At 45.1% G+C, this 144,179-nt stretch overlaps 1 protein-coding gene across 1 annotated transcript; it reads left to right on the top strand.

Annotated features, from left to right (window-relative positions):
• Positions 1 to 51,871: 51,871 nt before the first annotated feature.
• Positions 51,872 to 143,851, top strand: LOC144768712 (serine protease 33-like). Its single transcript, XM_078652583.1, has 4 exons — positions 51,872 to 52,234; positions 103,966 to 104,237; positions 132,981 to 133,150; positions 142,756 to 143,851. The coding sequence occupies exons 1-4, from the start codon at positions 52,038 to 52,040 to the stop codon at positions 142,996 to 142,998; spliced, it is 882 nt and encodes a 293-aa protein (XP_078508709.1). The 5' UTR covers positions 51,872 to 52,037; the 3' UTR covers positions 142,999 to 143,851.
• Positions 143,852 to 144,179: the final 328 nt, after the last annotated feature.

The following is a 144,179-nucleotide window of genomic DNA, read 5'->3' as shown; positions in this document are numbered from 1 at the left end:
TTTCATTTTTAGTACCCACAGAAAAAGATTTACAAAACTTGGCACTACAAATGTTGTAACATAAACAAATGTCTTCCACACAATGTAGCTGATTGATCTGTCACTCTTTCACTGGCGTCATTGTCATTAAATCTAAGGGATAACACTTAGATTACATCACCTACATTTTGATCCAGAAGACATGCTCATGAACAATGATTACTAACCAACACACCTTATTCTTCTAATACTAGAAGAAGCTTGAGTAATTTGGGGCCATACATTATCAAATCAAATATGATACACAATTCAGTCAACTTTAATCTGGGTTACTCTGATGTTGTTCTGTGCTATAAATAGTGAAATGAGTAAGTCCAGAAATGAGTACAACAAAGGCTGCTGTTTTTAAATGTGTTGGCATAGCCAATAGGTCTCGTCTTTGGGACCATGTAAGTGTTTAACCATGCAACAGTTCATGTTGTTGCACCAAGGATATTGTGCTGCATAACTCAATACTTAAAAGATCCCGAGTGCGAGACCTATTGGCTATGCCAATGCTTGTTTAATTATCCTGAAATGTGTTTTTTTTCTTGCGATGTAAAGACGTGGGTGCCAACAGTTTTTCCAATCTAAAAAATGTGTGGAAAATGAACTACGAAGTAAAAACATCAGAGTAAAGGATGTTTCCCTCTCCCTCATTTCAGTATCTGTATCTATCCCCTCAAGAGCCAAGAATGCAGTCAATACACTTCCACTGTCTGGGAAAACTCTAGCCACACTCTCTGTCTTGTGCCAGACTAAAGCAGGAACTAGCCAAAATGGTTCCCACTGGTCACAGTTCTCAAATTCTAAACATGCATTCTGCTATCCTAAACACACACATACTTGCACTCGACACACATGCACATGGAATGTATGCACAAAGTTTGCGTATGCATGAAAGTGGAGCTTTACGGAAGACGTCTCAGTAGCCCTCTGACTATTATGATGGCACAATTTATGCACCCTTCCTGGCTGCAGAAATGTCTCTAGACCTCGCATCACGAGGGACAGACTTAGGCTTCTGCACACATGCTGGATTAGCATGCAGATGGGGCCAAACTTAGTCAGGATACCAATTTCATATGCAGACTGGCACTCATGGAAAGGTGAACACAGGCCCATTCACCATTCAGGCGGCATACCTGTCCAAACACTGCCTCTTTCATATTTTCTGTGCTGAGTTTTTAGAGGAGTATTTGAGCTTTCCGATCTTTTGGTGTTGTCTTGCCTTCTCATCTCTTGCTGTCCATTGTTTGTTTTTTGATAGTCTCATGGTTCCACTCTTTTCATTTCTGTTTTGTCCTTGACCCTCCATGGACATGGTCTTCCTTGATATTCCTTTACCTTTTTGGAGAGGGTGCTTACTTTCTCTGAGTGCTTGCTTGGCTTCCCTTGTGTGCCACTATTTGCATCTTGTGGTTAGTGTTGCTGTGTAATGGGCCTCTTCTAAAGTTTGCTGGCTTGTAGATTCATCCCACATGTCGCAGGTGTCCTTTTAGCTGGGATTCTACTTTCAAAGGAATTAGGGGTTGTATATTGATGGTCTAAACTTTGGAGTTAGAGTCTTTGTTCTATTCAACCTTGCTTCTGTACTTCACATTGTAATCATTTTGCTAACAGCACTAGTGACTTGATGTGTTTTCTTTGTGGTAGTCTCTAATGTCTGAGCTGTTGCTTCGGTATCCCTCGTAAACAATGACAAGTGAATTAGACTCCACAATTCCTATAGTGTAACCTTCCTTGCTCTATTACTGCTAATTTGGTAGCCAGTCATTGCTACCCATCCATTCTCTCTTTTGATTGGTTCAGCTTTTGGAGATTTGTTATGGCCATACTGGTAACATCAGCACGATTTATGATAGCCAGTAAGGTCTACAGGCCTTATATTTCCACAACTTAAAAGCTTGTAGGAACCCCAGTAATAGTGGCATGGAGGGGGATTTACCCTCACTTGAATTGTTCATATGTTGTACATGTCATGAAGAAGGTCGTACAGATCTACTAAAAAACTCACTAAAATGTGTGCAGACATGCTTTAACAAGATATATTGCTTGAGGACAGCAGTATATTTGAATATTGAAACTATGGACCATCAACTGAGGAGGATCCCTTCCAAACATTACAGAAATCAGATTATAGAGTGTGTATGAGTGTTTATGAATTAGTAATGTAGGGTAAGAAGGTGACCTCTTCTTGATAAATGCTATTGATTCAGTACCTATTTTTTCAAATATGCCTACTTTTTTTAAGTTTGAAAAGATTTATTAACCTTTAATAGCATATAAACATATCAGCAATGTATTAATGTAAATACAAATGCATAAACATAACAAAGTATATAGCTGATATTGTAAGAAAAGAGTAAAAGCTATTTTTAGGGTTTTCAAACAAGGGGAAAATTGGGAGAAGAAGGGAGGAAGAGGGGAACGGAAGGAAATGTCAATAAGCTGAAAGAAGAGAAACAAAGATAATAAGCTAAAACAGAGAAAGGCATTCTGGGTTACATATCATAAATAAATAAGTATAAATTATTGGATAGACAAATACAATTAATACAAAAGCAATAAAGATACAATAAACAGAGATAATATCATTCAAGGTGGTTTAAATTTATCAGAGGTAGTGTATGAGATATCTTGTAAAACAATACGGTCTAAGTAGGAGGTAAGAGGTAGCCAGAATAAATCTCTATTGTGAAGGGTTTTGCATGAGGAGGCGAAAGCAACATCAAGTCTATGAAAATGACAAAGGGTATTTCACAAATGTTGTATGAAAAGTTTTGTGAGAGTCTTCCAGTTGAAAGAAATGTGTTGAAAAGCTAGAGCAAGCATAAGACCATAAAGACCATGACTATGTGAGGGACGATCTAAGGAGTCAGAAAGGCTACCAACAAAGAGAAGGGATATAGAATAGGGAATCGAAATAGAAAACAGAGGAGAAATGTATGACCAAACCTTTTCCCAAAAGTTGGAGACAGTAGGACAGAGAAAGAGAAGATGAATAAGATCAGCATTAGAAGAGCCACATGTCCAACAAGAAGAGTCAGCAGTGGAGGAATAACATTTTGACAAAGAGACAGGGAAAAGATAAAGCCTGTGATAAAGGAAGAACAGAGATTGGGTAAGAGAGGCAGAGAGAGACATTTTTAAGGATCTGGACCAGATTTTATCCCAAAAAGTGATAGACCATTCGCATCCCAGATCCAATTCCCAAGAAAGTTCTATTTTAGATTTAGTACGATCTGGATTGGGAGATAAAAATAATTTGTATATAGGAGAAGCCTTGGGAAGAGTAAGAAGTAATTGGAGAAGAGGATTTGGGGCGACGGACGAAAGCAAAGGAGGGAGAGAGAAGTAGACATCAAGAATAATCGCCATAAGAGAAGTAAACTTCTGTAAGAAGGAGCGAGGGCAATGGAATACAGATTGAAAGTAGGGAAAGGTACAGGGAGAAGTCCAGTTGAAAAGATGTTTAATCCATATAATACCCTTCAATCTCCACTTCTTCCAAAAAATAGGTCTGTTATTGAGAAGAATAAACAAGTTATGCCAAATGGGGGAGTCTAAAAAAGATTCACAGGAAATAGGATTAGGATAAATAAAAGACTTGAGGAGAGTACATGTGCGTTTAAATAAGGGACAAGCAGTGTGAGAAGTTTTGGCAGAAAAACCAATAACTTCCTTAAGAGAAAAAGGAAGTAATAAGATTTGCTCTATGGAGAGCCAAAGGGGAGTAAAGGCGGAGGGATCCAACGAGAGCCATTTTGAAGGTTGGCAGAGGGAGAGGGACTTGTGGTGTAGACGGAAGTCCGGGAAGTTCACTCCACCATTAGAATTTGGTTTTCGAAGAGAAGCTAAAGCGATTCTATACTTTTTACCCTTCCAGAGAAAACTAGAAAGACAAGAATCAATGCGTTTAAAATAGATAGCTAGAATATGGATGGGGAGCATTGAGAGTACATAAATTAAAATTGGGGTGATCATAATTTTAATCAAATCTAACCGACTCCACCATTAGAGAAAAAAAGGGTTCCAAGAGGAGAATAATTTGTCAATCCGGGATAAAACCGCGGACATATTCAATTTAATTGAAGAGGCAATGGAATTGGAAAACAATGTGCCTATGTATTTGATCTTTGAACTATTCCAAGTAAAACCGGTAGTAGAGAAGGAATGGGGAAGAAAACATTTTGTGAGAGGGAGAATTTCCGTCTTGTCAGAATTAATCTTGTACCCAGAGACCTTCAAAAAGGATTTGAATTCAAGTAACAAGGGAGGAATAGATGTTTCAGGATCAGAAACTAATAAAAGAATATTGTCTGCATATGCAGAGAGTTTCAATGGATGCTCACTGTAAGGAAAACCAGAAATTACAGTTTTGTTACGAATGGAAATCAAAAAGGGTTCAAGGGCAAGAACGAAAAGAAGAGGGGATAGGGGACAGCCTTGACGTACACCACGATGAAGAGAAAAAGAAGAGGAGATCCGGCCATTGACTAAAACCAAATACTTAAGAGCGGAATATAATAGCGAAACAAGCGATATGAAATTAGGACCAAAACCATGCCAACGTAGCGATGCAAACAAGAAAGACCAATCTACTCTATCAAAAGCGTTCTCTGCATCGACAGATATAGCAGACAGAGAAATAGAAAGGGAGAGAACTTTATTTAAGACATTGAGAAAAAGACGAGAATTATCGGAGGTAAGCCTACCCTTGACAAAACCACACTGCTCTTTTCCGATAAGATGGGGCATAAGAGGATCTAAACGTAAAGCAAGCAACTTAGCAAAAAACTTGTAGTCAACATTGACTAAAGAGATCGGCCTATAGTTTTTACAAAATTGAGTATCACGACCTTCTTTAGGAATAAGGCAGATAGTGGCATCCTGGAAGGTGCCCTCAGTCTTGCCAGTTGGGTAACATGATTGAAAGAGCTTTAAAAGTTTAGGGAGCAACAAATCAGAGAAATGTAAATAAAATTCCACAGAAAACCCATCTGGACCATGTGTTTTTCCTTCAGTAAGGGTGCGCAATGCTTTGGAAAGTTCGTTGAGAGAAACATCATTTTCAAGATCGTGGAAGTTGAGATGGGAAGAAGAAGGGGAAGGAATATTATCAAAATAAGCTTTAATGAGAGCGGAGGAGGGAAGAGATTCTGGTGTGAAGAGATTTTGATAAAAAGTTTGAATTCATTGAGAATATCCTGATCTTTATGTAGAAGGGAATTATTGGAAAAATAAACGGAATCTATGAGAGTGCGTTCTCTGTGAGTTTTTAGATAGTTTGCTAAGAGTTTCCCTGTTCTATTATGGCCACCATACAAACAAGCACTACTACGAAGAAGCACGGACGACACATTATCCGTAGTAGCCCTGTTAAACTCTAGCTTAGCACGTATCAAATCTGGGGAAATAGAATAGAAATAGAGGATCATTAAGGAGGGAATTATTAAAACACCATTGAGAAGGTTTTGGATGTGGAGGGAGTAAATCAAGATCTGTAACCATTGGGGCATGGTCAGAAATAACTATGGTCTCAATACAAGAGGACAAAAGATTTTGAGACAAAGATTGAGTGAGAAAGATATAGTCTAAATGGGAGAAGGAAGCATGAGGAGGTGAGAAGAAAGAGTAGTCTAGAGTGTCAGGATGAGATAGCCTCCAAGAGTCAACTAGATGCATTTGAGAAATAGTGTTAAGGAAATGTTTGTGAGGCTTGTGTGGAATAAAGCGATCAAGAAATGGGTCAATATTTTGGTTGCAATCGCCGCCTAAAACGAAGAAATCATCTTTAAATTGCATACATTTTTGTGTGATCAAAGACCAAAAAGAACAATCAGGCTGAGTAGGACCGTAAACATTAAAAACAGTTAAAGGAATAGAGTTAATTAACAATTTGGCAAGTATCCAGCTACCTTCCAAATCATGTTCCTGCAGTAAAACATTGCATTTCAGTTTCTTATGACATAGAATGACAACACCATATATTTTATTAGAAGAAGGTGAGAACAAGACTGTACCCACCCAGCCTCTTTTTAACTTAAGAGATTCACTTTCCGTAAGATGGGTCTCCTGTAGAAGAACTATGTCAGGGTTATATGAGGCTAACTGGGAAAGGACTCTCTGTCTTTTAATGGGATTAATAAAACCTTTTACATTCCACAAGATAACTGAATTTGAAAACATAAAAAATGAAAAAGGAATGGTGTCTGAGAAAATCAAATCAAGATGATAAGTAATAGGGAAATAAAAAATACCCTGTCTATTAAAAGAACAAACAAAGCTTTTCATATTCCAAAAAGTAACTCCGAATGCCAAAAATATTAAGAACCATAAAGAACGAAACATAGTGTAACAGGATGATAAAATATATAACTAGAGGAGAAAGGAGGTATGAAAAGGAGAGGAGGAAAGAAGGGAGTCAGAGGAAGAGATGAAAGGTAAAAAGAGACAGTACATATCCAATGAGGACGACTGAAAAAGTATACCTGAGAGGGACAATGACGTGAATACACTGGGGGGGATGACGACGATCGAAAAGACAGAACGATTGAACCCGGGAGACTCACGACACACCAGGAGAATAGGAACAAGGAGACGGACTGCACGCATTTAGAGCAAAGCACGAAACCTGTGAAAGATAAAGAGAATGTATTAAACGAACATTGCAAGAGAAGAATAGAAAAACGGACACAAAATTAACTAATAACTGACAGGTCCAAAAAGGAAAGAGTTGGAAAAGAGAAATATTTGAAAAGGATAATTAGAGAAGAAAAACTATTAGATTAGGAGCAATGTAATAAGTGGAAGAACAGAGAAGGCAAAAAATTAATAGCGTTAAACACATGAAAATGTGCAATAATAATAAGAAAAAAGCAGTTCAAAGGTATCATAATAAATGCTTCAAGAATGTTAGAGCAATATCAACCAATGGAGGGACCGGCCGTGTCCATACTACTTGAGGTGTGTGAGTGGATGAATTTCTTGAGCTCTTCAGGATCTTCAAAGGACAAGGTATGATTCTGGTAGGTCACCTTAAAGATACATGGATGAAAGAGGCCATAGCGGGCGCCAAGAGAGCGAAGTGAAGGACGAAAGTTGAGAAATTCTTTCCGCCTGGCAGCTGTGGCGTTGGAAACATCCTGAGATAAGAAGACTTTTTGACCAAACCATAAAACCTGGCGTTTAGCTCCTGCTTCAGACGCTTGGAGGTCATGGTAGGTGGAGAGGATTTATGAGATGTAGATTGCAAAGAGGGAGCGCAAGTTGAAGATGTTCCAGCCATGTCTTTAATGGAGGGTGAAGTTGTTTCAGGCAAAGTCGAAGAAGGCGTAGATGCAGCATTATGCCCTTTTGGAACAAATATAAATTGAGGTTTCCATATTCTACCCATATAATGGGTTGAACAAATGCAAGGAAAAGGCATTTGAAATAATGATGTATTGGCCAACCTTCAGTGTTGAATTAATGGAGCGGAGGATAACATAGAAGGAAGTACTGTAATAACTGAAGAGTGATGTCTCTCCTACCAGCCACACAGAAAGTTCTCTACTTAAATGGCAGACAGTATTTCTACAACTAGTTCATATGCAAGAATAAACTGTTACACTTTGTAGAACAAATCGTCAATTCCAGAACCACTCTTCCCGTCACAAAGAAAAACATTCCATATAATCCAAAAGAATCCAGGGGAGTTCCGTGAAATGCGTCATGGACGAAGCACAACCTGCTAGGCAACGCAGTAAACGTAGGTGAACCAAGATGGTGAATAATCTGTGGTAGTCTGTGGAGAACGTGTTCGCGCACTTATGTTTGGCTTTTAATGCCTTCCCAATGCAGTTTATTTAAAACAGTATCCTGGTGTTGTAGACATGTGCTCTGGTGCCTTTACATAACGTGTATTACCCCAAACTCTTTTTGGAAAAAGTCAGTCAACCGCTTGTAAACCTTAGTCTATAATAATGAATTACTAGCCTTTAGGACGCTGCAGGACTTGGTAACAACCTTATGTCAGCATTGAACTGCTATAGGATCTTCATTTCATGGTCTAATAAATTTGCCAAGTACAGTTTTCTCTCTATTGCGGTCCGACATCTTATGAAGAAGAGAGGCACTTGAAAAATATTATACTTGTGAGGTGCCAGCGATATTCCCTTGCTTAAAATAGACCTGTCATGAATTTGAATTCCTTTATAAACACTGCCAGGCAAATGAGGAATCAGCAGAATTCGGAGCCATTAGCACAAATCAAAGGGGTCCGCAGCCCTGGAGCACGAAGGTTCTGTGCACCTAACAAAATGGCGGGTCCTCTGTGGAGAATGCGTTTGCGCTCGTAGTGAAGAAAGCACAACGCGTTACCTCAAGGAAAATGGTTCATCCTGCTCCAGTGACGCTCCGTCTGCAGGGAAAGCAGTTTCCGTGACTCTTGCGATGCGGGGAACGCATCGACGACGAAAAAGTACTCCCGGTGTTACGGAGCTCCCCGGTCAAGCGGCCATCTTGGTGGGCGCCGAGACCACGCCCAAATATGCCTACTTTTTAATAATAATGAAAAGGAGTTATATATTATACATTTTTTGTTATTGAGGGAGAAGTAAATTATGTGTTGATTTACTGTGGAATATAGGTGGGTAAGGTTTTTTTTGTATTGTTAACCTTACATTTTAAACATGCTTCTGAATTGTTTTCTGTGTAGAAGTTGAATTCACTCCACAAGAAATGCTAGTGCAAGAACGAAAAGAACATTCGGAATGTCCGATTACTTACCAATAATCCTAATTTCTTTAAGGTCTTCAGGGTAGAAGCTCTTTTAAAAGAGGAGCAGCCGTGGCTGGTGAAGTTTGAAACAAGTGAGGCATACAGCTCCACGTTTCTACGGTAAACATAGTTTATAATGTCGTTTACACATAGCATGCCATTACAACGCGGTCATTACTATTACTATGTTCTTACATCGCATGGCATTACAACGACTTGCTGTAGGGGGCAGAAGGCATTGGATTTTAAATCCAATACCTTCGCTACTGTTACACAGACTGGAGTTGGAATAGTAAACTATACTATTCCAACATCCAGCGCCCCCCTGCAGCAAGTGGTTGTAATGACTTGCATTGTAATGGTATGCGATGTATCAACTTGGTCGTTGTTATGGCGGCGCGTTGTAATGGCATGCGTTATAAACACATGCGTTGTAACGTGACGTCTACATCTTGCAATACTTCATGATTTGGCAAGCAATCCCAACTCTCACTCCAGGCATGGTAGAGTTTGGAAAGCTTTGTAAAACACTAGATCAAACATTGTGTGTTATTAAACTTTTCCAGGAGAAACTGTGAAAAAGCCACTACATTTGGTTAAGTTGTGTAATTGGGGGCTTCCTTTCAATTCCAATGGATATAAGTTACCATCCACTTCCTTTCATTTTCCAATTCTACTCTTTCTCTGTAAAGTGGCGATCAAATAATATTACAGATAATCTACATGGAAAGGGCACCAAAGGGAATGGGAAAACCAATCACTAGAGTTTGGACCGCTGATCTACCATCCTGTTTATTGAGATTTAGATAGCAGACTTCAATTGTGTACATTCAAGATTCCTCTAGCAGCAAAAAATAGAACAACATCATAAAACGCTCAAGTTAGCAGAAAATGGTACCACGTCTGCCGAAATCATCAGTGTTAGATTGTTTAGTAACGTTTTCATTTTGTTTTAAAATATAAATTTATTATTTTCACAGAATAAAATGACACCACATATCTCCATGCTGTTGTCTGAAAATACATTCATTGTTCCTAAGTCAAAGCTTTTATTTTCATTATTAACTTCTCATCCAAACTGAATTTTTTTGTTTCCATTTCTTGAAAAAGTGTCCCCAAAATGCTTGAAAACTACCTGAAATAAGCTAGTTTTGTACTTGAATATTGGATTTTAGTTTGTAGTAAACAAACTAATGTTGTCGTCACATTGCATGCCATTCTCATCATGTAGTCATTTACTACTTATTCCCATGGACAGCGGGTGCCCTGTACTTTTTTGCATAGCTCAAAACACCCTTTTAACGTTATTTGTGGAATATAGTACGCTGTGCCTTGCTTTATAAGGATATTGCTATCCCTGAAGAATATAGATGAACAAGGCCGCAAGCAGAATTCCTTGATAAGGTTGTGAAACTCCAACAAGACTTGTAATGGCCTTATCATATATGGCAGGGGGTATTTGATACCTTTAACATACATTGCCACACAATCGCCTTTTCCACAAACCACTAACATTCTAGGTACATAGCGCTTTCTTATTAAAGGCAGAGTATGTTTGCAAACATGAAGAATCGAAATAGAATCCTTAGTGTTAAATTAAACCCATCAAAACGAGTTTAGATGTTTGCAGAAATAAGGTATTCAAATCCGATTAATAGAAGTTCGTTTTTGAAAAGGAAAAAAAAGGTGCAACCTCCCGGAACGTGTAGAAACATGCAGAAAATGCATAACTTCTCTAAAATTACCTAAGGAGTGCAAAACATAAACTTGTCCCCATAAATATCTCTTTTCTGCTTGTCACTTTACAGCTACAGAAACGAGCAGAAATTTAAAAAGCCAAGTATTTCTTCATGACCTGTCCTTACCCTTCTGTTATTGGCTCTGTCAGCAGTCATTGTCACTCAGAGCTCAACTGTAATAAGTTAATGCAGTTGAGTTTTGACATTTCTTTATTTTAGGGGGCTGCATGTATCATAAGTAGCTGATTGTAAAACTAAAACAAAAAATGTAGACTGTTTTTAATTTTCGCCTTTATAGTGCATCTACTGTCTCTACAAGACTTATTTACCTATTGTGGGCTTACAGTCTGCCTATATCTTACATTTTGTTAGTTTCAGTGTCGGTCTTATTTCCTTTGTCCCTGCTTTGTTCTGGAGTGCGGGCGTCACGTCTTCTTCTTGTGTTTTGCCCTCCCCTGGAGCATAGGCCAAGTACTTGTGTCCATTCACTGCTCCTGTTTATGGAGGTGCATTTTTCTTTGTATTTAAGCACTCCAAATAAGTGTTTGTGTTTTCCGTCTGTCTCCCATATCCCTGCCTATGTAGCATCTATTCCCTTCCACCTGTCCCCCTACCATCTGTCCTGCACTCCACGCCACTGTACTCTACTACACTGCACTCTACTCTGCATCATTGTACTCTACACCATTCTTCTCTGTACTGTTGCACTCTACACCACTACACTATACTCTACACCACTCTATTCCACTCCACTCTATATCATTCAATTCTATGCTGATGCACTCTATGCCAACACCACTCTACTCTGCGTGACTCTATGCCACTGCACTTTACACCTCTGCACTCTACTCTGTGCCACTGCACTTTGTACCACTGCAGTCTGACACTGTAGCCTGTACCACTCTACACCACAGCAGTTAACTCTAGGCCACAGCACTCTTCACCACTCTACTCTGTGCCTCTCTCCTGTACACCATTATACTCTGCACCACCAGCAGCGTTCCGTGCAGGTAAGCACGGTGGCAGTGGGGAGGCGCAACGGTATTTCGACAGATGATGGAATAGGATTTATTTATTTATTGTTTCCCTATTCCATTGTCTGTCGACTCCCCTGCCCACTGTGCTTACCTGCACGGACTGCCACTGAGCACCAATGCACTCTACGCCAGTCCATTCTGTTCTTTTGCTACTGCATTCTACTCTGTATCACTCTATGGCACTGCACCTCTCTACACCACTACACTCTATTGCGCTGCATTATACTCTGCTCTATGGCACTGCACCACTCTACTCTATGCTGCTCTACTCCATCTGGTGTCTCTCGACTCTGCACCACTCTATGCCACTGCACTGTGCACCACTCTATACCATTGTGTTTCACCCTATTGCACTCCTCTCTATGCCACTCTTCTCTGCACTACACTGCCACTTCACTCTGTCACTTGACTCTATGCCACAGCACACTACACCACTCTAGACCACTGTACTCTATGCAACTCTACACCACTGAACTCTATACCACTGCACTCTAAGTCTAATCTATCCCACGCCATTCTATCCCACGCCATTCTACTCGACATCATGACATTCCACGCAGCCACTCTAATCTGTCCTACTCTGCTGTAATCCATGCCAATCCACTTTATGCCACTGCACTCTACCCCACCTCAGTCTTCTCTATGGCACTTTACTCTATTCCAGTTCTCGCCACTCTATGCCACTCCACTGTACTTTGCCATTACAGTCTACTCCCCTCCACTTTACATTGCTCCAAGCCACTCTACACTACTCTGCTGCTGTAGAACATAGCTAAAAGACATTGGCAAAGCCAACAGCTCTCACACGGGTGAAACCAATTGGCTTTACCAATGCCTGGTCAATGCAGAGATTGAAGAATCCCGTGTATTACATTATGTTGTTATTTGTTTCTTAAGTACCACCATTTGTGCAAGAGGTGCTCTAGTATGTCTTTAACTAGAGTATAGACGCAGTCGTTTTGAGTAAAGAAAAACGTTTTAGAGATTTTCACTGACTGCAGACACTCCTGCCCGGTCACTGGCAGAAAAGGTAGCTCCTCCTTAACGTGAGTAAGGGCCAGAGCAGGAAAACGAGAGTGAAGTGATCTCATTGAACATAGTGGACTACTTTTTCTAGCATGGAAGAAGGTCCATGTTGATGATAAAAAGGTAAATAATAGACATTTAAACATAATTTCCCTCACTGGAAGCCAGTGTAGGCCTGCCAAAATTTGAGACACTTGGGTACTTTTGTTTAAACCGAGAAAAGAACGGGCTGCCACAATTTGCAATAACTGGCATGTTTGAAAGTCATTCTGAGGAAGGCGTTGATATAAAGCTTGGGAATAGTCATTGGGTTCAGCCGCGCATGTCCTGGGCCGGCCTCACTTACCAGGGCCAGCCTCACTATCCAGGGCCAGCCTCAATGTCCAGGGCCAGCCTCAATGTCCAGGGACAGCCTCACTCACCAGGGCCAGCCTCACTGTCCAGTGCCAGCCTCACTGTCCAGCCTCACTTTCCATGTGCCAGCCTCACTGTCCAGTGCCAGCCTCACTTACCAGGGCCAGCCTCACTTTCCTTGTGCCAAGGGAAATATTCTATGGCAGGAATTACCATCCTATGACCAATCACTCTTCACTTGGCCTAACATATACTCAAACCCATTGGACACACACACCGTGCCACACCGCACCTCACCCCCCAAGAAGGCATGCATCAATACATATATAGCTGGCAAGTGCACATGTGCTTGTGTGTATCAAGAGGTTCCTAGTTTCTCCTCGATGGTTTCATCCATCCATAGATAATAGATTGAGTATTGTTTAGTAGCCCTTATATCTGTTATGACCACTGCTCTTAAGCATCAAGTGCCATGTTTTAAACCGATTCTGCTGTCATTAATGTAAAGTAATAATTATTGTCAATTTTCGTTCTTTTTCAGGACTCTTTGGGATAGCCTCTGCGCAAGGTAAGATGTTTCACAAAATATCTCTTTTCTAAGCCCGCTTTGCTCATCATGGCTTCCCTCACAACCAGGCCTTCAATTCACATGTGGTGTATCATAGGTTCCGCCCAGCAAAGACTGAACAAATGTTGGCCACTGAGTTGTGTAATGTTCTATGGGCTAGCTCCTACATTCCACCCGCCCCTCCCCCAAGGGGCACAATAACCAGGGTGTCATGTGACCAAGTATAGGGAAGAGGCAGGGCTGGCTTTTCCACTGGTAGCACCCTGTGCAACAATGTTTGTTGGCGCCCCCCAAAGGCCATCCTTGCCACGGATTCCCTCACTACCGTCCTTTCACAGTGGCTCTCAAGTTTCCATAGCCCATCTCTCGCTCATATGCATTTAAATAGATTTATAGTGCCACTCATACTAGTGTAGGGTGTCAGGGCACTTTACTTCACACACACATTACACAGAGACAATCAATCTTATGTGTGTGAAAATCCATGTATCGGAGTATTACATATGGCAGAGGACTACAAGGTGTAGGGGGCACATTTCATCCATACTGATTGACAGTATAGTTTGAGTGGTTTGTTCTGGAGAAACCACGGTTGGGGGTTAGATCTAATAAAAATTACTGACCGATATTAGCTCACTGTTCTATATTAGGATTTTAACCCCTGCACTGTGCCCAACCCCAGAGCATATACACATATGTATCCAACCTATGTTGGTCAGAATGAACAAGCCAACAGCCGTTTGGTTTCTTAGTGGTCAGTGTTGGCCGCAGTTTTTATTGATAATACATGCATATACTGTCTGTCATACGTCATATGCGATTGCCATACAGTACTAATTGTGAACTGTCATGCATGGGTCATAAATCATCAGCCTGTGTTTGCTGATCACTTCCATTGTCCATTCGCATTTGGACTGGCAGTTCGTTCGTTAGTTCTTTCTGTAGGCTTCTCTCGTTTTTGCCCCGTCTGGGCCATTTCCTTGTTCGGTTGTCTTTGCTCATACTTTGCGTGGGGGTAGCTTCCTTCCCAGAGTTAGGACCATACTCGCTACCTTGTTAGGCTCTGTTGTGCCCTGCCATCCGGTGGGGGCTGGACAGCGAGTGCCGTCTCCGTTTGCTACCCCCTTTTCTTTGTTTGGACACTCACCCTGCCGTCCGGCATCCCAGTGTGATGGGGCCAATTCTTACACACCGCCCGTCGGTGTGTCTCCGTAGCAACCATTGTATCCTTAGTTTCTGCCCATTCCCTGCCCGCTTTCCAGCACTGCGACGTTGCTGCTCCTTTGGTGTGGGTGGGTGGGACAAGATTCTCCTAAAGTGCTGCTGCAGCCCCCTGGTCCACGATGCCAACTGGACCCGGGAGCAGAGCTTATATGCCCCCCTTTTTGCATCACCGGCTAGCTGGCCTCCCTCCCCATTGGGGGGTTCGTACTCCGCACTGGCCCCCATTGGACGGTGGGGCAGGCGCCCACTCGGCGCCGCCAGCAGGATGGGGGGGGGGGCATGGCATTTTCCCGCTTCTGGGTGAGCCCTGAACCGGTTCTCTTCTGGGGCTTGGCGCGGGTTAAGGTGCCGGCCCTTTAAGCCCCCTGCGAGGGCGGCCTCTGCAATAACTTATACACTGCAAATAACAAAAGGATCTCTCTGACAAATGCACTGACCTATTTATGTTAACCCTCCCTACTTTGAGTCAAAACTTCCACTAGACAAAACTACGATCTCAATCCAGAAAGAACATTAATCACCTGAGTTGTATTTACACTTTTATTGTTGTATGAAAATTGCTAGTGGCAAAGCACGCAGAAGCAGGTGCTTTTCAAACTATAGTACACTTGCAAACACAGTCCCCCCGAAGTCGGCACTTGTGCGGTGGCACCAGTCGGGCTGCACTAGAGCTGTCCCTGGCAAGAGGCTTGAGACTGCCGTCACCGAAGGAAGAATATCTCAAAACCAAAATTACTTACTATCTCGTTTGAATCAATGGTCATGGTATTTTTTCCCCAATGCATGCTTGTGCCAACACCCCTTTTAACTCCTGTGTGTCCTTCTGATAAGACAGGCTCTCTAGCTGCAGAGTGTAGAATAAATACAGTGCTTAATTTGAACTTGCAGTTGAAGGTGGTGGCCACCGGAACCCTTCTTTTGAGCCCAAAACATATTTATATTCATCAGACTTTGTCCCAGAAAACGAGCGAGAAAAGCAACGAAGGTGGAAATATAGAGAGAGTGAAAAACAGTGACAAAGAGAAAACACAGGGTTGATAAATAACTTGGAAGTCTGAGATAAAGGGGCAGGGAGAGTTTGTCATTGGAAGAAAAATTGAGGTGAAATCGAGAAGATACAGCCTTTGTATTCTTAAATTACAACATTCAGCATTAGCACTATGGGGCTTCTGAGAAAATGTGAGCCAGCACTTATTTATGTAGTTATTTATTTACAAATTAACAGTGCCTGTGTAGAATTGTACTTCATTAGATGTCAACAATGGACTTATTTTCCACCAAGGTGTTCAAAGGGACGTTTTAGACCAGAGCTTGAGTTCTCAGTGCTGTTACTTGGAACCACAAGGCGGAACGTCTCCTTTATCGATGCATCACCTATGGAAAATCATGTTTTCTTTAGAATGCCTGAGGGGTGTGGGCCTAGAAACTTTGAGAGACCTAGGCAAAAACTCTGGATTTTTGTTACCCTATCCAAGACTTGTTTAAATAATGGTTTGCATTTGTGTCTTGTGGACATACATTTCCAATTGCAAGTCTAAAATATGAAACCACTGGCCTCCATCCCAGCCACAGTGGCGGGCCTCTTCCAGCGTAGGCCTATGTGATGTGGGAATGACTTTCCCCTTGATTTGTCTGCCACCCAGAAGCATTATGTGGCCTGGTGGGCATTGTGCCAGAGCTCAGTAGGCCAATGGACTGGCCCCCGCATAATGTGCCACATACTTTACTTTCAGAGGATGGGCGGATGGCCACACAGATGACACTGCCATCCAATAGGGCCTGCAGCAGCGATCTGTGGGCCACAGCACATTTGACCCCCCCAGAGGTAGCAACTGATTATGGCCCTGCTGTTGGGTGTAGCAGCCTTGGCCTCTGTGAGTGGCTAGCCCACAACAGGTGAAAACTAAATCAAATCAAATGGCACTTGTAAAGCACACAGCTACTCTATAGAGTGTCCTGGCACTGCAGGTTTAATGAGTACTGATCTCACAAGAGCTGAGCAAATGTTTTAAAGGTGCAGTGATATAGACAAGTTTTCAAGCCACGTTTAAAGGAACCAACATCCTTAGTAGAACAAAGGTGCAAGGGAAAAGCATTCCAGCCTGCGGCAGCCAACCAAGAGAAAGAGGTGCCTCTCCATCTCTACCTCTTAAGCCCCACTACCAGCAATGCATCAGCAGAACGTAAAGTTCTAGATGGGTGATAGTGAGAAAGTCTCTTTGTTAGATGGTTTGGGCCTAGGCCAAAGAAAGCTTTATGGGCTAACACTAGTCCGTTGAACTTTACTCTTTCCTAAATAGGTGCAACTCCTTGAGATGGGCCTGAACAGAGGTGTTCTTCTGGATGCTAAGCAGTAGCTGGGCTGCTTCGTTCTGCATCAGCTGGAGTCTCTCGAGTTGGTACAGAGGGAGACCCCAGTACAGTGCATTGGCATAATCTAGCAGGGATGTTATGAGGGCATGGACTTCCATCTTCTGAGGAGGAGCGAGGAGCAGGAACAAAAACGTCCACAGAAACTGAAGACAGCCAAAACCAGTCCCAACTATACTCTCCACCTATGGCGTGAAGAACAAGTTGTCATCAAACTTCACTGAACTTGCTTGTTGGTTACACCTCCAGTAAGTGGTTGTCATGTGCGGGAGCGGCTCATCCTGAAAACTCCTAGGGGAGTCTCGAGAAGGAAACTGTGGATACTCAGAAACTGCCTTATATGCAGCACTCTTGTGCACCTGGTAGTGGGTGCCCCTTCTCTGCACCTCCTGGTCTGGACAACACAACAACTGACTGCTCTGATGAGCACAGTCCCACTGCAGTCAAAAGTTTGAGGTAGCGTCTCTGGCTCTACTCATGTGTCCATTATTTCTCCCCCCACTCATGACCTACCATCCCTCACTAGAGAGACCACTGGCTGGTATGGAGCTTGCCAAGTGGAGGGCTTCTGGACCTACTTCGGCTGGTGTTGAACCATGCTGGGGAGGCTGAGCTTGACTAAATGTCCCTTAACCTTTAGGAATCTCACTGGACTTGACACAGCAGGAACCTTGATGCTCGAGCTGCAGATGTGGCTAGGCATGGTGTTGTGTCTGCAGGCAAGTCTGAGCACATCAGTCTTGCCCTGTCTTTGTGCCGAGGCCTCACAGGCAGATCACCTTGTCACAATAGGAAATTCCTGGTCTGTGACCCAGATACCCGGAACCTCGGTACGAACTGCTGCCCCTCCATCTGCGATACAAAAGGGGATGATGGACGGAGCGCTTGAGCAGATCAAACACTCACCCCCAGTCAACTGATCTGGGTTTCATTCATCGCCATTCTGTAGCTCACTCTGCCACCCCAGTTTAGAAATGGCCATATGCAAATCAGTCGGACCCTATGCCTCCACGGGGTCCGGTAGCAGGAGACGCTAGGTGCAAAACGGGTGGCAGGCGTTGCGGGCGTAAGATCTCCAGACCACCCTTACTTCCAATCAGATAAGTAATCTGTGCACACTCTTTCCTTTGTTTTAACTCCGTTTTTCGCCTTTCTTGTTATCCCTCCACAGGGTGTGCCATTGTCGCTTCCCCCCTCCCGAGACCCATGGGGTGTGGATCTTGTGCATTACAAGTGAGAAGCCTGTCCAGTATTTGTCAATTATTTCTTTTTTGACGTCATACTTTACATCACCTTTTGCCCCATTTTCGGGGTAGTTTGATCGCCTAACCACGAGTATTGTGTTACCGGCCGATCTGTCTAACGGCCTTTTCTACGTGACATAGTGCATGTTTCTATGCTGTTCCCACCTATAGGACGGCGTTTTCTTGCACTAAAATAGCGTTTATGGCACCATGATCACCTTCTCAGTAGTCTCAAGCACGTCCACACAGAGTTTTTACGCTGCAAAAAACCCTTGAGATGGATCGCACTAACTGTGTGTTGTTTGTCTTTTGTGTATGTATGTCCTTTTCTTTCAGACAGTACAGGGACCTCAAATTGAAGGTTTCCCAGCACTTTTGTTTGGTTTTTGCACTTTATTTTACACACTTGTTTTTAACTTTCACGTCCTCTGGTAAGGGTGGGCCTTAGCACGCCCATACCACCGAGGTACACCACCTGACGGTCCTGATGAAAGCCCAGTAAATGACACATAGACGGGCAGAAACATGTTGACCCCACTTTAAGTGGAAACAACCGAGTCATTAACTGGTAAGTTTCCCACACATATTTTACTTATGTCAAACTGACCATTGAATAAAAAAAATTCCGTATGGTACAGTTTCTTACATTTTTAATTCACATTTCTTTTTGACACTTTTGCCACAAAGAACCTGCTCCGCAGTAATCTGGCGTTGTAGCACACCAGTGAGGCATTTGGCTTCTCCTGGTGGGCCCGATGATGAAGCATGTCACCACCCAGGGTGGTGAGTGAGGGCTTCCTAAAAAAAAACCGCTGATTTCCACTGTGACTTCTTCAGGGCGATTTCTTCTCTGTGTCTAGTGCTTACACACTTCTCTCACAACACTCTTTTGTTGTTTTACAAGATTTAACAGGGGGACCAAGAGTGTCCTTTTCCCTCTCTCTCAATTTGTTATTACAGAATGGATTTGTGCCAGGCAGAAATACATCCTTAAATATTCACAGGCTTTTCAGGAATATGGAGGCAGGCCCAGGACCATGGCCCTGATCAGCCAGCCTTGTTCTGGACTTAGAATAGGCCTTTGTTTCTCTGAACCGAGTCTCTATTTTCCACTTATTTGCATGCTGCGACCTGGGAGATCTGAGAGTTAATATTATTCGGCTCCTGTCTAATACACTGGCAGTGCGAGTTAGGACAGGGAAACATACCTTGGCTGCACTACTGGTGGGGCAGGGCACAAAGCAGGGTTGTCTGCTAGCCCCCGCTTTATTTATGTTAGTGGTAGAGCCGGTTAACAATTTGTTTGTGCAGGGGATGGGCAGAATGGGGATACTACTTGGGGACAGGATTCATGTTGTTACTTTTTTCTCAGATGACATACTGCTTTATATCAGAGATGCAAAGTGGGCCATTCTGATATACCACTACCCTCACAGATTTTGCAGAGATCTCTCGACTATGAATCAGTTGGTAACAGTCCTTTCTCTTCCCTCCCCCCACACACACCTTAATACAGAGAACCCCGGTGTGGATGTGGGCGGTGGGTCACTGCCAGGGCAGCTGCGGATGTTCTGATACTTTGGGATGTGTCCACCATGTAGGATGACCTTCATCAAACCCTACAATAATGTAGGGTTTTCCTTGAAACCCCAAGTCGGGGGTTGGCATGCCCCATGGGAAGGGGGGAACTGGAGGGACACCTGTAGTCACACTTGCCTCAAGGTGCGTCCATCGTAGTTCTCCTCGAAACCGTTCTCGCCTCTTTTCCACTGGTCAGAGACTGACGAAGATCATCCTACATGTTGGACTCCTCTTAGTCCCCAGAGACTAGATAGGAGCAATTCTATCTCATCCTGATGAATTCCATGGACCATCTGAGCCGACACGGCTGAAACATGTTGGAATGTTTCGGTTCCATAAGCAAGCGTAAATGTGAATTGAGCAATGTCGAGGTACTTGAGAAGGCCTGCAGGAAAGGGACCGAGAATCAGAGACCAATAGCTGACCCTAAAAGGCTACGTGTTTCTGTTAACTTGGAATGGCTGGACACTAGACCCAATGAATGTTGAAAATGAACATACATGGGCCAAAATTCTTTGTTACTTGAGATTCTTGATTTGTGATGCAGGTTTTTTTTGACAATTACGGACTTCTAAGGTTCCCATTTCTGTCAAAAATATATATTTTTTTATGAAATGTTCTATGGGCCCCGATTTTTCTGCTTTTCCTCCCAAGTCACGGTAAATAAATCTGTCACATGGGTTTTAGAAATGCTTCAGTTTTATTTCTCCGAGTCTCAGGAGAATATTTGTAATCCTTGTGTCAGGAGTTCTACTCTTAGACCTGATCGAGTTGATGAATTCTTTCAGTCTCTCAAACTCGCATCTGGGCTCTTGTGCGACCCCCCAAGATATCAAGACTTTCTTGTCCACCACTTTCCCCAATATAGCACTTCTTTGTGAGAGAGAGAGAGAGAGAGTAAGAATCCATCACCACATCATTCTGCGCTCCTCTGCTTTCCAACTACGTAAACCTTACCTCTGGCTTACATAGCTGTCTTGTGGAGGTGTCTCCCATGAAGGCTCTTTCCCTTTGCCCTTTTAACGTCCCGTTTCAGTCAGGGTTGGTCCCTGGTGAGTTTTTGGGCGTGGAAACCTGGGCTCACTGTGATTTTCTAACTGAATGTGAACAGTACTTTGTGAACACAAATCTGTAAGTGTCCCCTTCTTCTGCACATTGGTCTGCTGTAGGTTCACGAAACCTACTTGAGTCTGCCTCTCCCCAGCCTGTGGGATCTGACATTGCTTGCCATGATTCCAAGGGTCTCAAGACATTTGCCTGTCCCACTGACACCTCGGCACCATATCCCTTCCACTACAACACCAGCCACGTGGCCTGCTGTCCCCTTGGCAGGAGAGAGGATGGCTGTAGTCCCTGGCATGGGAACAAGGAAGTGGGAAGAGGCTATGGAGGCTTATTGCTGCCGGTACCGCTACTTTTATTTATGAACTAGAAGGATTTCCTGTCACGTAGTCCGTGTGCTGATTTGAGGCTGTCTCCTCTTACATTTTTTCTAGGAGGCGACTGCTGGAATAGTTTTTCTTCCCTGTTTGTGATGCACCTGGGCAGAGTGCTAATGTTTGCAGTGTTATTGATGTAGTTAGAACAATCCTGTAGTGTGTTAAGAACAATTGATTCTGGATTACCAATACCGCCCGAGGCCTTCAGCATCAGCAGAGTTTGGTTGCATTTTGCTTTCCAAGAAAACGTGACCGCAGATGTCAAGCGTGAGGCTTTCGAAATCGCATTCATCTGCATTCAGTGCGCCCAAAGGTGTGCCAATGACTGACGTCCTTGAATCAATGCCAGCGGCCAGTGTCCCATGCTTTACATTCCAAACACGCGTGACTCAACCCTTAAAGCAGTGGTTCCCAAACTTTTTTGCCCCGTGGCTCCCTTGACCTAATTGGCAGTTGGCCGTGGCTCCCCACCAATTTTTTACCGGTGGGCGGTAGGGGGGGGAGGCGCGGGGGGTTTAAGCACGACTTCGGGAGTACCTACTGTCGGCTTCCTAAAGTAATTGGGATGCAATGAAGGTATTATAATCATATTTGTAACAAAATAAAAAGATAACACTTGTTTAATAAGAACTCGTTAAGTGAGAAACGATACTACAAGATTAATGGCCATATGTTTCCATGCACCTTTTTTTAACCACGCAACAATTGTTAAATTAACTTTTTTTACTGTAAAAGGGAGAACACTAAACTCACAACAGGAAAACCGGTTATAAAAAGTGAATAAATAGGATTTTAAAGATCCATAGTAAATGTTGGATATAACAAATTATACATTCTAGAACATATGCAAGCTCTGTGATACCATGTCAAGTAAAAACTGCCCAACTCCCCAATTCTCACAGACTATCCTCACCCTTCATGTCTAACCTCATGATTGAGGAGGAGGAGATGTGTCCTAATAGCTAAAGATGCCAACTCTCAACACCCTGTGATTCTGAGCTGGGCAAATCATTTAACCCCCCATGACTAAAAAAAAAAAAGCAGCCTGTAGTCTGGTACTCTTTATAAAATGTCTGGTTCTCATGTGAAGCATGAGTAAAAAGGCGGGCTCCATGGAGCTCATTGCATCGTTGGACTGTATTTTATAAATGTTGGCAACAGCATGCCATGCCACATATATAGTATTTTAATTTTCCAGCTTGTGTGCACGAGTTTCCCCAGTCCAAAAACGCAGGAAAATTAAAATACAATATATGTGGCATGGCATGCTGTTGCCAACATTCATAAAATGCAGTCCAACGATTCAATGAGCTCCATGGAGCCCGCCTTTTTACAGTAAAATTATTATTCAAATACCATGCTGATCTTCGCTCCAACCTCCGTTTTACAGCTGTACCACCAGCATTATTTTTGGCTTCAGTCCCCCCCCACCACTCCCCCCCGTCGTGTGTCTCAGCCCGGGCTGACACGTCTTCCTGGGCTGGCGAGCATCTAAATTGCAGCCACACCCGAGTACTTAACAGGTCTTTAAAAGACCTGGGGCCTCATTTATGAGGCCGTGCGTGCCTTTTACGCTGCCGGTGCGTCACTTTTTGTGACGCACCAGCAGCGTAAAAAATGTGCCTTGTTGCACCATGTCTACAAAGTGACGCATCTAGGTAGATGCGTCACTTTGTAAACCCTTGCGCTACATTATACCTACGCCAGGTATAATGTATGCAAGGGGGGTGTATTGACGCAAGGAAGGGTCGTAGAAGTGATGCAGTGAAATCTATGAGATTTCACTGCGTCACTTTTAGGACGCCGTTGCGTCAAAATCTTGTGCCTGCCTCACAGCAGGCGTAAGACTGACGCAGGCCCTTTCACATGGGGCTTGCCCCATGTGAAAGGACGCATTGCTGGAGTTGCGTCACTTTTGTGACACACTCCAGCAATGCGTCACTTTTGCGCTTACAGATACGTCAGAAATACTGACGTATCTGTAACTCCTTGCGACATGATGCGTCATACATTAAATATGACGCATCAGGATTGTCGCAAGGAGTGCGCAGTGAAAAGTGACGCATCGCTGTTTTCACGCAGCGATGCGTCACTTTTCATAAATGAGGCCCCATGAATTGTAAATGAGGCTTTTGTTGCCATTACCGTGTCCTTTTGCTCGTTTTTTCAAACATGCATGTTACTATGAAAAGGCTGGCTCCACGGACCGACTTAAAGTTAAAGTCAAGCAGTCAAAGTTAAACACAAAATATGCAGGGGACACGTGATTTACAGCTGACACACAAAACTTCACTTTCCCACAACGTGCACGCGGCGCCCCTGGCACCTCATGGCGGTGCACCGGGGTTCCCGCGGCGCACAGTTTGGGAACCACGGCCTTAAAGGGAAGCAGTTTCACAGCATTCTATTCCATTGTTCTAATTCCTTTATTCGAATAGTTCAACGCTGAGGAAATAATAAAACCCTACATTTAGCCTCGTATAGTGAACTAACTCCACTCTGTGAATTAATTATGTTGATGATAAATGTGAATCATGTCTGAGATATCTCTCTCTCGCCCTCTCAATAGCCGCCCCTTGAAGTATTGACTTTGTTCCAGGAACCAGTGTGTCCCGTTCAAATCTAGTGATAGAGGATGGTGGCGGCTTTCTTTGTCGGCTTTTTCTCAAGTTCAAGACGCCAACGATGTTGTAGGTCATGTCTCAGTCCATTGTAAATTTTGTTCTCAGCGTTCCTGCTACTCACTCCACCGCTGCGGTCTTTTTGATGTCTCTGTTGATTGTAAGTTTGTGTCCATACTCGTGTCCAGGGCATCCTTGCTCATCTCATAGGCGTCCTATTGCATACTCTGTTGCAGTCTGTGCACTCTGACTTACCAACATTGGATTTTTCCTTTGACCTCCCTTTTATGGAAGTGGCAGTAGTGGTTATTGTCCCACTCACCAGACCTCGTCCTATGCTCACTCCAGGAAGTCTGACCTTCGTTTATACTTTTGCAAAGTGATTTTTTTTCCAATGCAAAGCGCAGCATGTTTTGTTCATAGTCAGGCAAGAACCACTGTACAGAAATGATAGCATGTGTATCATTATTTTTAGGTCAAGCCTGTATGCACATGTGCTAGCAGCACATGTGCTCCCTTGCGAGACTTTTGTGTGCAAATAATGGGCATGGAACCAGCCTATTGCTTACTATTCATTGTCAACACTCATCTTTGATGCCTTCTTACTGGCAGCGCTTGCCATGACTCATTTCCTTTTAATTTCTGTGGCTCATAGATCAAGTACAGTGGCGGCTGGCATGTACCGAGGGTGGTAAGGTGGGGGGATAACAATAACAACAAAAATAACCTTTCCTTCCTTTCTTGCAGGGCAACGTTGTCCTCCCTCAGGTGTCTTCTGGAAGCTCTGGACCAGGAAACGGCACTACCCAACCCTGGTGCTGCTCTCACATGCTTGAGAGCAGTGTCAGGTTTGGAGGGAGTAGCCTCACTCAGCGTTCTCAAGTGCACTGGAGGTCTGTGCTTTCTCTAACTTAGTAGCTGGCTAAGAGATTTAAAATGCACATGCCTGGCTAGTAGTCCCAAGATGGCGCACCAAAGAGACATGCTCATTTTAAAGCGCACATCTGCTTGCTGCTGCATGCCCCATCATGACACTTTGTTCAGGACAGGGTGCTAAAAAAGAAAATGGTAACAAATAAACTTTATTATCATATTATTTTTTCAGTTCTGGGGCTTGTGGGGCGACGCATCTCCTCTCAAAGGGAGGAGCCGCACCTAAATAAGAACATATTCATTTAGCTTGATTAGTGTCCCTCCACCTGTGCTGTGAATCAGTTGCCGGTTCTGCTTGCAATCTCCCACCCCCAATTCCCCCACCCCTGTCTAGTGCTCCACAGCTTCAAAGAATTAAGAAGCGCTAGGAGGACGCTGTCAACGCTGGCTGCATCATAGCGATTTTTTTTCTTTCTCTTGGAATAGCGGAGTTTTACTGAACGTGGCCATATGTTGACATGTGCTGTGTGATTGAGAAGATGCATCCATCAGTTTTTAGGTCTCACTTAGCAGCTTGCAAGCGCTGCAAAGGAGGTGACCTCTTGCAATTGATCAGCACTTTCACCAAAAGCGAGGACGTTTTGCATTGCTTTCTATTGCAACACGTGCATGTTTGGTGTTTCCTTTGCGGGAGTGAGCATCGGCACCATCTGTTAGTAATTATCTTGAAAACATATGGTGATCGTGCTCGCTCCTGTAAGGTAAACGCTGTGTGTGTCTGGTCTCCATGCATGTCCCCTCCACCCCACCTCCTCACTTCAGCCCCCCGCCTGCCCATTTTTCTCAACCCAGTGGGTACAGGTAACACCACCCCTGCTCCAGCTAACAAAGTGTATTGTTGACAACGCCAATGTAACACTAGCCTCCTATCTGCCCTTGTGGCTGCAGGAGAGCTGTTGGTCACGGCACGCTGGGTTTCCACGAGGAGTTCCTCTACCCTGTTGTTCTAGTGCTGCTCGCACCCATGGCTGGTTTCATGTTGTACACAGAGTAGCACTTTGATCAGCTCCTTATAGTAGCTTTCCTGTTTTATGACTATTATTTTAAGCCTTTATTCAGCTACAAGGCTCGAATTCGCATTTGCATCTTTGCCCTTTCATGGCATCTAGGATGCTAGTGCAGGCACCACTTGGCAGCGAGAGGCCCTGGGAGGCCATGGGAGTAACCCTGGGCGTAGTTTGCGTAGTAGCACTACGCGAAGTGCACTTCGCACTATGCACGCTACCCGTAGCTACGCAAACTGCGCAGTGCGGTAGGGAAATTCTGTTCGCACTGATAGCACAGTGCCGGATGCTTGTCCGCACTGTGCAATCATTGCAAACGGCATCTTGCACAGTGCAAGCAGTCGTTTTCTGGCGCTCAAGTAGATTTGTACTCGAGCAGCGTCTTTCTCAACGCAGACTGGTAGTTTGTCATCACGAGAGGTCGCGAACATATGCGACCACTTGCAATGAGAAACCTGACCTCCCCGCATTGAGAATCTCACCAGGAGGTTTATTTTCCACGCTCGGGATCGGCAACTTGATGTTGCTGATCGCGAATGAGGAAGAAGTGTTACCGGGATGTTTATTTTGCCCGCTCACGATCGCCAACTTGACGCTGAGGACCGCGAGCAAGCAAAAAATACCTGCTAAGCTACGCTATGCATTTTTGCAATGTGCTACGTGCAATTCGTGTAGTACTTAGTAGCGCAAACTATGCACACTCTGTGAGCGTAGCGTTGTACTATGCCCAGGGAGACAAAAGGGGGTGGTGATGGACAGAGCATCTGCCCACTCTGCCACCCCAGTTCAGACATGGCTATATGCAAATCAGTCTGACCCTGTGCCTCATGGGAACAGTCCAGCCCGAACTGCCAAGCCATGCCTCCCCTAGACCGGAAACAAGCTTCCGAGGACCGGTTTCTGGCATTACAGCCGTCTTCAGCCCGGCTTGCTTGAATCCAGTGGCAAAGTGAGCAAGAAACCGGTCCTCGGAAGCTTGTCTGATTTGCATATAGCCATGTCTGAACTGGGGTGCCAGAGTGGGCTAAAGAACGGTGATGGATTAAACCCAGATCTTTTGACTGGGTGTGAGTGTTTGATTGGTTCAGATGCTCCGTCGATTACCACCCCCTTTTGTACTGCTTTTGGCCTCCATAAGTGTGGCAGGGTATGCTCAGACGTGTGTCCCTTGCTCACTTTGCCACTGGATTCAAGCAAGCCGGGCTGACGACGGCTGTAATGCCAGAACCCGGTCCTCTGAAGCTTGTTTCCGGTCTAGGGGAGGCATGGCTTGGCAGTTCCGACTGGACTGTTTCCATAAGGCACAGGGTCAGACTGATTTGCATATAGCCATGTCTGAACTGGGGTGGCAGAGTGGGCTAAAGATCGGTGATGGATTAAACCCAGATCTTTTGACTGGGTGTGAGTGTTTGATTGGTTCGGATGCTCTGTCCATCACCACCCCCTTTTGTACGGCTTTTGGCCACCATAAGTGTGGCAGGGTATGCTCAGACGTGAGCCCCTTGCTCACTTTGCCACTGGATTCAAGCAAGCCGGGCTGAAGACGGCTGTAATGCCAGAAACCGGTCCTCGGAAGCTTGTTTCCGGTCCAGGGAATGCATGGCTTGGCAGTTCGGGCTGGACTGTTCCCATGAGGCACAGGGTCAGACTGATTTGCATATAGCCATGTCTGAACTGGGGTGGCAGAGTGGGCTAAAGAACAGTGATGGATTAAACCCAGATCTTTTGACTGGGTGTGAGTGTTTGATTGGTTCAGATGCTCCGTCGATTACCACCCACTTTTGTACTGCAGGGAGACATGGGAGCAGAGAGGCCATTATTCCTAAACAGGAAGTGTCTCTGTGTGCTGGGCCTTGCTTTGTGTCTGCCCAGGGGAAGACAATAGGCCGCTTATTCTGTGCTGATAAAAGTCGCACATGTTCGGTTTCTGTCTCCTGGGAGGGAGGGATAGGACCACTGGATGTAAGGCCTGCTGGTTGCTGCTGTCCACAAACACACAGACATTGTCTTGTGTTGTTGTAGGGGTTTGTTTCATGGCGACTGATGCCCTGGCCGCAGGACTGATAGTTTATTGTGTACATCAACAAAGCACGTGTCTGTCAGTCATGACGTGTAACCTCCAACCAGACGCAGGACTTCCAACCACATTGTTTCAATTCCCTGACAGCCTCCTCAATGTCTCCTTGGCTCCACAAGGCGCTATATAACAATCTAGTATTTTTAAGGCGATTAGAAGTCAGCTGGGGGTTTTATGCATCAGTGGCTTAGCAATTGTGGCATGGGCCCCATTGAGAGCATGGAAAATTGGCCCATATTTTACCTGTTTTCTGTAGAAAGAAAATAACTATATTTGGGGTGCAGAGGGCTCCTTAACCGCATGCTTGCGGTGCAGATTACCGCGGTGCGCTGAGTTTTAAAAAAAACGCGGTTCATGACGAGCTCAGCTCGTCATGAGTGTACGAGAGACGTAACTCATGACGAGCTGAGCTCGTCATGAGCGTCGAAGGGGTTAATCTTCCAGGCTCCTTTGCCACTGGATCTGCTGCTCTGCCTGTCTGTCTGCCTGTGTGTCATAATTCATGCAGCACTGAACTCCTCTGGGATTTCTTACATCTTCTTTTTAAAAGACATTATTAGACACATAAAACCATATTTAATAAGTCACTAATCAGATTATGAATCAATACCTTCACCATAGTGGATTAGCTTTATGCTCCCATTATTATTATCTTCTACGAAATAAATGTCTACGAATTGAAATGCAATACATATATTTACCACAAGATGGACATGTCCACCACTGTCAAGTCCTGATTCCTAACTTTACTGAAATCCAGCTATCAAACCTGTTCAGAAGCAAGGTGGGTAAATACAATGTTAGATGAAACCAGCCAGGGTAGCGTGCAGTGAAAAACAGACTATGATTAATCACAGAGCCAACATTCTGTCACTGATGCTGTAAATAAATAATTAAAGGACCTTTTTGAAATACCGAGTAACTACAACATCCCATACTGTACCCAACCAACATTCCATTAAACCTTTTTTTTTTTACATTAATTTGCTAGTTTTTCGTCTATTTTTAAGTATGCTGCCCATTATAAGGAACAACACAGCGAGAATCGAAAAAATTAGGAGGTAAAGAAAGGGTCAACCGAAAAAAGCCAGAATGTTCCATGTACTTTACCACAGGGAAATTAACAACCTGACTGTGGAGTCTCCCTATGGTCAAGTACAGAGAAAAGTACAAAAAAACTTTATTTAACTAAAAAAATAAAAAAGTGCAAATATTTTTATTTTAATTATGAATGTACATTGTTTATGTATTAATTTTAAATGTATGACAAAAATAAAACTGACAAAACTGTGAACCTAATTTTGAATAACATCGTTAATAATAAAAAAAATGTTTCTTCAACTTACAAGTTACAAATTCAAACAAGTATTGGCATAGCCAATAGGTCTCGCCTTTGGGACCTTATAAGTGTTTAGTTATCCAACACAATATCTTAGGTGCAACAACATCAAGTGTTGCATGGCTGAACACATATAAGGTCCCAAAGGAGAGACCTATTGGCTATGCCAATGCTTGTTGTGTCTTGTCAGGGAATGCACTAGTGAAAGGGAGGATAGCACAGTCATTCATTTCATTTTTTAATGCAATTTTTATAGTGATTGTAATTACAGCACATCAGTCTTTCCTTCTCCCTCTCTTCTCCTCCTCAACACATCAGAGCAGTTTGTCACAGCCTTCTGGTGTCCTGCAGTGGTCAAAAGACCTCATGCAAAAAGCAGCCTCCTGCTCCCCGCCATATGATTTTCTTTCTGTTTTAATTCCATAGCTTTGTAAAATAGCTTGGTGACCTCAGTGCCTGCACTACACAGTTGTCCTTGCAGATCGCACTAAGGGGCTCGTTATGATGGCGGGAGGATCGCCACCGCTGGGCCATCGGTGGTGATCCTCCTGCCATCATGATGTGATTAACCCACCTCCGCATTAGGATGGCAGTGGGAAGGTCCGTCCGCTATGGTTCCCCAAGGTGGTTCTTTTCTGTCAGCTTGCAGAACCCGGAACCAGGGCATCATTGTAGCAGTGCTGTGCAGGGACCGCCATAGTGATTAAGATGAGCCTTTCCACCTGTCTTTTTGCGGCAGATATCCCGCTGCAAAAAGACAGATGAGACTGGCTTTGGGGGCCCGCTGCGGGACCCCTCTGTGGGGTGGGGTGCTGCACTGGGGGGTACCCATGGTACCCCCCTACATTTCCATGCACAAGGTGGCAGGCACCACGTGGTAACTTCCACAATGTGCATGGAAATGCACATCTTGCATTTTTAACATTGTGAACAGTGCTGCAGCCAGCAGCACCCTCCGCAATGTTCATTGGCTGGGATGAGGTCGTCAGTGTGGCGGGCGCATCCTAATTGGGCTGGTGGGACCGCCGCATGCCGGGCGGGTGAGCCCCTAAATCCGTATGTTTCTGACTCCACCCTTTATCTATCAGAGCTTGATGGAAGAAGCAGCAATTGTTTGTTTATTTTTGGGTATTTATAAAATGCTTCTGGAAGAGGGGTATGTTTCACTACTCTGTAAAATTCAATCAACCCTCATTGTGTGTCAATATGCGCTTAGCTGTCCGTATTTAATTTAAAAAACATGTATTTATAAATGCACAACAATGCCAGGGAAAGCCTAGCTTCAAGATTTAGGGCCCCATTAGGATGTCGGGCGGATCGCCACCGCCATGCGGGCGGTGGCGAACTGCGCGACATCCTTCCCCACCCGCCACCCATTTCCCCCTGCCATATTACTATGGCGGGGGGACCGCGGTGGACGGAAAGACCGTCCGCCGCTTTTCCGCCCGGTCAACGAGTTGACCGGGTGGAAAAGGGTTTCATATGGTGCGGTGTCTGTTAGACACCACCAGCCATATTAAGATGTGGGCGGGAACATGCTTTTCTGTGGCATTGCCGCCTCGGAAAGGCGTGCAGGAATGTCTTGTGGGGGCCGTTGTGGGCCCCCAGGGACTCCAGGGGTGGGGGGTGCACATGGGGGGTACCTATCGTACCCCCTACACTTCACTGTACAACATGGCGGGCACCGCACGGTGCCTGTCACGTTGTGCATTGAAGTGCGCAATGTGCATTTTTAGCATTGTGGTGGGCGGTGCCGCAATGTTAAAAATGCGGGATGCCCCCGCCAGTGTGGCGGGCGCATCCTAATGGCCCCCATGGGACTGCTGCCCTTATGGCGGTAGGTTCCGTTTTACGTTGGGATGGCGGGCGGACAAAGTCCGCCCGCCATCCTAATGGGGCCCTTAGTGTCAAAACTAAAAATACTACAAGTATACAAAATACCATAAATATACATGGTTTCAATAAGAGATTAAAAAAAAAGTTGTGCATATTACAGCGGTGTGGGTTTCACCATATGTTACTTATAAGGTAGAAATCTGATCTAAATAGGAACCCTCGTGCACAGCTCTGTGTCGCTTTATAGCGTCATCCTTTGCGTACAAATTTGATCCAATTCTTTTCACTTTACTCAATCAGCTAAATTCAACGTATCATATTTATTCTAGAGGTCCGGATGGGCACAGTTTAAATACATGAAACTTTGAAAATAAGCGATTAATTCCGCAAGTGGATGTCAATTACAAGAAAATAACCAAAGACTAATACGTTGAATTTAGCTGATTGAGTAAAGTGAAAAGAATTGGATCAAATTTGTACGCAAAGGATGACGCTATAAAGCGACACAGAGCTGTGCACGAGGGAGGTACATAAACATGTCCCCCTCTTGAATCATGTCAAATTCCGGTGGCAACAGGGCAAGCCATCTCCTCGTTGCACGCATACATCAACAAAAAATGGTGAAACGTCAAGTTTATAAATGATTTGTCAAAAAATGGTGTGCATTCCATCTCTTCTGATGATATATTTTCGAATTGCCCTACCTTGGGATTGCACCCGCTTGGATGAACATGGAAGAAAGTGAATTGAAATATTTTGATAAATCCACACTGCAGGCGAAACATCGGGCTCACCACAGACATTTGAATTTTAGTACCAAACGAAAGAAGAGCTTTTAGCACGGAGGCAACATTTTCACTGTCATCGTTATAAGGAAATAACTTTCACACGGACATTTAACACTTGTAAAAGACTGATTACTGCATTGTGGGAGACCGAGTTTATCCACCAGATATGTAGCGAGAAAAGTGGGAGAGTCAAATTTAACATCGAGCCAATAGATAGTCAGAAGGAGGGCTCTCGCGATAGTTAAATGGGAATTCAAAAGGGGTGCCTAGCACTATGGGAGTAAAGGAAACGATGGGAGTTTGTTAAGATACACGGCAGGTACGTTAAGCAATTCGAACCTTGAATGCAATAACTGTGGTTGTTTGAGTAGTGATCACTGAGTCTAACACGGGTATATTTAAGCTTTTTAAGCATGTTAGACAGACAAGACGCGCAAGAAACACACGATGTCATCAACGAAGGTACACCTAAGGGGTTTAACTAGCGAGGGTACAGAGCTGGTAATCTTGTGGTTAAACATAATTAAAACAGAGGGCTAGTGCGTTATGGAAAATGAATCCGTATCAGACGTGTAGTTAAGAAATAGTGTGAGTCACCAAGGGGAAAGATGGACTAACCGGTCAATAGAGCGCAATGTAAAAGTTGTTTATTTAATTATGTGATTTATTTAACCATGTGTCATATCGCATACTATGAATGTAGTAAATATGCATGATGTCTGTTGCCGTTTTCATGAAATGTTTTTCTATGAAACATTTTCATAATAACGTTTGCTAGCTGAAACCATATAAGTAATTGGTAAATGTTTTATTATTCCTAGTGACCCCCGAAGAAGGGCTCTGAGTAGCCCGAAATGCATTGGGTTTTTAAATGAATAAACGCTGCCTGTGACGAGCCTCGCATCTATCATATTTATTCTAGAGGTCCGGATGGGCACAGTTTAAATACATGAAACTTTGAAAATAAGCGATTAATTCCGCAAGTGGATGTCAATTACAAGAAAATAACCAAAGACTAATACGTTGAATTTAGCTGATTGAGTAAAGTGAAAAGAATTGGATCAAATTTGTACGCAAAGGATGACGCTATAAAGCGACACAGAGCTGTGCACGAGGGAGGTACATAAACATGTCCCCCTCTTGAATCATGTCAAATTCCGGTGGCAACAGGGCAAGCCATCTCCTCGTTGCACGCATACATCAACAAAAAATGGTCAAACGTCAAGTTTATAAATGATTTGTCAAAAAATGGTGTGCATTCCATCTCTTCTGAGGCTAAATAGGAACCCAGCATTCTATGCATACTTATAATCCGTGATGTTTTTGCAAACCACACAACATGCTGCTAGGGATTTCACCACAAAAATGACCAAGTGCCAAAAGTTTAGTGCGCAACATTTTATTGTGGAACATCCATTTTTAGCTTAAATGACTCGAGTGAAGAGTCAGATTAATGGCAGAATTCAGAGTCCCTTTAAAAGCAAGACTTTGTGAGTGAAAAAGCCAACATTCCTGTAAGGTGTTCGACAATCGCAGGCAGTGCTGCAGACTTTCAGTAAAAACTGTTACTGCCCCAGGTAAGATATCTATTTTGCTAATCGTATGAAATATTTTGTATAGCGCAACATTGAGAGCTGAACTGCTTCTAGGTGCTTGTGTTGTGGTAAATAAATAATTTATTACCGGATCTATTTTTCAGAATAATCAATAAACAGGTAGCTCAATAAATAAGAGTCAAGATTCGAGGTAGCTGGAGTTTACAGGCTTTAATCAGGCATAAAGGACAGGAACAGGACAGCCTGTACGGGAATAGGATGGCAGCTGCCAGGGGCAGGATCTGGGAATTGGCTAGCTTTTAATAACAGTGCACAATATATATAGTTAAACAAAATACATTACATTCAATACAGTAGGCGTAGCAGTAGGCGTGGTTCGTAACAGTCACGAAAGATAAGGGCAAAATGATGTAACAAGAAGGCGTGTACAGGGCGTATACATAGACATGTGATGCAAACGTAACAGAATATGTCATAAACGGGGCGGAAACATGGAGGGGGCTACCTGAGCAGCTGGGACCTCTAACCTAGTGGTGCGCGCAAACTGGCAATGACGTGTTACCAGGGAGAACTGGAGCTATGACTTCTGCGCTAGAAGAGGAGACTAAAGTCTGGAGTGTCAGAGCGACATGTACCCAGGCATATCTAGTATCTGGTGTTTAGAGTACATGTTGATAGAATCCAAAAGTTATCAGGGTAAAGGCGAACAGACACTAAGACTGGTGCATGCATTATTCTACATGTGGTGCGTGTGCGAGGAATATTCTATGAATATTAATACAGTATTTCTCTTACATGGAGACATAAAGGCTAGACCATGACGGAAACTATTGATGCGATTCAGTAGCTTAGGAATGCAGAGAAGGAGGCTGGACTGATAACTAGAAACATAACATACTCTTGGCAGACTGGGAGGCAGAGCTAGGCCGGGCCGGGCACTGCGTGGCAAGAAAGTAAGCGAAGGGTCAGGGATGCAGGTGGGGGCTGTATCGCTCCTCGGAGAGGGTTCAGAAGACAGGAGCTGAATCTGAGTCCGGGCCCTTTTGAGGCCTAGAAACGGGGACAATTTAATGAATTAACGTGCACACTATAAAACGTGGCAACGTAGGTTTACATAGGTCTGATATTCGTTGCTTTCACGAAGACTGGAAACTGGCATACTAGAGATGGACACAACTGTAATTGCATCTTTAATCGATCAGAGGGGAATACATATGCATATTAATCATGCACATATAACATAGGATGGGGAACACGTAGGCACATATAACATGGCAAAATTTACTTTTCCACAGTGTGACTAGTGATGGGTAGTTGTATTCACTTGCAAAAATCGTCTCTGACTGCTCTTGGGCCTGCTGTACTGTACTGCAGAAGCCTGCAGTGAGGTATCCGAGCTTGTAAGGGAAGACACAGCACCATCAGGGGTATGATGCTGTGCATGTCAGACGGGGCTAATTCTAGGGCGGTGCGACCGCACTGGGCGCTGACTTCGGGTGGGGGTGTCATGTTTGCATTAATATTACGGTTTTAAAAGCATCTGCTGCTGTGTTCTATTTTCTGGCAACAAAAAAATGGCAAGATAACTCAGGTAATGAATGTTCTTTCTAGAGAGAGATCAGAGGTTTGTCTAGTTAAAGTTTTTACTCAAGGTAAAGTATCGCAGAAGGTTAATATGCCTGCTGCAAAGAACGTGTACCTTGCAGATCACAAAGTGCATATGAAGTAAATAGGTCAGTGGGCTACTGCTTTTGTCAGAGAGATACTTTTGCTACTCACAGTTAATAAGTTAAAACCTTAACATAATCCAGTAAGCTATTAACTATCATCAAAGAGCTGCAGGCAAACTGCAAGGTATAGATTAGAGCATTATGATTTTCTTTTGCGAGGGAGGGGTTATGGAGACTTGAGGGACACTGTTAAATGGTGGTAGTGAGAGAATCTGTGGCTGAGGTGGTCATTGGGGGTGACCAACATTGTCGCACAGAGCACCACCAGCGCTAAAGCCGGCCTGATATCAGATATCTAAAGTGAGGTAGAACTGGCTCTGAGGGCACATATTGACCCACCCCCTATTTTATATAGTTTCTAAATTTTCCTGCTGTTGCTACTTTTTTTGTGGCAGAGTTTACCTTAATGCAGCCATAAGTTCCAAATCGCTGTACAAGTGAGACTGCATCGCTCCCAGCCATCACACTGAAACTTCTGACTGCCTTGGAGCACTTCTAAGGTTGCAGCTCTGAGTACAATAGGATTAGTTTGCAATTGACCGACTCAATTTCCCTTCTTTCATAATCTTTTCCCACTCTTTGATTGAAAGACATTTTTTCAAAAAATAAGATTTCTGCTCCAGAACTAAAAACTTAATTCGAGTGATAGAAATGGGTTTTAGTGACACCAGCAACACAAAAGAAAAATCTTGTGATTTCAATGTTAATACATGAGTCATTGAAGGTGAAAAAAAAATATTTTTTTATGCCTTATAGATTACTGAAAGGTCTTTAATGGGGTAGACCAGTGCTATGATCCACAATGGATAATTCTAAATTCATTGCTCAGAATCGCTCTGTTAGAACGCATGGTGTTAGAACTGGGATTTCAGGTTGGCTAAGGCTTACGCCAAAGCCAGGCACAAACCACCATTCTAGTCAGGACAAGGGAGTCACACGCCAAGATAACCCCTGCTCACCCCCTTGGTAGCTTGGCACGAGCAGACAGGCTTATCCTGGAGGCGATGTGTAAAGCATTTGCGCACGCACACAGCAACAACATCCTAGGCACACCAAAAAAGAAACTCCACACAAGGTTATATAAAAATAACTTTTGTATTGTCAAAACACATCAGAGAGTAATCACACAATATACATTGTGCCAACTGGCACGGGCAATATTCAAAAGGGATTATTTACATGGGACAGGGCCACATGGACCACTGTCAAGGAATAAGCACTTGGTAGAACTAGCACTTAGGACATAGAACAATTGTAGCACCAAATAACAATTGTAGAACACAACCACTAACCACTGGTAAAAGTAGGTACACACTACGCAATACTAATAACCATAGGCATAGAACACGCATGGACACATAACCTCTCTAGTATAAACTATACTAGGCAAAACAACCTCCTAAGCATGAAAGCACATCTAGAGGTATCACAGGCATAATGGCATTGCACATTACGCATAAATCACATTAGGCCTAACCAGTATAAATACAGTAGGCAATCTCCTCACTAGTCTAAACACATTAGACCCTACCCCCTAAGAATAATTCACATTTAGGGGCGTAACTCACAGAGTGAGAACATCTCAATAGCATAAACCTACATAGGTAAAATAACCTCATAATCATAAACCAAAGTTTTAGAGGTATCAGATACAGGATGCGCCAAACATACTGTAAACAATACATTTCCTAGCACCACATCACTCTAGCCCATAAATCCCCTTAGGCAATTATCATCACAAACATAGTGGGAAATCACATTGCGCAAAAATCACTTTAGGGCCTTGCGCCCTATCCCCATACCAGCCCCCCCTGGCCAACTGGCCATCTCAAGAAGGGGCTCAAATGCCCTGTTTCCAAAATGTCAGGGCGCGCTGCCAACGCAGCACCAGTAAGGGGTGCACCACCGGCGCAAGCCTAAACGTTGCAGCTGCCCACTACTTGCTGGGCAGCTGAGAACAAGAACAGGGCCTAAACGTTGCAGCTGGCACTAAGTGCTGCACAGCTGTAGAAGGCCTGGCACCTCTGTGCCACTTCTGTCCCTCTCAGGGACTTTCACTCCAAGTTGCGCCTAAACGGTGCAGCTGCCCACTACTTGCTGGGCAGCTGGGATAAAACTGCTCTCCCTGGCCCTTAGGCGCAAAAACTGCGCAAAACTGAGCCATCTGGCCCTGAAATCCACTGTGCACCTTGGAGCCCTCTAGGCTCAAGTCATAATGAGGCAAAACATGGGGACAAGAACCTGGGCCCTTCAAAGAAATATAGCCCACGTTGGAGCCCTCTGGGCTCTGAAACAACTGTGCCCCAGGAGCACACTGGCTCCCTAAATAACCAAATACGGCCCCCAACGTTGGAGCCACGGGGCTCAGAACCAATAAACATGCCCCCATTGCGTGTGGAGCGCACCGGTGCTTCTAAAGTATCAAGAGCCAGTGTTGGAGCCCTTCAGACTCTGGAAATAACCATGTCCCTGGAGCGCTCAGGCTCTTATATCAACTATGGCCCTGGAGCCCACTGGCTCCTTAAATAATTTAAGGATGCCCCCAAATGTTGGGAACAACACAGGCCCTACACTTGGGCAACCACGGGCCCCTCTGACCCAGGAACAACCATACTCCTCGTTGGAGCAGCCCACTGACACACGGGGCCGCTCTGATGCAGTGCCTCGCACCGACACCACAAAAATCCACCTGCTCCCTCGTGGAGCAGAAACAGAACTGCCCCCGCGTCACCCGGCCCAGCCCTGACTCACCGGGGCAACATGCGGGACTCCGGCTTCATTACCGGAGTCCCGCGGGGAACCCTGCATCAGACAAATCCTTCACCCGGGCGCCTTGGTCGTGTAGCGGGCGGGGCTCTTACTCACGCTGGGGAGCCTCGCTTGTTGCTGCTGCACGTCTCCCGGGCATCGCGCAGGCTCTCTCCTGTGGCCAGTACCGCGGGGCTCCCCCTTTCTCATGGGAGCCTCGCGTCTTCAGCGGCGGCAACCTCCTCACTCTCCCGGGGCTTCTCTGTCGGCAGTGGCGTGCGCGGGACTTCCTTCTCCAAACCGGAAGTCCCGCCCGCCGCCAGGCACCTCGCCGCCTGACTTCCGCTTTCGCCGCGACTGCGGCGGCAATTTCTTCGCGGGGGCAGCACCGAGGGGTGGGCAACCTCGGTGCGAAAAACAAACACAGAAGTGGGGTGGGCACCCGCTAAGGGCGCCATACACGGGGTAGCACCCGTAATATAAATAAATAATTTGATGACGCAGGGTGGGCTCCTGCGAGGCACCAGCTGCAGGGGGGAGATACCCCCAAAGAGAAATGGCAGCCTGGCGCTGCGAATGTAAGGCAGGAGCACTTCCCCCTGGGATAACCACAGCGCTCTGCCAGAAGTAAAAATAAAGCGCCCCAGTGCGCAGAGAGAGACCTAGGGGCATTTCAAGCCAATGCCAGCACTCACAAGGTGCTGGGGCAGCCCCCAAGTCCCTAGGGCTACAAGGGCTACAAGAAGCCTAGCAACACGGTTCCAGCAATCCTGAATGGATTAAGGTGGAGCAAAAGTAGCTCATAGCAAGGAAAAAGTCCTCCAGCATCCAGGGTATGCAGGGGCTGGGCAGGGCCCAGGGAGGCAAGCCTTCCCCTGGGCCCCAGCAGCAGCATGCCCCTGGTTGTTTCAAGTTAGGAAAAACCAGAACATTTTCATGGGGTCACAGCCCCCTTTTTATACAGCAAAATCCTTTGTCTAGCAGGGTGCAGGCAATGGAAGAACCAGCTACAACTGGTTATGGGAAACTCCTGATCACTTTGTTTTGCTCTGCCCCTCTCTCCCTTTCACTGGCCAGGCTAGGGACATCAGACGCACCACAGGGGGTGGAGCCAGCATTGTGGAGGGAAGGCCCAGCCCTATTCAGGTCCCAGGTGCAACTCCTCCCTGCCATCAGCATGCATATTTCTCCATTCACCACTGGGGCATACCCATCCTGACTCCTGGAGCCAGGCACACCAGCTAGCTCCAGCCAATCACAAGCCAGCACATTCACCGCACAGACACACCTACTTCTAGAAGTGGCACTTCCACACTAGACACATTAAAGCCGCACATATCATCGTGCAGCATTCAATCCCACGAGTTCGCACATACTAAACTCGACCCTGCACTCCCCCACACATCAGGAACTACCATGGTCACACATATTCCCCATGCATTCCTATGGGAGGGCAGGTCACTCTCACCACACACACAGAGCACACGCACTTTACACTAGACCACAGTGAAAAAGTGCACAGAGACCCAAAATCACCAACACCAGGTTACAGAAACAGGCTAGGAAAAAGCAAAACGTTTCGGGGTGAACCTGCCAAAAAGGGCCAGGTCCTACACAACCCCCTTCCAGCCAAAACGCAGGGTAGACCAATCACTCCCTTGATGGGCTTCCCTGCTTTGGGCGACAAAACACGGACGCGGGCCCGCTCGGCAGGGACACCCTCCGGTTCTACACCACTCTGAACCCACATGGTTTCCTCTCAACAAGAGCTCTCTGGCCCAACTAGGATACCCCACTGGCACTCTCTAGTCGTCCACGGCCAGGACCAGGCCCTAGGCCATCCAGATGTCACAGGTCCTGACCAATCCACAGAGTGGAGGGCAGTAACCCCTGACACAATAGCCAGTCTCCACTCTCCCTCTCAGTGTAGCTACAGCTACCACTGATCCTTCAACCTAGGGACCGTACCCTCAGGCTGACCAGAGGTCACGGGCAAGAACGCCCCACCCTACCTCTACTTCTGGGGTTCCACACCCTCCCAGGGAAGCACCCACCAGAACACATCTCTCCTACCAGATCAGGGCCTCTCCCCATCACTGGTCTACTAATCTACTACGGAGGTACAAAGCACACAGCACAGTCCCTCTTCAAGCCGGTGGGGGGACACAGCACACAGCAAAGTCCCCTTTCCTCTACCTTAGTGGAAACAACAAACTGCAGGTGAGCCCCAGAACACACAGCAAGGGCAGCCCCCTCAGTCTCTTCGGCTGATCTACTTTGGCAGACATCCCTTCTTGACCTGGAAGTTTCCTAATCTCCCAACCTAGGGTCTAAACCATCAGGTTGCACCGGGGTCAGAGGCAAGGACGCCCTTCCAGAGTTCTGCACCCTCCCAGTTTGGAGCGGTACCCCTGGAAGCCAAACCGGTCAGGAAACTGATTACAGATGCCCTTCCCTCCAGGTCAGGCTAAACCTGAACCTGGCCTCCCCCCTCCTCAGGGAACGACCTCCAGAGGCCCCACAAATGGTCAAACACTCTAGACGGTCAAATGCCCAGCGAACCAGGACTTCACGGGGAGCACGCATGCCCCCCCCTGAGGGTGACACATAACTACTGTGTCGTGTGACAGTCTGCCTGGCTCTAACCTCGCGACCTCCTGTCCACCTGACAGGGCGCAGAGATCCCCAGGACAGAAGTGGCATCACGATGGTCACTCACTGGTGGCCCAGCCCTCCTGGCTGGCCCCTGACCCACCGGTTCTTCCACTGGGGACTCTTTCCCCCGTCTCACTCCTCAACCAGGACTTCTGCACCCTCCATTTAGGAGCGGTACTGCCCAACACCACGACCGCCGGAGTTCTGGTTACAGACACTCCCCGTCCTCTAGACACAGGAAGATCCTTCTCAAATGACCTGTAAGTACAGTCTGGGCCCCCGACCTGGCGCTCCCTTAGGGAACCCTCCAAGCTCTGAGACAGGGTTTCGGGCCACCGTGGGACTTACCGTCCCACACTTACTCCACCTCCACTGAGACAGGACGTGAGCCCCTATACCCCTCCCATTCTACTGGGACCCAGCTGGGCTACACATGAACCTCTTCCCCTACACAGGATCATCAGATACACAAGTCCCTCCTTTTGGAATCACTCCCCAATGCCTCTGCAAGAAATCTAGCACACCGCCAGATGTCCACCTTCTCGTCCAGTGCCCCTGCAGGACCTCCTGCACACTACAAGAGGTACACCTCCCGTGCAAGCTCCTTTTATCACAAAAAAAACTCATACCAACTCCTCCAGTTCAGCACACCACTCATCTATACACTCCCCCTCGAGACTGGTGAGACAGTTCCTCACTGCCCCTGACTCTCAACCTGTACCCCTCTTACTGAGCACCAGGCACCATACTCTGGGAACTGGGAATGGGACTTCACGCACTGGACACATTTTAGCTTCCACCACTGGATCCTGCCATACTGGGGAATCCAGACACACACACACTACACTCAGGGGATAACCACCCTACTGAGCTAGCCATTTCTCCTCCACCCCACTCTTTCCTCTCTACCACACCTTTGGGGACAGGAACAGGGATTGGGCACTGGACCCAGCAAGGGATTCCTTAACTATGGGAACCTCCCCCTCTACTGGCGTCCCGCCCTGTCATTTTCTCTCTTCTGCCACTAAACATAAAAGTGCAGGAACACCATTTGAAAATGACACTCTTGAGGAAAAACAAAATCATAAACAATAATCCCCAACATGTGACTATCTAAAATGCAGAGCTGTGTAATGTAGCCAGTTGTCGCTATGGTACTGCGCAAACACAAGTCCTAATCCTCACCGCTGATCACCAATGTTAGAATTGGGATTTCTGGTTGGCTAAGGCTTACGCCAAAGCCAGGCAGAAACCACCATTCTAGTCAGGGCAAGGGAGTCACACACCAAGATAACCCCTGCTCACCCCCTTGGTAGCTTGGCACGAGCAGAGAGGCTTATCCCGGAGGAGATGTGTAAAGCATTTGCACACACACACAGCAACAACATCCCAGGGACACCACAAAAGGAACTCCACACAAGGTTATATAAAAATAACTTTTGTATTGTCAAAACACATCAGATAGTAATCACACAATATACATTGTGCCAACTGGCACGGGCAATATTCACAAGGGATTATTTACATGGGACAGGGCCACATGGACCACTGTCAAGGAATAAGTACTTGGTAGAACTAGCACTTAGGACATAGAACAATTGTAGCACCAAATAACAATTGTAGAACACAACCAGTAACCACTGGTAAAGGTAGGTACACACTACGCAATACTAATAAGCATAGGCATAGATCAAGCATGGACACATAACCTCTCTAGTATAAACTATACTAGGCAAAACAACCTCCTAAGCATGAAAGCACATCTAGAGGTATCACAGGCATAATGGCATTGCACATTACGCATAAATCACATTAGGCCTAACCAGTATAAATACAGTAGGCAATCTCCTCACTAGTCTAAACACATTAGACCCTACCCCCTAAGAATAACTCACATTTAGGGGTGTAACTCACAGAGTGAGAACATCTCAATAGCATAAACCTACATTGGTAAAACAACCTCATAATCATAAACCAAAGTTTTAGAGGTATCAGATACAGGGTGCGCCAAACATACCATACACAATACATTTCCTAGCACCACATCACACTAGCCCATGAATCCCATGAGGCACTTATCATCACAAACATAGTGGAAAATCAGATTGCGCAAAAATCACTTTAGGGCCTTGCGCCCTATCCCCACACCAGCCCCCCTGACCAACTGGCCATCTCAAGAAGGGGTTCAAATGCCCTGTGTCCAGAATGTCAGGGCGCGCTGCCAACGCAGCGCCAGTCAGGGGTGCGCCACCGGCGCAAGCCTAAACGTTGCAGCTGCCCGCTACTTGCTGGGCAGTTGAGAACAAAAACAGGGCCAAACATTGCAGCTGGCACTAAGTGCTGCACAGCTGTAGAAGGCCTGGCACCTCTGTGCCACTTCTGTCCCTCTCAGGGACTTTCACACCAAGTTGCGTCTAAACGGTGCAGCTGCCCACTACTTGCTGGGCAGCTGGGATAAAACTGCGCCATGGGCTCTCCCTGGCCCTTAGGAGCAAAAACAGCGCAAAACTGAGCCATCTGGCCCTGAAATCGACTGTGCACCTAGGAGCCCTCTAAGCTCTAGTCATAATGAGGCAAAACATGGGGACAAGAACCTGGGCCCTTCAAAGAAATATAGCCCACGTTGGAGCCCTCTGGGCTCTGAAACAACTGTGCCCCAGGAGCACACTGGTTCCTTAAATAACCAAAAACGGCCCCCAACGTTGGAGCCACGGGGCTCAGAACCAATAAACATCCCCCCATAGCATGTGGAGCGCCCCAGCTCTTCTAAAGTATCTAGGGCCAGTGTTGGAGCCCTTCAGACTCTGGAAATAACTATGTCCCTGGAGCCCTCAGGCTCTTACATCCACTATGGCCCTGGAGCCCACTGGCTCCTTAAATGATTTAAGGATGCCCCCAAACATCGGGAACAATACAGGCCCTACACTGGGGCAACCACGGGCCCCTTTGACCCAGGAACAACCATACTCCTCGTGGAGCGGCCGACTGACACACGGGGCCGCTCTGATGCAGTGCCTCCCACCGACACCACAAAAATCCACCTGCTCCCTCGTGGAGCAGAAACAGAACCGCCCCCACGTCACTAGGCCCAGCCCTGACTCACCGGGGCAACATGCGGGACTCCATCTTCATTACCGGAGTCCCGCGGGGAATCCTGCATCAGACTGATCCTTCACCCGGGCGCCTTTGTCTTGTAGTGGGCAGGGCTCTCCCTCACGCTGGGGAGCCTCGCTGGTTGCTGCTGCACGTCTCCCGGGCATCGCGCAGGCTCTCTCCTGTGGCCGGTACCGTGGGGCTCCCCCTTTCTCATGGGAGCCTCGTGTCTTCACCGGCGCCGACCTCCTCACTCTCCTGGGGTTTCTCTGGCGGCAGCGGCATGCGCAGGACTTCCTTCTCCAAACCGGAAGTCTGCCCGCCGCCAGGCACCTCGCCGCCTGACTTACGCTTTCGCCGCGACTGCAGTGGCAATTTCTTCGCGGGGGCAGCACCAAGGGGTGGGCACCCTCGGTGCAAAAAACAAACACAGAAGCGGGGTGGGCACCCGCTAAGGGCGCCATACACGGGGTAGCACCCATAATATAAATAAATAGTTCGACGACGCAGGGTGGGCTCCTGCGAGGCAACAGCTGCAGGGGGGAGATCCCCCAAAGAGAAATGGCAGCCTGGCACTGCGAATGTAAAGCAGGAGCGCTTCCCCCTGGGATAACCACAGCGGTCTACCAGAAGTAAAAATTAAGCGCTCCAGTGCGCAGAGAGAGACCCAGGGGCATTTCAAGCCAACACCAGCACTCACAAGGTGCTGGGGCAGCCCCCAAGTCCCTAGGGCTACAAGCAGCCCAGCAAAACGGTTCCAGCAGTCCTGAATGGATTAAGGTGGAGCAAAAGTAGCTCATAGCAAGGAAAAAGTCCTCCAGCAGCCAGGGTATCCAGGAGCTGGGCAGGGCCCAGGGAGGTCAAGCCTTCCCCTGGGCCCCAGCAGCAGCACGCCCCTGGTTGTTTCAAGTTAGGAAAAACCAGAACATTTTCATGGGGTCACAGCCCCCTTTTTATACAGCAAAATCCTTTGTCTAGCAGGGTGCAGGCAATGGGAGAACCAGCTACAACTGGGTATGGGAAACTCCTGATCACTTTGTTTTGCTCTGCCCGTCTCTCCCTTTCACTGGCCAGGCTAGGGACATCAGACACACCACAGAGGGTGGAGCCAGCATTGTAGAGGGAAGGCTCAGACCTATTCGGGTCCCAGGTGCAACTCCTCCCTGCCATCAACTTGCCTAACTCTCCATTCACCACTGGGGCAGATCCATCCTGACTCCTGGAGCCAGGCACACCAGCCAGCTCCAGCCAATCACAAGCCAGCACATTCACTGCACAGACACACCAACTTCTAGAAGTGGCACTTCCACACTAGACACATTAAAGCCGCACACATCATCGCGCAGCATTCAATCTCACGAGTTCGCACATGCCAAACTCGACCCTGCACTCCCCACACATCAGGAACTACCATGGTCACACATATTCCCCATGCATTCCAATGGGAGGGCAGGTCACTCTCACCACACACACAGAGCACACGCACTTTACACTGGACCACAGTGAAAAAGTGCGCGGAGACCCAAAATCACCAACACCAGGTTACAGACACAGGCTAGGAAAAAGCAAAAAATTTCGGGGTGAACCTGCCAAAAAGGGCTAGGTCCAACACATGGGCACAGGTCAAACTAGCTCAAAATGGCTACAATTCAAGATAGATCAAGACCAACAGAGAACTAAAAGAGGGTTATGTCTTGGCCCCTTTGCTTTTTACCCTATATAAGGCAGATTTGTCCAGAGCCATCAAGACCAAAGGAACCCACCCTCTAAAACTAGGCTCCTACATTCTTCAGTCTACGTAATATGCAGACAACACAGTTATTTCAGATCTTATAGTCACCAGCCTGCAGACTTATGAGCCCCCTGATTAGGTCCGAAGCGTTTAACAACTTAATAATAAACACAAATACATCCACATTGTTAGTCTTTAGCAACAACTTTTCCGAGCTGATCAGATGGTACATGGAAGAAACTTGGGTAGAGAGGCAAAAGTAATATGGTTACCTTGGAGGGCGCTTCAATGACCAAGGCTCTCCAAAAGAACACTCGGTGTAACTAAAGCAGGGGTATCCAACTGTTCGATTGTGAGGCACCGGTAGCTTCCATGAGTATCTTGCGCTGGTAGCATCTCCATTTAGTAGCCCTTTACTGTTGTTTAGGCTTTCTTAGGTGATGTTGTCTGCCCTCAGAGAACCAGCCTCTCAGACTGACTTAACTGAGCTTAACTGGGGCGGGCTGAAGAGGATGATGTTGTTGTTCCTCCCTTCACATCTGTCTCTGCGCTACCAGCCTTTCACACCCTGATACCATGCTTTTCATTGTGCTTGACGGGTGCCGTTTTAGAGCAGCACGTGTGCTAGAGCCAGAGTGGAGCCGCCAGTGCAGGAAAGCAGGCAGATGGTGCAAGCAGTATTGAACTGCTACTGGGACACCCGTCATCTGCCTTTTTCAGCCTGTCACCATTGAATATGAGGAAGCAGCCCTGGCCTGATCAGCTCCATACACCTCAATAGGTCACCCAAGCTTGTCCCAAGGGTCTTGAGCCCCCTGAATATTTCCTTACGAATGCCATGTATGGTTTTTAAGCAGTGACCACTTAAGTTCTTTCGAAGCCTCCGATTTAGTTGCAAGGAGCGCCGGACAAAAAAACACATATTGTGTAATATACACTCTCATGGTTTCAAGCCAAGCACAGGGGAGGGGTAGGAGAGGGGAGTTGGTCACTTTAATTTGCGTAAAGTGTTAAATTAAAATGTAGGATACGTTTTGCATACTAGTGTACTCTTCTTAGAACTGCGGAAAATAAATTCCTTTAAAAACATAATGCTGACTTTGGGAATTCTTTCTGGGAAATCTCTGAAGGACATGTAAATGTCTAGTTGTTGTGCTGTCTTTTATGATTTCAATGAAATGAAGTCCCCTTAATCAAGGATTGTTAAGTCTTAAATTAGGTTCTGGATGCCAATATTATTAAGTTCTAGTGGCCTTTGGTGCATTCTGGCATGTCTCGGCTGACGTGGGAAGGCATTATAAAAGTGGTGGCCTCGTATACATCACATATCATGCAGACAGCCTCATTGTTGTCCTCTTCACAGCGTACGTCAGGCTACTCGGGTAACACTGAGGTGTGGATTAGGTGGCACCAGTGAGGAAGCTGGTACAGTGAGAGTGAGGTCATTTATAGGACCGGACTCAAGAGGCCAGTTGAAGGTGACTGGCCTACAGGTGAACCAGGCCGTGCCTGAAGGGCTGGCCTGACAGATCAGTGAATTGGTTGTTTTTTGGGCTATTTGTTGGCCAATTGTATTGGCTGATTGGCTGTCTTTTATTGTTGATTTCTTGGATATTACCACAAACATTTCCTGCAGCAAGCACACATAGATACCCTATACCTTTCAAAAACACACATGCAACATGTCTTTACAAGTTTAAACCTTTATGAATTTGCAAATGTGACCCACATCTTTCAGCTATTATATTTGCTAATGGAGGTTGCTTTTACTTTGGGGCCTGTTGGACTTGGCCCTTTTTGGCTAACGTTCCCTAAATATTTTGCCTTCAACCTAGACCTTTTTTCTGACATGGTGTTGCCAACTTAGGTGCTTTGGGCACTTTGCCACTGCTGATCAGTGTCAAAGTGCAAGTGCTCCCTGTGTAAAGTGTAATGGTAATTAGTTGTCCATAAATGGCATGTTTGTCTTACTAGTAAAGTCCCTAGTAAAGTGCACTATGTGTGCAAGGGCAGGTAATACAAAGGCTACTAGTGGGCCTGCAGCACTAATTGTGCCACCCACACAAGTAGCCCTAAAGAGAGAACTCCGGTCTGCCACTGCAGTGCCTGCACATAGTTTGCTAACTGCCATGTTGTCCTGACAAGGACACCCACTTGCCAGGCCTTACCCTTCCCTTTTTATGCACATCAGACACCCCTAGGGTAGGCCAAAGGTACCCCCCTGGGCAGGGTTCAGTGTATGTGAAAGGTAGGACATGTAGTAAGGTGTGTACCATGTTCTGACAGTGAAATACTCTACATTTCATTTTTCACTGTTGCAATGCCATCTTGCCCATAGGACAGAATGGGGGAGGCTGTGTAATGTTTCCAGCCTATCTTTCCATAGGTTTAACATGGAGAGGTGAAGTTTAGTGTTCCTGAACTCACAATTTAATAACACATCTTTTTGGGAAGGGGGTTTTTGAATTGTGTGTTTAGAAACCATGCTTTTTTTGGAATTTTTTTGTTCTAACAATTCTGTGTGTCTCTGCCTGGTTGTGGATTTGAATGTGATAGGATCTGGGGAATATCTTGACCCAGGGGAGGAGTAGGTGAGACAGCCATGGCTGACCTGCGCCTGGAGTGTAAGGGGGAGGAGTAGCCCCTGGAAGTGAAGAGGCTTGCTGCCACCATAAAACAATGGCTCCATCTCCTGCTGAGTGATTGAGGATCCAGACCCCCACTATCAAAGGATTAAGGTGTCACTGGCAGGGAGACACCCAGAACTGGTTTGGACAGGGGTCGGTGTCCCCTGAACACAAAGACTTCAAAGACATTTAGCCGTATAGCTCTGAGAGATGAAACCCCTGGACTTTAGACTGATCAAGACTGAAAAAGATTGAAATCACTTTGCGATTAAGAGGAACCTCTGCCAAGGAAGAACCGCTGAAGAGACTGAAGAGAAGGACCATTGCTGTCTGTTCTGGGGCTGGCCTGCAGTTTGCTGATTTACTTAAGGAGAGGCTAAGAGACTTTGCTGTGTGCTGTGTGGTGTATCCCCCTGCTTGAAATGACTTTGCTGTGTGCTGTGTCTCGAAGTAACGTGTCTCCACGCTGTGTGCGTGTTTTTCGTGCATCCTGAGTCCTTCGTGAGGATTGTCCTGTGATCGTGTACACCCAGAGTCCAAGTGAGTCTCAGCGACCCTGTGTGCATGTGCCCTGTTGCAGCTTGCGACCTTCGTTAGAAATTGCCCCGTTACTGTGTGTCCCAGAGCAGTCTTATTCTCTGCTTTGATCGACAGCCTGACCAGAAGTGCTGCAATCGTCATTGCCATTGGCCCGGACCGGCATCCCTAGAGGAGCTGTGGGAATTCACCGCTGCCGGCCTGAACCTGCCTTTGCCAAGGAGAGACCTCGAACCATAACCGGTCGGGGTCCGAGTTCCATTGCCCAAGATCAACGAAGTCGCACCGGAGGCCCAAGCTGGGAGGAGAGGATAGTGAGATCGCACCCCCAGGTAATGTTCAGGGAGCGTGCGTGTGTCACCGCCTGGGGTAGGATGCGGGCTACGTTAGTAACTCGTCCGTATTGCGCCCCGTACTTGCCGAGGAGTGGCAGTACCCAGGCAGGAGTGTGGAGCTGCCCTTTGTTTTCCATCATAACATTGTTGGGGGCATAATTCTGGCAGTAGCTGACCGTGAGTCAGTAAGAGTGGAATAGAGACTATCCAGAGCACCGTGATCGGTGCCGAAGTTCATTATTTTTGCATTACTAACTGCCTGATTGTTGCATTACAAAGTGCATTATTTTTGCATTACAAACTGCCTGATTGTTGCACAACGAAGTGCATTATTTTTGCATTATGAACTGCCTGATTGTTGCATTAAACAGTGCATTATTTTTACATTACGAACTGCCTGATTGTTGCATTACGAACTGCCTGATTGTTGCATTACGAAGTGCATTATTTTTGCATTACGAACTGCATGATTACTGCATTACGAATTGCCTGATTCTTGCATTACGAACTGCATAGCATTGCATTAGGGCTGCATTAGATCATCGTGAATTGCTCATTCATTCTGCAAGAACCTGCCAGTGCTTGCTGGCCTAATAACCGTCAAGATGAAATATTACAAATACACATATGTCAGATTTTTATCATGTGGTCGCATTGTATATCTTTTTTATATAAACATATCATCGTTTTTATAAAATTCGTTTGGAGTCCATTTGTGGTATTATCACTGGGTTACTGAGAGCGTGGTTGCAAAGACTTTACACATTTGCATGGGAGATAAGCCTGGCTGCTCATGCCAAGCAACTGAGGGTGTGAGCAGGGGCTATCTGAGAAGGTGTCCTTCCTTTCCCTGACTTAGAAGCAAGGGTCCCTATTTGGACTAGTGTACCTAACTTAGCCAACTAGAGACCCCAGTTCTAACAGTGCCTGTGCCTCTTTTCTGTCCCAGTCTGACTCTAGAGGCCAGCAGCGTCTTCTGCTTTCCTGGCTTGTGCCTTCAGGTTGTTGTCTCACTGTATGGTCCCACATGCCAGTAATGTGGGATGTCATGGCCATTCATTTCCACCTATTGGCTAGTAACCAAGGCACGCACATTCAATCCAGTACCCATCATCTTACACTATGCAATAGTCTTCCCCATGCCAATTAGTATATTTTGATTTCTCATATCTGGACTCCTGTAAGTCTACTTTTAGCGCATGTGTCTGCATGGCAGCCTGCCTATTGACCAGCAGAGTCATGTTCTTTGGGCTAGGGGGAATATACTTTTCAGCGGAATAGTCTGACTTCTTTAAAATGGCTGCACTTGACATCTTGCATTGTCTGGTGATTTAGTGGTGTGTGCAAAATTCACATAATTTCCTTTCAAACAATTAAGTAAAAATTCTGGAAAATTAGGTCAAACCACAAAAAAAGTATATATCTAAGTATTTAGTACAAACCACTGTATGGGATCTTAATAAATTAAGCTTAAAGTTAATGAAGCTGGGCGGGGAGGGGGTCTCTCGGAAAAATGTGTGAGTTGCTTGGCCTTTAGTAGCTCACGACGATTTGCACTGATCAGAAGTAGCTCTCACCACAGAAAAAGTTGGAGACCCCTGATCTAAAGACCAAGTCTACAGCAGTAGCATACGCCATTCCTCGACTCTACAATACATTTCTTCGGCAACCTGCTACTATCGGTCATTCAGGCAATATGTCTGGCATGGCATTCCCAGGGAAACTGGCCTCTGTGCTAGACAGCCATTTTTTACTTACCTATTTCTACTAGGCATTCACACATCAAACTAGAATTTAATCAGCAGTATCCTACATTAAAGCCTATTCTTAATTATTTAGTTAGTTGCTATGGAATTCTGTATTTTAGGGATAATGTTTTTTATCTCTTCTCTCTCCTGCCTTCTCACCGAGACCCTACCGGTGTGCGCCCTTTCTGACTCCTTTTGACCAATTCTTTGAGCACGCCACAATTTCAGTCCCTGTGGAAATCAAAAACTCTGGCGAATTTGTGATCTGTAGCCAAAAAGCAAGCGAAAGTTTTTTTTGTACCTTTTTTAAGGAGACTCTGAAGACCACAGAACCCAAACACAGCCGGAATATATGCCAGAGAGTTTCCTTGAAAACTCTCCTCCAAGCTATCTTTTCTCGTGTAAGTCAAAAGCTATTGGACATTGTTTTATTCACATGCCCTTTTCATGCATCCTGTTTATGCAGTTCGAACACGCCTGGCTAGCTTATAAATACCGCTGCATTTTCTTGATGCTCATGCGATTCCAAAAAGTAACACGAAAATGGTTCAGGTCTCTCAATTTAAAAAGGATGCTACCAAGTGAAAGAGGCTTTGCAGTTTGCAAGGAGTTATGACCATTTTCAAATGCCATTTAATTTTCATGAATGCTGGGTGCACTTTTTGGAAACTAATATTGAGGGGTCTGTTTAGTAAGCTATTTTAATAGGATTGCATCCTTGCAGCTGATTGCTTCTTCTAAAAAAATGAAATATTGGCTCCTTAGATTTAAATCCACTAAATGGTTTTATTGTTTAAAAAAGTATTGTTTGATTTTAATTGACAATACATTGATTGCTTGCTCTTTCCATCACTGTATGTTGCACCTGTTTGGCTTCCGTGCTCCTTTATGACTGCTTCATGGACCAGTCGGTGTTGCATCTGTTAGTGAATGTTGCATCCAATGTTGACTTTTGCACCCCATACTTGCTGTTAAAACTGTAATTGCTTGTTTTACTTATTAAAAATTATTTTGAGTGATTTTTCAGCCACAGGCCTGTTGCTGATTCGTACACCTACTGACATCAATTGCTGTTGTGCCTGTTTGCTGCACTGCGGCATCCACGATTGACTGTTGCAGACATTCATGATTACTGCAGCCAATAAAAAAGTTTACTTTTATCCAATGACTTGTCAATTCCTGCCTTCCAACCGGCACAAGAGCCTTAAGATTAGGGAGCATAGCAAGTTAAGTTGTGTTCAAAGCGCATTTGCGTTCACACAAATGAAGACTGATCTCCCAAGTCTCCCTTATTAATCTTGATCTGATCCCTGCCATGTTACCATTCTTTGTTTTATTTTTTGTAGTTTGCGGCACACCAGTCGTTTCCAGCCGGATTGTGGGTGGACAGGATGCAGTGAACGGGGAGTGGCCATGGCAGGCCAGTGTGCAGGTGGAAGGACAGCACATTTGTGGAGGAACTTTAATCACAAACAATTGGGTGGTGTCGGCGGCGCACTGCTACTACGGGCTGTAAGTACAGTGGGTGTAACACAAAACTCAGACATTTTCAGAATTGTCTACAAAAGAGACCTGAAAGCAAGTGTATGGGAAGGAAATGTAAATGATCTGACCAGCCTTGGTTGTTTTTTTCGTAAAGGCATTGCATGGTCTCAAAGGCATGATAAAGGTTACATCATTTCATTATATCTGAACAAATAATCCTTCCGCCAGTTGACTCTAATGGTGCCTTCCCTTTCCACAGCTTTGAACATGTTCTCATGTTCTTTATTTATTTATTTTTATCTGGGTCTACAAGTCATTTGATGGACCTGACCACTCCATTTCTTCTTTTTGACCTACTGGTCCACCCTCACTTTGCGATTTCTGGTCCACCAGTGAGCTTGTCAATACTTGGACAAAAGCTGCTCAAAAATTTCCTGTAGTTCCTGAATCACCTTAATCGATTTAGAGCTTATTTTCTTCTCATGGCAAGTCTCCAGTCAGAATAAATAACCTTCCTCAAATGTGTTACTTTTTTTTTGTTCAATGTTTTTCTCCTTGTCACATTTATCCACCAATGCCTTGACCTTAGGTGGGAATGAGATGTATTCCATGTTGCCAAATATTGATGGGCACATCTGTTGTGTTATGTTTAATTTAATTTGCAAAAAATTGCAGTTCCTTTTTAAAATCGTCATGTGCTATAGTTTAACCTGCACTAATTCTCAAATCTAAAAAATCTCTGCGGCTTCGTGATTGCGTCCACAACCAGTGGATTTGTACTCCCCATTTCAAGCAACTTTCTGTCCTCATGGTCACGGTTTCGTCTATTGGTGGTTATTTTGGCTCTTTGCAATCTATCTTTTTGCCTCCCAAATTGTCCTGTTTCCTTATCTAATCTCTTTATCAGTCACCATCTTTGTTTCCAGTTTTCCTTGTTATATGATAGATAAAGTGTGTGCAGGAGTTATTTCAGCGAAGCTCACCTATTTGGGGAAAAATAGTTGGAACGGGTTCCGGCTTGTGTACATGATGGCAGTCTGTGGCCTTAGATTTTTGAATGGCCTTAAAAAATCAGATGCTCTGGCAAGGAATGTGTTTAAAACGGGGAAAATATCAAGCCCAACACATCACATTCTTCTTGATCTAGCAGTCTAGCCCTTAGATTGTGGCTATCACGATAGTGCCCAGGACTGAAAGAGACCACAAGCCCTCAGTAACCTGTCTGAATCTATAGCTGTCTCCTTGTAATCCGCATCAACAATAAAGACATCCGACTTAAACCTAGCCAAGAAGCAAAGAGCAATTAAATAGAATCAAGAAAAATACATTCAGCTTGAGATAAATCAAAAGTTTAAATGGTCTTTAAGACAGTCTGCTACTCACGGAGGAAGAATGCTGACGGCATGCGAGAAGGCGGAAGAAAAAGAAGCCCAATATTTCTTCATTGACCAGCATCTACACCTCAAAACCAAAAGACAAGTGTATGAATGATACAATCAACAGTGCTTGGAGAAGAAAGCAGAACTGAATAGAGGACAAAACACCTGAGACCTACTGGAAATCTGGAGTTGCGTTCTTTCAGAAATGACTATAAATTGTTGACAGTAAACAAAAATAACAGCTAGTACAGACATTATGTGGGTTTTGACAGCAGCAGCAAAAGAAAAACAGTAAAACGTTTTGGGAAATTGTGACTGTAGGATATCTAGGGAGACCAAACTTCCTGGAATGGGCACTGGAGCCATCAGGCAGGAAGACCACTTCTCCAAACTAACTATAAACAATGAGGGTAAGGAAAGATAAAGAAGGTAAGCTCTCTCAAGCCATACTGTTCATGCCAGCCAAAGATCAAATAAAACCACATTATGATGCACTCTCATCCATCCACTTATCGATCAATATTTTGATGGGCGGGAAAAATCAGTAAGAGATACCTCATATACTGTATCCAAGAATGGGTACCTAATAACATTCTCAGGTACCTCCAAGCTAACCTCATGAAAGGCCAAGGTACGACGGAACAAGCATTGACACTATCTATAATTGGCTTTATGCTAGATAGTCAAAAAAATAGCCAGGTCTATAAAAGTTTTTTCAAAGCTGTTGAAATCTGAGCAGGAGCAAATATAGAGAGGAAGCTTTTTCCAGTGTCAGAGCTAAATAGGAGAATGACCTTCTGCTATATCTCGCAATACAGATTCAGCGGGGCATAACACCAGTTGATCCTTTGATCTAAGATTTCAAATCAGATAGTAACAGGAAAGTTCATCTCACAGGTAAACTGAATTATTTTTGTACAAGGGAAAGAGGCTTGAAAAAATACCGTTTTCTCACTGGAAGACAACAAAGAACTTTGAGTGTGGGAGCCAATGGGGAACCAGAAGGAAGCTTACAGACTAGGCACACAACAATATTTTAAATAACTTGCAATTTAGAGAGCAGCAACTCATTGGGAGCTACTAGCAAGGCATTCCTGCAGTCAAAGTGGCTCACTATAAGAGCCTGAGTGAGTCTCATTGATCTTGGCAGGAGCCACTGAAAAACCTTTTTGCGCAAGAGCATGATACCGAAGCATGGCCCACATGCTGACATAATCTGTTCTTTTTTTTGTTGCAGAGTTTTATATATCGCGTACTAGACCCGAACTGAATCAGGTATCAGAGCGCTTTACATAGCACCAGTTACGTTACATGAGGACACGCATTCATTTTAGGCACGGGGAGATTAAGTGATTTGCCCAGAATCACAGGAGTTTTTTGGCGTCGTTACCGAGACTCGAACCCAGATCCCCAGGTCCGAGGTCGAGCGCCGTGGCCGTTAGGCCAACTCTTAGGAAAAGGTTCTCATCAGCTAGAATGCTACGTTTTTTAACTGCCCGGGGCAGAGCCTCACTCAGGAGGCCACCAGTCATCCAACTTTTAGGCCTGAGCCCAGCAAAACAGCAGAATCTCATCCTTAAGCTGTAAACAGTTTGAAGTTATGTGGGTGGCAGCTTACCTCATGCAGTCAGTAAACTTACTTTTGGCCTTTTCTTGATTGCACCAAACAAAATGACTTATTGAGTGTCATCTGCATAGGAAATCATTTAAAATCTTCAAGATTTAACTATCTGAGTAAGCAATGCCACATAGATATTAAAAAAGTAGAGCTCTAAGAAGTGCACTGAGGGACCCTCTTGCCCAGGATCATGATCAAAGATTTGAATGAGTCCAGTGAAACCGTTTGGGTCCTACTATCCAAGAAATCTTTGCCAGTTCAGGGCTTTCCCACGCATGACTATCTCACTGAGTCTTTGAACCAAGATGGAATGAGAGACCGTACCTAATGCAGATGATAATTTGAGTAAAACTAGCATCGCTGGTAGGCCGGAATCTAGAAATAGTTCGATGGAGTCAAGAACAGCCACCATTGCAGCTTCTTTATGGTCAAAGACCCTGAAATCTGATTGCGGGGAATCCAGTAGGAGATGATCATCCAGGTAAGAGGAGAGTTGTTAATTCACAAGAGCCTCCAAAATCTTACCTAGTAAAGGAAGGAGTGAAATAGACCGATAATTGGCGAGCTCATTAGAGTCCGCATTAGGCTTTTTTAAAATAGAAGAAACGTGCGCTGCTTTCCATTCCAAAGGCATTGTTGTTGAATTGAAAGAAAGATTAAACAAGGATGTAATGGAAGGCAAAAGTAAGTTTTGCTTCAATCAGTATTTCCAACACTTGCCTCTGAGTGTTCAGCTCAAACTCCCCTAGTAAAGACGGTGGGTTTGTAAAAGGATGTTTATGTGTGGGTGAAGCAACTGGCAGTGAGGTTAAATTGGGAAAATTCTGATACGTTTTCTTAATTTTCTCCTCAAAGTGACCTGCAAGTAAGTCACACAGCAATTGTGAAGCAGGAATAAAGGATGTGCAAATGGGATTTTTTTAAATTCATTTTAGTACTTTAAACAATTCTTTAACACAGTTACCAGCTTTGTCAATTCTATTAATTGCGTGTAGTCTCTAGGCTTCTCTAAACTTTCTATGATGATTCCCTACTGCACTCTTGTAGGCTTTTTATATCAGTAGTATTTGCTGAGCACCATCTTTTCTCCAGACACCTGCAGACCGTTTTCAGTTTTTAATTCCTGTGAATACCAAGGTATGTGGTATGTGACAGAGTAAGGGGAACACTGTTTAAGAGGGGCAACTTTGTCTAAAGTCTGAGAAAAGAGTTCTGATAGTCAGCAAAGGCAATATTAATATCTTGAGTGTTCTCTATATTTGGGGCAAGGAAGACTGATGTAAAGGAAATTAGAGTAACCAGGGCCTTGCCATTCTTTCACCATCCCTTTTGCGATTAAAGTGGTCACCCATACTTGGGAACTGAAAGCTAATAAAGTAGAGATACGTCCTTATTAAGGGCTTGGGAGGATCAAATGAAAGATACTGAAAGTTGGTAAACACAAGGTTTAAAGTGTGGCCAGCTATATGTGTAGGGACAACAGCTTTCTGATATAACCATAGCACCTCAAGATCAGTAAGCAGAAGTGATCCCTACATGTCAGAGACCAGTTTAACCGTCCAATTGAAGGCCTGTTGGAAAGTGGATTATTGGTAGGGGCAAAATGTAGGTCTGCCACTGGCAATAACTCTACTAACACAGTATAGGGCTCAGAATAGGTCTTAGAAAATTATTCCTTGCTAACGTGGCCGCGAGCAGGCAGGCTTAACTTCAAAGACAGGCATGTGAAGAATTTAAAAACAACAATTCAGTAAATTAATTAAGACACAATACAAAATAAAACTTCAACACCAATTTATAAAAATAGGAAATATTTTTATCTTTTCAAAGGCACCAAAACGAAAATAAAATCCACTCTATGGAACCAGATGTATGATTTTTTTAAATTTGTCACTTTCTAGTACTTAGAAACCAGCAGCGTCCCTTTTAGTCATTTCGTTGCCTCTGACAGTGATATAGCAATTGTTCTGGAGCATCTCTCACCAGTCTTTTGCAGCCCCCTCCAGAAGGCTGAGTCCTGTTAGAACTCTTTGCTGAAGTTCTTCGTGCGGGTCCCAAAATATCCAACATACAATCCAAAGCTCTGGAATCTCCAAGAGGGTCCTTGAAAGTGTGAGACTTCAATTCCCACAATCCACTAGGACAAAACGCTTACAAATCCACTGGTCGTACTCCAGGCTGGGGATTCTTTGTGGTGATGGTCCAGGTGAGCTCTGTTAACCTGTAGTTTGCAGGGAGTCCACTGTGTTGCCCTTTTAAAGAATCTTTGATCCACAGGGCTGTATTTTCAAATGGTGCAAAAAGGTTAAATCTTCAGAGTGCAGGTATTAGGAAATGCACATCAAACTTCCAGCATGGCCCGTCTTGCTTTCTTAAGTTTCAAGCAGCAGATCTGAGAGGCACCACCCCTCTCAGATACTTATTCAGTGTTCTCTGGAGTCCAGTAGGAACCCCACCCCAGGAGCACCTAGGGTAAACTTTAGGAGGGTTCTGAATATCTAAAAAATATTGCAGATCCTCCCCCCGCAGTACTCCTACCACCAAAGTCGATTTTGGGCAGCACTTTATCACAATGTGGGGAGTGTAATGTGCAATTTCAATTTACCCAGGGCATAGAAAACACATTGTATAAGGATCCACCTCATAGATACCTGACCCCCACCCCTGGGACACCTAGGTGAGATCCTGGGGGTCCTAATATGCCCAAACATTGTAGGTTAACAATTTTTAAGTGCCCCAAACACAAAAGTCGAGTTTGGGGACAATTTACTTTTTAAAAGCAGTCCTATAGCATAGAGACACTTTTAAACTGATCTCAGACTTCAGCAGTGCACACATGTAAGTGCAGAAAGGTCTGCTGGACCTCTAAATTGACATTACCTATTATATACTAGGGACTGATAGGTAGTTTTAATCACCCTGCCCTATTATGTACTAGGGCCCTATGGGGTAGGTCATACCCCAACCCTTAGTGTACCCTAGTGTATGTAGGGGTTTTCACTGTATTCTAAGTGTTTTCAGCATGGCACTTGCCCTGGGGCTGTTTAGGCAGACCCCAGGGTCAGTCGGAGTCACTTACCACCGGTACCAGTCAGCAAAAAGTTGGGGGTGCCCAGGGCACAGGATGACTTTTATACAAGGCTCTATTAAACTAGCCGAATTGTATAATTTGGAGTCTACCCAGGAGCAAAAGAGGACCAACCCACTAAAGGCACTGTTAAACCACCAAGGGAACTTTGTTTAGTCTGCCTATGTGTGACAAAAGACCACGCCATTGAAGTCACTGTTAGAAAACCACTACTAGGAACCAGTGGCAACCGTAAAAACTACACGGTTTGAAGAATGGCAAAAAGCCCATCAACGGAAACACTCTTAAGCAACTAAAGAGCATTGTTAGGTGAGCAGTGGGTCACCCAAGTGCAAAGAAGACCAATGTCATGACGCATTGTAAATCCCCCAATGAACATTAGCCGGAGTAACCATCCGCGACAGAGAGCCAGCCATAAACAGGCACATAGGGTTGAAGAGCACAAAACCTGAAAGTCTGACATTCAAAATGTTAAGATACAAATTAAGATATGACCTTTTTGAATTGCAAAGCAGGTGGTTGTCTAATACAAGGAAAATAAATACTATGTGAGCAATACTGTGGTATATATACATCTGAAAATATTTCCTACCTGCACTCTTTTTGGGATTGTCTTCTGCAACAGGGAGTGCAAACAACATACACAATCCATGCATGACTTTCCAATTTTTGAACTGTTCATAGGCTAATTGTATCCTAAATAAAATGAGAAAGTTGGGGGACCCCAAGAAGATTCTAAGTGCAAGATTTCAGTTTGCCATCTTACATCTACAATTAGAGTTTCTAATTGTGAGTTACAGATTGTGGGTCAACTTTGAGGCAGGACTGTCAACAACTGGTCAATTTCGCAGGTGTTAGGCATTAATTGAATGATTTAACATTCCCATTAGAAATGCCTTTGGACCGCTCCAAGATCTGAATGAAATTTATTGACTTCACACCCCTACAATAGGAAGTCTGGACAACTTGTGAAGGCGTGTTGAGAGTGTTCAGTTAATTATTGACAATTGTCATACAGAGTGCAGACTGTCCGACAAGCAAAGTTGCAAAGAAGGGGTTTATATGATTGCCATCATGGAATGTAGTTGGAGTGCGTGCAAAGTTGAGAAACCAAGACCGGCTCATTTTCATATATGATTTAGATTTTATTTGCTGCCAAGAGCGGATTTCCATACTAATGGTTTTCATTCTTTTTGTGCTCATTCAGTACAATCCAATACAGGTAAACATGGGGGAGATTGATAGTTTTCTTGTCGATAAATTGCACTAACCTTAGTTTGAGTTTGTTGTCCACTTCACCGTATTATCAAACTTTGATGCTGGAAACTTGGGTGCGGTAAACAAATTATGTTAGTAAATTTTTAACCGTAACATAATACACAGATGGTGGGGTGACAATATCATTTGGAGATCTACCTAAAAGAACATTATAAAGACCTCTTTAAAAGTAATATTTCTTTGTAGGCTCTGTTGTTGATGAATGTGATCCGGGCTGGAGTGCTCCAAGCCACCTGGTCAGAAGCAACCATGGTTTCCATTTAAACAAAGTAAATGGGTATCTCCTTCCCTGCTATTGCCCATTTTAGATTTAGCTGCCTGACTGAACGGTCAACGTTTTAGGGAGAGTTTAACTCACAAGGCTAAAGAGTTGGGCAGAGGTAAGTGGGGTTCTATCTGAGTCCAATTTGGATCTTGCCTAGGTTTTGCATGGTGGAGCAATGCCTGAACCTCCCCTTGATAACTGGGTAATACTCCAAGACTAAGATGGAATTGATTTACTTTTTCTTTTTTACTTTAACATGTATTTTGACTTGTGAATGGTGATCAGGAAACGCATGCAAGTGTATGTTATAGTACAAATTGCACTTGCACAGGGAAGAGAGGGTTTGCATAATGGGTAAGACAGTAATACATTGTTTTGTCATTTTCCTTCTTTAATGGTTTAGGGAAATCCCTGTCCAGTTGACAGAAAGGTTGCCCACAGATAGGGAGACCATATTACTTTACATGGATGATGCCATGTTATCAGGGAAGGCAAAAGGACTTCAATCTTTCATTCTTCTACTAGGTTTATTAAGAATGTGGATTTGAAAATCAATCACTCTAAATGTAATGTTATTACCTATGGGCCTAAGAGAACCAAGGTCAGAACTCACTCTATTGATAGCATAAAGCTCTAGAGAGTAACCCATTTGATCTATTTGGGTCTACCATTTGCTTAATCCTCAGACTGAGAACACCTTCTCATCATCTAAATTAAACCACTGCTGAGATCAACTGCGGCAGTAAATGGATTTGCTGCCAAGCTAGGACAAAACCAATTAAGCCCATATTCCACATGTACTAGTTAAAATGAACTTCTGTGGGGACTTACAGTGCTGGGACATGGGGTTATACTATTCCCGGCCTCTTTCAAAAAGTGGAAAACACGTTTTACTGCGGCAGCGTGCTCTCGCAAAATCTAGCCCACATTTCATTCATCATATGGAGACTGGTACTCCTTATATCAGTGAATTTACAATATATAAATATAAATGCACAGTTCAGATTTTCGTACCCACTTAGGGCAATCATGTTCTTTTCTCTTATTGCATTTATAAAAAGTTATCCAATTGTGTATGGGTCTCAATTTGGGCTAAAGAGGAAATAGACTTGTCAAAAGCAGTTAATAGGGATTGCTTAGCATTGGACAATGTTAGCCATATCTTGGATCATGTATATAAAACAAACGTTTGTTGACTAGGAATCATTTACCGATCTAGGCGGCTCAGCACTGTTGTCAGCGCTGCGTGGCTAGCGCGTTGCATTTTTAAACCTCCTGTTTTGTATTTGTGTTTTTTTTTGTTTCATTTCCCCTGCTTTTACTTGGGACCTCTCCCCTTACCTCCACAATAATTGTCTCTCACCGCTGTTGTAGCGGGTCCGGTTCTGGGGCTGGTGGGGCTCGGCATCGCGTCGACTTTCGGCGCCATTTTGGGTTGGGCATTGACGCTTGAGCAGCGCCATATTGAGCGTCCTGGTGGGGCGGGGCGCACCTCACCTGGAGGCCCTATTTAAGGCGGTCCTTTGGCGCTTTTCGCCTTGCTAGGAATCATTTACCGAGCTAGGCGGCTCAGCACTGTTGTCAGCGATGCGTGGCTAGCGCGTTGCATTTTTAAACCTCCTGTTTTGTATTTGTGTTTTTTTTTGTTTCATTTCCCCTGCTTTTACTTGGGACCTCTCCCCTTACCTCCACAATAATTGTCTCTCACCGCTGTTGTAGCGGGTCCGGTTCTGGGGCTGGTGGGGCTCGGCATCGCGTCGACTTTCGGCGCCATTTTGGGTTGGGCATTGACGCTTGAGCAGTGCCATATTGAGCGTCCTGGTGGGGCGGGGCGCACCTCACCTGGAGGCCCTATTTCAACCAGTCCTTCGAGCGCAGCGGGATCGCGCAGCGGGACAGCCTTCGCTTTGCCTGAGTCTTGCCAGAGTCCTGCCCGTCTGCACCCGTCAGCGTCCCGGAGGCGGCGGAGTGGCGGGTGGGCCTGGCTTTATAGGGCTCTCTGTTGCGGGGAAGATGGTCTGCTATTCATCGCGGGAACTTCGCTCTTTGCAAAAAGCATCCTGCGCCTGTCGTATTGTTTTCCCTGGTCGCTACAGGGGGAAAAGGCAATGTCCTGGATGTGGTTGGTCGCCAGGTTATGCCCCCGCCGCCTCACTGCAGAGGGGAGAGGATTGTGTGAAACATCTTTGCTTATTGCTCAACACGAGATCAGTATGCAGACATGCCCTGGAGGTCTTTGACCTCCTTGTCAGGGAAAAACCATTATGTCTGATGCTGACTGAAACTTGGCTGGGGGAGCTGTCCAATCCTGACATCATGGCGGCTATTCCACCGGACTATAACATCTTTCGGCAAGATAGAGCGAAGGGAAGGGGAGGAGGGGTGGCTTTGGTGGTGAACAAGCTTGCTGCGTGTTCTATTCTCCCCCTGGAAACGATTGCAGGTTCTGAATCCCTCGCCTTCTCTATTACTCTGGCCCCTCATCAAGCTTTGAAAGGGTTGCTGGTATATAGATCCCCTGGACCGGTGGGATCCTTTTTTGATGATCTTCAGGCAGCCATTTCTGGATTAGCTCTGAGAGCTCAGCACTGTGTGCTGGCGGGAGATTTTAACTTCCACATGGATGTGGGGGAGGATCCGGATGCGAACAAATTATTCGATATTACAGCTCCCCTTAGTCTTGTCCCTTTTCTTTTTGGCCCCACACACGACAAGGGACATACCTTGGATCAGGTCTTTTCCACGGTCCCTCTAGCTGATATAGAGCTTCTCCCGGTGCTCTTGTCCGACCACAGGTTGGCCAGGTTCTTTGTATTGGGCAGGGAGAAACTGTCCAGTAATGCCCCTAGACAGCATGGATCTGCCTCGAGGGCATTTCACCGGGTGACTCCTGAGATGCTAGCTCAGGCTTCTATTGACCATCCGTGTCCCCTTTCAGGCGACCTAGAGCAGGACGTAGAGTCTCTGCAGGTGTGGCTGACGGATAGGCTGAATGACTTAGCCCCTGCGATGGCCCCCCGGGCCACGGCAAATCGGGTCTCGGCTCCGTGGTTTACTGAGGCACTGTCTGCCTCTCGTCGCCAGTGTAAGGTGGCTGAGAGGGCTTGGCGCTTCCAGTATGACCTGGAGGCCAGACTTGCATATAGGACGGCGGTCAAAGCCTATCATCGTGACATCCTCCATGAGAAAAAGGACTACCTAGCTAGGAGGATAGAGGCAGCTTCCAATTCATGTAAGGAGATTTTTACCGTGGTGAGGGAGTTGACGGCCCCTAGATCCAATCTGCCTTAAATCGCTCCCTCTGAGTCGTGGGTCTGTGATCTGGCTAAGTTTTTTACGGACAAGATCAAATTGATCCAGGACTCCTTCCCAGAGAGGATGGTTGTAGCGCATTCCAGCACGGTGGTTGGGTTAGTTCCTTCGCCTACTCTGGACTCCGTTTTTGCGGAGTTTCCACCCATCTCTAGCGCTACGTCTCTGGCACTTTTGGCCAATCTCAAATCGGGGTCGCCGTTAGACCCCTGTCCGGCCAAATTTCTGGCCAAGATGGCGGCTGTGGTCAACCCATTGGTTAACCCACTTCTGAACCTCTCTTTGAGGGAGGGGATTGTCCCGCAGTCTTGGAAACGGGCAATGGTGATCCCTCTCCTTAAAAAGCCTGGCCTAGATCCTGAGGTGTTGGCCAATTATAGGCCCATCTCTCTCCTTCCGGCGCTGGCTAAAATCATGGAGAAGCACGTGCATAGCGCGCTCTCTGGCTTCTTAGAATCCAATGACCTGCTGCACCCCACGCAATCTGGTTTCCGCCCTAATTTAAGTACGGAGACGGCACTCTTGGAGGTGTCAGAGGCCATTAAGGAGACTCTGGATTCAGGAGGCAAGGCCATGCTTGTCATGCTTGATCTGTCGGCGGCCTTCGACACCTTCCCCCATGAGGGTCTCCTCGCCAGACTTCATAACATCGGTCTGAGGGGGACGGTGCTCAGCTGGTTTACATCTTTTCTTGAGGGTCGTCGACAAACGGTCTGGGCCTCCCCGAGCTCCGCTGAGATGCCGCCATTGGGAGTCGGAGTTCCGCAGGGTTCTGTGTTGAGCCCGACTCTTTTTAACATCTTTATGACCCCTTTGGCGGCACTGGTGGAGTCCTTTGGGGCCCAGATCGTTTCCTACGCTGATGATACCCAGCTTCTTTTCACGTGTAGGAAAGATCAGGATTTTGACGGAGAGAGCATTCAGGGCTGTCTCGGGATGGTTTTTAATTGGTTTCAGCAGAACAGCCTCAAATGTAATTCTAATAAATCGGAGGTGCTGTTCTTTGGCTGCTCCTTAGATCCTGACTGGCAGGCATGTTGGCCGGTGGATATGTTCCCTCCTGCACAGGCATCCCAGGTGGCAAAAAATCTGGGAGTCAAGATTGACAATGGTCTGACGCTGAGATCCCAGATCCTTGGTCTGACGGGCACATGCTTTGGCATTCTCAAGATGCTCCGGAAGTTCTTGCCTCTGCTCACAGAAGAGCACAGGAAGATCACCGTGCAAGCCTTAATTGGCTCCAGATTGGACTATGCCAACGTCCTTTATCTGGGTCTTCCGGACTATCTTGTACAGCGGCTGCAGGTTGTGCAGAACTCTGCGGCACGCGCTATCTTTGGCCTTCACAGGCGAGCCAGAGTGTCCGGCCTTGTGCAGTCGCTTCATTGGCTGCCCATCGGGAAGCGGATAACTTTCAAAGCGTTGACCCTGGCTCATAAAGCGCTTTTTGGCTCTGGAGCAAAATACCTGCAGCGCAGGCTTGTCTTCTACCGCCCGGCCCGATCTTTGCGATCTGAATCTCTGTTTTTGGCGGCAGTTCCCCGAGTAAAGAAGGCCCGTATCGGGGCTCCTTCAGACTGAGGGCACCACAGCTCTGGAATACTCTGCCTTTGGCCTTGCGCGGTACATCCAATCTTCTATCTTTTAGGAAGGGTCTTAAAACCTGGCTTTTTACCCTTTAGTGTGTTTTCTGTTTACTGTTCATGAAAGTTTTATATGGTGTTATGTTTCTTCTCTGAGCTGCCAAAAATAAAGCGCCGGGACACTCCACTCGAGTAGCCGTGCGCTATAGAAATTAAATTTAACATAACATAACATAACTTGGAGGGGAGGAGGGGTGCGCACGCTTTTCCAGAATACAATATTCATTGATGAGTCAGTCAAGGTAAGAGTAAAGAACATGTTTTATGAGTATTAGGCAAGATGAGTGGAGGTGTTGACTAGCCCAGTTGTAGGCTTACTCTGCCCTTTGTTTTATCAAGAGGAACTGAATCCTATTTATTGTGTGTTCGAAATGCACAATTCAGATTTTTTTTTAACCCACCTAAGGCTGAAGATACTGAACTTTCTGTTTGCACTACCTGTCTCATTTACCTGATTTTCATGTTTGCCCCTCCCCCGTGCCAGTGACAATCTAATGGCACAAAGCACTTTACACAAATTGTTGTTTTGCATACTATGCAGTACTCCCCAGAAACACTTTCTTCTCCCTGGATTGAACATTCTAAATACTAGGAATTGTATAGAGCCATTGATTTTAATACAGCAGCACTCCTCAGAAAGCATATCCATGGTTGTAATCAATTTTATACATGCAGTTACGAAAATAATCTTTGAGTATGTGTTCAATAAGGAAAGTACATTTTATTGTGTTTTGTATATTTTTTTAACCCTTGTTTATAATATATTTATTCTGTTACACTTTTATGGCTCACTCGTAGCCGAATAAAGAACTGATTGGTTGATTAACTTGGACCTGCTTTACACCCAAAATGCAAGTAAAAACGTAATCCTTTAATAAAATTGAGGACACAGTAACAGATATCAGGAGAATCCAGAGAAAGAAGAAACCCCAAACCCACAATATAAGAGACAGGGTGATGAGCCCTCAATAGAGGTAACAGAAATCTCCTTCTCTCTGTTTTATACAGTGCACAAAACAAGGTAAAGTACAGAATGCTTTGTTTTGTCATGTTATTACATGGACACAATGTAAGAGTATTTGCCCATCCACATTGCTGCGGGAAGGCGACCAGGAAATGAATAAAGGACAAGCGGAACCTAGTCAGATAAAATCTATGTTGGGGGTTTGTGAATAAAATAAGATAAGGTTGTGGTTCTGTAACTGACTCACCCACAGTCAGGTGACTTAAAGAACACTGCTGATTCAGCAACTGTAAATGATTTGCACTCACTCTATATCTATAAGCTGTATTAATAGCCGATTTTGCTTGCTGGGGCTAGTTAGAAGGATTAAGATTAAAATCAGCTAGGCCCAATTCCTGAAAAGTATGTTTAAGAAAACTGCACCTGGAAATAAAATCAATATTGGATGAAAGAAGACTATCTAGAATAATGGACCATGTGAATTTTAAATCTGGGGTAAGCCAGATCTTTGCCCATAGCAGTAAGTGAGCCAAACAAAGCCTGTCTTCAATGTGTCATAAGCCCAATTCGTGGTGGCAGAATGACATAGATGAACCTTTGGGGACCGATGAAAGCCTTCATATAAAAGTGTTCTCTATCACCTGGAGCTTGGACCAATTACTATAGCCCCAAACCCCTGCCCCGTAAGAGGCAATCGTAAGGCATTATGCTTTATATCAGGTAATCATCTCTTTAACAGGGTTATGACCCAGATGGGCAGCAAAACGGAAAAGAGCCTCCGTAGCCTCCATAGCTCTAGTGGTCTGTAAGGCTCTTAGTGCCACTAGGGGATCCCAAGAGAGCCGGGAATTAAAAATGATTCCCAAGTAGGAGAAGCTTGGAACTTTCTCAACCACCGTGCCCTGTACCTCAACTATTTTGGGCTCCGTTCTCTTGGGACCGCACATTAAAATATGTTTTTTCATGATTCACATTCAGGTCCAGAGATTCCGTAAACACTACAAAGGCATCAAGGGATTTTTTGTAAACTGTTTGCTGTCCTAACCATTTGGACAGCATCATCCGCATATAATAGTGTAGGGATAAAGTCACTCCCACCTTTGGGATAGTCAAATTTTTTCTTCAACAAGTGGGGCACTAAAACATTAGTATAGATAAGAAATTAAAAAAATGACCAAATTACAGCCTTGCTGAACTCCTTTTATTTATGGTATGGAGTTTGTTTTCTAACCATTTGGGCCGTACCTAATCCTCACTGTTGTCTCAGAGTGTAATCTACATAATAAGGTGATAAATGGTTCCTCCACTCCCATCTTGCCCATCATGAGTAACAACTTGTCCCGATTTGACAGTGTTGAAAGCACTTGATAGGTCCACAAAGGCAAGATGTAAAGAGTTCTTCATGGACCTTATGCACTTACTAACAATCAGGAAAAAATATAGGCATTGCTATGTGGGGCCAATCCTTGCCGAAAGCCGTACTGGACCCTTGACAACAGGATTGATTCGCATGGGGACCTGTTGCTCCCACCAGGCCCTATGCAGCAAGATGTGTTTGAGGATGAGATTGGGGACTTCACTCTCATTTCATGAAGTGATAGTAGAACACATTCACCAAGAACTGCTGAGACCAAAAACTAGGGTGACAAGCTCAAAAGACTCTTCCATAAATAGAATCTTTGGGCTGCGTGAAAGAGTGAAAGAAAATACTGCTGATTTTAACAGTCAGTGAACTGTTGAGTACAATCTGTGTAGGCTTGTAATGAATCACCTGAAGAAAGGATGAGGATGCTTGATGTTGCCTCTGGCTGTTGGAAAATCACTGCAAATTGAATATTCACTGACAAAGGCATACATCAACCATAGATGACTTAGCCAAACCTCACCCTCTCATATACTGTTCTATCCCTCCATAAAAGCACTCAGTTACAACTGACAGCGCACAGTGCTCCACAAAGGTATGATGTCAGTCAGTCAAATTCACTTTATTCGGTTAAATAAAACCATAAAAGCATACTACAAAATACATTATAAAATAATTTACAAAAATATTAAATAATCATAATCATCACAACCTATCAGACATAATTAATTCATCAAAATACACATTAAAAAGGAGAACATTTCATGGGATTTCTTTCAAGTAATGCACATTATTAGTAAATCTTCCTTTCCTCTTTATCCTGACAGCTGCCATTAAAAAGCTAGCTATATTAGAATTTTCCCAAATATTATTTAACATTTGCAGATAAATAGAAGCCGGTCTTGCCTAAGTAAAACCTTTGCCTTTTAAAATCGGTATTATAAACCGCTTACTGATGAGCAAAAAATATTCACAAAATTAAAAAAAATGCATGAAGTCCTGAGTTGAGAAATTGTCGCAGGTGCATACATTAAGGTTCTCCAGCTTTTTCCATCCCTTCGGTTTGGCAAAAAGCAAGTATAATTGATTTAATTTAAAACGAACAAATAGAAAACGATGATGCTGGTTAGACACTAAGGTTAGGTATGGCTCAATCATTAATGAGGTACATATCAACTGATGAGCCGGAATAAGCGGTTATCTTAACTCCATCCGCTCTCTGTCACTTTGGGATATCTGAACATTTATCAGCTTTTAGCAGTTTCTGCAGGGAGCTGAAGAGCTCAGGTCCCCCTCAATAAACTGCAGTCCTGTTGTCATGATTTAACCATGGGATACTACTGGCCAAGTCAAGAGTTAAACAATCACGAATAATAACGTGGTTCATCTCCAACTCCGGATTTGTCCAGATACTTATCCATTTGAGCAGAGGGGCCATTCCTATAGTATCTAGTATGAAACCTATACCCATTTCTTGATGTATAATATAAGTGGATGTCGTTGATGGTACGGATAGCAAATATCTTAAAAATTTGTTTTCCACTATTTGGACAATCCCGGCATTCCTGTAGCCCCAAAGTTCAGAACCATAGCTCGCAATAGCAGGACATCTAGCCCTGTAGATATTTAACATAGCTTGTATGGGTTTAGAACCCAATCTACGGGCAAAATCTAAAACAGCAAGAGTTGATCTTGCCATTATATTTCTTTTGGCCTGCATTTGTAGGAGTCAGGAACCCCTTTCATCAAATAACACTCCCAAACATGAGAATGATGTTACCCGTGTAAGATGGTTCCCCTCACAATATTGGCTCTTACATTTCTTTGGCTTGGCCCCCATGATCATAAAATGGGACATCCAAATCCAAGGACTTCATAAATGAGGCAAAAGTTGTTAAAATATGCTGTAGGCCATTCTCTGTTCTAGCTAATAGAGCAGCGTCATCCGCATATAGGAGGGGCGGAATTAATCTCTCTCCTATGAGGGGAATATCCATACTAGCAACCGATAAAACAGTTTCAAGGTTGTTAATATATAGAGTGAATAAGAGTAGGGCTAAAATACAGCCCTGTCTCACTCCTTTAGTTATACGGATGCTACGTGATAAGTTGCCTTTTTGAACGAATCGTACTGTGGCACCCAGATCTTGATGCAAATCAGCCAAAAAATGTACAATATTTTCATTTAGTCCTAATTTCAATAGTAGATGCCATAACTTGGACCTGTTCACTTGGTCGAAAGCCGAAGAAAGGTCCATAAATTCTAGATGAAGTGTGTCCTTCGCGATCGTATATTTTCTGGTCAACCGGAGCAAGTTCAGGCACTGGTCTGTGGTACCTCTCCCCTTCCTAAATCCATACTAAAGATTAGAGAGGATGTTAGCATCATTCAGCCAGTCTGTAAGCTTGGCCACAACCACTCTACCTAAAATCTTCACAGCTGAATCGATCAAAGAAATTGGCCTATAGCAGCATGGGTCACTTCTTGAACCCTTTTTAAAAACTGGTACTATTACTGATAGCGACCAGGATTGTGATAAACCCACTTTACAGGCTTTATTAAAAACATTAGCTAGCAATTTATACCAGAGGGGTATGTTCATTATGAAAAGGTTGGCAGGAACCCCATCCGGGCAGGGGGCTTTATTTTTGGACATTAGGGGTATAGCCTTTGCTAATTCACGATCTGTAAAAGTTAGGTAATATTTCTTACCCACGTAAATAGAGTACCTAGGTTCACTATCTCCCTGGTCCCCATACATAGCTTTAAAATACTTATACCAATCCTCTTCAGAAATATTACACTCCAATAAACTGCCTTCACTGTCAGAGAAGAAAGGTCTATTCACTACACTCCAGAATTTGGCACTGTTTTTTACAACATCACTTGACGTTAATTCCATAAAAGCATCATTTTTAATCCCTGTTTTACGAATATTAATTGCTAATTTATAATCTTTCCTACATTCAGCAATAAAGGTCTTATCTTGTGATCTATTTTTAGCGCACCCATTAATTTTTGGTGTGCAACTGAACAACTAGGATCAACCAGCTTTCTCCTTTGTTGACGTATTCTTTGAGGAGTTATTCTTTAAGGAGGTACGAAAGATCTTGTGCCACTTGCCTACTGATTTTATCATATGCACGTAGGACACCATCATCTCCTGCTTCACTATCACAACACAACTTCATTTCTGGCCCTACTTTATTGACTAGCTCATTACAGAAATCTGCTGGGATGACCATACTCCATTTCAGTCTATGGCCCTGATCTGTATTCTTAATTACTGCTGTGGAAGCCAATTTATTAACATCCAAATTAAGGCCAATACCCCCCAAATCAAATGAAATGGCTTGTAGTCACTAAATTGAGGCCACAAGGCTGTGTAACCCTTGACAAATAATTTGAGGGCGGTATTTATAAAGATATAGTCGATAGTTGTATAGTTCCCCCTCCCTTTAAATGTTGGAATAACGTCTGTGTCACTTAAACTAGATGAATATAAAAGACCCAGATCTGCAATGATTTGCTCCAAGTATTCGCCTTGTGAGGTGTGTTCAAAGTTTGGCTCGGAAAACCTATCGGGCCCTAAACAATCAGAGACACCACATTGCTTATAACATAAATGTATATTAAAATCCCCTAAAATAATAACCGAATAAGGAGCAGAATAATTCTCTCTAAAACCCTCTAAGTAGGTCTTTAGGTTGAACATATGTTCTGTGACTGTAATTCTATCAAATTAATTATAATAGTTAACAGTTGAAATTCTACTAGAGTTTACAGGAACAATCTCAACGACTAGACAATTTACCAATCCGGTTTCTAGCATACGATGACTTCCAGAAACCTTTAGGGCCATCAGAGTGATCAAACCCCCTTTCGATCTTCCTATGGTAGACGTTCTAGCTGGTTCAAAACAAGATGTAAAACCATGTATCCTTAGTGGCTGTCTTCTTCCCATTATTCCTGAAGCCCAATAATATCATAATATTTTACAAAGAGAATCCAATTAGCGTCTTCCATTTTATGTCTTAGCCCAGCAATATTCCAACTATTTTTACTGTGTCTCCTTGTGGCAGAGATTGAGGTGTATCAGATGTATGCGTCCTCAGTATGTCTATCTCCTCCATCCGAGTAGGTGAGACGGTGATTAGTCAGTCGTTACCATCTAAGTGTGAAAGTGTGATATATCTGTTCGTAGTTTCCAGCCCACTAGTAGTCGGACCAGCTCCACTGAGACCCCATGTTAAGGGGATTGTGGAAATTCCACCAGCTGAACGTTGGTCTTCTGTAAGTGAGGATCTATTCTCCAGTCTTTGTCTATTACTGAGCCTTTCAGGTATTTTAGGGGGATAGAACGCCCCCAAAGGGAGAGCTCTAATTCCTGCAGTGTGACCCATCTGTTTGTCATCAAAGAGCCAACATGCTACATTATTTTTGTCAAAATTAACCACCACACAATCTCCCTCAGTGTTTCTAGGGCAGTAACCAACCCAGTCAACACATCTTGACATTATAATATGAAAGAACACCAGTAAACCACCCTCGGAATATCTAGAGCATCAAAAGTTTACTTTACGAATTAGATCTTCTGTGGTTCCCTTTGTTTTAACATTAAGTTGCGGTACCCCAGTAATAACTACAACTAATGGAGTAGATTCCGGGAGCAAGTGGATCCCAACGTGACTCATCAAACCACTCGAATTGGACAGATTGACCTTCAAGTTGATATCCCCTCTCCTTTGATGTTCTAAGTTGCCATGCTATGTTGGATTACTACTACCTTCCTTGGGGTGATCCATATGTTTCAGGGGGTCAGGACAAGATATACTAGGACATGCTACTCTTGCTACACACCCACTACCCAGATTTGTATTGCTATTTGGGTTGCTATTCCTGGGAGATACTTCACGCTGGCCGTTTCCACCATTATCATATTCATTCTCTTTTATAATATTGAGACGTACCCCACCCGCCCATTTGTTCTCAAGATGTGACAATTTCTTCATGATTCTATCCACCCCATATTTCATACAATTAATTAATTCTATTCTCAATGTCTCAAAAAAAGTGTCAATATGGGTCAAAATGGTATCCTTTGAAATGTCTGTGGGTGTAACTCCAATGGGGTCAGGGGGTCTCTTTATAGGATTTGATTCATTACCAGGCACCACCTGGGGAGCAAGGGCTTTATTAATGAGGCCTCCATTGATACCCTTAGCACCTTTCTTTCTTTTTTTCCTTATTGTAGTCCAGGGCTGTTCAATTGAAGAGATCATTGGTGTATTAACAATCCCCAGTAGAGGTTTCGAAAATGGGAGCGACATAGTTACTTTCCCTTGAATAAAGTCTTGACCTTGGGCCCCTACTAGAGTATCTGAGGCATCTTTAGCAGCGTCCAATCCTAAAATGCTGGGGGCTAACAATGGGGAGGCATTAGCGATCTCATTCACTTCACCCGTTCCCAGTTGCACTTCTACATTATGAATCTCTGTGGTAATTGCCCCAACAGCACTTGTTAGGTAGGACGTTATTGAAGCACAATTGCGGGGAATTTTGGCTTTAGTCTTAGGCAAATCATTTGAACATGTTGTTTTTCGCTTACCCATGTTGGTATCTGGACATCAGAGGGGTTGCCCAGCCCAGCCTCTGTCAGCCGCTGACGGGCGCAGACTGGCCTGCCCTTGGCGCGGGCTTTGCCCGGGTACGCCAGTGTGCGTACCGCGCTGCTGGACCCCCTGGGCACTTTTAATCGCGCCTCCTGGCGCCCCGGTGTTGTCGGCTGGTGCGCAATGGCGCGAGTTGCCGCAATGGACTCTGGGGAGTGTAGACCTCTAACTCACTACACTCCCGGTCCCGCTTTCACTGTGGCAATGACGAGGGAAAGGCTGGCTTGCATCCCGGCTTCCAAAGGGCTGACTTCAATTTTTAAAGGTATGACGTAATATCAATATGAATGAAGATCCTTTAGGTAAATTACAGGCGCCTACCACATGTGAACAAATAAGTTCAGGGAGACTGGGCCTCCTGGCGGAATTCTATAAAACCTTTCATCACCTGCTTATCCAGGCCCTGCGACATATCTTCGAGGAGCCTAGGGAGTTCGGGATTCTCCCCCCGTCTATGCAAGAAGCACATATTATCGCTATACCCAAGCCGGGTAAATCTGCCATGTATTGTGACTCGTACAGACCCCCCTCCCTCATAAATATAGATGCGAAAATCACAGCTAAACTAATTGCCAACCGCATCAGCCCCCTGATGACTGCATTGGTCCTCCCAGACCAGTCGGGCTTTGTACCCACTAGAGGCACCTCCCACAATGTGCGTACACTGTTCGCGCTGCTGCAAGACATAGATCCGGAGACGAAAGCTGCATCCATATTCCTAGACGCCACTAAGGCATTTGACTCCCTGGAATGGGACTACCTTGCTTTTGTGCTGCAACGAATGGGGTTCCCCCCCTTTCTGGCTGGATCAACCTGCTGTACTCAGGTCTGCAGGCACGGATCCTCATTAACGGGATGCAATCGTCCCCCTTTGCGATAACTAGGGGCACCAGGCAGGGATGCCCGCTGTCACCCCTTCCATTTGCTATTGCCATTGAACTGCTGGCAGCTAAGGTTAAACAGCACCATCGAGAGTGCGCCTTGATATACTCGGAAAGACAAATTTTAATATCATTGCATGCAGATGACCTGACCTTGTATCTGAGAGACCCCGATGTAAGTCTTAATCCAATCCTCCGAATGCTGATACTGTTCGTCAGACTGTTGGGAATAAAAGTGAATTGGGGGGAAGTCCCAGATAATCCCCCTGTCTGACTCCCGCGACTCGGTCACATATTTGGGCATTCGCATCTCCTGTTGCCAAGAGGACTTGATGAGGAACAATTATGGCCGCGTGCTGGATCAACTGACGGACAAAATTACTAGTTGGGTTGCGATGCCCCTATCCATGGCTGCTAGAGTATCTTTGATCAAGATGGTGATATTACCTAAGCTTCTCTACCTGTTCATTAATATACCTTACGCCCTGAGTCGCTATTTTGTTAACAGCATCAAATCACAAATGATCAGATTGACATGGGGCGGGAAGCAGCCCAGACTGGCGTGGGAGATCCTCACGCGTCCCTTTGACACCGGCGGTTTTGAGATCCCTGACATCGAGCTATACTTTATCTGTGCCCAGGCTCACTTTGTGGCCTACTGGATACACCCCCCCTATATAGCTCATCTGGCAGTGGAAGGGGGACACATGGCCCCCACGACCCGTTCAGCATATCTAAGTACCCCTACAGTCCCTAGACACTTGACGACCAACAAAGTTCAATGCACCACTCGTGCTTGAAAAGACTTGGCGCAGAGACTTCAGTGCCCATTACTGTACTCACCTCTGGCACTGCGGGGGCGGCACGACTTATCTATCACGCAGGAAGGGGGATGCTGCTGGATGTTATGGAAACTCTCCCGGCTCACTTGGGGTCAACTGTACACACAGGGGACCTTTTTGAGCAGTGAGGAGTTCTTTGGCACCTCCCCCCCAACCTGCTGGAACTTTTTTATTATGTATGACTCAGACAGGACATGAGGGCTCTTACACCCTGCTTTCCTCTCGAGCTGCCCATTTTGGCCCCCCTGCATGTCTTACTTTAACAGAGGTCCCCAGAGCATGTAGTATTACGACTTTACTGCACCACACAGAGGGAATGGGAAAGGGACCCCACCCTGGCCAAAATCAGGTGTAACGAAGATATTGGATACCCCCTTACGGAAGACCAGTGGTCCTTCTGCTGCCGTCAGACTGGTGAAATCTCAGCGAAAGCAGATTACGACTCATACACTACAGATATTTACACCATCTCTACTACACACCCGCCTGATAAGATGACCGGGGTAGAAGTGCCTGGTACACCCCTTGTGGCGCTCCAGGGATACACTGAGCAGCTACCTGTTAGGATCCAAAAATATACCTCTTTGGCCCTCCTGCTGGCAAAGAGATGGATTTCATGCCGTTGGAGGAGAGGGAGGGTTCCCAAATTTAAGGAATGGCTGAATGACCTTATACATTTTCAGGAACAACTTCACACTGATGCTGAACTCATGCCACCTACATCTCGCCCACGAGACATCTGGGCCCCTCTGCAACCATACCTCCTGAAACCCGCTGACACCAATGTTACAGGTTTTGCTCCGTTATCGGAGGGAGCGGACGGGCATGAGGGCAAGGAGCATCGGGAGGCAAGGAACTCATGAGAGGTTGGAGGAGATGGACTGATCTGAGATGCATGACTTCTGGGGTCGGGGGATGGCAACGGGATGGGACGGTGGCACATAGCGGAGGATCGAGCTAGTGAAAGTCGATACAGATGGAGACTAATGATATGAGAACTGTGGCTTTATTAAGTTTCTGGGATATTTATGTTTGGTTGAGACCTGAGTGGTTGACTGATTGATTTGCATGCCATCCTGCCACAACAACAATGTGGCGCAGTGCCGGCCCGCTGGGATGTAGGCATCCTGCTGTGTCAGTTTAGCAAAAAAGTCAATAAAGGTCTTGTTAAAACTTTGAAGCAGGGTAAATCAGACACTAAAAAAAACAACAAAAAAAGTTCAGGGAGACTGACTGAGAATCTCCACTACAAGATTTTCAAATTTTCAGTTGGGAGATTCACACTTATCCCCCAAGCAGCAAACCACAATTGCCATACACAGACGAGATCAAGAATTCAAGAGCACTTGAAACAATTATGTTACTAACACTTAGATGAGAAAATATCCAAACCTCTGAAAATAAACATTTTCTATTTCATTTGGATAAAAGCACCTATTAATTGCCCTCTGCACAGGCTCAACTCCTGTTTGCACAACAGATCTAGAATTAACAGGAAGTGGAAAAGCAGATACTTCAAATTTTAAACTCCAGAAAAGCAAATAATTAAGTTGACCAACAAAGGAACATGAATTAAGGCTGTTAAAGTGGATAGAAGTAATCTAGTGAAATTTTAACAAATCCTCCCTGGAGAAGTTTAATCTATACTCTTTACCTCTAAAGTTCTGGGGGCAGCTTCTCCTACACCCCCGCCAACACCAAACTGAACTCTTTTTGTGAAATTTGTTGCAATGAATGATTAATCCTTCATTACTTTTTTTCAATACAAAACTTGTCCTGATAAAAATGATTCTCATGTTTGTAGGTGGGATATTGTACCATACAGAAAGCGCTCAAAACATAGACTATATGATGTCAATCTAGCATCAATGTGGTGTTCACATGGTCCATGCATTAGGACCACCCACACATGTGGGGTGCTGTTTTTCTCAGAAAAATGTTGAAATGCACAATGGTAAGACTAGACATGCTGTCTGGTGCCTAAGATTGGGGCTAGCTACCAAGGACTGTCCCCACATCATAACTGTCCTTCGTGCTTTTGTCACGTGGTCTCATAGGCTTTCTGAACTCTTAGGTAGGCAGTCTGGGGAGTTTATCCCTATATGTTCACTACAGAGAGAGCAATTTGACCACCAAGGGAAAATAACTGAGAACTAGAGTGGAGATCAGGGCTTGCCCATCTTGGCACTGGGCTGCAACTCCCACCCCTTTCTCCACTGTTTAAACTGTAAGGGTGGAGGTAGTGGCCGAATCTCAAAATGAGTCAACTCTTTTAAAAAATGTATTTTAAATTGTTATCCTGGTGTGTACTTGGCATTCTGCCCACCTCGACAGGGCAGATTGGGAGTAACACACCCCCGTAAACCTCATCCCCATGCAGGCAGAAAGAATATATGACTGCTTGTTGGAAGGGAATTAATTGGATATGCCTGGGAGCCACTCATTGAAGTTATTCCTGGTGGCTAGTGGGTGGCTGTCTGATGAGGGACTGCCCTTGGGAAATCATAGGGAACGGTAAACGGAGAAAAAACTGAAGTCCTGATTTTAGGGAAAAACCAAGATCTCTGGTGTCCCCAGCACTGGCCGTCGGAAATGTGCGCTCTACCCCAGACGACTCATCAAGTCCGTAATCTGGGCTTCATCATTGATGATCAGCTGTCAATGAAACAGCACGTCGTGAAAGTGGCCTCAGCTTGCTTCACCATCCTTAAATGGCTTAAGAAAATTCTTTGGAGGCTGCCCTGCTCCACTCAGAGAACTGTAATCCAGGCCCTTGTTTCTTCCAGGCTGGACTACAGTAACATCCTGTACTTGGGCGTTAATAAAGATGTGACACAAAAATTGCAGGTGGTGCAGAATGCAGCCGCCAGACTGCTCTGCCAGGTTCCAAGGGCTGCATCTATACGTGATCATCATTGGCTCAAGGTAGAGAATCGTATTAAATTCAAAGCCTTGAGCTACATGTTCAAATTAAAACCGTTACAGCCCCTCAATACCTTCAATCCTTAGTTCCTCCTTACATACCTGCAAGCTCTCTTCGTTCTACGACTAAAGTGACATTTTCCGTTCGTAGAATCAGACTGTCACGCATGGGTGGTCAATCTTTCACTTACCTAGTTCCTTCCCTGTGGAATTCCCTTCCCTTGTCATTACGAAATGAAACAGTTTATGAGAACTTTCGCAGATATCTGAAAACTAGGTTGTTTAATCAGTAATCCCTTGTTTTGTTTCTTTTCCTTTCAGGCTGGCGCCGGGAAACCCTTTAGGGTAGCTGCGCGCCATATCAATTAACATAACATACCATAACATAACATCTTAGGAAAAGGGAAATTCTCCCCTTTCCAACTGTACCTGTCCTAATGAGGTCGGTCCTGTAGGGGAACATCCATTACAATGCGGGTTTTACACCGCAGTGCCATTACAACAAGGGTTTTACAATGCAAGTCGTTACCACGACTTGCGCTGGAGGGCGCTCTAGACTAAGGAATAGTAGATTTACTATTCCAACACCTTCCCTACTGTACGTAGGCTGGTGTTGGAATAGTAAATCTTACTATTCCTAAGTCCAGCACCCTACAGTGCAAGTTGTGGTAACGACTTGCATTGTAAAACCCTCGTTGTAATGGTACTGCAGTGTAAAACCCGCGTTGTACCATCATCCATCCATCGTGGAGCACCTGGTTCCCACTGTTTTCAGTTTCAACTATACTGACATCAGTGAGCATGGCGCTCTGCCCATCATTAAAGTTAAACAAATTATTTTTCAAAATGCAATGGAAGCTTTTCCCTTGTATACGAGGTGGGGATATTAAAATGGGAATTGTTGTGGTGCACGCACTGAGTGATTCCCGGCCCTCAGTGTGAGGATATGATTTTTTACATTCTCTGCACAACAGAGGTAGTACGGAGGACTTGGACATCATGTTGCCTACGCTGAACAGGTTAAAGGTTGCAACTAACACACACACACACACACGCCTAAGCAACATTCTTCAGATGTAGTTATATGGTACATTTCATGCATATACACACCATTTCATGCCTTATTCTGGTGTTATGGTGCATCTAGGTGAAAGGAATGCTACCTCCCTGACATTCCCAAAAAACCACCACCAAAAGAAAAAAGTGAATGTGTGATTTAGGTATGAATGCATACATTGCACACACATTTTAATTTTCATATATTCTCTATAGAAAATACTGCAGCGCAAATCTGACATAATTAACCCATTCTTAACTTTTTTCCACACAAAATATATCCAAACCAAATTTGCATTCTGCCCAACCCCACACACACATTGGGGATTTTAAGGTTACACAGTGTTTGTGTATTACCCTTGAGGGAAACGAGAAAATTGCCTATAAACAATTATATATTGGTTTTCTTTGTAAAAATTGGGAAAAGCGGTGTACAAGAAATTGTGACCATAGGTTACAATGTTTTCATATGTAACTTTTTTGTCGCAGTGGCTGATTTTCATAAATATTATACCGCTATGTCCTTCTTTCTCCTATCGTTGCATGGATGGGTAGTGTTTTTTGGTTGTCTAAAAGACAAGATACCAAACCATCAACTGAACATTCTTATTAGTGCAGACAACCCCAACCGCTGGGTTACATTTTAAATCGGGAGTTTGTTTCTCCAGGTCCAGTACTCAATATATAATGGACATCAGTCTAGATGACCTGTGACTACTACACCTTGTAGCCTACTTGTCTTATCGAACAGCTCTGTAACATTGCTTTACACACTATGATTCATTGTCTCTGTGTAATATTTGTGTGTGAAGCAAAATGCCCAGCACGTTATATTGGGATGAGTAGCACTGTAAAAGAAATTAAATGTGAGTTAGAGGCTATGAAGAGATGAGGTGCACCATCGGAGGGTGGCAGTGAAGGAATCTGTAGGGAAGAAGGTAATTAAGGATGCATATAAAGACTGTTGCACCGGGTGCCAGTAATGCCCTGTCCAGCCCTGCCTCACTCCTCCAGTTCCTTTGCCACCTCACAGCACCAATGCAGCTGCAGGTGACACGTTTGTATATCTGTGCTCTTGACAAGACAAACCGCTTCCTTTCTGACGGGATTCCAATCTTGAGTTGTTTTTTCAGAAACCCATTATGATGGGAACTCTGTGATATCAAGCACACACTCTTTTTTTTTTTTTTTTTTTTTTTTTTTTTTAAAAACCTTTATTTGAGCAAGCAGAAATGTACAAGGATGGGCCTACAACCACACGGGCCAGCCGCTAGAAAGGAGGAGAGACATATCACATGAGCCCGCAGAGGTAACCGTCAATCAACAATGCGATACTCCACATTATATACAGGACCAAAACAGGTTTTATATATATGAAAAAAAACACACATACAAAAAGGCGAGAGTGTATCACTGAAGGTCAGCCCAAGGGACGCAAGGGGGGGACAGCAGCGGAGGTGCAAGAATAATATCCTAAGCACTAAGGAGTATGGAGCGGGGGGGGGGGGAGGGGGGCAGAGATCAGGAAGAAGAAGGGGGGAAGAGCCGGTGACACCAGCTCAGTCCCTATATGAAGATTCCGGGAACGCCAGCCTAGGGAGATAGAGTAATCTCGACAGTGTCCACAAGGGGAGGAGTACAAATGTCGCCACGGTATTCGTTCCATTGACCCCACACCTTCACCCATGCCCTGGGTCTACCCCTGGCCACATAAACAGTTTTCTCACGGAACATGGACCAATCCATATTATCCTCCCATTGCGAGAGGGCAGGGGGCCTGAAGGCCCCCCAGAGTTGCGCAATATCTCGCTTCGCGATCATATAGCCCAGGGTGGCCCATCTAGTCTGTGCCACCGAATAGTCCGTGGGCTCCCAAACATTCAAAAGACAGCGACGAGGTTCCGGTCGCAAGGATATCCCCGTCACCACAGTCATCAGATCAAGCACGGCCACCCAATAAGCAGCCACCATCGGGCACTCCCAAAGAATATGCAGGAAAGTAGCACGCAAACCACATCCACGCTTACACAGTCCATCGGAGGAAAAGCCCATCACCATCAGTCGCGGTCCCGTCACGTACACCCGATGAAGGATCTTCAATTGGACCAAACGGAGTCGAGCCGGTATAGCCACCTCCTTTGGAGAGGAGAGGGCCGATTGCCAATCCTCATCATCAAGTTCCAACCCATCTCCCATCCACTGCTCCCGAAGCCGGGCCAATAAGTCAGTCCGATTGTTAATCAACTTTTTATAAATCAGGGAGATAGTGCTATCAGGAAGATGTCCGTCAAGGATACGGTCTTCAAGTGGGGAAGAGTCAGGCGGAATCTCACCAGGAGCAAACACCGAAGCCAAAGCGTGCCTGATCTGTAAATAACGAAAGAATTCCCGACTACTCAGGCCGTAGTCAGCCTGGAGGGCCTGAAACGGGCGCACCGAACCCTTAGAATATACATCCCCCACTGTAGAGATCCCAATCAAGTCCCAACGGTCAAAACCCTTGGAAGACCAAAGACCGCCCAGACGTTCTGAAGCATAAAGCGGCGTCGCCAACGTCAAGCGATCCTCCCAGCCCAGACTCACATTCGCAGCACGCCACACAGTCAAAGCAGTCAAAGTAGGTCCCACAAGATGGCGCCCAGCGGAGCGAGAATAGAGCACTCTATTAAAGTCACCTCCCGGAAGCTGAAGTTTATCCATCTCAAACGCCGGATTACGACCCGGAGAGAACATAGCGTGATTAATAGCGGACAGATGGGAAGCCCAGTAGTATCTCTTAATATCGGGGAGCGCCATGCCCCCATCGTACCACGGGATGGAAAGTTTAGCGAGAGCAATGCGCGGTCGCCCATCCCAAATAAGTTGCCTCTGAAGGCTCTCAATCTCCCGAAAATAGGTCTTGGGGATAGGATCATAATAATTCTGGAGAGCGTAGAGAAACCGCGGTAGTGACATCATCTTAAACAGAGCCGCCCGACCCAGTGGAGACAGGGGGAGTTTGCGCCAGCGGGCAACGTCCAAACGGAGCCTAAGCAGCGGGGGAAGGAGATTACGATCAAAACGAAGGGACGGATCCAAGGTAACGAACACCCCCAAGTATCTGAAACCATGCCGGACCACCTGAAGAGGAAGTCTACTCGGCAACGGAGGCAAGATACCAGACAAAACGTATACACAGGATTTAGACCAGTTGATGACGAGGCCTGAGTTAGCGCCAAAGGACGCAAGAACGTCAAATAAAACAGATAGAGACTTGCGAGGGGAAGTAAGATACAAGAGGATGTCGTCCGCATAAAGCGAGACGCGGTCTTCGAAGTCCGGGGCCCAACGAATACCTTTAAGGGACGGTTCCCAACGGAGCCAGGCCGCCAACGGTTCAAGAGCGAGCGCGAACAACAGAGGGGACAAGGGGCAGCCCTGACGGGTGCCCCTGCCCAAGGAAAAGGGGGCCGACACTCTACCGTTCACTACAACTTGCGCCAGAGGTTCCGCGTACAACAGCCTAATCCAGCTAATAAATTCGCACCCGAATCCGAATTTCTCAAGTGTCGCCCATAAATAGGGCCACTCCACAGTATCAAAGGCCATGGAGGCATCCAAGGACGCCAAAATGGCCGGTTCAGTCAAAAGCCCCGCCCTCGCCAGCGCGCCGTGGAGGCGACGTAAATTCAGAGCAGTGTTGCGATGCGGGATAAAGCCAGACTGATCCGGATGGACCAACTCTCCAAGAACCGAAAGGAGACGGGTCGCCAAAAGTTTAGCCAAGACCTTAGGTTCAACGTTTAATAGGGATATGGGCCTATACGAAGAACAGAGGTCACGTGGTTTACCCTCTTTGGGAATGACGACGATTGTCGCCAGACGCTGATCATAGGGAAGCATGTTCCGCTCACGAGATTCTAGAAACATGGCGCGGAGATATGGCGCCACCTTATCGGGGCATAATTTGTACAACTCAATAGGCAAACCGTTCGGGCCCAGTGCTTTGCCCGAACGGAGCGATCGAACTGCATTGGCTATCTCATCATTCGTAAAAGGGGAGTCCAAAGCAATACGGTCCAAGTCGGTGACACAGGGCAAAGCGATATCACGCAGAAGAAGGCGGGAGTCGGCAACATTACTCACAGACACGGGAGCATATACCACACGGAAATATTCCGCAAAACGATCAACAATGGCGGTCGGATCTATCACTTTCTCACCACTCGCAGACTGAATCACGGGCACCACACGGTTAACCCTTTCTTTCTTGTCCAACCACGCTAGGAGTTTTCCCGCTTTGTCACCCACATCATACAATCTGCCCTGCTGCTCACGAAACATCACCTTTGCAGCGTCAGTGACCAGAGATTTATATGCAAACTGTTTGAGACCCAGGGCATGGAGTTTGTCAGGCGTGACACCAGATTCCAACTCGTCCTCCAAAGCAGAGATCTCCCCCTCAAGTTCCACCACCTCCTTCCTCCCTGCCCTCTTAGCTTCAACAATCAAGGAAAGGGCCTGTCCACGAATCACAGTTTTAAAAGCCTCCCACAGGGACACAGCCGAAGAGACCGACCCCTCATTTTCCAGGAAATATGAATCCATGGACTTGAGCAAGAGGGTACGAGTCTCAGGGGAGGAAAGATACCAAGGGTTTATGGGAGCCACTCGGCCCGCAGCCTCTACCCCAACATCGAAACGAAGCCAGAGCGGCGAGTGATCAGAAATGCCCCTCGGCAAGTGGAAAATCCCACGAACCGCCGATGATTGGGCTGCGGGCATCAGGAAATAATCCAGCCGGGACAGACTGCCATGGGCCCCAGAATGGAAAGTGTATTGGAGTTGAGTAGGATGCAATAGTCGCCAGCAGTCCACAAGGCCAAAGGTATCTAAAAACCCACCCAACCACTGCTGAGCCTGCGGGGTATCTCTAGGGGGATGGCGATCGTGAAGGCCGGAAAGCACCGAATTAAAATCACCGGCAAGAAAGAGAGTGCTATCAGGGAGATCCAACAGAACACGGCCCAAGTCAGTAAAAGTAGAGGCCTGCAAACCCGGGGGAACATAAACATTGAAGAGAGACAGGGTGCGGCCTTCATATCTACCCACCAGGACAGTATATCTCCCACGGTCATCATGAATCACCTCATCAATAGCCAAGGGGAGGGAGGTTCGAACAAGAATACCCACACCCCTAGATCCGGAGGTAAACCCTGAGTGCGCCACAAGGCGGTAGCCCCATCTATTCATCGCATAACAAACATTACCAATCAAATGGGTTTCTTGCATGAAAACAATGTCCGGTGACAAACGTCGAATACATTTTAAGACCACACTGCGCTTAATACGATCTCCCAGGCCATTAACGTTCCAGGAAAGAAATTTCAACCCTCTACCCCCCATCCCAACCACCCGAGCCAAGACCCCTCGTCCATGAGCTAGACATCAGAAACAACAGCAAACACAGGAGCAAATCGCCTTGAAAACAACACACAGAAAAGAAAAAACTTCCCAACCCCCCTCCCCCAGACCGAAGAGAAACACCCCCCACCCTGCACCCCTGCAAAAAGCTAAAGAGCCACCCCAACCTGCAGTGTGCCTGTCGCCCAAGAACCCCTATTCTACACAAAGACCCCGGAGGAGGAAAGGTCTCCGTTCCATCCACCCCCCGACCTCAGCAAGAACAAAAATAACAAACGAAAAGACAGAATGAGCACAATGCAGGGGGACGCCGGCCAACACTCCTGAGAATGTATTCAAAATAAGACATAAGAGCCAAACAGTCAGATCTCCACACCACCTTCGGCACCGCCAGGGTGAGCGGCGGAGTCCGTCTCAGGAGGACGGTCAGGCAATGAGTCCAGCCAGTCATTAACAGCATCTGGCCGATCAAAGAAAAGGGTACGTTCATTGTATTCAACCCGGAGTCTAGTGGGAAAGAGCATGGCGTAACGTAGGCCCCGATCCCGGAGACGTTTCTTGGCACCACGAAACTCCATACGTTGTCTCTGAACCTGTTGGGAAAAGTCCGGGTAAAAGTTCACCGTAGCGTTCTCAAAGGCCACCGGGCCCTTCACCCGCGAGGCCTGCAGGATAGCGTCCCGGTCTCTATAATGAAAAAGCTTCGCCACAATGGGTCTCGGCGGGGCTCCCGGCTTGACTTTGCCCCCTGGAACACGATGTGCACGTTCCACCGTGAAAAATTTTGTGAGACCAGAAGGGGCCAAATGGTTCAAGACCAGATCCTCAACCAGGAGATCCACCGAGTGGGGTTCAGGGTTTTCCGGTACACCAACCAGGCGAACATTGCAGCGACGCGCCCTATTTTCAAAGTCCTCCAGGCGACGGGTCATGAAGTCGTTCCCCCGACGGAGATTCCCAATCTCAGTTTGGAGCTCCGAGACGTCATTCGTAAGGCTAGAGGATTTAATATCCAGTGATTGTACCCTCTCATTCGTCTTGCCGAGATCAGCACGAATCAGATTCACCTCAATAGCCACGGTGTCAAGTTTGTGGGCCAAGGCCTCGTACTGTAGGCCGATGGATTCTCTCACACCCGAGATGGCGCCCATGATATCCTGTAAGGAGGGCTCCGCCGATTCTTCCAAAATTCGTTCGGACGCAATACTAGAACCAGGCAGGGCAGCTCCGGGGGACCCCTTAGAATGGGTATAACGGTCCATGACATTCGATTGAACTGGAGCCCCGCGCAGAGGTGTTTTCGTCTTGCGCGTCTCTCTGTCCCCTCTGCCCGCCATTTTGAAGATGCGTCACAGGACGAGCCACCAGGTTCGACGGGCCCGACACCCAAAGTACAGGATCAAAAGTACATAAAAAGGGGGCACAACTCGGGTAGAGGTCGCCAAACCAGCAAATAGGTCACATGAAAGCCCAACAGCCGATCTGCCTCCAAGTCTCAGTCGCAACGCGACATCCACAGCCGTGGCCCAAGTCGGAACAGAATCGAAACCGAAACCTAGGAAGGGGGGACCCACAAGGCCAGATCTCCTGCCGTTGTTGTTCAATTGCAGGACGGCTACAGCACCGCACCCCGTCCCGGGCGCACCTCAAGGGCGGAGCCCAAAAGTTCAGAGCACCATAACTCAGGAATACGAGATCCAAATCGATTCCTGAAAAGTGCCAGGGTAATCAGCCAAGCGTCCCCTACACGAATTCTTGCAAGAAATCAGGATTCAGCCAGGATAAAATGTCGGGAGCGGCGAGGGTCCGGAGAGCGCTGTGCTCAAGCGGCCATCTCGGATGCCCGCCAAGCTCCTCCTCCCAAGCACACACTCTTGATGTCTGTAGGAAAGTGCCCTTCTTGTATGGTCATCCCCACAATTTTGCCCCAATGCTGATGGGTATGACTCTAAAAGTGCACTGGAGCCTGCTGGCCAGGCCCCAGTGCCAATGCTCTCTCCCTAAACATGATATAGCAAATCCGTAACTCCTATTGGCAAGGACTTTGAACTGCTTATAATTCACTAGGAAAGTGGTAACAAGGGTACCCCGGGTATGGGTGTAAAAGGGGTCACAAGGGCCTGAAGCACTATTTGTGCCATCCTGAGTGACCCAAGTAAACAGATGACAGCAGGCCTGCCATTGCAAACTGCAGGAATAGTGCACACTTCTCCACCTCAACCTTGCCCTCTCCATAAGTAGCAAGATCAAGAACCTATCTTTACCATGTATCAGTCACCCCAAGGTAGGCCTCCTAAGTACAGGTGGCAGCATGCAGTATATTAAAGGTGTGGACATATAAATGCACGTTTATCTATTACTAGAGTAGCCCTTCCTATTATGGATGACTATAAGTGATCAGCGGTCCATCAGATAACATGGGCTGGCACCCAGGCTCACTCGAGGTAGCCAGCTCCATTATGGTACTGCTAAACATGGTCATATATGGTATCAAACTATGTACCTCCTCACCCTGGCATAATTCCACTAGTTAGATGTGGCATGCACCCAGGTTGCTACCTTAGAGGTTGCCCACCTGCATGCCCCAGCCTTTTCTGTGCTCTGGCTGGCAGCCTGCAGCTGCCACAGCCAAGACCGAAATCAGACCTCTGCCAGACAGTGTAAACACTCCCAGAATTCAGAAACAAAGGCCTGACCGGAAAGGAGGGGACTCCTCCCTCCCTGACAAGATGGCTAGTGAAGGGTCACATGAAGGCGGTGAGCTTCAAAGCATGCACTGCCTCTGCTATGCATGCAGGCTCACTCCCAGATGAGCAAGCCCCCCTCCCTCTGCCCCCCAGGCATAATTGCACCTGGGCAGGCAGAAAAATTAGTCAGAGGACGTACACCCCCGAGAAGCCTAGCTACAATCCTAGGGTTGGCTAACTGGTCTGACCGATTTTCAGAAGTGGCAGGATAAAGCATTCTGGGTAACAACAGTGACCATACCCCCCGATGTGGCCAACACAGGCGGATTAGTCTCTGGGGCAATAGCCTATTGGCCACTTGCACCACACACCTAACGCCCTAAATATAGGTTTCAAGGTACACCCCTGACATCAGAACCTCAGGTCTGTGGAGACTCCAATGAAGGACAAAGAAGGGACCAGTCTGTGACAACAGTAGCTGTACAAACCAAAGACAGGATTCTCAGCACCAGTGACAAATCTCCTGGAACTGAACAACTGCGACTTGTCCTGTACCAAAGATCGTCTCCCCCAATCAGAGGGACCCCTTTGAGAGCCAAAGGCAACTCCAGACTACTTTGGACTAGTAGCCCTAGTCCACTGCAATTGCAGATAAAAACGTCCTGTAACCAAAGAATCGCTGGCCATCGGACCCTCCGAGAGATCGTCGAAAAGTAGATGGTCCAGTCAGTGCAGAAAATGTAGTCCTGACCAAGCAAATTTCAGGCAGCTACCATTTTCCTTCGGACATCCAAGTATTAGCTTGCTGACCTTACCGCTACCAAGGCTTGTTGGTGACCAGTCTGGTTACCACCCCATTTATTCAACATGTGAACTAGAAGAAACCATGGAATCCCTTCAACTGACTACAGCAATGGCCCTGTTGTCAACTTTTTGCATCCGTTGTCTCCCCAGCACCATCTAAGTGGCAAAGCCAGCTTTCTAGTGGGTCCGGCTTCAGCATCAAGGACAGCCAGGATAATTTGGCACCCGATTCTCTAGGCCAGGTAAAATTGAACTAACTCCTGTGGTTTGATTCTGGGACCTGAATCCCTTTAACCCTCCCTGGGTTCTACGTAACTCGACCTGCAAGTGACTGATTCTCACTAGTACTTTTCTATTGACCACATTGGTAAAGTTCACAGTTTTGAATTGCACTGTTTTATAATTTTCCTCTAAACTCCATGAGTCCAGTTATATGCATCCAATTGTTTGTTTTGGTGTCTACATTTTCTATAAAAACATGCTTAATCTGGTCATGGACACGAATAGGGATAGGTCAGGGCATCGCTATGGGGATACGGGTGCTATTACAGCCGCCGGTGAGGAGTGGCTACAAGAAAGGGGCCTGATGGACCTCTGGAGGGCCAATCACCCTAATACAACGCAATTCACCTTCTATTCCCACATGCATCGCACCTATGCCAGGTTGGATTACTTCCTAGGCTCCTCTGAGCTGCTCGCGTCCCTCAGCGATGTTTGCATCGTGCCGGCGGCCCTCTCAGACCACGATGCGGTGAAGCTGTCACTCATGATCCCCAAGCCCACCCGCCCCCTGGGTCATGGCGGCTGCGCGAAACCCTCCTACAGCGCCCGGAAGTCACTAAGCAGCTTCATAAAAGCATTACTGAATATCTAGCTCTTAAGGATCATTCAGAGACGCTGGTCTCGGCTCTGTGGGGAGCCCTGAAGGCGGTGGCCCGAGGTGAACTCATCGCGATAGCTGCGGCAGAAGCCAAGGCCCGTAAGGCAAAGAGGGACGACCTCACCGCCCACGTCACTGAGCTGGAAAGGGTTCATAGCCGCACCGGCGCTCCGCGGGTCTGGAGACAACTGAAGGCTGCTAGAGCCCAGCTAGCTAGCCTGGACACTGACAGGGCGGAATTTGCCACTCTTCGTCTCCGTCATACATATTACGTCGGGGGCAACAAAACAGGCCGCCTACTTGCTAGTGCCCTGAAATCTAAAACTCACCGCTCAAAGATCTCTGGCCTCACGGACGACTCAGGCGCAGTCCTCACTAAAGAGTCACAGGTTGCAGAGGCGTTCCGGACTTTCTATGCCTCTTTATACAGAGCCGACACAGTATCACCTGAAGACGTCGATGCTTATTTGAATTCGGCAGAGATAACCACGCTATCTCAGGCAAACGCGGATGCTCTTGACGCTCCCATCCGCCTTGACGAGGTGCTGGCCGCTATCTCCTGTCTTCGCCCGCTCAAATCCCCTGGACCGGACGGTTTCTCGGCCGGTTTTTATAAAACCTTCAGCCTGTTGCTAGCTCCTGTACTCACCCGGCTCTTCAACTCCTTTGAAGGCCCAAGCTCCATCCCCCAGGACATGCTGGCAGCCGAAATAGTAGTGCTACCTAAGATGGGTAAGAAACCCACACACTGCTCTGCGTTCCGCCCTATCTCCTTACTCAACCTAGACCTGAAGCTCTTCACGGGTATCCTGGCTGCGCGTCTTGGTCCGTGCCTGCCAGGGATCTTAGAGCCCGACCAGTCGGGCTTTGTCCCGAATCGTCAATCTAGCGATAACACCAAATGGTTACTCCATCTGGTTGACAAGGCCCACTTCCAGGACTCGGACTCTGCGCTGTTGGCCATCGACGCTGAAAAAGCGTTCGACCGAGTCGACTGGACCTATTTACAACGCGTCTTGACGTGCTTTCGGCTGGGGGACCGCTTTCAGTCCTGGATCGCAAGCTGTTACCACCGTCCCCGGGCTTGGGTCCGCTTGGGAGGCCTTCGATCAAGCCCTTTTGAGATCCAGCGTGGTACGAGGCAAGGGTGCCCTCTCTCGCCCCTCCTCTTTGCCTTGTAAGTAGCGCCCCTTGCGCAAAAGATCTAGGATAACCCTGGCGTCCATGGCATCACCTTCGCCCGAGAACCTCATACGATTGGCCTCTACGCAGATGACATCATAGCTGCTCTTGACCGTCCGGACTGCTCTATGCCCACCTTTCTGGGTGAGTTGGAATCTTTTGGAGCTGTCTCTGGCTTCAAAATCAACAGGGGGAAATCCCTGATATTGCCTCTAGGCAAAAACGCCCACCCACACATGTCTACACCTGCATATGGAAGCAGCTTACAGTCGACCACAGAACTCCCATACCTGGGTATTACTCTCACGTCCTCAACGGAGGCGACGATAGCTCTCAACTACAAAGCCCTCACCTCCCAGATCCGGACTGACCTTATGCGCTGGTCCAAGTAACCACTCTCCCTGTTGGGATATGTCGCGGCAGTGAAGATGTCGGCTTTACCAAAAATCCTGTACATTTTTCAGACCCTCCCGGTCATTCCCCCGGCTGGCGTAATTGTGGACCTAAAGGCCGCTCTCCACCACTTCAACTGGGAGGGGAAGCGGTCGCGCTTATACAAAAGACTAGCGTACAGGAGCATGGATGAGGGGGGTCTTGGTGTCCCCAACCTTCTGCAATACTTCCAGGCCTCCCAACTCCATTACTTGGTGGAATGGTACAGGCCGTAATCTGAGAAACGGTGGCTATTTCAAGACAGAGGGGAAGCGGAAGGTTCTGTTCCTCCTCCGGCAACACCGGCCGCGATACCTCTTGAGATCACCCATCACTCGCACCACCATGCAAGTTTGGGATGCGGTCACCGTTAAGAGGGGCTTGACAACTTTCCCCTCCCCACTCACCCCCATCCTAGACAACCCAGATTTCCCGCCGGGCACTGACCCCCACGCCTTCTTGCAATGGCGCAGTACTAGTTGCCGTTCCGCCGGCCACTTCTTCGATCTACGGGGCTTCCTCCCCCTCTCGGATATAACACAGGGCTACGATGTAGTGGAGCCCCACCTGTTCCAATATTTCCAAATCCGGCATTGGCTCGCAAACCCGGTCTGTGCTCCTCTAGTGTGTCGGCAGATGACAGATTTTGAGAAGTGGCTGGTGACGAAAGACTCAGATAGACATCTTATTTCGGACCTTTACAGAATGCTCACGCCCCCAACCACTCCGGGCAAAACAGCGGGTCAGAGGCGTTGGGAGGCGGAACTCGGCAGGGAACTGTCACCCAAGGAATGGAGCCATATATACTACAGGGCCTCACACACCACGCGCAACACTACGGGCAGTGAAACGGCAGTGAAACTTGCCATGTATTGGCATCTCACTCCAGCCAGGCTCAACAGGGGAAACCCAACTCGCAGCGCATTGTGCTGGAAGGGATGTGGGGAACGGGGTACCTTGACCCACCTCCCCTGGGACTGTTGTGAACTGCAGGAATACTGGAAGGCGGTCCTGGACGACATTGACTCTACCTTTGATACTGAGATTCCGCGATTCCCTGCCTACACCATCCTAGGCCTACCTTACGAGATCACTTTTCCCCTGAAATCTCCCCGGGGTTGCCAAATGGGGATTGCCATGCAGGCGGCCACACAACACGTCCTGTCACTTTGGGGCTCGACAACCAGGCCTACTCACATGGGGTGGCTACATAAAATCTGGTTCACCTTGGGGATGGAACGCATTCAGGCTACACTCACACACACCACGGCTGCATTTCAGAAGGTCTGGCTACTGCTGCTATCCCTCTTGTCCAAAGAATTTCATGAGATCACTTGCCCCAGATACCTCCGTATACTGTGACTTACCGAGGCTACACGTGCCCCTCCATGACGTCATGAGTCATAGCAGCACTCCTAGCCTGAATGCTACTGAGACTGTTTCCTATGTACGGCACACTGGTCGGGGTGGCGAGGAGAGGGGATGGTTGGGGGTGGGGGTGGGTTTTTGGTTTTTGTTCTTACTGTTTTGTTCTCTTACAAAACCTACCCCATACTGCCTTGGCATCACACCTCCGATCTGGCACATGTACCTCGCCTACTGTTCGATTTACAGAGAAGACGTGCCTGTCTGTCTCGCTCGCTTTATATGCCTGCTGCCTTCCTATAGCACGACGATGCCTGTTTTTGCTCTTAAAATCAATAAAACACATTTGAAACAAAAAAAAACATGCTTTATTTTTTATGAATTGTTGTCTGATTTCCTTTGAGTCATGTAAATTATTTATCATCCAAGTTGGTACTCTCAAATGCTTAACACATGTTCAAATAAAGTCTGACTGCCCTTTGCCTCGCTACAGGACTGAGTTAAGGATGAATTATTGTGACTCCAAGGACGCTATTTGTGGTATCATGTTAGTATTGCATGGTGAGCCCTAATCAGCATCACCACATATCACTCCGCTTTCCCACAATGTTTCATTAGACTTCATAGTGTGGCAATGAAAACCAGCATTATTTGAAACAAAATCATACTATCTGAAAGATGTGCAGGGAATACATCTTCCTCACAGTGTAAACCACACTTAAATGGGGTAATGCAACCAATGCTTATCTCTCTGCCTTCCCAGCTGGCGGATCCTTTCTTCTCTCTAGCCCACACATTACCACATGTCCTGTCAGAGGCAAACCACTAAGAGGATTGCGACCAGTTCCTACTTATGCAGTTTTTCAGTCTTGCTCCTGCTCTGAGGGCATCCACCAGATTTCTCACAGCCTCAGATGCTGGGAAGTCTGGCCAGTTTGTGAAGTCTCCTACACTACCTTCTTAATTTTGTGTCAAACAGGCAAGAACCTTAACCCTTCTCAGGATGCCATGATGGCAGTCTTGTAGAAATGAAGGGTGGCAAAATAACTAAGACATAGTATTTTTCAGTTTCATGTTATTTAATAGAAATATGCAGGATGAATGGCATTTACCATTACATAGCAACCAATCCATAAAATATTTTCATTTTTTGAACATTCTTGTACGTGCTCTTTAAAGATGTAAATGCAATGGTTGCTGGTTTCACTTTCATAAACCTGTTAGTCTGAGGTATTAACTTCGTTGCTTTACTTCAGAGAATATTATTGTGGTTTAAAACCTTTTGTTTATGGTGAAACAGTAACTTCAGATTCTTTTAAATCAGTGACCCCATCCTCAAAACCCCTAAATACAATAGATCCCAGCCCCCATCTGAGCGTCTAAACAACACCATCCATCCCTGGCCCTTTAAAAGCCCTCACCACGTCTAAACTCCACAAATTCCTGACCCATAACCTCCACACATAACTGAACCCTAAAAGAACCGCAACACCCCTACACTCCACCCATCTTCAACCCTAAAACCCCTCACCACCCCTAAACTCCACCCATCCCTGAACCCTAAACCCCCTTTCCAAGTCTGAACTGCACCCATTCTAACTCCGAAAAACCCATCCTCACCCCTAAACTTTACCCATCCTTAAACCCCTTATTACTACAAAGCTCCACCCAAGTAAGTGATTTTAGATTTCCCCTTAAAATTATCTTTCAGAAGCTTTCCTTTAATTTTTTATTTTATTTTTGCTGTTCTTAAAATTGTCTTACCTTAAACATGGTTTTCTAATAATTGACTTCCTTTAATGTGTTTTCTCTGTTTTTGCTTTTCCATTAATTCGCACACATCGCTATTTTGCACATGTGCCGGGAACCCACTTTCCCAGTAGAAAAAATCCTCTTTAGTTAAATATTTAATGCAATACATTTCTGGCAACGATAAACTTCATAGCTACACTTGGATCATCCTTGCCCACCGTGTTCATTTGTGTCTAGGTAGAGTGTGCCCCCTGGCTGATTAAAACTCCCTCTTTTCACTTTTGGAAATTCTTGCATGTGCCACACTTTGTACCATACATGTCATTTCTCCTCACTTCAATCTTTCTATTGTGTTTATCATCAATATCCTTTCTGGATGGCCAGAGCTCTGAAACTTTTCATACGCTCACCCCATACGCTAAGTCTCTATTAGATCTGGGTTGAATACACCATCGTTCTCTTGCTCACTTCGCCACCCCAGTTCAGACCCGGCCATATGCAAATCAGTCTTGACTATCTATTAGTGACTGGGGTGAGTGTCTGAAGTGTTTCAGCGCTCCGGCCATCGTCTTATTGTGTTTGCATTGTTCACCCTTAAGGTCACAGAGTATACCCAGACCTGGGTTCCTTGCTCACTTTGCTACAGGATTCAAGCTAGCTTGACTGATTAGGGGTGTTACCCCGAAACCTGTCCCAGGATACTTGTTTCCGGTCCAGGGAGGACCTTGCTTGGCAGTTCGGCTGGACTGTTCTCTTGAGGAACAGGGTCAAGACTGATTTGCATATGGCTGGGTCTGAACTGGGGTGGTGCAGTGAGCTAAATAACAATGATCGATTTATCCCAGATTTAATAGTGACTGGGGAAGAGTGTCTGAAACGTTTCAGCGCTCTGTCCATCATCTTATTGTGTTTGCATTTCAATCTTTTCATAGATGAAGCAGTACCTAAGACGGCCCACGTAGGTTCACTTGCATAATTCAAAAGGGGCAGCACTATAGCTCTTGCCACTCTAATCCTCTGAGGATCACAAAAATAAGGAGATGCTACCCTCAACAGTGAGTGGTAGCAGAAAGTGATGTTTCAATTTGTTTGAGACATAACTTTTCAGGGAAAATTCTTCACCAGTATTCCCATGATTTTAAGAGTAATGATGTAGGGGCCAAACTGAAAACACATTTCTGTTGTGTTGACATTTTCTCCAATAAAACATAAGGGGGGTGCAAAACCTATGTAATTGGCTCTAGTGAAATTGCATTACATTACCTCAAAATGATGAACAATTATGAAAATTGAATCATACACTCAAAAGCAACTACCCAAACGTTCTATTTGGGTAAAAAGTAAACTCAAATATGTAATTTTGTGTTCATTTCCAATCATTGGTGTTTAAAACACTGCCACTCCCATTCAAATTTCTAGTTTTATGCTAAAATATTATGCAAATGCTCTGGTAGGGTAAAAAAATATCTACCAATAATGCTGCTAGCATTTTAAAAAATTACCTGAGCAGACCATCTTGTGTCAAAACTTCTCCCTGAAATGACGCAATGTGTCATAATAGCAGCAATTTCGCATACATTTAGTTAAGCACATTTTCACCAAGATCTCATATTAATGTTACATTTAAAAAAACTGAGGACATAGTGGATAACTTGTAAATGTGATCACATCTCTTAGTCTGATTTAATCTCACTGTGTGGTAGCGCAATTATCTGTTAACAGCCAGCAAAGCACTGTCTAGCCTTCAACTCCCTATCATTCAGCAATCATTTATTTGATTGTACAGCAAACAAAAAACAGGATTTAGGAAAGGACACAAAACAATTAACATATGCATTCAAATAAATCCAATAATCATAAACAGTCTGATGCTACCCTCCCCATAGATAGACCGTGAGAGAGTGGATTTTAAATAGGGCATACCTCAATCTGATGGGATGAAGAGCTGCACCAGATCAGAACTATACCATAAATTTCAGTATGGGATACAAGATTGCTAAATATGATGTGATTGACTATATAAAATGGCAGAGCTGGGTACGCAAGATCAAAGCTGTGTTGTTTAGATCAGCATCCCTGCAGAGGATATTAAGGAAAGAGTTGATGAAAGATATGGTCTTACTATCAATCATGAATCCTGCCTAAAGAGGGTGTAAAAGATTATCATGCACAAGGCATGTATGGAATTGCACCTTTTCAGTGATTTTTAAATAGATCAGAATTCCAAAGGACTGCTTCTTTACCATCTGAAGCGCTATGACTTTCTTAAACATGACCATCAGCATAGATATTAGTAATAACACATCATGGGCTAGACACAATGAAATCAAATCTATTTTGTACATAATCAATCAAGTGTAGCCCTTTTTGGTGGTTTACCTCTGGTATCAGCTAAAATATTTCCTATATTACCTCCAACAGTAAATTCTCTCGCTCCGCTTTAGATATTCATCAACCACCCACATTAAAGGATCTCGAAGGTGATCCAAAGGTGGACATAGTCTTTGGGAAAAGAACTAGTAATTATATTAATAGGCTGATATTTACATCATTAATGTGTGGTGTGATGACTGAGGCTCCACACTAGAAATTCAATGGAAGTACATGTCATTCAATTGGCAGGGAAACATAATGGTGGTAGACTATGTGGTGGACCAGCTCCAAACAGTTTCATTTTGAACAATCATCCTTCTAAACCCCAAAATATAAATGTGCCACCACCTCTGAAGTTCTATTCTGTATTTGTCTCAGAAGGTCTTGTGATGGTCAAATAAGTACTAACATTTGGAATCTGTCATTCCTATGGTTTTGAAAATGTTCTTACATTTTTCTCAATATTGCTCATGTTTGCCCTTTACTACCTTAATACAAATAAATATAGTTTTTCCATCGTAATGGCAAATTACATGTGCTGTCAGAACTGAGATGGCATCTGCTAGGGAAACACAAATTACTGCTGTAAGAAATTAGATTAATATTTTGGGTGGGTGACTATCCACCTCTACGAATAATCCCAACCCTAATCAGAGTGAACCCTTAAAGTCACTAAATTAAAAGGAGTTCAACCCCCTGGAAGCTATAGCACAGAGCAAACCTGCTTAACTTACGGAAATGTCTCAAGTGTTCCTGCAGTACCAACATTTCAGACAATAAATATTCCAAACTGAATAAGAAAAATAGAATTAAACATCATGAATACAATGACATCAAAGTAACAAAATCCAATAAAGGGAACTGGAGATCATGCTTTTTAAGTTTTAAGTAGAAATAGTGCTAAAATAACACAAAGCACCAATGATAGTCAATGGTGACAGTAGGCCATGACCTAGGGACAATTTGAGGCTGGTCGCAATGGAGCGTGGATCGATAAACCAACCAGGTTCACTCTGGTCAAATATTTTACATTCTGACTTAATTCCACCACTGAAGTACAGCTTTAACCACCCAAGGACCTCTGGATGGCACTTGGAGATTCAAGGGGTGTCGGGCAGAAGCCAACAGCAGGGTTCAGTCCAGATCAAGTTTCCACTGATCATCTGGGTACTCCGAGCAAATGACCTCTTGCCGCTTGCTGTATTCCTGTAGCCACACAGGAGGCCAGTTAATTGACCCTTGGAGTTCACTTTGTTGTCCTGTGTACATGAGGGAGCAGGTCAGGTCCTCCGGGGCACTTCTCGGTTCACAGACAAAAGGCCCAGTCCCCTTCACATTTTCCACTTTTATGCCTGGCATGAGCTCCTGGGTGGGCTGACTCCTGCCCCTTCCTAAGCAAATGGGTAACATTTTCCAGTCCCTGAATTCTCTTCTTTTGCTGTAGTTCCTGTTTGCCTTATTGCAAGTAAGCCCAAAATACGGGTGGTCTTAGTATTTAAAATAAAAGGTTTGACCTGTTAAAAGGAGTTTATTTTGACAAGTCACAGTGCATGTTTTGCATTGTAACAGGCTACATGTGTAGATCTAAGCCATGTGTGCACTGCCAGTATAATAGATAGCACAATAGGTGCTGCAGTGCACTAGTGGCATTTACCATCTAGGCCTCAGAGGCATTTTGTACTACATACTAGGGACTTACAGGCAAGGTAAATATTCCATTTAAGTGTATGGCAATTTGACCATGTTAAAAGGGGGAGCACAGACTTGATTGAATAGCAGGGGTAATGTGCACAGAGTTCTAAAGCCAGTAAAACAAAAAGGATAAGAAATCTGAGGGGCCATCAAGCAAAAGATGGTCATTTCCTACAGCTGCTATCGGAAAAGTATCAATTGTTGAAAAGTAAATCAGCTGGGACCACCTTGTATCTAATTGTATAAAGCAAGTAAACATCAGTCTATAATCAGCACTGCTTGGGAGCACCTTTTGCGACCACATAATGTGAACCAGTATTTCTCTCATTATAGTGTAGGGAAGACACGTGCAGATAAGGGCCCACATGTTGCTGGTGTTGGTGCATGAGGCAATGAGAATTGCCAAAGTCAATAGTTGTAGGTATAATGTGCTAACGGATTCGGTATCAGCACATTAAAGCAGGAAAAAAAAAGACAGACTGATTTGACGGCCCCCTTATGTTTCATATAGTCTGTTTTTTATCTCTATTTTGACTAAAGGTTGGAAGGTGTTAGATCTGGAGGTGTCTAGTTGGCATGGTATTCACCTTTGTCCAAATGGGGACCCTTACTTCTAAGTCAGGATAAGGGGATTACACTCCTTGATAACCCCTGCTTACCACCTTGGTAGCTTGGCACGAGCAGACAGGCTTATCCCAGAGGCAGTGTGTTAAGCATTTGTGAATATACACAGTAATACAGTGATAACACTACAGATGGACACAACACAGGTTTTATAAAAATAAGTATTCTTTATATAGACTTAAACACAAGACCACAAATGACAAAAATCCACAATACCACACTTAAGATTACTTAAAAGATGATCAAAGTCTTGTAGTTCAAGTTGATGGTAAATGCAACAAAGTTCTCAACAAAGTACCTGGATGTGTAACGGAAAGTGAACAAAAGGCTCGCAAAATGGGAGATGCGTCGGTTCCGGGACCTGGGGAATGGTTGCGTCCTTCCTCAGTGCTTGCGCAGAGTAGGGGTCTCATCGCGAGCCTTACCGGTGCGGAGGTGATGCGTAGATTCTCGGCCTGCGGGCCCGTTGCGGTGCGCAAGATGGCGCCTAGATACGATGCGATGATCCAGTTGCGATGCGAGAAGATGGCGCCCTTGATGCGGCGATGCGATGATGATGCGATGACACTCTGGCAGCCTTGCTACGACACTGTACTTTGGAGCCGCGACAGGCCCTGCGAAGCGCTTCTCCGGTGATATGATGGCGACTCTCTCAATAGCGTCACGCTTCTCCGGTGATGCGACAGCAGACAGCTTTGATGAACACACGCTTCCAGGGAGATGCGGCGAAGGCTCGCTTCTCCGGCGTTGCGATGATTTCAGCTGCGGCGGCGACACGCTTCTTCTCGAAGCATCGCGCTTCCAGCTCCCAGCGGCATGCAAGTGACTGGAGTCAGAATTCCCAGCAAGGAAATTCAGGAGGGAGCTGGAGGAGAAGTCTTTTGTCCCTGAGACTTCAGCAGGAGGCAAGAACAGTTCAAGCCCTTGGAGAATATTCTGTAGATGAAAGTCCTTACAAAGTTCCTTCTCCTTTCCCTTGGCAATGAAGCAACCACTGCAGGCCAACCCAGCAAACAGCACATTGGCAGAGGGGCAGTCTAAACCTCTGCCAGCTTCCTTAGTTCTTCTCCTTGGCAGAAAGGTTTCTTGTTTCAGAAGTGATTTAATTTCTTGGGATCAGGGTCCCAATATTTATACCCCAAAATCATTTGTTCTCGGAAAGCTGAAAGGCTTCTGCCTAGTCCAAACCAGTTCCTGAGCACTTTGTTTACATGACTCTCTTCTTCCTTTCACTGTGCAGGGCAGAGACATCAGCCGCCCCACAGGAGGTGAAGCCGGCACAGGGGAGGGTAGATACAGCTCTAGAGCACTCTGTTGACAAGATTCCTCCTCTCCTTTTACAGTGCAGAGACATCAGACAAGCCACAGGGGGTGGAGCCAGCATTGTAGAGGGAAGGTCAAGCCCTATTCAGGTCCCAGGTGCACTCATCCCTCCCATCTGGATGTAAATCTCTCTATTCACTACTGGGCTGTTGGAGCCTGTCTCCTGGAATTCCCCAACCCTGTCACACACAAACCCAGACATGGAATACACAACCCAGCAGAGGCAGCCTCAAATGGTTAGGCAAGCAAATACCTGCCTTCTAAAAGTGGTATTTGCAAACACAGAATATTAAAATAAACTTTACTAAAAGATGTACTTTATTATTCTGAGTTCAGGCATACTAAATTCGAATTTTGACCATGTTCCCTGAGTCAGTTAGGATTATAAGAATGTAATAATCTTACTGCCCATTCTGGCCTATGAGAACAGGTAGCCTTCAATTGTGAAAAATGAAAATGGCTGTAATTCACTATTAGAACATGCTACACACATTGGAACATGTCCCACCTTATACTTACAATGCACCCGGCCCTTGGGCCACCATGGGGGTGTCTAATATGAAGCAAAGGGAAGGTTTAGGGACTGGCAAGTGGGTGCACTTGGCCAAGTCGGCATGGCAGTGCTAGACTACACATAGGCCTTACAATGGCAGGCCTGAGACACACTTTACAAGCTGCTTCTGTGGGTGGCACAACCAGTGCTGCAAGCTCACCAGCAGCATTTGACTTACAAGCCCTCGGCACACATGGTGCACTGTACAAGGGGCTGACAGATAAATCAAATAACCCAATCATGGAATAACCAATTAGTACATTAATTTAACATAGGGAGCTCTTGCACTGTGGCACTGATTAGCAGTGGCACAGTGCCCAAAGCATAAATCCAGCAAAACATATCAAAACAGAAGAGGCAATCTGTCAAAAATGGAAGGGAGACTCACGCCAATGATGCCAGGTCTAACAGAAGGCAAGTAAATCCTTCAATAAAGCGCTGCTTTATTTTTTATGACCTTGAACGAAAGGAAGGTCTCTAATAACAGCACCCTTGTTTACCAGATGGGGAGACTGAAAACCTAGCTGGATGGGTGTGGCGAAATATGTGGTTGTAGATTTTATTATTGCAAAAAGAACAATCGATGGACAGAATGCAGAACAATGTCATACATTCACCCCAGTACAGAAATCTGGGCCAAATACATCATTTTTTTGCTCACCATGCCATTCTAGTTTGAGCCAAGACATATGCAAATCAGTATTGACCCTGCGCCCAATGGGAACAGTCCAGCCCGAACTGCCAGGCCAGGTCCTCCCTGGACTGGAAGCAAGCATCCTAGGGCCAGTTTCAGGCTTTCAGCCCTCATCAGCCAGGATAGGTTGACTTCAGTGAGATAAGGTTGCTAGTGGTTTGCTATAGGTTGCCTGGCGCCACTTAGAAAATAACACAATATGATTGGTGCAATGCTATTGGACGGTGCTAAAAGGTAAAGGGAACCACTATTCCTCTTTAAATTGGCTACTGCCTCAAACAATTACAACACTCCCTAGCACACGTAATGTTTCAATACATGTCATATAAACCAGTGTTTCCATCAATTGTCACAACATAGTAGAGATGAATTATTTTCTTTGTGGTTCAATTTCAAGTTTATTCTTCTGTTCTGGAAACTTTCACACAGCCAACACGTGTTTCGTCGTTTTGGGAATGTAACCCATGACTTTTTCAAGGCTGTACAGATTGAAAAGAAAAAACATAAAGCAATATGTATATAGACTGCAGTTTGGTCTTGGTTATAATCACATGAAATCACTACTTCTTATGGTTTAGAAGTTGCCCACACCGTGGTCTAATTACATGGTTTAGTGACCAATACGAGCGGTGGTGATACAGGTTTAGTATGGAGATCAAAATAGAGACGTTTGTCACGTAACATTGTATAAGTATAACACAGAATGTACCTCTGAGAAATTCAGACGGTCTATGAGCCTGTTATGAAGTGGAGAGACCAAGTGCCCTTTATTTGTTATAATCAGAAGTGCATAGGTGATAGTGTTGTCAAGTTTGGCAGACGGTGATGTGTAAGTGATAAAAAGTCATGCATAAAAAATTATATATATGTGTTCTATTGTTACAACAAATACCTATTTCCAGGTCTGTTCTTTTGTTTCTGCAAAGGATAACATACAAAAGCGTACATGAGTAACCTAAAATTCTTGTAGGCTCATTATAGATTGAGAGATGTAATACACGTCAACTTACGTGTAATGCGGTGATAATTCCAACCCGCGTATGGGTTCTACGGGGGGCGTCCATGTCTAATCTTTAATGGTGTTTCTGGCCTTTCTATGGCTCCAACTCAGTCAAGGAAGCTGCAAAGTATTAGTATGAATAATCAGTACCATGTTAGCTAATCATATTGTGTATCTTTAAGTAGCTAGTCTATGTGTTACAGGACGACATTATAACTACTGAATGGGTGACCAAGCGAAAATTGTAATAGCCTGGATATTAACTAATGGCACAGTCTAGTGTGCTCCAATATTGTAATTTACTATACACTATGCCGCCCGATGTTGTCAATATCTATGAACACGCACTGCTGAAATGCGACTTTATAAAGTAAACCTCCTATGATAACATAAGTCTATTGCATTCTTATCTGGCCCAAAGCGGTATATAAACAACATTATTTACTCAAAAGGTTGTTCATAACAATGGCTCTCGTAAAATAAGTGCCCAATGGCTGAAGTCATCCGTTGGCTGAAACGCCAGCCCAGCGCGGTCCAGTTATGGAACCGGCTACGTCAAAAATTAAGTTACTAGAAATGTCAGAGCCAGTGAACTATACAAACTGTGAGCACCAGTTAGGTGCTTTGAATTAACAGCGCCCACTTACTCTGGAAATCTGTTATTACATGTAAGGTTCGGCGCGTTCTGAATATAGAAACCGAAACATTTAATACAGGTAGTACTCAATATTATTGCCCAGGGATTAATCTAATCTGTTGCTTCGAATCGTGCTACGCTGTGCGATACTCCGGTCAACTTACCTTTCGCCTGTCTTATCTTAAAGTCTGAGGTCCCCCGTTCATTCGAAGCAAATCCGCTCGAGTAAGAATCGCTAAACGTACATACACTGGGATTTTATAGTTGTGGCAACTGCAGTGCTTGCAAATGGGCCTGCAGAAGGAAAACAGAATTTGAGGGACTCGACAAGAGACATTACCGAATGTACACTAACATCAACTTGCAATATTGGAGCACACTAGACTGTGCCATTAGTTAATATCCAGGCTATTACAATTTTCGCCCATTCAGTAGTTATAATGTCGTCCTGTAACACATAGATACTTAAAGATACACAATATGATTAGCTAACGCGGTACTGATTATTCATACTAATACTTTGCAGCTTCCTTGACTGAGTTGGAGCCATAGAAAGGCCAGAAACACGATTAAAGATTAGACACGGACGCTTACGTAGAACCCTTATGCGGGTTGAAATTATCACCGCATTACACGTAAGTTGACGTGTATTACATCTCTCAATCTATAATGAGCCTACAAGAATATTAGGTTACTCATGTACGCTTTCGTATGTTATCCTTTGCAGAAACAAAAGAACAGACCTGGAAATAGGTATTTGTTGTAACAATAGAACACATATATATAATTTTTCATGCATGACTTTTTATCACTTACACATCACCGTCTGCCAAACTTGACAACACTATCACCTATGCACTTCCGATTATAACAAATAAAGGGCACTTGGTCTCTCCACCTCATAACAGGATCATAGACCGTCTGAATTTCTCAGAGGTACATTCTGTGTTATACTTATACAATGTTACGTGACAAACGTCTCTATTTTGATCTCCATACTAAACCTGTATCACCACCGTTCGTATTGGTCACTAAACCATGTAATTAGACCACGGTGTGGGCAACTTCTAAAACATAAGAAGTAGTGATTTCATGTAATTAGAACCAAGACCAAACTGCAGTCTATATACATATTGCTTTATGTTTTTTCTTTTCAATCTGTACAGCCTTGAAAAAGTCGTGGGTTACATTCCCGAAACGACAAAACACATGTCGGCTGTGTGAAAGTTTCCAGAGCACAAGAATAAACTTGAAATTGAACCACAAAGAAAAGAATCATCTCTACTATGTTGTGACAATTGGTGGAAACACTGGTTTATATGACCTGTATTGAAACATTACGTGTGCTAGGGAGTGTTGTAATAGGTTGACTTCAGTGGCATGGAGAGCATGGGACCCATTTCTCGGCATAATCGTCCCACTTGGGGTGACAAATGCAAAAAGTCTAAACTGTGGTAGCATGGTGAGCAAAAGAACAATGGATTGAACCCATATCTCTTGACTGGGGGTGAATGTATGATTTATTCAGCAATTTGTCCATCATTTGTTTGCGTGGCACCCCTTTTACTCTAAGTGGGATGGGTATGCCCAGACGTGGGTCCCTTGCTCACTGTGCCACTGGATTCAAGCTAACCTGGCTGATGAAGGGTAATGCCCAGAAACCGAACCCAGGATGGTTGTTTCTGGTACAGGGAGGACCTGTCTTGGCAGTTCGGTCTGGACTGGTCCCATGAGGCACAGGGTCAAGACTGATTTGCATATGGATGGGTCTAAACTGGGGTGGTATGGTGATAAAAAGAAAGATGGATTTAACCCAGATCTCTTCACTGGGGTGAATGTATGATTTATTCAGCATTCCATCCATCATTTGTTTGCGTAGATTGTATCAGCCAGCTGAAGAAATGTGTAGAATATATGTCAAACCACACCTCTTGTGCTCAACTCTTGTCTTTTGATTTTGACCGAATTCCCAAATGACCCAGAACTTCACTTCATATTGTTAGTAGTGTTTTATTAATAATTGATGTGATATTAGCTTCTATTCACTATGCTGCCTAAATCTTTTTCATGTAGGAACTATGCCCAGTCATTCTACACTGTCTGCCTGGGAATGTACCAGCTTTCGAACTCCAACCCTAACTCGCAGTGCTCTACAGTCAAGCAGATCATCGTCAATTCTCTCTACAGTTCTGAAGGAGGTCCTGGGGACATCCTGCTGCTGCAGCTGACGAACACAGTGGCCTTCACGGATTTCATCCTGCCCATCTGCCTGCCAGACTCGTCGGTCACATTCCCATCTGGTTTAAACTGCTGGGTCACCGGCTGGGGTACCACTGGCTCTTCAAGTGAGTGTTGTTCATAGATGACCGCGTAATTGCTTTATCGTTTTTCTTAGCAATGTTAAGACATAAGCAACAGTTGTCTGTTTCTATGAGAAAGGTATCACTGCAGACTGGTTTGGTGTGATGGAGAGCGGTAATTTCTTCTGGTAGTTTCTCAATGTAAAACCTCCATGCTACCTCTAATTTACCGCTCAAAAGGTGTTGGGCCCTTCACACCATGTATTACCTTCAGGAGACTTTAAATAAAGATGAACAGTCAAAATACAATTATTATTGTAAGCCAATAAAGAGAGTTGTTGATTATTTTAAAGGGTTTTATTTTCTAGTCAAAAAGTTAATTTTTCTCTGACCCTTTATTCATTAGTAAAATATCAATCAGGTTACAGAATTTGGAAAACAGGAAAAATATCAATAATACAGAACACATTACAGTCTGCATATAAGCATTACATGTATTTATGAAAAATGTGGCGCAAAAGTCTTAAAGAGTTTCTAAGAAAAATAGCCTTGCAAAGCTAATCAGTACTTAAATAGTTTGCAAAAATATGCTATTAAGAGAAATAAATGCATAAATCAAATAAATCTTTTCAGACCTAATTAATTAGTCAAAACATATTAGCATCTAATCCTATCCTGATCCACTGCACTCTCTGTCTGTCTGTGTCTAAAGAGGAAAGCAGCCCGCCCTTCACAGGCCTCAAAGGAATGTGGCATGAAGTGCCAAGATATGACGTGGAAGCAAGAAACCTCCCCCTGACACTCCTCGGACGCAAGCCCGCCCTTCAGCAATCTCCCGGGACGTTTCTCGTACCTAACCCATAGAAGCCAGCTGAGCTGAGAAAAAGAAGAAGTGCCAGCCCCATCCAGAGAGGACAGTATTTATACCATAATTATTGGCAGAGTACACAAAGATGTAACATTTTTCAGTAAAACCTTTACGTGATTGGTCAGTCATGATGCATGAGGTCACACTTCCCTGACTCATTCTAAAAACCTGACTTCACTAGTCTTAACAAAAGAAGCATACATGAATAACTACATTTATAAACATTTGCAACATTTACTAGGAAAAATGTTTCAATCTAATTCATCCTTCCTTCCTTCTCAGCGCAGTAGATGGACACTTTTAACTAACTGGTACATTGGCACAGTTACAAAAATTCAGGTTGTCCTTGACTTTTTGTCATGAGGAAAGCTGCCACAGTCTGCGCATGCTCCCTTCTCATTAAATTGCAAGCCATAGCCTTGATGGATTCACAGGCAGCCATGTTTTGTGTAGGCCCCAAAAATAAAACAAACACAAAGATAATATTAATTTCATGTAAATCAGTCCATTATGTTTCCCTCCCTCATACTAATACCCCTTATAAATGTTTACCTAGCCAAGCTATTAGTGAAAAGCAGCTTTTCTATTATTTATGACAACATGCAAAATAAATGTGAAAATAGCATTTTCATGCTTTTAGTGTAACATTTAAAAGCACACACAGTTAATATAGCGCACACTGTTAATACAGCACACACAACATGCTTTAATGTTTTAGATAGCTTTTCATGCAAACAAGCATTTAGTCCCTTGTGTCGTGTGTGGTGCATTATTAATTCACACACATTATAAAAAGAGGTGTTATTAACTGAAAATGTTTATCAAAATATGCAACAAGTCAAAGTCTATTAAGACAGGAATAATAAATTTAGATTGGCAAGGGATGAGCTGGGAAGAGAGAAACACATTTAATTCATCTTCAAAGCTAAAAAGGCCACTTTTCTCTACACTGTAAAAACACATGTTAATGCAGCACAAGCATGTCAGACTGAATAGGCCTCACTTTCATTGTTTTTCATGTGCCATGTTTTTAACTAGCACCAAAATGTGTGTGGCAATTTAAATGCAGCCTGTCTGAAGCACAAAAAAAAATAAACAATGCATGACTGCAGATGAAATCTGCTCCATCAAATCCACCCTTCTGATAATTCAAATCATAATAAAATGATTTATAATTCATCACACATATTTAATTTCACAAGTGACAGTATTTTTTTTTTTATTTTTTTTTTTTTAAATTGCAAAAGCTGAGCATATAACAATGTTACTTCTAATTCTAAGGCAAACACAAGTTTGGTCTGTAATCAGATCATATATAGCCAAGTTCAATTGTTTTAGTGCAGAGTTCTGTAAGTAGCTTTTTGGAACAGTTAGTCTTCTTTAAAATAAGTAACTAAAATAATAAAAAAGGAATTCAACATGACAGTTTCAGCATTTCTTTGCTCTGTGTCATCAGCTTGCCATCAGAATGGCTCATAAAGTGTGGCATTCTGTACTTTTTCCATGCAAATTAGACTACTTAGGTGCTGAGAAACTCTGGCAGAGCACCATCAATCCTTTGCACTTTTTCAACCAAGGCCTTTCACTCTTATTTTCACTTTGATCAGATTCAGATGTTTCGCCACAGCATCTCTCAGATCAAAACCGTTGCACCATCCATTATGCAGATCTTGTGTAGCAGCTGCAATCTGGTGAGAAACTGCACACTGTATATCAACCAGACCTACACAGCAATGGTTAGTGTTCTCCTCAGTGTTTTCCACAAGTGCATTTGCATATGCATTTTCAAGCCAAGTTAGTGTTGCTAAAACACAGTCTTTTGCCAAAGGTAACTCAGTGCTGCCATTGTGTTGCTTTATTATGCTTGACACTTCAGGCAGATAGCTACAATCCATTCCTTGTCCAATCTGTTGTTCTGCACTTATTATCTTTAAGCCCACATTATGATCTGATTTTAGAGAAACTGGCAATCTATACCTGGGCATCAGTCTTTGCAATAACACATTTGCCACTATGCAGTTGTCATTTCCCTCAAAAACAGTTCTGATACAACCCTGTTGTGCTGCTTCAAAAACATTTTCTTGAGCCTCTTTTAATTCATCTGTGAAGATTCCATAGAATGTACATGCTAACAGAGCACAATTTTGTGCAACTGAATTAGCATTTCTCTCTTCCATGACAACAGTGACTCCCAATTGAGCAGATATACTGCATGTTATGGTAAGGGCAATCAATTTCGAATTTTGGGCTGGGGTAATAACTAAACGCCATGAAGCTTTGACAACATCATGTATAAGGAGCACAGCATGTGCTGCTTTTAATGTGTCACCTTTCAAACTTGGGCCATCTACAAAATGGACATTGTTGGGCTGACTCAGATGTTCATCCTTCAAGTCTGAATTTGGCTTTATGCATATTTTCATGATATTTAGACACTCATATTCATTTTCATCATAGTCCAATTCATTTGCTGACATTTCTGTGAAGTTAGGGTCAAAGGTCATTGGGCAATACATCACAGACCTTTGAAAACATTCATCTTTTTGAATAAGCAATGAGAGAGCGCAGCCCTCCCTCTCACTGCAAATTAGTGTATTTTCTTTCAAATAAACTTTCATTCCTAGTGCTGGGGCGCGCCATTTTTTCTCTTTCAACTCTAGGAATGCTTTTGTGCAGTTGTTGTCCAATGGAAGCGGATCAGACACACCTGAGTGTGTCAGCCTCAGTAAAGGCTTAGCCACTAGGGAAAGGTTTAGTAACCACTCTCTACAGCAGCTAACCATGCCCAAAAATGTCCTGACTTCTTTCTGAATTTGAGGTGGATTCATCTTGGAAATTATTTCCACATTCTCTGGTGACACCTTTCTACCTCCCTTTCCAATTTTGTGTCCCAGACATTCATCTTCTTTTTGACAGTACTCCTGACTATTCTCATGCAATGGCACTGTGACATGAGCTTGGCAAAAATCAATAAAAATAAGCCATTCTTCACCACATGGAATGTGAAAAAATATATTGGCTGGATTCGGTACCACAGGACAACATGGAAAAAATATGCTTTTAATCTCCTGCACTATTCTGTTCTTTTCATTTATTTTCTGTGAACCCGTGATCAGAAAGTTACACAAACTTCTAATCAATTCCATCAAAAATCCTTCTATTGGTAAAATTCCTGCAACTGATTCTGTTCCTGAATACATGTCATCTGGTTCAAATTTTAATAAGACATGTTCTGCACATTTTATTAATCTGGCATCCTTCTCTGTGAACTCTCTTATTTCTGTGTTTATTATTTTTTCCAAAGCAGAAGGTAATTTTTCAACTGTCTTTTCTGAAAATAATGCTACAGCTGTCTCTTGTTGGGCCATTTTAAAATGAACATCCTCATCAGGAATCTGAAAAATAGCATTATCTGGTGTACAGTAATATGTGCTGCTTAATTTGCAAAATAATTGTTTTCCTGCTATGCCTGAGTCACAGACAACAGTTTTGCAGTTTTCCTCAAATGGGCCTATTTTTGGTTCACATTTTTCTAAAAATGGGTTTGTAATTTCTCTGTTTAAAACTCCCACTACTAAATCTGGACTTTCCACTGCCTTCACAATGGAATTGGTAAATTCTGAATTGTGAGTGATAAAACTCTCATTTGCAAACACAGTAACCTGTTGAACTGGGTTCTGATTTTGTCTCTGGAAATAATTCACATTGGCTCTGGACAACTTATTTAAATTCATGTTGGCATTTTCCATATTTTGTGGGACCATCTGTGCTTGAAAAATTCCTGCCATAGGTGCCTGTTTCTGAACTGGCATTTGCATTTGCCTAACTGGCATATTTTGCACCTGCATTTCTCCATGTTTTTGTGCATCATGTTTAAATTTATTTTTCTTCTTCCAATGCTCAAATCTGTTATAAAGATGGCAAAAGGACACATTTTCCAGCAGTACAACATCCATACCTGAATTTGCACAAACCAAAACACCTTTACTTCCATCCTGTGTTCTTTTAATCTGTACCCAATCAACATCCTTTGCTGGCACTTGGCCCTTCAGGAAAATAATCACTGCTATATTTTCCTCCATAACAACAGAAAATGATGGTGCATTCAAGCAAACCCTTTTCACTGTCTCCTCACCTGGCCCTTGAACAACAACTTTAGATTCAAACCACAATTTAGTCAGCATGGCAATATAAAAGAACATTTCCAAATTAATGCACAACTCTTTTAACATTTCATCAAATCCATCAACTTGTGGGTACCACAGCACAATTCTGTCTCTCAATTGTGGGATTGTGTTCAGAAATGCTGCAAGTTCACTTTTATTCTGTAGCATAGGAACATACATTTCTCCCACCTTTTCTCTCAATGAGTAAGCAAAAGTTTCTCCCTCATTCTGCTTATTATTTTTCTCAACTAAATCTGGTGGCTTCTTTTCCTTATCCATTTTCCTTGCTATTTCTGGTGGTTTCTTTTTCTTCTCATGTTTTCTTGCCCACTTGTCTCCTAATTTTTCAAGCTCATTGCATTTAAAACCATATTTTATTTCTGCAATGTGCAATTGCATTCCTGAAGAACACATTTTCTCATTTGCTTCATCATCCATGTGTACCCTGAAACCTTTCTGAAATGGAAAACTTCCTGAAACATCATTTTCATATTGTTGAGCCAAATCTGTCAGTCCATTATGTGTAGTTAATGCACATGCAGCTGTTTCCTTACTCAGGGAAATTAATTATTTTTCTTGATGCTGGTTCACATTTTCATTATTTAAACAGCAGGGACTGTTAATTTCTTCATGTTCAAATGTTGAATGTAAAACACTAAGCTGTTTCTCTTTTTCAGGGCCTGTGTTAATATGTTCCCCCATGTTTTCTATCTTTTTAATCGCTGCTGCTTCCTCAAAGCAGGTTTGAAAAATCCCATTTTCAATTACATTCATTTTATCCTGGGCTGCAGATGTTGTAAATACCATTTTTCTCTCACCTTTCAGTGCTTGGGGTAATTTCTGTTCAATAATCTCTGTATTCTGAGTTTCTGAAATAAACCCTGCCATAATCACTTTTTCTGCAGCTCTTTCAACCTTTTCAGTAGGGACCATATTAATTGGGACAGTCATAATTTTTCTAGGCATTATCTCTGCATCTGCAGTTTGTAATTCTTTAACTATATCAGGCACATTTGAAGCAGTAACACCTGGAGGTATCACTGTCAGTGCTGAATCAACAAGTAATGGGTCAATATAAAATGCCTGCACAGTTCTCTCAGTCTGTATTTCTCTCTGTTCAACAGAAGCAGTAGCCCCTGTAGTATTTACTGGTGCACTATTATCAGTATTTTTCATGGGAACCACATAAAGTGGTGGACACTCAGTTAACAATGCATCCATTATTTTATTCCCTGAATGATTATTTATTTGAAGCTCATTGTCAGCATTAATTCCCTTCTCCTGTATCTGGTGCTTTACCTTTTCATCCTCACTTGCTTTCTCTCTTGCTGCTTTTTCCCACATGCTTAAGGCCTCAAATTGTGCAGCTTTAGATGGTGTCTTTATTTCACATAACACTTCCCTTAATTTGTCAATAATTTGCAATTCAAAAGTACCATCTTTTGGAAACCTCAAAGCACCCTCTTTTTCAGTAATCTTGCACCATTGGTGAACCCACATACATGTGTTTTGTCCCAAATTGGAAGACATAAAATGCACAGGTGTTCCTTCAGGAGCATCACCAATAAAAAACAAATTTTTCACTTTACCTCCTAACAGCTTCTTTAAACCTTCAAACAGTTTCATTTTTGCAATAGTTCAATGCAATTTCTTTTCTCCAAAGCTGTCAGTCTCAATTTTAGTCAGTTTTACACCTACCACTGACCCTCCACAAAATCTTACTGCAATATTTCTCTTAATCAATAACTCTGTTAGTAACAACATAAATACATTCGCTACTCTGTCTATTGTGCTAAATAAAGGATAGATTTATATTCACTGCGAGTAACACATTCCGCTTACCCTTCACAAAGTAAGACCTTCCGTTTACTCTTCAAACACTACAGGTAAATCCCTTCCGCTTACCTTTCACTAAAGCTCAGAAGAACCTGCTACTCCTTTGGACTTATCCTTCAGGATATATCTTAGTCCAAAGTTTCACCAGCGAACACTTTTGCTGTCAATCAAGCTCAGAAGAACCTGCTACTCCTTTGGACTTATCCTTCAGGATATATCTTAGTCCAAAGTTTCACCAGCGAACCCTTTTGCTGTCAATCAAGCTCAGAAGAACCTGCTACTCCTTTGGTGTGACCCTTTCTAGGTGATATCAGACCAAAGTTTCACCAGCGAACTCTTTGCTATCAATCACTCACACAGAAAATAGTCCCTAATTTAACACTGCCAGCCCTACCTAGCTTCTCAGTGTTATTCCAACAGACGAGTAACCTCAGTGCAGTGTGGCTTCCATTTACCACCCGCTATTCCTTCCCGGGATTCCACAGGTGTGCATACCTGCGTGTTCCAGACAACATAGAACAAGACACTAACTTAACATGAAGAGTTAAAACATGTAATCAATAACCAAAAAAGTATGTCCTATGAAATTACCAATATAATCAATAACACCATCAATTCAAAATGAGCAAAATATCACCAACAGTAAAAAATCCTTACTATTTTCAACACTTCAAAAAACATGCTAGCACATTAACAACATTTCACAACCCTATTTATACTCACACCACTTCTTGCATCACCTGCCAGTACTGCTTTGCCAGTCTTCAGGTTCTGAGCATTGGAGTCAGGAATCAGGACTTGGACATTTATCTAACTTGGGCAATTATTTTATTTCCCTCTTAAGGTCAATGATCCATTAGTTGAATAGTTGATGGTGAAATCAATAATCACTAATCACCAAACTAATCAATAATAACCATCCTCTGTTACCAAAAACTGATGGAGAGCGGTAATTTCTTCTGGTAGTTTCTCAATGTAAAACCTCCATGCTACCTCTAATTTACCGCTCAAAAGGTGTTGGGCCCTTCACACCATGTATTACCTTCAGGAGACTTTAAATAAAGATGAACAGTCAAAATACAATTATTATTGTAAGACAATAAAGAGAGTTGTTGATTATTTTAAAGGGTTTTATTTTCTAGTCAAAAAGTTAATTTTTCTCTGACCCTTTATTCATTAGTAAAATATCAATCAGGTTACAGAATTTGGAAAACAGGAAAAATATCAATAATACAGAACACATTACAGTCTGCATATAAGCATTACATGTAGTTATGAAAAATGTGGCGCAAAAGTCTTAAAGAGTTTCTAAGAAAAATAGTCTTGCAAAGCTAATCAGTACTTAAATAGTTTGCAAAAATATGCTATTAAGAGAAATAAATGCATAAATCAAATACATCTTTTCAGACCTAATTAATTAGTCAAAACATATTAGCATCTAATCCTATCCTGATCCACTGCACTCTCTGTCTGTCTGTGTCTAAAGAGGAAAGCAGCCCGCCCTTCACAGGCCTGAAAGGAATGTGGCATGAAGTGCCAAGATATGACGTGGAAGCAAGAAACTTCCCCCTGACACTCCTCGGACGCAAGCCCGCCCTTCAGCAATCTCCCGGGACGTTTCTCGTACCTAACCCATAGAAGCCAGCTGAGCTGAGAAAAAGAAGAAGTGCCAGCCCCCATCCAGAGAGGACAGTATTTATACCATAATTATTGGCAGAGTACACAAAGATGTAACATTTTTCAGTAAAACCTTTACGTGATTGGTCAGTCATGATGCATGAGGTCACACTTCCCTGACTCATTCTAAAAACCTGACTTCACTAGTCTTAACAAAAGAAGCATACATGAATAACTACATTTATAAACATTTGCAACATTTACTAGGAAAAATGTTTCAATCTAATTCATCCTTCCTTCCTTCTCAGCGCAGTAGATGGACACTTTTAACTAACTGGTACATTGGCACAGTTACAAAAATTCAGGTTGTCCTTGACTTTTTGTCATGAGGAAAGCTGCCACAGTCTGCGCATGCTCCCTTCTCATTAAATTGCAAGCCATAGCCTTGATGGATTCACAGGCAGCCATGTTTTGTGTAGGCCCCAAAAATAAAACAAACACAAAGATAATATTAATTTCATGTAAATCTGTCCATTATGTTTCCCTCCCTCATACTAATACCCCTTATAAATGTTTACCTAGCCAAGCTATTAGTGAAAAGCAGCTTTTCTATTGTTTATGACAACATGCTAAATAAATGTGAAAATAGCATTTTCATGCTTTTAGTGTAACATTTAAAAGCACACACAGTTAATATAGCGCACACTGTTAATACAGCACACACAACAACATGCTTTAATGTTTTAGATAGCTTTTCATGCAAACAAGCATTTAGTCCCTTGTGTCGTGTTTAGTGCATTATTAATTCACACACATTATAAAAAGAGGTGTTATTAACTGAAAATGTTTATCAAAATATGCAACAAGTCAAAGTCTATTAAGACAGGAATAATAAATTTAGATTGGCAAGGGATGAGCTGGGAAGAGAGAAACACATTTAAATCATCTTCAAAGCTAAAAAGGCCACTTTTCTCTACACTGTAAAAACACATGTTAATGCAGCACAAGCATGTCAGACTGAATAGGCCTCACTTTCATTGTTTTTCATGTGCCATGTTTTTAACTAGCACCAAAATGTGTGTGGCAATTTAAATGCAGCCTGTCTGAAGCACAAAAAAAAATAAACAATGCATGACTGCAGATGAAATCTGCTCCATCAGGTGTGTAACTTCCCATACATTACAATGCAGCCTTTGGGTGTTGCAGGGGTGTTAATTTCCATCAACCTAATCCATTCTCATGGGTCTTCATTTCTTTTTTAGGGAACTCCTACCCTGGGGCAGGTAGCGGACTATTAACAGCATGAGTTGGCCCTCTATTGTGGCAGCCATATGGTTGTAGTTGGAGAGGTAGCCAGTGCTGTGATTTTAGAATAGGTATGTAGTAGCTAAAGTTGGTTTCTAAGGCTTCAGACTGCTGCAGAGAGGATAAGCTTTCAGGAGAGGGTCTACTGACTCTCTTGTTCGCACTTTCTGACAGAAGGGTGGGACCGGAGATGAAGAGAGATGCATGCCTCCACCCAGCTCTTCCTCCTCAGTATGTCTTGCAGAGCTTGAGCATATCTGTCTTTACCCAACCAGCAGATATAAACAGCATCCATCTAGTCATTGAAGAATCCATCTAGCATCCAGGAAGCTTTGAACAATGGTTAGCATTTCTCCTTAGAAAGCAACCTCCTTCTTCTGGGGATATTAGAATTACATAGCAGTCCTATTCTGCCAGGCTCTTGTGCCCAACCCGAAAGAAGTAAAGCCAGGCTCAGGCCAGGAAGAGAGCAAGGCCTTCAATCAGGAATTTTGATCGTAGAAGGACCCGGCTTCCTTGGGCTATACATGTGCTGGCCCTAGGGTGGAACTGATCCAGTGGGATGTTTACACTGATCATTGGATGTGTGTACGCGAGAAGGACACCCTTAACAAAGAGGCCTGGGCTAAGCCCATTCCTCCACAAGTCCCTCTGCCTGCCCACGAGTAGTGCTGGGCCTAGGTACAGTGAATGTTTGAGGTATTCGCTGGGGACCCGAGAGGACAGTCATCATCCTGGGGATATTTTTGAAGATGCACCACAGTTTCATCGTCTCCCTTTGGGTCAAAATCACTAGGGAAGTATGTCAGGGAAACAACTTGGTAGCCAGTCCAGGGCATCCTGTAGACACCCTAGCAAGGGATATGTGAACGGCGATAAGCACTGAGGAGAGATAGAAACCAACTTACTCTTCTCCTCCCTGAATGAAGGCATGGGCGCCCCCCTGAGACCAAAAAACGGCAGTGAAATTCACCTGGTCAATGCACACACTACAGGGAGATGGGCTAACTGTATTCACAATGAAGGCTCTTAAATTCAGTGGTGGGATCAAACAATTGTTTTTTTTCACAACGTTGTTGTCTGTTTGTGGGTAGAGACGCTCTTCATTCTATGATGATTTGCATAGGGAAGGAAGCAACTGCATTTTTTTATGCATGCATTGAAACCTTAATGTGCTTTTATTTGGTCCATTCCGGCTAAGTGATGTCTCCCTAGGTTGGTAGTAGTGTGGTAAATAAATAATTAATTACCGGTACTATTTTTCATATAATCAATAAAACAGGTAGCTCAATAAATAAGAGTCAGGATTCGAGGTATCTTGAGTCGACAGGCTTTAATCAGGCATAAGGACAGGAACAGGACAGCCTGCAATAGTACGGGATGGCAGCTGCCGGGGAAATGGGAATCGGGGATTGGCATCGGCTATATTGGCAACTTTCAGTAACAGTACACAGTATATATATTAAAACAATTGCATTACATTCAATACAGTAGGCGTAGCAGTAGGCGTGACTCGTAGCAGTCGCGAAAGATAAGGGCAAAATGATGTAACAAGAAGGCGTGTACAGGGCGTGTACATAGACATGTGATGTAAACGTAACAGAAGTGTCATAAACGGGGCGGAAACATGGAGGGGGCTACCTGAGCAGCTGGGACCTCTAACCTAGTGGTGCGTGAAAACGGGCAATGACGTGTTACCAGAGAGAACTGGGGGCTATGACTTCTGTGCTAGAAGAGGAGACTAAAGTCTGGAGTGTCAGAGCGACATGTACCCAAGGCATATCTGGTATCTGGTGTTTAGAGTACATGTTGATAGAATCCAAAAGTTATCAGGGCAAAAGCTAATAGACTCTAAGACTGGTGCATGCATAATTCTACATGTATTCTATGAATATTAATACAGTATTTCTCTTACATGGAGACAGTAAGGCTAGACCATGACGGAAACTATTGATGCGATTCAGTAGCTTAGGAATGCAGAGAAGGAGGGCCGGACTGATAACTAGAATCATAACATACTCTTGGCAGACTGGGAGGCAGAGCCAGGCCGGGCCGGGCACTGCGAGGCATGAAAGTAAGCTAGGCTAGTCAGGGATGCAGGTGGGGGCTGTATCGCTCCTCGGAGAGGGTTCAGGAGACAGGAGCTGAATCTGAGTCTGGGCCCTTTTGAGGCCTAGAAACGGGGACAATTCAATGAATTTAACGTGCACACTGTAAAATGTGGCAACGTAGGTTTACATAGGCTTAATATTCGTTGCTTTCACAAGGACTGGAAACTGGCATACTAGAGATGGACACAACTTGTAATTGCGTCTTTAATCGATCAGAGGGGAATACATGCATATCGATCATGCACATATAGCATAAGATGGGGAACACGTAGGCACATACAACATGGCAAAATTTACTTTTCCACATTCCCTCCTTGTGCCCTACGTTTCCATCAGGAAACATCAATATTCATGATACCATCTATCATTTCATATAGCATCATTTGCTCGTCTCGAATTGTCTTGGAACGGGACTTAGGACTAGGAATACAAGAGGTAGCGCACATGCCGCAAATCGCAGGGCCACATTGTATAAAGAGGCAGCAACTGAATATGATCATTACTGCAATACCCAGGAATGACAGTACTTTCCATCCCCAGGCAGATACAATACTCCAGAGCCAACCGGACCATGTCCAGGTGCCTGGATTCTGGTGCAACTGATGGGCAATTTTATGAAGTCTGGTTATAGCTGAATAAACAGACGTCGCGTTATTAGGAATGAAAATGCAGCAACTAGATCCGATGACTCTACATGCTCCTCCTCTATCGGCCAGTATGACGTCAAGAACGAGACGATTTTGGAGCACGACAAAACGCATAGCAGATTGCTCTTCGGTTAAGTTACCTAGAGCAGAAGTAGTCTCATTCACTACTGCTTCTAGGGTTCTGGTTAACCTACGTATTAACTTACTATTCTGGATAGGTCCTATAAAGAAGAAGAAGCCTTTATTGAAGTCTTGATACTGTTCTAGAGTAGTTTCAGTTTGATCGACAATCGGGGACTCGATCTCCCTTCTATGTCTAATGTGTACTAGATGTGTGTTTCTGTGATAATCAGATGGGGCTAGAAAAACTGGTGGCAGTAGGAAGGCAATGTAACATGTTCCATCCCAATCGAGAGGCAGACGAACATATGCGGTCTGACCACAAACAAAATAAGAATGACGTGAGGCTTTGAAAATAGATTTCCCACTGTCACTATACTCGACAGTAGTAGTACAATCACTATGTCCTACATGTGCGGAACCATTCTTTCTGACACATAATTCGCCTTTGACTGGTAGTACTGAAATAGCAGGCAAATCTGGAGTAATATCTGACTGAACATTCAGGACCATGAAATTCAAGGAATAATTACCTAAATCATATACTTCATTTTCTAGATCTAACCCTGTTCTATGGGAGAGACCTTGCTTGTCTGGAAAACATGTCCTATTCAGAAGGGACATATCAGTTGAGGATGACGTTAAAGTGGACCATGCTCCACACGAACCATTATGTGAAAACGGATAGGGAAAGAGTGGCAGAACTCCCTTCGGTGTCTGGAAAGGGGGGAGTCGACCACATACCCAACAATTAGTGGCATTGCTGGTCTGGTGTGAATAGTGCAACATTCGGATGAATGTATTATTTCGCATAGCAAGACGATAGGATAACTCGTGAGGAGGCAGATCACTAAATGTGTGCTCTACTGTATCATTAGAAAACATATGTACATGTGAAATTGGAAAACATAAATGTAATGCATAACTTGTGCAGGTAACCATAAGACTTAAAAAATAATAGAAAACTTAGAACAAGAATACATATTTTAGAGTTTCGACTAACTCTCTCACTGTGGGGGTCTATCTCATACATGTCAGGAACCTGTCTAACCGTTTCACCCGAGAGGGACTTAGACAATTAAACTGGCTGACTTATTTTACTAGACCGGAGCTTCTGTTTATACTCCTGTTGCGGAGTTTTCTCTAACAGAGGAACTTTGAGTTCAGAGTCAAGTTCAGAGTCTGTTTTTAGGCAGTCTTTCGGAATAAGGCAGTCCTTAGCAAAAGTCTGTTTACGTATTCCATGGAACTTCTTTATGTGGCTCAGGTGGACCCACCCCTTCCTGCCCTCGAGCTTTACGGCGGTCCTTGTTGTTAGTAAGATCATCCGAGGCTCCTCCCAGCGGGGCTCCAGCGGACTTGAACGATCAAAATTTCGGACGAATACGAAGTCACCGGGGACGACTTCATGCGGTTTCACCTCGGTGTTGTCTGGAAATGCGGCGGCAGCCTGTGAACGACAAGAGTGTAGGGCAGACATCAAGGAAGCTAGGTAATCTGTCAGCATATTACTGGAAACATCTGTAATACTGCGGGGTCTAGGTGTACCCCACATGTTTGGGGGGCGGCCGAATACGACCTCATACGGGGACAGACCTGATCTGGAATGTGCAACCATCCTCATATAGAATAAAGCAACTGGCAGAGCTACTAGCCAGTCTACACCTTTCTCTTTACATACTTTTGCAATGCGTATTTTCAGAGTCTGATTATGTCTCTCTACGAGACCGGCTGCTTCAGGATGGCGTACACAATGGAACTTCCACTGGTACCCTAACAGAAGGGAAACATGTTTCATAAGCTCAGATGAGAATGGCTGGCCGTTATCTGAATACACGACCCTAGGGAGTCCATAGCGGGGAAAGAATTCACGAACCAACTGCCTGGCAGTGGTCGCGGCTGTGTAATCTGGAACTGAATATGCTTCTGTCCACCTGGACAAGGCGCATACAACTACGAGGACATACTTGAAACCTCGACATCGCTCCATCTGAATATAATCCATCTGGAGGACTTCAAAAGGGTGGTCAGGAGGTTGGAATCCACCTTGTTCCACCGGGACACCTTTACCTGGATTGAACTGACAACATATCATACAGGTACGGACTTTCTGCTTGGCTGCAGCTCGTAAATGTTTGTTGAACCAAAGGTTCTGAATACTGTCTAACATAGCTTTTTCTCCTAGATGTGCTGGACTATGTGCGGTATTAATAATAACTTGAACCATAGAGTCGGGGAGAAACCATGTGGCCTTTCCCTTCGTCAACCATCCTTGATCTGTCTGGACCCCTCCTTGTTCGGACCATTTCTTGATTTCTTCGGGAGTAGCATGTAACTGTATGTCTATGACATCTGGTGTAGGGTCCTTAATTGTCATACAAGTAGTCTGATCTTGAGTGAGTGTCTGTGTCGTGTTAACTGGAACGTCTGGAGTCTGAGCTGTAAGCTTGGCTGTTCGATCTGCTAGATTGTTACCTTGGGAAATGATGTCAGTAACTTTCGTATGTGCCTTGCACTTCATGATAGCGATAGCTGTCGGTAAATGTATTGCATCTAACAGAGCTTGAATGAGGAGACCATGCTGAATCTTGGTTCCATGAGAAGTCATGAAACCTCTCTCCTGCCAGAGCACTCCAAAGTCGTGTACGACTCCGAATGCGTAACGTGAATCTGTATATATGTTTACTTTCAGGTCCTTGGCACGTATGCAGGCTTGGGTCAGAGCTACTAGCTCTGCTGCTTGAGCAGACAAGGTGTCAATACGATGTGTTTCTATAACTTCGGTTTCAGTAGTCACTGCATACGCGGCTACTAGTTCTCCTGTACTTGTTCTCATACATGAACCATCCACATAAAGTGTCAGGTCAGGATTAGGTAATGCAATGTCTGTCAGGTCTTGTCTTGGTTTTGTCATAGTGTTAACAACTTCCACACAGTCATGTGTGGCAGGATTTGAAGTAACTGACGGTAACAGTGTAGCAGGATTTAGAATATTGCAGCGTCTGATTTCTATGTGTGGCTGGAACAGTGTCAGTTCATAACCTGTTAAACGTGCAATTGTCAAGTGCTGAGTCTGTGTTCGGTTTAAAAGAACTTCCACGGAATGTGGAACTTGTACTGTCAGGGAGTGTCCTAACACTATGGAATCACTTTGTCTGATAGCTAGAGCTGTGGCTGCAACTGACTTGAGGCACGCAGGCAGAGCCTGGGCTACTGGATCTAATGTGCTAGAAAAATAAGCACAGGGCTTGTACTGTCCTGCTTGATCTTGTGTGAGAACAGATAATGCAGTACCATCACGTTCTGTGACAAAAAGTGTAAAAGGCTTACTGTAGTTCGGTGTCGCTAGAACAGGTGCTTGGCATAAGGCTTTCTTTAATTCATTGAATACAAGTGTATATTCCTGGGTCCAAGGGAGGACAGTCGATACGGCTGCCTCCTGTGTCGTTAACTGTATCAGTGGCTTGGCTAGAAATGCATACTGTGGAATCCATTGTCTACAGTAAGAAGTGAGGCCAATAAAAGCTCGTACCTCCTTCTGTGTCTTGGGCTGTGGAAGACTCGCTATTAACTGGATACGGTCTGGTGTCAACTGCCTACCCCACTTGGACAGCAAGTGTCCTAAGTATACCACTTGCTGGACACAGAATTGTAATTTGGAAGGGGACACCTTGTGCCCCTGCTCGGCCAGAAAATACAGAACTGTAAGTGACGCACGCTCGCAGTCACGTTCAGAACGGGCTGTGATCAATAGATCATCGACATACTGGAGCAGGGCAGTGTCAGTTGGCATGCGGATATTGTCTAGTTGTCTCTTAAGTGCTTGACTGTAAATACTAGGGCTTTCTGTGAAACCTTGAGGAGCTCGTGTGAATTTATAGCTCCTTCCATTTAAACAAAAACCGAAAAGGTACTGGCTGTCTGGATGAATGGGGACACTGAAAAATGCGTTCTTGAGATCGATAACTGTGAAAAATGTAGCTTCAGAATCAATGGCTGTCAATAGGGAAGAAATATCTGGGACTACTGGATACTGATGAATGATACATTTATTAAGCTCTCGAAGGTCAATCACTAATCGATATACTGGGGGTGCATTTGGATCAGTACGTTTCAAGACTGGAATGATAGGAGAATTACATACATTGGAGTCAGTTTCTACAACCACTCCTTGAGCAATAAGCTTGTCAATAATTTTGGATAAGGCTGCTACAGCCTCAGGTGGCAATCTGTACTGTCTGATTCGTGGCAAAACTACACCTTGTTTGAGAGTCACACGATGGGGTGTGATATTCATACAACCTACATCAGTTGGATCTTGCGCCCATAAATGCTGTGGTACATTCAATAATCTTGGATCAAAATCACGTAATACATAGTGACCTTTAAAGTCTCTCAGGAACAATCGGACCCCTTCTGGGGAGCAGCAAATTACTGCACCTAATTCTTTTAGCGTCTTAATGCCTAACAAATTTTCTGGACATGATTTCGTGAGTAACAAATCAGTGGTTCGGGACAATGGACCAACTTCTAGAGTAACTGGTTTCGAAATTTCATTAACAATCGGCTTTCCTGAAAATCCAAGGGAAACATTTTTAGAGCCTGAGAGCGGAGCCCCTGGAACCTCGTCATGACTGATAGTAGTCCTACTTGCCCCTGTATCAATCAAAAACTTTCTATCTTTCCCTAATACTTGACTGTGTACATAGGGACCCTCTTGATCTACAGGTATCTCGATGAGAGGCAAGCCTACCTCCCTCTCTAGGCTGTTTCATGGATAAGGCTGATAATCTGGATACTCTGTCTGAGCATACTGGTACATTTGCTGTGTAACATGCTGTGTTGCAGCAATAGGCTGCGGTGCTGGAACTGTCTGTTGTGCATTCTGTGGTGGCTGAGAAGTCTGTGAAACTTGTTCATGTCTAGGCGGACGTGGTCTTTCTTTAGTCTTACCAGTAGCTATGTTGTGTTTCAGAACTGCACACTCGTTTATAAAATGACCTGGCTGTTTACAATAATTGCATGTCCCTTTAACGGGAGCTGCAGGATGACTGGCTTGATTCGGACCCCTCTTCTGACTGTCTTGTGGAACAGATTGTGCAACTAATACTTTCATTTTTGTGTCTTTCATACGTCTCCTTTCGTGTTCTTGCTCTTCCCTGATTCTATTCTGGTGATACTGGAGCATCTGTAACATTTGTGACGGAGTATTAGCTTGCCAACTACTTTCGACTTTCAATACTCGATTTTTAACTTGTGGACTTGAATTCTCGACTAGTTTGGTAACAAAAAGATGAGGGTACGATTCACTACTTGTTTTCAGACCACTGTTAATAATAAAACATTTTTCAAATCTAGAATAAAAATCACTAGTGTCTTCATCCTGTTTCTGTTTGCAAGCTGAGATTGCATCCCAATCTTCCTTTTTCGTGGCTAGTAGCCTTGGCAAAACCTGTATCAATAACTCGGGCAATTCTTTAACTTTACCCCCAAGACCGGTACCTGGTACTCGTGATTTATCTTCAGCTTCTAAAGCTGTCCAATCTATCTTTTTCTCTCCCACCTCCCATTCTTTTTCCTTGAGTTTTTCATATACCTCTGCGGGCAACAGGACCTTTAACATTAATGATATCAGGAGGCGGGGTTCCAGGAGGACTTCCCCCCGTGGCCCCTAGACTAGAATCGTCGACGGGTATTGTACGTGCTGGGAGAGTGACTGATGTAGCGGGTACATGTACTGTAGGCTGGACCGGGGGTACCGTAACAGGTGCTGCAACGGGAGCCCCGGTGGCTGGAGGAACAGGAATTACATTATTTACAGGAGCAGGCGGAACAGGATTTGCATAAACTGGGACTGTGTCGTCCAAATAGGACGAGAGAAAAATATCAGCTGCGGTCGGTTTGTGACGTAACTTAATCGGAACTAATGGCGGCGGAAAATTACATGGTGCTTCCGGGGTTGCTCTCGGCAAGCCCTCGGCCAGAAGAGGATACATACCCTTAATAAGGGCATTTCTCTGTCTGTCTGACTGTTCGGCTTTAACTCGTTCACCTAACTCGATTAATTCCCTTTCTTGGGCTCTTTCCGAGGATTCTCTACTTAATTCTGTTTTTCTGATTTCTTTTTCGGTTCTTCTATGAGATTCTTTGCGCCATAACTCGATGGCATCTTTCTGGGACTGTCTGGATTTCTTTTTCCATAATGCTTCTTCTACTCGCATGATGCACTCGGCATCCCATGTACCTGATACAGGCCATCTATATTTCTCTTCTAATTCCTTGGTGTACTCCACCCATAAGTCTAGATATAATATGGCACTTAAGCCATGCTTATGATACATAAAATGACCTGGACTGTCCCTAGGCGGGACAGGAACTGCTTCCTCTAATAACCCTTTTCTGGTTTTTAACTGACGTAACTTCGAGAATAGAGGCATAGTTTAGGCTGGAATCTGGACACAATACAATACACGATAAACACAATAATAACTGGGAAAAACAAATCACTCATACCACGACATTGAAAACACATGGAATAACATTTAAAATAACAGTTCGGACAGAATGACTAGATGCACTGCTAAAACAGTACGAAACTTACCGGTCCCATAAAGAGACACGTCAGGACCCGCGTCCACCTAGGTGAACACTTCGTGTTGGATCTGTGTACCCAAACCCACGGACCAGAGACAAATTAATTGACCCTGTCTAGATACTACCCCAGCAACGGTACTCACCGGGCAGCAAGAACGGAAGGCCTCGGACTGGACTGGACTGCTACGACGACGGACTACGAACTTCGGACTTCAGTTACAGGTGGGCCTCCGGATACCTCGGACCTTGGACTCTCGGCTTGGGCTCTGGTCGGGACTCGCCGCGTTCCTCACCGCCTCGTCTGGATGCTGGACCGCAACCTCCGTCTCCTCCGTGGGCCTGAGGGATACTTGAAGCAGAAATATCTGCACGTGCACGGTATGGTTCCGTCACGGCTGCAGAGGATCAGGGGGCCTGCGTGGCTTCGCCGGCGCGTGGGGAAGGGCAAGTCCCTATTCGGGCGCCATTATGTGGTAAATAAATAATTAATTACCGGTACTATTTTTCATATAATCAATAAAACAGGTAGCTCAATAAATAAGAGTCAGGATTCGAGGTATCTTGAGTCGACAGGCTTTAATCAGGCATAAGGACAGGAACAGGACAGCCTGCAATAGTACGGGATGGCAGCTGCCGGGGAAATGGGAATCGGGGATTGGCATCGGCTATATTGGCAACTTTCAGTAACAGTACACAGTATATATATTAAAACAATTGCATTACATTCAATACAGTAGGCGTAGCAGTAGGCGTGACTCGTAGCAGTCGCGAAAGATAAGGGCAAAATGATGTAACAAGAAGGCGTGTACAGGGCGTGTACATAGACATGTGATGTAAACGTAACAGAAGTGTCATAAACGGGGCGGAAACATGGAGGGGGCTACCTGAGCAGCTGGGACCTCTAACCTAGTGGTGCGTGAAAACGGGCAATGACGTGTTACCAGAGAGAACTGGGGGCTATGACTTCTGTGCTAGAAGAGGAGACTAAAGTCTGGAGTGTCAGAGCGACATGTACCCAAGGCATATCTGGTATCTGGTGTTTAGAGTACATGTTGATAGAATCCAAAAGTTATCAGGGCAAAAGCTAATAGACTCTAAGACTGGTGCATGCATAATTCTACATGTATTCTATGAATATTAATACAGTATTTCTCTTACATGGAGACAGTAAGGCTAGACCATGACGGAAACTATTGATGCGATTCAGTAGCTTAGGAATGCAGAGAAGGAGGGCCGGACTGATAACTAGAATCATAACATACTCTTGGCAGACTGGGAGGCAGAGCCAGGCCGGGCCGGGCACTGCGAGGCATGAAAGTAAGCTAGGGGTCAGGGATGCAGGTGGGGGCTGTATCGCTCCTCGGAGAGGGTTCAGGAGACAGGAGCTGAATCTGAGTCTGGGCCCTTTTGAGGCCTAGAAACGGGGACAATTCAATGAATTTAACGTGCACACTGTAAAATGTGGCAACGTAGGTTTACATAGGCTTAATATTCGTTGCTTTCACAAGGACTGGAAACTGGCATACTAGAGATGGACACAACTTGTAATTGCGTCTTTAATCGATCAGAGGGGAATACATGCATATCGATCATGCACATATAGCATAAGATGGGGAACACGTAGGCACATACAACATGGCAAAATTTACTTTTCCACAGTAGAAACACTTAGCAATCATTGATGGGGATGAAAAGGAATGGTGAGGCTGAACCATGTGGGGCCTAATTACATAAGGTGTGCATACTAACTCCTATTTCGCTTTACATTGCATAGTAAGCAATTTTTGTCAGAATAATGTAGTTGTATTGTATTAAGAGCACTAAATGTTTATTTGGGGCTGCTGTTGACTTAGAAATCTGAGTATTTTAGGATGCAACTTGTAATATGTTCACTCTTTAGCATTCGGCTTGCAGGAGCGGCCCGTGAAGGTAAGAGCGGTAAGAGCGGTGGGGTAGTGTGGGGGGATTCGACAGATGAGGACGAGGGAAAAGCAATTATTTATTTAATTTTCCCTCATAGTTTGGTGAATCCCCCCCTCTCACATTCATCGGCCACTCCTATTAGTGTCACAAAACAACTGGGAGTTCTTTCAAATCCTGAGTCTCCTTTAAAGGAAATTAGGTCAAATAATACTGTGGTCCACTTATCAAGAGTGGCGAGAACTGTTTTAAAGGAAGAAGAATAAAGAGTGACGTCTTTAATTCTTGGATCTGCAAAAAAACAGTACTATAGAAATCTAAATGGGATAGGGATGGGAGAGTTCATCATGATGATCTACCGTTCTGCAAAAGTATGATATGAGTAGTTCTACAAATTACATTAAAGGAATTAGTGGTGGGATACATTTGCTGGATTGTTATGATCAATTTGACTTACCATTCTCGCTGAACAAATTCAGTTCACCAGGGTTATGGGTCACAACTGCAGTATTAAGTTTCAGGTTCAATAGGTCTTTGATGGGCAATTCTATATTAGATCTGATTCCTCTCATGGTCTTGTAATTAAATAAAGTGCAAGAGAGCAGGCAGCTTCTTTCTTCATTGGAAACCCAAGGAAGGCGCACTCCCAGGGGCTGGTCACTGCGGAACACAGGGGCCTGGCACGAGGGCGCTCTTAAATCCAGGTCCTGGCTTCAAATCGGGGGCCAGTCTGAAAACCACTAAACTGCGAGGAAGATAATACTCAGTTTGAGTTGTGGGCTGACCTGTTTGAGTGCTGGGCTGCTCCCGTGAGGATCGTTGTGGAACTGGACCCCCTTTTGCTGCTTGGGACACGGCTGTGCTGAGGGAGCTGCTGCCGTCAGAGGAGGAACCCGCCCTCACCGCCCACACCGCTGCGGGACTGCGAGGCAGTTCTCACACCTGCAGCCTCTTCCCGCAGCGGCCCCGCCCCCCCGCCTGGTGCAGTATTAACTTTCGCAGCACCCGCTGCGCGGGTGCCACTCAGTTCGAGTTGTGGGCTGACCTGTTTGAGTGCTGGGCTGCTCCCGTGAGGATCGTTGTGGAACTGGACCCCCTTTTTCTGCTTGGGACACGGCTGTGCTGAGGGAGCTGCTGCCGTCAGAGGAGGAACCCGCCCTCACCGCCCACACCGCTGCGGGACTGCGAGGCAGTTCTCACACCTGCAGCCTCTTCCCGCAGCGGCCCCGCCTCCCCCTTTACCTAGGAGTATATAATTATCATATCTGTCTCGCGCAGCGGGACGTGCGCGGGACGGAGCTCGGGGCGAAGCCCGGGCAAAGGGCGGGCCCTCTGAGGCCCTCATAGGCCTGAGTAGGCTGGGCTGGGCCTATCCCTTAACATCTGCAGTTCTGTGGTGTATCCCGTCAAACGTGGTAATGTTGACAGAAGAGGAAACCCCGGGTAAGAAAGGAAGACTACGCAATGGGTCTTTGGACAACTACTTCCCCAAGGTACCGAGTGAGGGTGATAAGGACTCTATTCTAGCTGAGCGTAGGGCTGAGCGGCGTCGCTCAGTAGATAGTATGAAAAACAGACCCCTCATTGACAGTACTCCTCTTGGGTTGACCCGGGAGGGAGACTCACTAGACATGAGTGGGGATATTGCTAGTCAAGAAGGTGTTCCTCTTTTGCTCCGTGATCTTACTCCCACACCTTGCTTGCCTTCGGATACAATTACAATTGTTTCCCCCACCCTTAGCCCCGGTCGCAATGCTGTCACAGCCAAGTCTAGGAAACAGAAATCCAAGCAATTAGTTGTTGCCCAGATTCATCGCCCACCACCAAGTAAAAAAAGGCGGAAATCAAGGGTGGTCCAGGGTAAAGCTAAAATCCTGCACTCTGATTTTGGTAAAGGGCTAAAAACTCCCATTCTAATTGAAAGTGTCCTAGCAGAGGGGCCGGATCTTCCACTGGCTGTAGCACCGCCGTTGGAAACTAGATCACCTGAAGTAGCTATACAGGCCGTGGATTCTGATAGCAACGTTGGTGTTGCAGCACTAGATAATCTATCTCCCCCCTCATTGATAGGGAACTTGGAGTTTCTGCTAAGATCTCTCCTTTTACCTATTAATGAGACCATCAAAAAGGTGGAAATTAGATTGACTATTTTGGAGACTGCTATAAACAGCATTGTTGCTCTTACCAAAGCCCAGGGGAGTGGGGTCGCGCTTCCTACACCTCCGGCCAGGCTTCCCGCTATTATTGCTGCTAAAACGCCAACTGCCCTACCCCAGCCGACCAAACACAAGACACAGCCCCAGGGTAGGGCTGACCCCAACCCCCAGAACCCACCACCTCCTAAACACCTAAACACACCAGTAATTAAAACGGGTGGTGACCCTAAAGGGCCAGTTTTAAAGGCCTCGCTAAGTAATAAACAGAACGACCAAGGGGAATGTAGATATACTAGAGACCCACGGAAAAAGGTGCCGCAAGTGGAAATTCCCCCCAGAAGCAGTGCCCTTTGGGATGTATGACGTTATAACGCATACTTTTACTCCGCAGACCATTACAACGCGACTTTTACTCCGCATACCGTTACAACGCATAGCGCCTTGGGGCGCTGGATAGTGGTAAGTATAATTTACTATTCTAACTCCAGTCCCCGTGGACCCTAGGGAAGGTGTTGGATAGTAAATTATACTTATCCCCTATCCTAGAGCGCCCCCCAGCGCAATGCGTTGTAATGGTATACGGAGTAATGGTCGCGTTGTAATGGGTCTGCGGAGTAAAAGATCCGTTGTAACGGGTGTATACCGTGCCCTTTGTGGTGGTTTTGACTGGGGTCCCCCCATTAGCTGATAGTAAGAAGGAGGGATATGATGAACTCAAAAATAAAATCATTCATTGGTTGAGGACATATAGGCCCATAGCACACAATATAGATGGGGATATAGTCCATGTTAGACGGATTAACTGGCTGGGTAGCAGACGAAAAGATATAGAGGGGGACCTAGTGGTGGTTAACTTTAGAGACCCCCGGGCAGTAGATTACATCGTAAACTGGCCACCTGGAAATGGGGACACTTGTATCACCCCTCGGGCTCTAACGTATTTTTATCCCAGGACAGAGGCCCCTCCTCCTAAATACCCACATATGTTCCACTCCTATAGGCCACCCCCTACCTTGCCTTACAGCAACATTTATCCCCAGTATGGGCAGTATTTTGCCTTGGCGGCTGATCATTCTGCCTGGACTACAGTGCCCCATAGACATACCATGAGCCAAAACGCCAGGATGGAACATCTAAGACCCTTCACCCCCCTGGATACTTATAACCGGTTTTCACAACTCTCTGGGCTGGAAGATTGTGATTGATGTTCACTGTCCTGGGGGGAGAGAATTGATCTGCCTGGTGTGGAGGCTCTGCGATCTCGTGGTGGTATAGATATGGGGCAAGATAGACCCCACTTAACGCAAATTGCTATTACCAACATTGCTGTTGAGGCTCCTGCGGTGGCCGGGAGTATGGTCAGCACGGCTAGTTGCCCTGCTGACCCTAATCCTTTGGTTCAAGAGGTGGGCAGCCACATGACCGCGGTGGGTAATGATGGGGGGAACAAGGGGGTCTACACCAAAGTGCCCAAGGGTCGACGGGTAATAAACCTGTTGTCTTGGAATGTAGCGGGGTTAAAAAGGAAGCTGGATATACCGGAATGGCACTCATTCATCGAGAAGTTCGATGTTTGCCTGTTTCAGGAAACCTGGAGCCTACTACCCATAAATAAATCGGGATATACCACCCACTTTTCGCCAGCAGTAAGTAGAGGGAAGGGTAGACCGGCGGGAGGACTCACGGTCTGGATAAAAATAGATCTGGACTGGGAGGTCACACGCCACGATTTGGAGTGTAGTGACATACTCCATCTCTCCTCCAGAGGACACGTAGAGGGATGCAGGCTTGATCTATTTAACGTGTATGCCAGAGGGGCACCCGGGGACACCGCCTCTTCAACTCTATCAGCTCTGGATTCAGCCTTAGCTAACTGCCCTCCAACAGCGAAAATCATTGTGGGGGGGATTTCAACTGCACGTTTGAACCCCTCCTCGGAGATGATCCCTTGGGTATTGAAGATGAAGATTCAAAATGGTCCATTCCAACTCTGTCCCTGCCCCCTATTAGAAAATGGTCAGCTAGGGCAATCCAACTTAATGCACTAACTAGGGATCACAAGCTAAGAGCCCTCAACGGTAGGACTATGTCCAATCAGTCAGGTGCACTGACTTTCAATAGACTTACTGGGCCGTCCCGAATTGACTACATCCTAATGGATGTTAGTTTGTGGGCAGACCTTATTGATATGGAGGTGCTCCCAAGTCAGGATAGCGACCATAACCCCCTGTGTAGCAAATTTAACTGGGGCATTTCTAAAGATAGGAGGGTGAATGCCCTTATAAAGACAACTAAAGAAATTATCCCTTACAATAACAACCGCAGATTGAAATGGGACAAGGCAAACCTGAAGGAGGACGATCTAGGGACCATTAAATCCCTGGTGGATGGCTTGTGCTCGGATCTGGAGGGCTGGGATCGAGAAAATCAGATGAGTATGAATCCGCACACTTCCCTTGACTCAGCTTATAAAGCTACAATTGAGCAAGTTGGTCACTTCTTTACTTCCAAGGGGAAAAGTTATAGGAAAATCACCATACCTCCCATCTCAAATAAACCTTGGTATTCAGACCAGTGTAAGGGCAAAAGGAAAAATCTGACAAAAGCCCTACTCTCTAGGGATCCTTTGCTAGTTAGAGCGGCTAGGAAGGATTACTGGAAAGTACTATCGCTGGCTAAACGTGAATGGGAGGAACAGCATTGGCAAGACCTAACTAATGCTGTCAGCAGGAGGAACCCGAACCTCTTTTGGGATCTGATTAACAGAGCCAGGCAGGGGAGATCACAACCATTAGCAGCTCACATAACCAGCCAGCAATGGTTTAATCATTTTTTAGCCCTATATGGCGGTAACGAAGAGATAAATTGCCCCGGGGTTGCAAGTTTAGGTGGTGGGGATGCCACAGGGGTGGACGACCTCCCATTCACGGCCCCTGAAGTAGCAATGGCTATTAGACATTTAACCCCCAAGAAGGCGGCCGGTCCGGATGGGATCCCTGGGGACCTATTGATTGCGGATCCTCTGGCTTGGTCCAATTTAATCGCCACAATAATGAACTTGATTGCTAGGGGGCACCCGGTGCCAGAATCTTGGAAGGGGGCCGAGGTGGTAACAGTGTTCAAGAAGGGGGCAAGAGATGACCCTGCCAACTACAGACCTATTAGTCTGATAGATATAATTCAGAAAGTGGTTGGCAGGGTCATCATCTCAAGGGTTGGCGATTGGATGGAGGAGGCTAGTATACTTTCCCACCTCCAAGCGGGTTTCCGAAGAAAGGTAGGCACGATGGACCAGGTCTTTCGCTTTTTTGTTATCTATTGGAAAGCAGTTACCATCAAAAAAGGCAGTTTATATATGGCCTTCATAGATCTCAAAACAGCTTTTGACCTGGTCCCCCGGGCTAAATTGTGGGAGATCCTAGGAGGGATGGGATTTCCCAGTGGACTCCTGAGTTTAATCGTAAAGCTCCATGAAGGGAATTATGCGAGGGTCAGATGGGGCACCCAGGGCCAACTAACGGATAGGGTCCCTGTGAGGAGGGGAGTACGCCAGGGCTGTGTTATGGCTCCGACTCTTTTTTCCCTATTTGTGAATGGAGTGGTGGACCATCTGAAAGGGGAAGAGTCGGATGCCCCATCCCTGGCGGGGGAAAGAATCCCCACTTTACTCTTCGCCGATGACACCTTATTGATTTCTAAATCCCCAGTGGGGCTCCAAAAACTCTTGAATCGATTTAGTTCCTTCTGCACTAATAGAGGCTTAATCATCAACACCTCGAAAACTAAACTGATGGCATTTTCCCCCTCTAAAAGATTTAAAAATAACTTTTTGCTAAATGGGGCTCCCCTGGAGATGGTCGACTCATTTGACTATCTTGGAGTTCGGATAAATAGTCGAATGACCTGGAAGGATCACCTGGCCAAAATGTTACTTAGCCACCAAAGAGTATCTGGGGTGACTCTGAGGGAGCTTCGGGAGTCAAGTAGCAAACCTGTCTCCCCGGCCATGGCGATTTATGAGGGCCAGATACTACCGGCGGCATTATATGGCTCTGAGCTCTGGGGGTTCGAAAATGTTTCAGACCTCTCCATAGCGGAAAATACCTTTTTGAGGAAGGTGGTGGCCCTCCCAGCTTCCACCCCGTTGATCCCCCTGAGATTAGATTTGGGCATAAGAGCCCTTAAGGACTTGGTGAGGCTACGCCCATTGCTTTTCTGGACCCGTTTAAGAAGGACTGAGGAGCTTGCTAAGTATGCTGAAGGGCTGGATGACCTTTTACTGCTCGACACCGGGAAAAAAATTGGATGGCTGAATAATGTGAGAGACCTAGTCCTTAAACTAGGTCTAAGAGATGCATAGGAGTCTCAAATGCCGCCGCCCAAGGAAGTGATTAAAAGGCTATATTGGGACTGGGTACAGAGTGTGGCACTGAATGGTTTGGATGGGGGTTCACTCACGGATCGGTTCTTGGAATTTAAATGGGTGAAAAAACGGGAACCCTTCCTTGACCTGATAACCAAACCCTTAGATAGAGCGCTATATCTAAAACTGAGGTACGGGACGCTACCGGTGCATGATTTCACGATGAGGTGGTCCAAATCTGGTGCCTCCTTGCGTTCGTGCCCAGGTTGTGCAGCACCAAAGGAGACTGTGGCCCACCTATTCTTTGCCTGCCCCGCCTACAAAGCGGCACGGAAAATCTTGCTGAAACCTGTATGTAGGGAGCTGGGGCTGAGGTGTCATAGCCTGGCACTACGTGTACTTACTACCGATTCATCATCCACCACCACGATATGCGGGGTGGCAACATTTTTGAGTAGTGTTTGGCTGACGCGCTCCCGGCTACTGAAAATGCATTCTAGGCTACCAATGGACTGATGCACGTAACCAAAGCTTTCCTTACTTAATTAATGACTGTGGAGCATTCTTTAGCCCAGGACACTTTTATGCTGTACATATTTTATTGTTTTAGTGGGGGAATTGAATATTCTTATGTACGTGTACTCTTTTATGGTGAACAAAATTGCCGAATAAAGATTATTACTACTACTATTAAATATGGAAGCAGATCTGCATCTTATATTTTCATTGTTCAAATCTATTCCAAAGTCAAGGTATCCATTCTAGATTCCAACCACCTTCTCCGATGTAGTGACTCCCGATGAGGCTGGAGTGACAGAAGTTGCTGGCATGCTGGCTAAGAATGTATGAAGTTTCTTAGTCTTTCTGAGAATAGATGTTTTCTCTTTAAGGAAGCTCTTATTATAATTTTGGTTTGCAACTAAAGTACCTTACAACTTTGTTTTGAATACACTAAATCCCACTTTATGAATTATGTACGTTGCTCACGGAGGTGAATTATCTCAGTGCACGTCAGGACAAGTTAAATGATTATCTGAGCCTGTTCTGCGTCATCGGAAACAAATTGTCTATTACTATTTTTACAGTTCCTCTCCAATGGCCCAAGACTCTGCAGGAAGTGATGGTCCCAATCATTGACACATCAACCTGTGATGACCTCTACCATATCGGTTCAGGTGTGAGCTCAGGCCAACCCATAATCCTCAGTGACATGATTTGCGCTGGCTATGCGGCTGGAGGAGAAGACTCTTGCCAGGTGAGTGGCTTTGAAGTGTCTGAGTGCTCCCAAGCAGTGTCTAGATATATGTCCTGAGGTTAAATCATAATGGTAAGTTGTCTAGTGCAAGGCTGAGGTTAATTTTTCCCAGTATATATTTGCACTGAAATCCACCTATGAACCTTAGATTTTCCATTCTCAAAAATACATTTGGCCCCAAAAAATAAACATGAAAACTTTTTTACGATATAATCCTATATTTGCCATGTTTTCAATAAACATAATTTTTGGGGCAATTTTAGGAATTATGTGTAATGTGATTCCCAAATGACTAATCCTAATAATACAACAGAAAATGGAAAATGGTTCTCTAGTTTTCCCTGTTGCATCTATATGGCATTCCTAAATGTGTCCATCCTGATGAGCAAAAGACAAAACTCACGTTTTTGTCAAAGCTTTAGAGGAACATGTTCTGTGTGCGTCGGTGCGAGTCCGAGCAGATTTTTGTCAATTTTTACTTGTTTCCCTCAGCCTGTGTGTGACCCAGTGGATGTTGAGATGAATGGTGTATGTTGAGTGCTTGCAGTCCGAACACGGGGCGAGGGAATATGGGAAGCAGTTGGATCGGTGCTTAATTTGTAAAACAATAAGCTCCGGGGCCCAAACTTTCGTTCAAAAACTACGAGTATCAGGCTGCATAGTCTTAATTCCCCCTTATTACTCGTTCATACACAACCAACCAACATAAATAAAAGCCATTGTCATTTACAATACTAATAGATTAAACTCTCGCAAATGTGAGACCTATTGCATTGCAATAAAGGGCCTTCTCAACTGCTTGTTAGATTGTAAATATTGGAGGAAGAGACCAGCCTGCAACGTCTTCAAAGTAGTGATAAATAGTGCACTGAAGAAGATGTGTAAGTGTTGTACATTACACATATACAAAGTGTGAAGTGGGAGTTACATATGATCCGAGCTATAAACACTAACAAAGCCCTCCAACATTTTTCGCTCTGTGATTACACTGTTGCAGCTCAAGAGGAAGAGCAGGGGTTGGGGGGGCCTGGTTCCTGCCCTCTCCACGATGTGTGCGTGCAGTATGGCATTGCGTAATGTAATTGCTATTGTTTGCCTAATAAAAAACACTCTAGCTGTAGTTGGGCCCTGGCTTCACCTCCTGGTGCAGGGCGGGCTGTGCTTTATGGCAGGCATGGGCGGAGGAATGGTCTCGGACTGCAGCTCCAGCCTCTTGCCCCTGCTATTATTAGTGAGCGAGAGGCGCAGTGGTGGTGGTACTGGTGGTATTGGTGGTGGTGCTGGTTTTGGTGGTGCTGGTATTGGTGGTGCTGGTATTGGTGGAGGTTGTATTGGTGGTGGTACTGCATTTGGTGTTGGTGCTACTGCTATGGGTGGTGGTGCTACTGCTATTGGTGGTGGTGGTACTGCTGTTGGTATTGGTGGTGGTATTGATTTTGGTGGTATTGGTGGTGGGGTATTGGTCGTGGGGTATTGGTTGTGGGACTGGTATTCGTGGTGGTGGTACTGGTGGAGGTACTGCTATTGGTGATGGTGGTATGCTATTTGTGGTGGTGGTATTGGTAATGGTGGTGGGGTATTGGCGGTGGTGGTGATATTGGTGCTGGTATTGGTGCTGGTGGTATTGGTGGCGGTATTGGTACTGGTGGTGATAGTGGTGGTGGTATTGTTGGTGTAGTTTTGGTGGTAATATTGGAGGTGGTAGTATTGAAGGTGGTAGTATTGGAGGTGGTGGTATTGGAGGTGGTGGTATTGGAGGTGGTGGTATTGGCAATGGTGGTATTGACAGTGGTGGTATTGGTGATGGTGGTTGTATTGGTGGCGGTTATTGTATTGCCGGTGGTGGTATTGGTGGTGGTGGTATTGGTGATGGTATTGGTGATGGTGGTGGTGGTATTGGTGATGGTGGTGGTATTGGTGAGGGTATTGGTCGGTGGCAGTGAAGGGGGTATTGGTGGTGGAGGTGGTATTGGTGGCGGTGGTATTGGTGGCAGTGATATTGGTGGCGGTGATATTGGTGGCGGTGATATTGGTGGTGGTGGTACTGGTGGCGGTGGTATTGGCGGTGGTATTGATGGTATTGGCATTGGCGGTGGTGATGGTATTGACTGTGGTGGTGGTATTGATTGAGGTGGTGGTATTGATTGTGGGGATATTGGTGGTGGTGGTATTAGAGGTGGTGGTATTGGAGGCAGTGGTATTGGAGGTGGTGGTATTGATGGCAGTGGTGTTGATGGCAGTGGTATTGACGGTGGTGGTGGTATTGATGCCAGTGGTTATATTGGTGGCAGTGGTGGTATTGGTGGCAGTGGTGGTATTGGTGGCGGTGGTGGTATTGGTGGTGTAATTGGTAGTTGCGGTTTTGGTGGTGGTGGTGGTGGTAGTGGAGGTGGTGGGATTGGGGGTGGAGGTGTATTGGTGGTGGTGGTATTGGTGGTGGAGGTGGTATTGGTGGGGAAGGTGGTATTGGTGGTGAAGGTGGTATTGGAGGTGGTATTGGTGGTGGAGGTGGTGTTGGTGGTGGAGGTGGTATTGGTGGTGATGGTATTTGCATTAGTGGTGGTGGTATTGGCGGTGGTGGTGGTGGTATTGATTGTGGTGGTATTGATGGTGTGATGGTGGTATTGGAGATGGTGATATTTGTGTTGTTGGTGGTATTTGAGATGGTGGTATTGATGGCGGTGGTATTGGTGCAGGTGGTATTGGTGCAGGTGGTATTGGTGGCCGTGGTATTGGTGGCCGTGGTATTGATGGCTGTGGTATTGATGGTGATGGTGGTATTGGCGGTGGTGGTATTGGCTGTGGTGGTATTGGTGGTGGGGTGGTATTGGTAGTGGGGCTGGTAGTGGTGGTATTGGTGGTGGTATTGGAGGCAGTGGTATTGGTGGTGGTGTTGGTGGTATTGATGGCGGTGGAATTAATGGCGGTGGTATTGATGGTGGTGGTATTGGTGCCGGTGGTATTGGTGGGGGTGGTATTGGTGGTGGGGGTGGTATTGGTGGTGGGGGTGTTATTGGTGGTGGCGGTGGTCTTGATGGTGGTGCTCTTGATGACGGTGGTCTTGATGGTGGTGGTATTGATGGCGGTGGTATTGATGGCGGTGGTATTGGTGGCGGTGGTATTGGTGCCGGTAGTATTGGTGCCGGTAGTATTGGTGCAGGTAGTATTGGTATTGGTGGTGGTGGTATTGGTGGTTGTGGTATTGGTATTGGAGGTATTGGTGGTGAGGGTATTGGTGGTATTGGTGGCATAGGGGATGGTGGTTTTGGCGGTGGTGGTATTGACGGTAGTGGTGGGATTGGCAGTGGTGATGGTATCGGCGGTGGTGGTATTGACGGTAGTGGTGGTATTGGCGGTGGTGATGGTATTGGCGGTGGTGGTATTGACGGTAGTGGTGGTATTGGCAGTAGTGGTGGTATTGGCAGGGGTGGTGGTATTGGCAGTGGTGGTGCTATTGGTGGTCAGTGAGGTAGCTTTAGTACATATGAGCTGTCACACAGGTGTGCTGTTGTCTGCTTCAGCCCATTAGCACAGGAGTATGTGCTACCTGGAATTCACATGACTTTCGCTAATCATTTCTAAATCCATTTTACTTGGTGGGGAGGGTCAAACAGACATGAGGGAATAAAGTGACTGAAAGCAGGCACCCGTGTTACGGGGACAGCTGTGCTGGTGATGGTATTGACTGTGGTGGTGGTATTGATTGAGGTGGTCGTATTGATTGTGGTGATATTGCTGGTGGTGGTATTGGTGGTGGTGGTATTAGATGTGGTGGTATTGGAGGCAGTGGTATTGGAGGTGGTGGTATTGATGGCAGTGGTATTGATGGCAGTGGTATTGATGGTGGTGGTGGTATTGATGGCAGTGGTAGTATTGGTGGCAGTGGTGGTATTAGTGGCAGTGGTGGTATTGGTGGCAGTGGTGGTATTGGTGGTGGTGGTGGTATTGCTGGTGTAATTGGTAGTTGCGGTTTTGGTGGTGGGATTGGTAGTGGTGGTGGTAGTGGAGGTGGTGGGATTGGGGGTGGAGGTGTATTGGTGGTGGTGGTATTGGTGGTTGAGGTGGTATTGGTGGTGAAGGTGGTATTGGTGGTGAAGGTGGTATTGGAGGTGGTATTGGTGGTGGAGGTCGTGTTGGTGGTCGAGGTGGTATTGGTGGTGATGGTATTTGCATTAGTAGTGGTGGTATTGATTGTGGTGGTATTGATGGTGTGATGGTGGTATTGGAGGTGGTGGTATTGGTGTTGTTGGTGGTATTTGAGGCGGTGGTATTGATGGCGGTGGTATTGATGGCGGTGGTATTGAAGGCGGTGGTATTGGTGCAGGTGGTATTGGTGCAGGTGGTATTGGTGGCCGTGGTATTGATGGCGGTGGTATTGATGGCGGTGATATTGATGGTGATGGTGGTATTGGCGGTGGTGGCATTGGCTGTGGTGGTATTGGTGGTGGGGGTGATATTGGTAGTGGGGCTGGTAGTGGTGGTATTGGTGGTGGTATTGGAGGCAGTGGGATTGGTGGTGGTGTTGGTGGTATTGATGGCGGTGGTATTGATGGCGGTGGTATTGATGGTGATGGTGGTATTGGCGGTGGTGGTATTTGCTGTGGTGGTATTGGTGGTGGGGGTGGTATTGGTGGTGGGGTGGAATTGGTAGTGGGGGTGGTAGTGGTGGTATTGGTGGTGGTACTGGAGGCAGTGGTATTGGTGTTGGTGTTGGTGGTATTAATGGTGGTGGTATTGATGGGGGTGGTATTGATGGCAGTGGTATTGATGGTGGTGGTATTGGTGCTGGTGGTATTGGTGGTGGTGGTATTGGTGGCGGTGGTGGTATTGGTGGGGGTATTTTTGGTGGTGAGGGTGGTATTGGTGGTGGGGATGGTATTGGTGGTGGGGGTGGTATTGGTGGTGGCGGTGGTCTTGATGGCGGTGGTCTTGACAGTGGTCTTGATGGCGGTGGTATTGATGGTGGTGGTATTGGTGGCGGTGGTATTGGTGGTGGTGATATTGGTGCCGGTAGTATTGGTGCCGGTAGTATTGGTGCCGGTAGTATTGGTATTGGTGGTGGTGGTATTGGTGGTGGTGGTATTGGTGGTGGTGGTATTGGTGGTGGTGGGAGTGGAGGTGGTGGGAGTGGGAGCGGAGCAGGTGGTGGTATTGGTGTTGAAGGTGGTATTGGTGGTGGTATTGGTGGTGAGGGTATTGGTGGTATTGGTGGCATAGGGGATGGAGGTATTGGTGGTGGTGATGGTATTGGCGGTAGTGGTGGTATTGACGGTAGTGGTGGTATTGGCACTAGTGGTGGTATTGGCAGGGGTGGTGGTATTGGCAGTGGTAGTGCTATTGGTGGTCAGTGAGGTAGCTTTAGTACATATGAGCTGTAACACAGATGTGCTAGTGTCTGCTTCATCCCATTAGCACCGGAGTATGTGCTACCTGGAATTCACATGACTTTCGCTAATCATTTCTAAATCCATTTTACTTGGTGGAGAGGGTCAAACAGACATGAGGGAATGCTGGGTTAAAGTGATTGAAAGCAGGCGCCCGTCAGAAGGGCTGTTTGGGAAGAAAGAACATGGAGGAGAATTTCCCTTCAGGACGAGAACCTATTGGCTAAATTCCTAGTCCTCTTGCTTTGAACTGTGTCCTTGAGGCAAGCCAATAAAGGTTTATTGTACCCAGAGTGACATCTTTATATCCCTAGCTCCTTTTTTGTACTCTGCCTCTCTATCCATATGCTCATCTTGAGAAAATAGCTCAGCTCCTCCCCTCGGAGAGTTGTGGCCCACACCTCGGTGTGAGGCTGGAACCCTTATGATGAAGCATGTCACCTAATGGTGAGTAAGGGTTCTTGTCCTAAAGGGAAATTCTCCTCCTAGTTCTTTCTTCCCAAATAGCCCTTATGACATTACACAACTTCTATTATTCTCTGTTTTCTTTCTCACATACAGCCAAACGTACTCTGTGTGATATTTCGAATTTTGTAGGGATTGGTACCCCTTGGATTTTTTTGACCCTCGATGAACCTTAGCAGGGCCGGACTGGCTACCGGGTGTATTGGCATGCTGCCGAGCTGGGGGCTGATTTCGTTGATTGGGACCTGCGTGTGCTGAACGAAATTCGTTTTGCTTTGTTTATTTCGAAGCACACGCAGGTCTCCATCAACAAAATTAGCCCCCACCGCAGTGTTGTCAGCCCCCAGCTTGGCAGCATGCCAAAATGCCTGGTAGTCAGTCCGGCCTTGATCCTCAGTGTGCAGAACAGCATTTACGATAGACAGTGACACAAGCCAATGAAAAATATGGTAAGAGAATGGGTGCGGCTTCTCTCCCATTCTCTAAAGATAAGGCTGTACTAAGGAGGGACTAACAAGCCTATTAACAAATCCGAAGGCAGCATTTATGAAAGACAATGACACAAGCCAATGAAAACTATTGGAGGAGAGTGGTCGCAGCTTCTCTCCCATACTCTACTACAGCAGTCTTGCAGAGCGAGCAGCACATGCATGCTGCATCTAGTCTAGACCTAATGAGTGCGTGTGAGCCCCACTTGCAAGCAGTGGCTCAAATTAAGCACTGTTTGATGCAACCAGACTGTACTTATATCTGTTTTCATCTCACCAGCCTTATTGGACACTCTGAACATGGGTCTGGGGCATGCAGCAGTCATCCACCTTGCAAATGGAGAGGTACCTTCCGCGAATAGAGAGTAGGGGGCTCACTTGTAGTTTGACTGAGCAATGTGAAAGCATGAGAGGACAGAAAAATCCACAGGAAGCAGAAACCGGAGGAAAGGAAATGTGCTTTGATCATCAAATCGAAGTATCACCTTAGAGCCTCTTATGATTTCCAGCACATAAGGCGATGATGCTTAGCATCACTAAAAGTCAGAAAGCTTCACCCAGAATACCAAAAAACAGTCTGTGCCAGTATATAGTGTTATTTAAAAAGTGGGCGTCTGCATTCAACCATTAGCATTATTGTAGAGAATTTCGTAAAATGCCAAAGCAGATTTTATATGGGGAATTTTGCCACTGATTTGAGTGCTGTCCCATTCTGACTCCATATGGACCTCGTACCTTTATAACACTATACCTTTACCAAACATGCCTTTACGACGAAATGTGTAAAAACGTGGTTTTTGTAAAGGCCGCGTGGCTTAGGCATGTGCGGGTGTCATACAACCCTTTCAGCTTGGCCAACTAGAGTTAACAGGCTGCTTTTGAGTCTGAATCTTACACTGCTTTGTCACCAGAAAACAACTTGGACAAACAGCGGTGAACTCAATGAACATTTTCAAGTTCTGTTCAGTCAACATAAAGCCTCATATTGGTGTAGTTGCTGACCCATTAGGACACAGTGGGTGGGTTATTTTGCTTTTGTATCACCATTTTGGAAGACAATAGCTAAGATGAGGGTGTGAATTCTTTCCATCATCTTAACTAAGCTCTACCTCTGACTTGTAGCTAAGCTAAGATCTAACTCTGACATGCATCTTAGCTAAGCTCCACCTCTGACTTGTGTATTGTATTCAGTGTAGTTGAAGAAGGGCTGAGTTGTAGCCTCTTCCTACACTTAGGGGCCGATTAGGATGGCGGACGGACTTGTGTCCGTCCGCCATCCCAGAGGTGGAGGGACCGTCCGCATGGACTGCGGAGGTCCCTCCGTGCAAATCAGGATGTGACCGCCACCCTGGCGGTCACATCCTGGATATTTAACATTGCGGCGGGTGCTGCTTCAAGCAGCACCCGCCGCAATGTTAAAAGTGCATGTGTAACATTTACATGCACAAAGCGGCAGGCACCGCGCGGTGCCTGCCGCTTTGTGCATGTAAATGCTGGGGGGTACCATAGGTACCCCCCATGTGAACCCCCCACCCGCCTACGCTCTGGGGGCCCGCAACGGGCCCCCAAAAGCAAAAGTACACATGCTTTTCCACGGCGGAAAACCCGCCGCGGAAAAGCATGTTTACTAATGCTTCCTAATTTGGCTGGCGGTGTCTGATAGACACTGCCAGCCAAAGGAGAGCTTTTCCGCCGCGGTTGTAATCCGACCGCGGCGGAAAAGCAGCGGACAGAATCCAAGACCCACCAGCCATCGTAATGCGGCGGTGGGTCTTTGGTGACTCCGCAGAGGATTTTCCGCCTCCTCTGGGCCGGCGGTGGCTTCCGCCGGCCCGGAGGAGGCGGAAAATCCTCTATCATAATCGGCCCCATAATCTGTGTGTAAGAAAACATCCTGCAGCTAAGAATGATATATTCTTCAACCCTTGCACAGGAGTAAGGCCTCGCCCAAATGACTTCTTATTGGCAAAGGTTACTTGTAAATCAAAACCAAGAGCAAGGAAGACCGGGACCTGGGTGAATAAAGCAGAGGCTGTCGATGACAGCTTTTACCCATCCACTCTGCTGTTCACTTCTGAATTCATCATACTGATTTTTTTTGTGTCCAACTGGTACCCCAAGACTCTTTTCCAACCAGCACCTCAAAGCTTTTCTCTAGAGTTTCCCTCTTTATCACTCTCGCTATAATCTTTCTCACCACACCCCTCTATCTGCCACCTGTTCTACCTCTATATGTTACTAAGGCCTATTAATGCTGAACTCTCCAATAAGGTCCCAGATATAATGCCAAATGACCAAAGATCTACTCTCTAGAGCAATCTTTGCCCCGAGATCATGTGTTGAAACAAGTCTGCCCTTGATTCTTCTTTGAATCCACCTGTCTCAGGACCCAATGTTATTGGATGACTCCAATGCATCTGCAGTACCATTTCCAATTTTGGTTTTGCTTTTATAAGTCATTGATTATCTAGAATTTAATTCATTTGAAGAGAACAATGACATCCCGTTCCCGAAATCCACATCATATTTTAGATGAAATCCTATGGTTAGAACATAAGGTTTCTGATGAAATGTGTTCTCTGGGAAAATTGTCAAAATTCAATCGCTAACCACTTTTCAAAATACCTTTTTCGTTCTAAACTCATCTTTACTTTATTCTAAATTGGTTTTCCCCAAAGATCTCTTTCCTTTCCCAACCTGTTTCCCAGCCTTCTTTCTGAACCGTGGATGTCTAATGTTGTTCCAAGACGTCTGTGTACATGCTAAATGTTAGGATAGCCTTATATGCTGCTTATATTTAACAAACCTAAATTAAAGTCATTTATAAAGTCAATGTCTTTCTTACAAATTACAAACGTGGTAATGAATTTACCTTATTGGACCTCTGTAGACTTCCCGGCTCCAGAACCAGTTGTAGTTCAGAATATTAATGGCAAAATGCAAACATACCATGGTCAGAGTGTTGACACACAGAATATCGTTAAGGTAAGTATATATTGCTTTGCAGATAGAAGTACTATTATTAAATTTACATCTGCGTATCTTGAGGATCTATCCTTCATCAAGGCACACTGATGTGGAGTTAAGTATAGTATACCTGATCTTCTGATTATACTTTTGTTTGTTAACATTTATATCTCAATATTTTGTAGTAAACCCCAGACCAATCTGTCTCTCCAATTTTCTCTATTTCTCAGGCCTGGAGAGTTTTGTTTTTTTTAATCTGTGAATAGGGGACAGTCATTGCATTGTTTGTCTTCTTTTCCAGGGAGACTCCGGAGGGCCCTTGGTCTGTGAATCTAATGGTACCTGGTACCTGGCAGGCGTTGTGAGCTGGGGCATTGGATGCGCTAAACGGAATCGCCCCGGGGTGTACACCAAGGTTACATCTTACAATACTTGGATTCAGAAATATGTTTCCTCAAATGCTGGCCACATCAGCAGCAGTAGGTTCTGTCCTCTATTGCCTCTGCTGCTACTGTTGGCCTTCCTCCTAGGTCACCTTTGGTAGCGGTCACAGCATGGCTCATCACCATTGTGGAACTCCTCTGGGATCCGACTGTTCGCACTCCTTCATTCAGTGCAGAAACGTCTACTGATTGATGCTTCTGCTGTCGAGGAGCTTCCCTATACACATCGACGTAAACAAGAACACTTCCAAGTGCTTACTACTAACCTTGCTATTTCATGCCTCACTGTCTACTATCTCCAGTGATAGAATCATGGAACAATTTTTATTTACTTCCATCCCATATGTTTTTTTGAAGAAATTTTAATCCACATTCACTGATTTCCCATAATCCTCACTTGTCAATGGTAGAACATAGTTTGATGACATAATATTGAGTTATTGCCTCCAGCCACCATCTGAATTGGTTTTTACTTGCCACTTCGGGTGTATAACATGGGGAGGGCATCTAAAGTCTGGGAGAGCAGATGGGCTCTAATGGGATTCAAGCATTTTACACAATGAGAGCTTTTAATCCAAATGTAAAGATGAAAGTGACTACTGGATTGTTGGGAAACAAGCGGGTGTTCCAGAAAAGGCTAAATCAATCCATTGTCTTGAATGAAGCTCTTGAAAGTCCATGGTTTTAAACGCATGTATAGACAGCCTTGGAGGACACATGACTTTCCAGCTTCAGAGGTTGATGCTCGGACTCCTCATATCCATGACTACAATAAATACCCGTTATCTCCATTCTAATTCAGTATTCCATGAGTGTGTGGGCATTAGCAGCAGATTAGCCTTTCGCCAAGATGACCTGAAGTTGTATTGTTGTACTATAATATGAATTAAAAAACTATTTGGTGTACTGAAGGAACCATGTCTGAAAAGTCTCAACTAATTTTCACAAATACCTAGATCTTTCAATCACCAAATCTCATTGAGTGAACAGGGCATAAAGGAAACTATGGATGCAGAAGCCTTAAATATGAAGGAGGAACTCCATACAAAGTAGCCAAAGCTTGCTGCTATCACCACACACTAGGCCTTCTGAGGCCTTAAACACTGAAGTAGGCGAGCTGGCAGCGAACGGAAAGGGAGTAGAAAAGAGAGCATCCCTTTCTATGAGAGAAAGAATGGAGGACTGAAATGTACACAACCGTCTGTAAATTCTGAACCGTGCAACACACAGGTGGAGGACAGAGGTAGAACTACGAATTGATCCACTAACAATGGTACCCAAG

Source organism: Lissotriton helveticus, chromosome 7 (assembly GCF_964261635.1).
Source record: "Lissotriton helveticus chromosome 7, aLisHel1.1, whole genome shotgun sequence".
NCBI classification, from domain to species: Eukaryota; Metazoa; Chordata; class Amphibia; order Caudata; family Salamandridae; genus Lissotriton; species Lissotriton helveticus.
This window is presented reverse-complemented; position numbering and strand designations above follow the sequence as displayed.

Coding starts and splice junctions, on each gene's coding strand:
- LOC144768712 (XM_078652583.1), top strand. CDS start 52,038: ATGTTACCATTCTTTGTTTTATTTTTTGTAGTTTGCGGCACACCAGTC. Junction 52,235..103,965: donor GCGCACTGCTACTACGGGCT/GTAAGTACAGTG, acceptor TTTTTCATGTAG/GAACTATGCCCAGTCATTCT. Junction 104,238..132,980: donor GGGTACCACTGGCTCTTCAA/GTGAGTGTTGTT, acceptor CTATTTTTACAG/TTCCTCTCCAATGGCCCAAG.